The 141,379-nt window shown below is 40.6% G+C and overlaps 11 protein-coding genes across 18 annotated transcripts in view; 8 read left to right on the top strand and 3 right to left on the bottom strand.

Annotated features, from left to right (window-relative positions):
• mterf3 (mitochondrial transcription termination factor 3) overlaps positions 1-1,605 on the bottom strand; it is a 3,778-nt gene extending 2,173 nt beyond the window's left edge. Inside the window, exons 1-2 of one of the 2 annotated variants that reach the window (XM_083925096.1) lie at positions 1,532-1,605; positions 1-265 (exon numbers count right to left, since the gene is read on the bottom strand). The exon at positions 1-265 is cut by the window's left edge and continues 106 nt beyond it. In XM_083925096.1, the coding sequence (XP_083781222.1) occupies positions 1-258 (258 nt within the window). In that variant the 5' untranslated portion in view covers positions 259-265; positions 1,532-1,605. Of the gene's footprint in view, positions 266-983; positions 1,097-1,531 lie in introns of those variants that run through there. The other variant, XM_083925097.1, reaches the window with a different exon arrangement.
• Positions 1,606-1,943: 338 nt separating this feature from the next.
• Positions 1,944-9,840, top strand: ptdss1b (phosphatidylserine synthase 1b). The gene is made up of 13 exons (XM_083925067.1): positions 1,944-2,120; positions 2,664-2,755; positions 3,735-3,779; positions 3,902-4,026; positions 4,264-4,422; positions 4,882-5,033; positions 5,317-5,458; positions 5,603-5,715; positions 5,894-5,959; positions 7,277-7,376; positions 7,947-8,006; positions 8,372-8,450; positions 8,541-9,840. The coding sequence occupies exons 1-13, from the start codon at positions 2,008-2,010 to the stop codon at positions 8,636-8,638; spliced, it is 1,344 nt and encodes a 447-aa protein (XP_083781193.1). The 5' UTR covers positions 1,944-2,007; the 3' UTR covers positions 8,639-9,840.
• A 1,324-nt stretch (positions 9,841-11,164) lies between these two features.
• On the top strand, positions 11,165-27,135 carry nup153 (nucleoporin 153). 2 transcript variants are annotated; one of them, XM_083926192.1, is made up of 22 exons: positions 11,165-11,276; positions 15,105-15,321; positions 15,459-15,734; positions 16,625-16,764; positions 17,528-17,656; positions 17,894-18,010; positions 18,117-18,161; positions 18,372-18,425; positions 19,536-19,676; positions 19,795-19,847; positions 20,031-20,166; positions 20,251-20,418; positions 20,522-20,620; positions 20,712-20,796; positions 20,894-20,995; positions 21,083-21,733; positions 21,895-22,074; positions 22,420-23,352; positions 24,056-24,469; positions 24,629-24,847; positions 24,963-25,149; positions 25,495-27,135. In XM_083926192.1, the coding sequence occupies exons 1-22, from the start codon at positions 11,199-11,201 to the stop codon at positions 25,580-25,582; spliced, it is 4,512 nt and encodes a 1,503-aa protein (XP_083782318.1). In that variant the 5' UTR covers positions 11,165-11,198; the 3' UTR covers positions 25,583-27,135. The 2 variants fall into 2 exon arrangements, with proteins under 2 accessions (XP_083782318.1, XP_083782317.1); XM_083926191.1 differs by having other exon boundaries at positions 24,626-24,847.
• Positions 27,136-27,753: 618 nt separating this feature from the next.
• On the top strand, positions 27,754-30,097 carry LOC310955947 (tektin-2-like; the record flags this gene model as incomplete). The annotated part of the gene is made up of 9 exons (XM_083926026.1): positions 27,754-27,758; positions 27,886-28,054; positions 28,178-28,303; positions 28,452-28,657; positions 28,792-29,044; positions 29,161-29,268; positions 29,378-29,521; positions 29,673-29,752; positions 29,899-30,097. The coding sequence occupies 9 exons, from the start codon at positions 27,754-27,756 to the stop codon at positions 30,095-30,097; spliced, it is 1,290 nt and encodes a 429-aa protein (XP_083782152.1).
• Positions 30,098-39,165: 9,068 nt separating this feature from the next.
• Positions 39,166-50,069, top strand: rbm24a (RNA binding motif protein 24a). Its single transcript, XM_083926307.1, has 4 exons — positions 39,166-39,616; positions 40,818-40,941; positions 41,241-41,295; positions 47,443-50,069. The coding sequence occupies exons 1-4, from the start codon at positions 39,449-39,451 to the stop codon at positions 47,792-47,794; spliced, it is 699 nt and encodes a 232-aa protein (XP_083782433.1). The 5' UTR covers positions 39,166-39,448; the 3' UTR covers positions 47,795-50,069.
• Positions 50,070-54,961: 4,892 nt separating this feature from the next.
• cap2 (cyclase associated actin cytoskeleton regulatory protein 2) lies at positions 54,962-76,923 on the top strand. The gene is made up of 13 exons (XM_083926306.1): positions 54,962-55,173; positions 60,639-60,766; positions 60,874-60,974; positions 62,453-62,530; positions 69,246-69,389; positions 70,261-70,346; positions 70,708-70,813; positions 74,405-74,591; positions 75,004-75,167; positions 75,253-75,376; positions 75,465-75,547; positions 76,361-76,501; positions 76,651-76,923. Exons 2-13 carry the CDS (start codon positions 60,649-60,651, stop codon positions 76,732-76,734), a joined length of 1,416 nt encoding a protein of 471 aa, XP_083782432.1. The 5' UTR covers positions 54,962-55,173; positions 60,639-60,648; the 3' UTR covers positions 76,735-76,923.
• Positions 76,924-78,020: 1,097 nt separating this feature from the next.
• On the bottom strand, positions 78,021-79,989 carry aunip (aurora kinase A and ninein interacting protein; the record flags this gene model as incomplete). Its single annotated transcript, XM_083926025.1, has 3 exons — positions 78,021-79,021; positions 79,199-79,355; positions 79,897-79,989. The coding sequence occupies 3 exons, from the start codon at positions 79,987-79,989 to the stop codon at positions 78,021-78,023; spliced, it is 1,251 nt and encodes a 416-aa protein (XP_083782151.1).
• A 3,052-nt stretch (positions 79,990-83,041) lies between these two features.
• On the top strand, positions 83,042-88,967 carry vps28 (VPS28 subunit of ESCRT-I). 2 transcript variants are annotated; one of them, XM_083925952.1, is made up of 10 exons: positions 83,042-83,524; positions 85,108-85,162; positions 85,275-85,303; positions 85,672-85,709; positions 85,821-85,910; positions 86,315-86,420; positions 86,536-86,637; positions 86,887-86,940; positions 87,019-87,110; positions 87,825-88,967. In XM_083925952.1, exons 2-10 carry the CDS (start codon positions 85,123-85,125, stop codon positions 87,943-87,945), a joined length of 672 nt encoding a protein of 223 aa, XP_083782078.1. In that variant the 5' UTR covers positions 83,042-83,524; positions 85,108-85,122; the 3' UTR covers positions 87,946-88,967. The 2 variants fall into 2 exon arrangements, with proteins under 2 accessions (XP_083782078.1, XP_083782079.1); XM_083925953.1 differs by having other exon boundaries at positions 85,097-85,162.
• Positions 88,968-90,788: 1,821 nt separating this feature from the next.
• Positions 90,789-100,568, top strand: mapk15 (mitogen-activated protein kinase 15). Of its 2 annotated transcripts, none has more exons than XM_083925626.1 (15): positions 90,789-90,912; positions 91,119-91,273; positions 92,484-92,582; positions 93,089-93,118; positions 94,135-94,225; positions 94,978-95,108; positions 96,031-96,194; positions 96,725-96,864; positions 96,941-96,998; positions 97,530-97,667; positions 97,836-97,941; positions 98,030-98,339; positions 98,773-98,903; positions 99,071-99,223; positions 99,850-100,568. In XM_083925626.1, the coding sequence occupies exons 2-15, from the start codon at positions 91,184-91,186 to the stop codon at positions 100,042-100,044; spliced, it is 1,836 nt and encodes a 611-aa protein (XP_083781752.1). In that variant the 5' UTR covers positions 90,789-90,912; positions 91,119-91,183; the 3' UTR covers positions 100,045-100,568. The 2 variants fall into 2 exon arrangements, with proteins under 2 accessions (XP_083781752.1, XP_083781753.1); XM_083925627.1 differs by having other exon boundaries at positions 90,874-90,956.
• Positions 100,569-102,567: 1,999 nt separating this feature from the next.
• On the top strand, positions 102,568-116,138 carry grinaa (glutamate receptor, ionotropic, N-methyl D-aspartate-associated protein 1a (glutamate binding)). Its single transcript, XM_083925039.1, has 7 exons — positions 102,568-102,649; positions 110,685-111,024; positions 111,464-111,579; positions 111,708-111,908; positions 112,357-112,485; positions 113,121-113,264; positions 114,317-116,138. The coding sequence occupies exons 2-7, from the start codon at positions 110,721-110,723 to the stop codon at positions 114,464-114,466; spliced, it is 1,044 nt and encodes a 347-aa protein (XP_083781165.1). The 5' UTR covers positions 102,568-102,649; positions 110,685-110,720; the 3' UTR covers positions 114,467-116,138.
• Positions 116,139-122,273: 6,135 nt separating this feature from the next.
• Positions 122,274-135,840, bottom strand: fam83hb (family with sequence similarity 83 member Hb). 4 transcript variants are annotated; one of them, XM_083925807.1, is made up of 8 exons: positions 135,574-135,840; positions 129,934-130,126; positions 129,483-129,812; positions 127,906-128,070; positions 127,647-127,771; positions 126,969-127,523; positions 124,527-126,840; positions 122,274-123,864 (listed from the first exon to the last, which is right to left on the bottom strand). In XM_083925807.1, exons 2-8 carry the CDS (start codon positions 130,054-130,056, stop codon positions 123,844-123,846), a joined length of 3,633 nt encoding a protein of 1,210 aa, XP_083781933.1. In that variant the 5' UTR covers positions 130,057-130,126; positions 135,574-135,840; the 3' UTR covers positions 122,274-123,843. The 4 variants fall into 4 exon arrangements, with proteins under 4 accessions (XP_083781933.1, XP_083781930.1, XP_083781932.1 ...); XM_083925804.1 differs by lacking the exon at positions 122,274-123,864 and having other exon boundaries at positions 124,267-126,840; XM_083925806.1 differs by lacking the exon at positions 122,274-123,864 and having other exon boundaries at positions 124,267-126,840; positions 135,578-135,840.
• Positions 135,841-141,379: the final 5,539 nt, after the last annotated feature.

The raw sequence follows: 141,379 nt of genomic DNA, 5'->3' as shown, positions 1-141,379 counted from the left end.
TTCCTTAACATCGGCCGCTAGATGTTTAGCCGCTAAGTCACTGTAACAGAACATCTGTTGATTCCACCTCTGTCTCATCTGCGTCATCGTGTGATTCCCCTTGATAATTGAGGATCCATTATTTAGGATTTTGGTGGGTACCCTTGTGAGAGTAACGCAGTGGCGAACTTGAGTGTAATACTGACAGGTACTAGCCGCTGTCTTAGAGGAAAGAAGACTTCTGCATTGTAAACACAGCTGTGTGCAGGATGAAGCCATGGCAATTCTGCAAGAAGAAGAAGAAAAGTATCATCATTTGAAGTCATTCAATAAAGGAATTATTACTATTCTCTGGCTAAGGACAGTCCATTCTGTCTGATACCATCAACATAATCACAGAGCCGTGAAGGACTAAATACTCTGACACATGCACATATTTTGCACTTTGCCAATGTGCTGCCCAACAAAATCAAAGAGCTTCACAGATATTACCCAGTAAACTCTCTTATTTGCAAATATACTCCTGATGCACCACAGGAAATCTTTCCTGCCTGTGGTCATTAAACTATACAACGCATCCTAGGAGTCTGTCACCCCCTCTCTGTAATACGGACTCAATCATAAACAATATGTTCTGTGCGCATTTGTACAGTACTTTGCAAATTATTCAGTGCTTTTCATCTGTATATACATTACCATTGTACCATTGATATTTTTACATTTTATACACCTGTATATATATATATATATATATATATATATATATATATATATATATATATATATATATGCGTGTGTGTGTGTGTGTGTGTGTGTGTGTGTATATATATATATATATACACTTCTTTATATTTGTGTTGTTTGATTAGCTGGAGTTTGAAACAATTTCCCCCTGGAATTATTAAAGTATTTCTGATTTCGATGTTAATGGCAAATGTAGCCTCTGTAAAAACACTGTAGAAACATTAAAACATTTATATTTCCAATGTGTACGTGTCACTAACCTCTGGACTGATTTTCAGTTGGATCTCTAAAAGCATTTGGAGAGACTGACCTGTTATTAACATTCAAACATCCAAATGTATCAAGGAACGAACAGCATTTTATCGATCTGATCATTATCTTTGCTAAATTATATATTCATATGACATTACTAAAGAAATTGCCCTCTTATAACTCTTTAAAAAAAACAACTAAAAACTACTTAATAAAAACTAAACAAAACGATTAATGTATGCAGTAATGTATGCCAGCTCTAGTGTTTGTTTTTAACTCCATGTGTATGATTTTATAGCGGCTGCTTTTAGTGTGATGGCGTGTAGTAAGAAACAAAGTGTCATTCAAGTTTACAGACAGCCAATAATAATGATATACATGTGTTATTTAATAATTTAGGTGAGATATAAAACACAAGTTTAAAGAATGAATCGGTGTCCTCCAGGAGGCCAGCTTAAACCAGATGAGTTAAATGCTAGCTTTCAGAACAATAAGCATATTTAAGCAAAAGCGAACATATTAATCCAGATTTTTAGGTTGTTAACTTTGTACTTACAATGTTTTTGACCTCAAACCAGCTCTATCATCCGCCAAAGTGCAGCCCCCATGTGCAGCACAATGTCAACCGTCTTCACGGAAGTGTTGCATGTGGGATGTACCACAACGACATGTTTGTGGGTACCACTAAATTTATTTAATACACATATGAGATAAAAAAAAAATATTTAAAAGATGAGTTCATTGAATTCAAATGAAAACACCATGGTTATAAAACATGATAGTTTATAATATGTATTTCAGTGGATACTAGACCGTGTATTTTGACGTATGAACACCCCCGTGAGCTCAGTGGTTCAGTCCGTGTTCAGGGTGTCTTCAGAAGGGGCTCTGTTTCCACACCTCTCTGCTTCTTCAACTCCTAGTTTTAGCCCTCAAGTTTGCCTTAAAGTAGCCCACAGCAGCAACATGGACGCGCCCGAGGCTCCCCGAAGACCTCGAAAGGATGAATTCAACTATAAGTTACATTTCCGAATGATAAACGATCAACAAGTGGACGATATCTGCCTCGATTTCTTCTATAAGCCACACACCATCACACTCCTGACTGTCACTGTGCTCAGCCTCATGTACTTTGCGTTTACAAGGTAAACTACAGTGTGAAAACTGAACTTTTTCCTGTTTCATTGAAGTTTTAAGAGTGCAAAAAGACCCCCATACGGTAACTGGATGTCATACCCACAGTTGTGAAGAATATAGTTTCCCTTCTGTTAACATGTTTTTATTGAAAAGATTCAAGATAAACATAACTCTTCTCACATGTTCCAGAGTTATACACAATACCAAAAATGTATTTCTAAATGTAGACATAGTAATAACATAAATTAAAATATACAGAGACAGTAAAACAGGGGGAAAGGAATGAAGAAAAACCACAACAACAGTATGGATCTGCTGCTAAACTAAGGGAGTGTATTTGAAATGCCTAAATAATAGTAAGAGTTTTTGTATTATTTTGAGTTTTAAGTTTTCCATAGTGGTCAGATATGATATTAATCTTTAAAAGGAGGGTTTTAAGCCAAATACGTTTATTGATATAGTATTTTGCAAAGATAATGATCAAATTAATGATGTAAGTTTCATCTGCTGAATATTTGGGATTGTTAACATGTGACGCTGTGATGTTTCAGGGCTGATGAGCACTCTGACAACAACCTCCGAGTTGGTGTTTTGGTGGTCGTCTCCTTCCTCTTGGTCATCAGTGTCCTGGCCTTTCCTAATGGTGAGCTACGTCACTAAACCTACATTGGCTACGTGATTAAACCCAGCTCATGCTATTTTATTGTCTTGTTTACTGTAGTTTGGAAACAATTAGTCAACTAATGTAAATAAGCAACTATTTTGATAATTAGTTAATGGTTTAAATCCTTTTTTTCAATCTTCCAGCCTCTCAGATGTGTGGATTTGTTGCTTCTTTTTAATATTATGTGATCAGAAATGTGAAGAAAAGCCTGATCCAGTGTGAAAGTATATTGTTGAAAGATTTTATCTTAAAGGAGACACATCAAGCTCAATTTCAAGTTCATATTTATATTTTGGGTTTCTACTAGAACATGTTTACGTGCTTTCATGTTTTAAAAACAGATTATTTTTGTCCATCTGACTATATTCACCCTTTTTCTGAAACGTCTGTTTAGCACCTGTCTTTTGAAGCCCCCCTCCTGAAAAAGCCCAGACTGCTGCGACTGGCTTGTTAAAAAATATGACGGTGGTTCTCAAGCTGTGGGTGGAAATACTCAAATGAGGGCAGTTTATTCTTGTATGAGCCTGCATGTGACCCAAGAAGGGGAGCGAAATCTGATTGGCAGTGTTGAATCCTCAGTCTTCTGAGGCAGCCCACAAAAAACTGACTTTTTTAATTCAATTTACAGCTTGTGTCTTGATACCCACATGTTTATGTGTACAAGCACTGAAAAAAATAGTTTTTATGGAGCATCTTCCGGTCGTCTTCTGTTGAGAGAGCTTGCTGAGTTTATATGGAGATAGCACAGTCGTCAAATACAGAACTTGACGCGGCAGTCTTATAAAGCGAGTTACAAATCTCCATGGCAACTGAAAAAACTCCATCTGCTGAGGAAGACCATGAGATGATGTTGGTGTCTCTGGGGAAAAAATAAAACCTAAGCAGGTCTTGAGTTTTTTTGTAGAATTTGTCTGAACGCACCAAAAGTCACTCACCGGTATGATGCTTTCTTCATCAGGACCTTTCACCAGACCACACCCGGCAATTTGGCGAATGGTGTTTGGTGAGTGTTCTCCCACTTCTGACTCACTCCCATTGCATCATTCACATTGACCTCATCTTTCAGCTTGGATCCATTGTTTCATTTTTCCTTGGTCCTCGCTCACTTTCTCCTCTCCTCCGTAGGCCTCAGTGTTCTGTACTTCCTGTTTCTTGTCTTCCTCATCTTCCTCAACTGGGACCAAGTTAAGACACTGATGTACTGGCTGGACCCGAATCTGCGCTATGCCACACGGGAAGCCGATATCATGGTGAGGATGGTTTTGAAACTCTCTTTCTGTCACGCAAACTATAAAAGTAAGTTCACACCACATCTGCATCTAAATGTTAGAATAAGGAAGGATGGAGGCACAGAGAAGACTTTCCAGACACCTTTTCTTGCTTCCTTAAGAAAAATGTACTATATGTTTATAGATCAGCGTAAAGTAACATTAAAAACACTTCTTGCTGTTGTGTTTCTTATAACTCTGTCACCTTTCCTCTTGCAGGAATATGCTGTGAACTGTACAGTGATCACATGGGACAGAGTCCTGAGCCACTTTGACATCTTCGCGTTCGGCCACTTTGCAGGCTGGGCCATGAAGGCTCTGCTTATCCGCAGCTACGGCCTCTGTTGGACCATCAGCATCACCTGGGAGCTCACTGAGGTAACATACATGTGTTCCAGATTCACAGTCAGGCTTGGTTAGCCTGGTTAAAATCTGTTTTGTGAATCGCATCTATCTAAGGACCTAACCAGAAATTCAGTCTATAAGGTCGTGGGGCAAGAATTCATGTAGTGATCTGGCACCAAGAACCAAGGGTTGTTTGTTTGGGGAGAAACTCATCAAAACAAAGCAGTAGCATGAGCAGGAGGTTTTGCACATAACAGGTGCTGTTGCCTTGACTGCTGCCAGTTGTTGAGTAGAGGGATTAGATTACACGGTTTAGCCTAACACCAGATTTACTCATCACAGAGTCGACTGCGTCACAGGTCCTGAGCCCAACAAGGGGCTCAAACAACTAGACCAAAGAAAAGTAGTCCCTTGATTGAAGGAGCTCTTTGTTTCTTTCACCACATGAATAACTTTTTTAACTTTCACTCTGCTTCCTACTTTTTCTCACAGCTGTTTTTCATGCACCTGCTGCCAAACTTTGCAGAGTGCTGGTGGGATCAGGTGATACTGGACATACTGTTGTGTAATGGAGGAGGCATCTGGCTGGGTATGAACGCCTGCCGGTTTTTGGAAATGAGGACCTACCGCTGGGCCAGCATCAAGTTTGTGAAGCCTTTGTTCTTTCCTTTTGTGTTTTTTTCCCTCCGTCCTTAAAAAAGGCCCAAGCAATGTAAAAGTATGAGGAATACTTGGTAGTTACGCCTTTTTTATGTTGGTTTTTTGCTACATAATAAGATAGATCCTCATAATAATCATTTAGTTGATTGTTCCAACAGAAAGCAGATTTTAGTTTATGATCCTAGAATTCTGCATACTATGTTTGATGCAAGATTACATGTGTAAACACTCTCAGTATCCTCACAAGAGCACACGCTCTATGTTCAGGGAAATCCACACCACCACAGGGAAGATAAAGCGAGCCGTACTCCAGTTCACTCCGGCCAGCTGGACTTATGTGCGCTGGTTTGATCCAAAGTCCTCCTTCCAGAGGCTAGCAGGCATCTATCTCTTTATGATCCTATGGCAGGTACTGTTTTCTTTGATCTTGTAAGTTTGTCTTCATTATTAGAGTTTTTAAGAATGAATCAAATATTCTATAAAAGCCCCCCCATTCACTGTCAACCCAAATATATAAAATATCTTGTCTGTCCTACGTCTTTTATCTTCACAGCTGACAGAGTTGAACACATTCTTCCTCAAGCACATCTTCGTCTTCCAGGCGTCTCACCCTCTCAGCTGGTGTCGCATCCTCCTCATTGGAATCATCACTGCACCCACTGTACGGTATGTTCAACCTTCAACTCAACCTACGAACAACAATCAACGGGCATAGCAATGTTTTTGGGGGAGAATGTGATGGATGTTTGAAATGCTTTCTGACATCAAATCTATATAGAAACCTTAAAACCCTTACTTTGTTCTTTGAAAGTACAAACTTTCTATTTTCTTTAACCTCTTTCAGGCAATATTACGCATACCTGACGGACACTCGGTGTAAACGAGTTGGCACACAATGCTGGGTGTTTGGGTGAGTATCTGTTGTCCTGGCCAGTTGTTTTTCACTGGTCAAGAAACAAGCGGCATTAAAGCGATACTCTACCTATTTTAATAGAGCTCTGTGTGCCCTGGCAATGTGGGTATTGTGTTCAGATGAACAGTGTTTGGCCCGTCTCCAAACGGAGCATTGGAGATGCGCTGATATCTGAATGGCTTTTTCAGGAGGGGGGCTTAAAGACACAGGCGTTTAAACTGAGTTTTTCAGACAGAGGGTAAAAACAGGTATATTCAGACAGACACTGCATGAACATTAAAGCCTGTAAAAATGTTCTAGTGAAAACCCAAAATACAAATATGAACTTTAAAATTAGCATAATATGGGACCTTTAATTGTAGTTTTTGAAAACCGGGTGTGCCCCCAGTAGGATAACACAAGTCATTTATTGTATCATTAGCGTGCCATATCTTCAAATTCACTTGTATCTGTCTGTCAGTTAAGTCGCTACATAGTGGTTTTAGCGTTGATAGCAGTAGTCTGGTAAGCAAACTGACTCTGAGCTTTGTCAAGTGTCTTGTAGGTTATCCTGTCGAGATATCACAATGCAGGGGCTGCACCCAGGCTGGTTGGCCCTGTTTTTGTCACAACAATTTAAGGACACGTGAAACTGGTCTATTCCTGTTTCTGGTCTAAATGTACTGGCAGGCAAAGCGAGGGACATGTAGATTCTACTATCAATCAGTCAAAATGCTCACTTAGAACTTAACAGTGAATGGTTACTTCCCACGGTCAGCCAAAGTGATAAGAGTCCACACTGAAACCACTGCTGTGACGGCCACAAGCCCACTATCTTATTGTTAAGTAAGTTTCTCCAGGTCCTCTGAACTATTTTAGTGTAGTTAACAGTTGAATGTGCAAGGTTTTTAATTCAGATTTATCACAGTGTATTTTTGGAGTGAATTGATATTCATAACGTAACATGGTTATTGACCTCACCTCAGACACAAAGCTGGTAATGCCCTCAGTCTGCTCTAGTTTCCATAGCAACGAGACAGTCTCTCTGCGTCTGCATGAAATACGTAACACTGAGTATGCTTTCTTGTCTGAGGAGTAACCTTTACGATTGAATTGTTTCCCAAAGCAGTACGTGAGTGAATATTGGGTTTGAATGGCTGGGGAACAATAATACAGACCTCATTGCATTTGGACTCATTTTCCACAAGTGTTATGAATCAACAGAGATGTACCACTGCAATGAAACGGTGTTGCCAAGAGAGGGGGCCATTGTTAGGTACAAAAGCATCCAAAATAACCATACCATTTATCTAATACTCTTCTGTTTCCCTTTAGGGCCATCGCTTTCCTTGAGGCGCTTGTGTGTGTGAAATTCGGTCATGACTTGTTTTCCAAGACACAAATTCGCTCTGTACTCCTGTGGCTGCTGTGTCTGGTAAGAAAAATTAAGGATATGTTTCACTGCAGTCAGTCCAGAACAGATGCATCAGTATTACGCAATCTTACTTCCTGTGTAAATATGATAACACTACGTAACCCTTGTGTACCTCCGTAACATCACCCAGAGTTAACGCATACTCCAGGTCTTCATGGACAAGCATTTAAAAGGAGTGTGTAACATGCCTTACCTCTGCTACTATTTTCTGATAACGGTGCTCGTAACAGTCACAATGAAGAATGTCAGGGACCTGTACTGTGTTTTAAAGCTAACCATGAAGACAAGCGCGCTTTATACAGCTGCGTGTTTCTTTCTAAAGTTGCTAATGAGCTTATTCCAATGGTTTTTCGCTGTACACCAGTGAATTTGGCACCTTCAAACAGCCTGAAAACTCTACAGTCTTAGCTATGTTCATTCATGCTAACCTGTTCACATTCAATGCATGCGTGCACACATCTTTGCTATAGCATATAGCTGTTTTATGTTCAGAGTTTCTATTTTTCTGCTCAAAAAACAAAACAAATAGTGTTTAACCAAACGTTGTTTGCATCCTCTTGTACATTTTAGGCACTCATCACACTTCTGTGTTTATACGGGATGATGTGGTATGAGCAAAATAAAATGAAGGTGAGATGTTGCTTTGGTTCTTGATTGGATGCTTTCGTTACATTTAAGATTTAATTTACAAAATGTTTTAAGAACAACTTGAAACCAGCTGAAAATCTTGTTTTGTTGACTTATTGTTGTTAAAGTTAAAGCTGCAAAGTCAAGTGTTTCTGTGAGCTATGACACTGACAATGAGCTAGCATGCACGACACCATGACCCTGAAACTAAAGACACTCAATGAAAAAATCATTGATGTTGTTATTTACACTACTGCTGTTCCTTGTGTCAGTAAACCAGTCCATGGTTTCTAGCTTGATGTGTATTTTCTCTATAGATATTTTTTCATCATTGTATTGATTCACTCAGAGCTTCCTTCGATTTACAGAACATTTCTGTACAAAGTGAGGACTGTGATGATGGCAGTGTTGCCGAGTCGTGTGGTTTTGTCCCAGATGGCGTCGCAGGTCAGTCTCATAACGGGCGGATTGGTGACAACTCTTCCATAAACTCCATCTGAAATGTTTATCATAGTTATTTCTCTTTTTCCTCCGTAGCTCAGAGGGATTCATTAAGATGTTTACAACCTACAAAACGGAGGAAAGCTTCTGGGAGGAACAGATTTGCGAATGGTCATGGAGGAAAGAAACCATAAACACCAAGTATACACGTTATCCTCTCTGAAAGGGTGAAGGATACTCCCAACAGGGGGATTATAGTGTGCACGTATAATTTGTGTGAAAGTTGCATCAAGGGTTTAATAAATCCTAGAGGACAGAAAGCAGACTCCAAAACAGAGTCACATCAACAAGCCTTTATATACTATTTGTACTTGTCAAGTTCTCATGTTCTGTGGGAGACAGTGGCGCCACACCACTGAGGTAATGATTCTTTAGTACTCTGGCAGTACTAGCAGATTTTTAATAATGCGTGATAAGGAAAAAAGTGGTCTTGTATTTAATGCCAGATATTTTACACCGACCTAAATAACCAAGAAATATGCACTGAAAGACAAGATTGGTCTCATTTGGACCATAAACACTAGAACCCAACATTTTCTACCTTAAATTACTAAATATTGTTTGGACGCTTTGCACTGTGGGACACGTTAAGTATGTCCAGTCAGGGAGGTGCCAAACCAGTCCACACTGCATTAATTATGCTACACGTAGGCTTTTTTTTGCACGTAACCTCTTTAACTGTTATGTTTTTTAATATGACTGTGTGCTTAATGTGATACCTTTACTATAAAACTAAAGATCACTGTTATTGTTGTGTATGGAATTTTTAAAGTCATTTGAATTGGTGATGGTCATTTGTTAACTTTGATTTAATATATTAGTGACCACATTGAACTTAACTGGTATATACAGCATCGTATGTCTTTTTCTTAATCGATCTCATCCTGAAAGATGTTTTTGCCTTCTTCAAATGAGAGGGACAAGTGTTACTGGACCAACTGTAGCCTTTACATTACCTTTATTTTTACTTTAATCAGTTTGGTTGGTGTTAAAATTTTTGTTATTATATTCAGGAGTGTATGCGAGGTATACTGACAGAAATACTGTGACATTCAATGCAATAGCATCATTGAGACATTCAATAGCAGAGGATAATCACTAGTGTGGAATCATCCTTTTTAAAGGCAGCCTTTTTGAGTTTTTTTGTGTGAAGATTAATTAAATGTGATGTAAATATAACAGAAAGTGAGTAGTCCATATAAGCTGTTCTTAATATTGTTGCATTATGCATTATATTTCTTTATTTACAACTGTTTATTGAATCTGCATTGAACATTTTTTTTCCACTGGCCTTTGTTTTTTTTTTTGTGATTGTTTACAAAGCCTTAAGTGTCAGATTACACTGTATTTAATATAAAATGTTGTGAAATTTGTTCATTTTAACCTCCAATGCACTGCTTGTTAGTTTTATAATTTTATATGGGTGGGTTTGCTTGTTTTTGTACACATAAATAAATTATCTCATATTCATTGTGTCCACTCTTGAAGATATTTTATTGTTCTCCTTGTCCTTGGGAAGTTTTTGATTTCTGTTTCACACCTAAAAGATGACAGAAAGAACTGAAAGTACTTGTGAATGGATCAAAAGAAAGAAATCCCAAAGTTGATAGCTGGAAACTTTGCTGGGGCATGTATTTTTTGTTAATAGGGAAAGAGGTGTAAAGCAGATATTACAGTACTTAATAATAGCAATTTGATTTCCTCCTAATGTACACAACAGGCCTTAGAGCGGCATGTTGGCATACTTTAAAATACATACAAACCCCATTAGTGGGTTTAAAACGTGCCATAGGAATGCCAACGTCTTTGGTAGTGTACAGATGTAATGCACCGTGTAACGTTGTTCACCTGTGATAAACTATCATAATAACAATTTCTTTATTAGACCTACGGATGTTGTGATTCATGCAGTCAAATAAGACATGTGGTGCTGTAACTAATAATTAATTCCATATTGATTAATCTTGGGATTTCTATTAATTAAATGTTTGATCCATTAAAAAATTATCTCACAAATGTACAGACAACATGTAATACAGATAAATTGCACATGATTATGACCGTAATGTAGCCTATGGTATGGATATTAAAAAATATTGCACATGATGATGAAAGGTGCGGCAGTGGCTCCACAGGGACTTGGCTTGGGAACTGAGGTGTCGCTGTCCAAGTTCAAGTCCCCATACGACTAAGAGAGGAGGGTGGATTGGTGGCTGGAAAGGTGCTATTTCACCCCTCGGATACCGCCGAGATACCCTCGAGCAAGGCACCAAACCCCGAAAATTGCTCTGGGTGCTTCTAATGGGGCATCTCTCCATCTCTCCATTAATGTATGTGTATAGGACCTATGTGTGCATATTTGAGAAGCATTTGAGCATATTTGAGGCCTGTGTGTGTGTGTGTGTTTTAAAAAAAAACACCAAAAGAGTTAAAAGGCATGCTTTCTTTCTTTCTAAAACTGTTTGTTTTATTGTATCTTAACATGTTTAAAAAACATAGCTTTATAATAATTTCCCGACATGACATGACTTCAAATAACCCCATGTTGGAGCCATGTGGTAAAGTCCTGTCAAACCTTCCTCTTTGTTATGTTGAGCTACTACATTTCCCAGAGTTCCTTTCGAGAGTGGCCGCTGGTGGTGGATGACAGCTATCCGGCGCCGAAACACCGATAGACACTCAGACGAAAGAGCCATGGCGGCCACGGGTGGAGGGAAAATCAGAAGCAGGAGATATCACATCGCCTCTAAACCTTACGCCAAGAGTAAACAGGTAAACCGAGTGAAAGTGTTCGCGTTAAAAGCCAGTGTCGAGGACGTTGCGGTGACTACGGTGCCATTAATGTTTTAGCGCTTGTTATTGTTTTGTTGGGAGACATTTCATGGCCTGCATTTAGCGCTCGTGGCCTCCACGCGCTGATAGCATGAAGAGTAGTGAGCTGGCTTATAGGTTAGCGACATTAGACGGACTTGACAGGTCAAATCCGAGCACAATGAGTCGTTTAGACTGGTCATCCGGTGTTTGGTTGAGTACAAGTGCACACGACGCACTTAGATCTCCAACGGTCGCTCTGTTGCTAAGTGATAGCGGTTAAGTTAGCCCGTTAGCTCAGTTAGCATAAAGCTAGGAAGTAGCATTCTACGATTTAGCCGATGGGGCTAACGCTAACTAGCATTGGCGAGTAACGCATTGTTGTCTTTGGTTCATAAGTTTTGGAGTCATTCGTAAAGAGACATGGTCCCTTTGTAGTAGACTACACCTGTCCACAGCTGTCGGGAATAATTTTCGATTTTAAGGCTAGCTAACGTTAGCCAAATCTCAGCCAGTTGGATTGCGCAGGAAGCATTGGTTGATAGGGAACCCACATGGTTGCCCGAGTGGATTGACCTGCCGCCTGGACATGATTTAAAACCGCTAGTTAGTGTTAACAGGGAACAAGACATGTCAGATCCATTTGACCTGCAGCCGGGCTTTAGGTTTTCAGACACTATGCACGAATTCCAGGCAGGGAGCAGTTTTAAATTCACGTAATACGAGAAGATAATCCTTTATTAGTTCCGTAGTGGGGAAATCTAGTGTTTCAGCAGAAAAAGAGGATAGTGAAAATAACAAACGCATCAATAGCAGATACACAATATCACAATAGCCTATATTCACAGTAAAATACATATAGATTATAAGCCACAACATAGCAGTTAAAATGAGCTAGAACTGTTTTTATATATTTTATATGTACAATACATTGTACACATTTGCTCCTGGGGAACCTTTCAGGCTCATAAATCGTTTCATGTTTTAAACCCTGGAACAGTCCGAATATTTTAGTGACCTACAAATAAGAGGTTGTTTACATTAGTGTCAGTCTATTGGTGTATATTCTGACTGGAGAGGAAACTAAACTGAAAGCTTACTTTAAAAAGTTATGCCATGTAGTTTATTCAACAGCAGTCTGAATATTCATAATTGTACAACCGCTGATCATTTTGTCACAGGCTAAAGATTATCGCGTAAATAAACTAATTTGCCATTTTATTTGGATTACCAACACAATTTTGACTTTAGACTTTAAAATTTCTTAATGGCTGACATTAGTTATCCACATTTGTATTGACTTAAACCACTTTTATAACATACAAGATAGCCAAACATATAAAGTTGCGCAATGTCATCATAATGATTTATACAGTGATTTTATGACACGTTATTCAAAATAATATTACCAGGTCAAGGTTATCAGTAATTGCTTTTTTTGGGTATTGTTAGTTTTGGCATGTATGAAGAGATTTTGGTCAACCTTCATTGATACAAATGGGGTGTAAAGATGTTTTAGAAACATCTCTCACGATCACACAATACAGTTCAACAGCACAACAAACTACAGCTTCCTAAAAACCATAAAGTTAATGCGGTGTTGCTCTAAAACTGATGTTTTTACCCTTTGTGAACCCTGATTTAATATTGAGTTTAGAGTATTTTGTTGTAGTTTAGCATGTATACACAGCGCAGTCATGTTACTTCGCTAACAAATGCCGCTGACTCGGCATGTAGTGTCAAGTTTAAGTTCTTGGCACCATATCCCACTTCATCAACAACTAACAATTTGATTATTACATGTCAACTCTGTGACTACTTTAGTGCTTTGTTTATACAGTGTTGAAGTGAAGAGAGATTGACTGGAAAAAATTTTTCATGCCAACAACAAACACACAAACATGAACTTGTGATATCAAGTCTGAATGATTTCAAATATGAGTTGAATAGTGTCTCATTTATGCCATTATAGGAGTCATAATTACATATTTTAATGCTCTTATGTTTGAGCTAATGGCAAATAATAGACAAGTGTGTAAACTTCACACAAATGTCTCTTTACTAAATACAACAATTATCCAAATCTTTTGTACTGTTGTCCTTAAAATGTTGGTTGACTAGCTATACTCAAATATTTTGGTTTACACAACAGACTTACTTTTTAACTTCAAATGAAGACGCAGCGTGTTAAGACGTGATGTTTCCGCTATCACTGTCTGGATTCATCTCACAACGTGTGGGAATGCTACCTAAAAAAGAGAGTCTTACCCATTAATTCTTAACTCCTCACATACATGTAACAATACAGATAAACTTGTTTTTGGCATATGAGTTGGACGTGATAGATTTCAGATGGTCCGGTTGCAGTTGAACACAGATGATGTAGTCATATGACCCTGTCCGCAGCAGAAATGAGGCACCCTTAAATCCTCATAACAATAGTAGCTTATGTAGCATTGAGTGAAGTAGTAGTGTGATGGATATTGCACTTTCTCTTGTCTAGTTTAAGTTGTGTGTATTTGCACAAAGGTCAAAGTGCAGACTGGCGCACAGGTGTATTATGTAGATAAGCAAGAACATGAGGCACATAGGCGCTTATCAAAGTTGAAAGCTACTATGGATTAGACACACATGAAGCGATAGACCGGCTATTTGGCCCCTTCTCTCAACCTTTCCTATCCGTCTACTTTCTTGTCACAAGAACACAGGACAGCAGCGCCAAAATCTGAAGACATCCAAGTACAGTCACAATACAAATCTAAGAGCTAAAGCAGTAGTTTAATCATTTAAAACCGATGTTACATAGGGAATAGGCAGCAAATTCAGCTAGCGCAATAAACCGGTCAAGAGTTTTGCACAGTCTTGTTCAGTGCTCTCCAATACACCCTTCAGGTCAATGCATTCAAGGATTTTTGTTTTCTTTCACTGGCTTTGTCGTCCTCTCCAACTCCAAAAATGCAGTTGGAGACATTATTCAGGAAACAGACCTCGAGCCATTGGGCATTTAATGCTTGTATATTCAACTTCTGGAGCAAATTTTTCTGTAGTGCTACGGGATTTCCACAACTTTTGCGAACACCATAGAAATATGATTATACGGTGAACACAATATACTGCCAACCTTACTCCTAACTCCCCCGTTGGCAAACTCATTAAAAATGGTGAATATATTTGGCCCCTAAATGAAAAAATGGAGAAGACACTTTTAACTAAGTTGTTGCAGCTTATAAATTGAACAGAGTTAGTTTCTAGATGTTAAATTCCTGGAAATTGTGTTACTTCCTGAGACGAGACTCGTCATTATTGACTGGAATTCATCTAGGCTCGCTGCTTCACAGAAGCATACACAGTGCCTGACCCAGTTTCACACTGTCATACATACTTAGCTTGTGTTTTGCTGTGCACTGGGCAGGACTAATGGCTTCTCATGTTATGTTAGCCTGTGTAGCTGATTGAAATTGTATCCACTGAATCAATGCAGTGCTGATCGCTGTATTTTGTGCAACTGTTGTATATGATTTGTTCAGGGCTTACGAACAAAATATGTAGAATTACTTTGTCACAAATTCAAAATATCATTGAACTCAATAAGTATAGGCATCAGTATCTTATTTTTCTAATTTTCCTCAGTGTTAGTAGTAAAAACAAATCAGCAAGAAGCGCTGTTTTACATGCATTGACTTTTATTAAATGCTGATTATCAAGGGGATGGTTCTTTGTTTGGTATATGCATTTGCTTCTGCCTCTCACTCCTTTCACAACTTCCCCTCCTCATGTTTTTATCTGCAGCAGTCAGGCCTCATAAGTCGAGTGACAGACACGGTAAAGAGCATCGTTCCTTCCTGGCTTCAGAAATACTTCAAGAATGAAGATGCTCCTGAAGGAGGAGGGGTTGTACTAGGGACAGACCAGAACTGCCAGTCACCACCTCCTCCTAATGGCAGTGAAGAGGGACCGCCTCCTCTTGATGGACGTGACTCCCCAGAGCCAAGCACCAGTAACACAGGTGAGGGACTCAGTCGGTCAGGAATTTTAGATCCCATGTATGAGAATTTAGTCTTGACATATTTATGTAAGCCAATTCTTCTGTGTTGTCAACAGTACCACCATGCTCAGCTGTGATTTTGTGTCTCTCTCGCACAGAGCCCTCAACCAGCCGAGCATCGCTGAACTTTCAGGAGTATGTGCTTTCTCGACCTCCTCTGAGTCGTTCCCACCTCCACTTTCCTCCGCTGGATGCCTCCTCCCCGATCCTGGGGGCCTCCAGTGGCCTCTTCTCCCAACCCTCCACCTCCTCAGCCCCTGGACCTTTTTCCACAGGCTTCTCTTTGGTCAAAGAAATCAAGGACAACCTCTCGCAGCACGAAGATGATAACATCTCCACCACTAGCGGCTTCTCCTCCCGCGCTTCAGACAAAGGTAAAAGCGTAGTGTTGAATAAAAAGTGTTTTCTTTGCAAAGAGAGACGCATGTTTGGGTGTCTTTAAAGTGTGGGATGCCTGTGTAGATGTAGGCATAATTGCACATAGTTAGAATATTCAAAATCACAAAAAAGGGGGCCGTATTGAGCTGAAATCCTTTTACTGCAGGCAAGAGGTAATTGAACCAATGTTCAAACTACAGTGAGGTTGGGAAAAATAGATTTGTGTGGGACGTTCGCTCAACTTGTATGATGATGTAGATTTAGCATTTCAGAATTAAGTTCTTGGGATAAACTAATGGTTGTGACACAGACGAATTACGCTATGTACACATCAGGCTACTGAACTCATAGCTACTGCAACATATTTACCCCTTTGTACAGTTGGCATAGATGAGGCCAGGTGTGGGCCCTGACCTCAGCAACACCTTCATCGAAACACTATATTCACACACGTTTGGTAACAGAATGAAATCTGAACACAGATTTTATTATTACTTAGTACACGATCTGTCTTGAAAAAGCTTTGCAATCTCTCTCGTTTCCATATCCCATTATTTTTAGTCCTACGTGGAATCAGCAAATGCAAAAATTGAAATGTGACAGAAAATAAATTAAAATGCACTACAGCAATATATTGTGTGAAACCTAAATAAAATGGCAGAAAACACACAGATGATCTGGTTTCTTTGCGCTGCCTGAGGCGACTGAGTTTGGGAAACGTTGGTCAATCTTTTACTAAACTGTTAGTGTTGAAGTCAGTAGAGGTTGGTGTATGCGGCTATATTCCTCTTACGTATTGATTGGTTCAGGCCTGGAATGTAGAGACTGGGCCACGGAGTTAGGTTTTAAAAGTCTCTCTTTTCTTTTTTCCCCATGTTTTTAACAGATGTCCCCACTTCTAAAACGGCATCTCTTCCCCAACTTTGGTCCCCAGAGACAGACAGATCACACTCTGGGTCTCAGCATGTCCAGTCCAGTCTGAAGAGGCCTGCGTTCAACCTGTCTGTGTTTGGAACTTCCTCCAATGTGAGTACCTGTGTGTCTTATCATCAAGATACCGAGTAACGCTTGCTGAAAGAACAGAGCTTCGCCACAAAGGTCTGCATATTAGCGGGTTTGATTTCACCCATTATATATAAAGTGGCTGTCTGGAATCTGGTCTGTAGATCCATCTCTTCAAAGTCATGTTTACCACAGACCTCTACACATTTTGAATGACTAATACTTTTTAGGTGTAGATACATTTTGATACCTCAACTTTAATAATTATTAAGTGGTTTTTATTATTAGTTCATGTGCATTATCTGGAAGACCAATGTTACTGTCACTTCACTCACAGCCAGGCGTCACCTTTGTGTGCATTTCCTTCTTAAGTGCATGACATCATGCCAGACACCACAACTCAGTTTAGCCAACTCCATCAGTCTTACTTAGATTTCTGCCAAGTGTGTATATGTAGTAAGAAACTTCAGTTAACAAGCTTTTTGCATCAGATGTTCTTATACTTTTCTATATTAAGCTCCACTGAATGGTAATACATTTACATCTATAAAATACAAATATATGACATGAATTTATTAGCAGAAATTAGCAGCTGTTTTCTAAGGGTAAAGAATTTGAAACATCATTGAATATTAAAAATAACGCAGGATGTATTTGGCATTTTACTCAAGACACGGTTTTTGCAAAAATGAATGAGTGGATGTTTAAGAATGCCATTGATTGCCAATACAATGAAGTAATTTAATTTAGTTCTAATACAATTTAATTTAACCCTTTTTTCTTCCAGTCATCATTAAACAGCACAGTGCTGAACTCCAGCCAGCTCGGAGATTCCCCTTTCTACCCCGGGAAGACCATGTACGGTGGGGCAGCTGCAGTCAGGAGCGCTCGCACTCGCCCTGGAACACCATACCAGGTGAGCTACTGAGAACCACACGGTCTAGAAACTGAACAGTTAAACAGTGTTGACAACTAACTTGATATGGTGAGCTAGCACACTAAGTTTAACATATTTGTTATATTCAGTCTACATGTCCATTTAGTGTTGTGGCTGTTTAGCAATTCAGCAGAATTTCCTGGGTGATCACCAACTCACACGTCATAGGACAATGTGACTGAAGTGTGAATATTATTGATTTGATCTCATCTGTAGGCCCCCGTGAGGAGACAGATCAAGGCCAAGCCTGCTGGTGCTCAGCCGTGTGGGGTGACCAGCGCCACAGCCCGGCGCATCCTTCAGTCTTTGGAGCGCATGTCGAGTCCGCTCGCTGTGAGTATAAACACACCTCCTCTCTTCAAACTTAATTTTATCTGAAAGTGTGGCCGTGATCATGTTAATGTAAACTTTGTAACACATTTTTATTTTTCTTGTACAGGATGCCAGGAGAATCCCAGCAGCAGCCTCGTCCCCCCTGTCAGCAGTAAGAACTTTTAATGTATTTACGCCATGTAATTGTGTATTGTAAGCATTTGTTTGCAGTGACACATTACTGTATGTGATTATAAACGTCCCCAAAACATGAGAAAAGCAGTGAAATTTTAAGATTTCAAATCCTGACATCAACCTGAAATCGTCTTCCTGTTTTTTGTAACACTAAAATAGTTTTCTGACATGAGTTTTTTCTTTGCAGTCAATGGATGGCACAAATCTAGATGTTTCCCATTTCCAGTCGAAAAAGAAACGTGTAAGTACACATTTTGAGATTGTGCATTTATGCATAGCCATCCACCTTGTATTTTAAATGTTATTGGTATTTTATAACTGTGTCATATATGTCCCTGTATGACCTTAGGCCTCTATGCACACTAACTAAACTTCACATGTGTCGTCTGCCCAGTGTGTTTTGTGGTTGAGCACAAGGCTTAGTGATATGAACAGAGATGTCATTGTACAAACCCAGCAGCACTTGTTGTGGTTTGTCCTCCTGTCATTTCCTGTCCTGCTCTCTGTTGGTCTCCTTTACACCCTGTTAACAGGATTCTCCTCGGCTGGGCCACAGCTGTTCAGTATGTGTGTGTGTGTGCGTGTGTTTTCTTTATACATGCAAGTGTTTGTGAGCAAAAGTGGCTAGACTTTGTTGTTTTGTGCGTGCGTGTGTGTAACTGAGTGAGTTAAGCGTAGTCTTTTGTGAAGTCGTGCCAGCTCTGGACTGGCCTTGTCCTAAGTAATAACTGTCAGGCATTTCCAGCTGCAACAGCTGCTTTGTAAATCCTAACAATGGTGTATTGACCCTCACAGGTCCAAAACAAGAAGGCCCACTATGTAACTGGACCTTTCATGGCCGATTGCAGGGCTTAACAATGAGTGCCCTGGGCAAGTAAAATACCATGAAGGGCTAGTACATCTAGTAACACACTTGCCTAACCAAATGGTAAAAAATAATTAATTCTTAATAAACCTGCTTGACAACATAAACACGCACATCACATAGCTAGACCCGCAAAAGAGTGATTGTCACCAAACTGACTGAAATCCTGCAATCCAGCACTGTCTGTGTAGCCATCATGATAAGATATCAAACAAGCATGACCTGTATAGGTTGTTCTAATTTTTGCAAATATCTAAAGATAGTACTGTTCACGTTCTGGGACACAGATTCGTGTTTGAGTTGAGAGGAATAAACTACTCCGGCCACATTTGTTATATTAAAGCAGAATGCCGATGCATTGGTATGACTGGTTCTGTGCCCTAAAGACAAACTATATCAAACACATTTAGACCAAGAATGAAGCATTTCCTTCGCAGATTCAGATTTTTATCTTTTGTCTATTTTACCTCCCCTTTTTTAATTTAGATGGATTCCACCCTCCCACCGGTGCAGAAGCTGGTGGTTCCTGCCGCAGCGTCAGTGACAGGAAACCGCTCTGTGTCCTTCAGGCCTACTTTGACTCCTGGAGGTGTGAGCCGAACTCTCGACAGGACCTCAAGAGAGACGGTCAGAGTCACAGTGTTGCATTATAGTACACCATAACATTGTTCCTCTATATCAAATGCAGCCAAATAGAGTCTTAAACAACCTTGATGCTAAATGTGTTACCATTTTATTCCTTTAGCCCACAAGACAATCACTGCAACTACCTGAAGCAGCCCCAGGTCCTTCTCGAAGGTAAAACAAGGTCCATCTAATTGATCATTTAAGAAACTTTAACCTAACTCGGTAAAAAAGCAAGGCAATATAACCTCCCCACTTATGGTCAAACGTTTTTAGTGTTTGGATGCCTGACAGCTCTCTGTATCTTAAGTTAGTTTTGCTTACAATACCTACTTCTGTCTCCCCCTCTACTACTAGCACAAAGGGTTCCAGTGTTTCAGTCTATCCTCTGTCCAGCACGCCTGCAGCCAGCAGCGTGGGCTCTGGAGGGGGCAAGATGAAGAGAGAGAGGACCACTACACGACCTTCATCTAAACGCCCTGAAGACGACGAGGTAAGGGCTTTGCATCAACAAACCTCAAAGCTCTGGAGGATGTTTATCGAAGATAACATTATTATGCTTTGTTTCTGACTTAAGGTGGCTGAGGTACCGAACCTACCAACCATTTCACTTCCCATCAGCACCTCCGCCTTGCCCGCCTTCAGCTTCTCCTCCCTTCTTCCACCTCTCGCCACCTCCACCACCATCAGCGCAGCCCCGAGTCTCACAACTGTGACTCCCGCTAAGGAAACAGTCACAAACAAGGTCTGTCTTAAAATTGTCTAATTCCACTACAGTGCTTCTACAGGTCTAAGGGTAAAAACATTATTGATGTTTTTTTCAAATTGTCATGGTTTTTTTTTTTCAGGAGCCACCAACGACCTCGACACCTCCCTGTGTACCTTTTACATTTTCCTCGCCTATTGTCATAGCAACTGCTGCTAGTCCTCCTTCCTTTTCCCCCTCAGTAAGTAAACGGGTTGTCTCTTTTGATAATTGATAAGGTAGACAACTATTTACGACAGTTACATTGATAATAGTTATTTCATTGTTTGCAGGCTGGATTCACTTTTAGTGCACCTGTAGCAATGTTAGGTCCCTCCATGTTAAATGGGAAGCTGGCCTCTCCCATAGTTGCAGCAGGTAAGAGTTTTTTTCTTACCGTTGCATGATGCAGTCTTTTAACTTTCCTTAGAAAACTGCAACTCATGTTTGATCTTTTTTTTAATGTTTTCTACAGTGAAGTCAGCAACAAGCAAAAGCACAGAAGATTTTGATGGACCTTTCAAACCAGCCAAGACCCTGAAGCAGGGCAGTGTGCTGGATCTTCTCAAAGCACCTGGTTAGGATCAGTAATTCATTACATGTTTTTGCATGCTTTGGTTGACACAATCGTTCATCGTTTTAATCCCCTACTTGTTCTGTCTAGGCTTTGCCTCTCCTGTCGCTCGGACTTCCTCAGTTCCAGACATCGCTCCGCTGCAGACCTCTACACTATCCACAGCCCCCTCCTCCACCACCACAACCACCTCCTCCCTCTCTTCAACAGGTTTTGGCAATGCGTTTAAAGCCCCGCCAGGCTGGAGCTGTGAGGTCTGCTTGGTGCAGAACAAGTCATCAGACAGCAAGTGTGTTTGCTGTGCGGCAGCGCAGCCCAATTCCTCCTCATCCAAATCTATGGACAGTAAACCTTCATCAGCCACCTCAGTTGGGCTCGAGAGCAGCAGCACGAACACCACCTCCACCACTACTACCACTGCAGGGTTTACAACGATGTTTTCCAAACCTGCAGGAACTTGGGACTGTGACACGTGTCTTGTTCTAAACAAACCAGATGCAGTAAAGTGTGTGGCCTGCGAAACGGCCAAACCAGGGACAGGGCTTAAACCCTCACTGACACTTCCTTCTGCCTTCTCAGCTGTAAAGACTGTATCCGCACCCGCAGCCCCCGTTTCTACAGGGTTTATCAGCTTTGGAGACAAGTTCAAAAAACCTGAGGGTGCATGGGAATGTGATACGTGTATGGTAGAAAACAAGGCAGAGAACACAAAGTGTGTGGCCTGCACAAACGCTAAACCAGGTAAAGAGAGCCGGACCATGGTAACGTTGGTATATGATATTCTACAAAGTGCTGAATCTTTGGTTTTGTTTTTCATGAGAGCAGAATTCGTTTTAACTGTTAGTGATTTAAAGGCAATTATTAGTTTAATGATCCATCTTTCTTTCTCATCCTCACAACAGGAGCTTCAGCAGGAGCCTCTTCTTCAGCCAGCAGTGTTCCAGTATTTGGGTTGGGAGACGCGTTCAAGAAGCCAGAGGGAGCCTGGGAATGTGATGTCTGTCTTGTACAGAATAAGGCTGCTGCTGTGCAATGTGTTGCCTGTGAGACAGTCAAACCTGGTGCAAACATGGAGCCCAAAGGTGATGGAAGCGACAAACTTTTAAGTGTTTGCATGTTAAAAGTGGTGTCATCAAAAGCCAGATGTTACTCACATTTGTGCATGAATCAAAAGGGCCCTCTTAGCAATGATGAAACTGTGAGGGGATCGAAATGTGTTTTGATGCGTAGCCTTTATAGACATTCTGATTTCTGCATTAGGGCAATCTAAAAATGATGGTACCTAGATGATGTGTTGCTGAATCAGTTTGTGTGCATCATATTAAGCTGTCAAGATGTCCATACAAAGTCTTGTCAAATCATTAGGTTTAAAGAAACCAGAGACCTCTACGACGTAACCAATTTTGTTATCCTTTGTTTGTCTTCAGCTTTTAGTTCGTCTTTTGGTTCATTCGCTGGTGGAACTTCAGGCTCTAGTTCTGGAGGTTTTAAGTTTGGCACGTCAGACAGTACCTCAGGATCTGGATCTGGAGGTTTCAAGTTTGGAGGTTCTTTGACAGATTCCTCCTCTTCATCGTCAGGTGGATTCAAATTTGGAGTCCCATTTGGAAGCTCCTCATCAGACGCCACTTCTAAAGACACTACTGCCTCATCAGGGTTCAAATTGGGCAGCTCATCTGAGGGCTTTAAATGTGGGGCTACCTCTAGTGATGACAAAAAGTCAGACCAGCCCGCCGCAGGTTCTGGGTTTAAGTTCGGAGCCAGCGGCGGAATAGCGTTCGGAACTGGATCATCCAGCACAGAAAGTAACTCCTCTAAGGGCGGCTTCAGCTTTGGGCTGCCAAAACCCGAAGAGAAAACCTCAGACTCCACCACAGCTTCATCCTCTGTTAGTTTCACTCCTCCTGTCTCCTCTCAAGAAAAAAGTGACAGCGCATCATCTTCAAATGACACCAAAACCACAAACTCAGCCACCCCCACAACTACCACCACTGGGTCTGTATTTGGGAGATTGGGCAAGCGAAATTTGGCGACCACCACACCACAAGAGGGCTCTATGTTTGGATCCTTACAGGCAAACAAAGAGCCAGCTGCTCCCACATTTGCCTTTGGGAAGACAGAGGAAAAGAAGGAAACCACTGCCTCCTCGGCTCCGTCTGCCTTCCTCTTCGGTGCTGCCAGTAAAGATGCAGATGCTGCGCCAGCACCGGCCACCTCAGGAGGCTTTTCCTTCAGCAAGCCCGCTGCTCCAAAAGAACAACCTCCACCTGCGTATAATTTTGGCAAGCCAGCAGACAAGAGTGAAACATCTACTGGAGAGACCTCTAAGCCCTCTTTTTCCTTTGGACAAAGTGCTACAGGTGAGAGAAAGTTTGGACAGTGATGCTGTAATAATTATTTTGTGAATGCTATGATCTCTGTTGATATATAATGCCTTGATAATTTATTTATTTTGAGTTTTCTTTTGTTGATTTCTTTAAAGGAAAGTCCACGTTTGAAGTTTGAGTAGTTTGAAATGTTTCATTCACCAAATTAGTTGCTGAGATGTGTGTGACAGAACATCCTATACATTATCTATTGTCACATACTATCTATAGGTTGTAGTCAAATTTTCTATCAAAATATTTTAGCAAAACAATTATATTTCATAACTTGGACTAAGACTTGGGCGAGTGGTCAAAATAGAAGCAGCGGAGGTAGATATAAACATAAAATATACAAGAAATTGTTTTCCCCAAGCTTAAGCCAAGATGACCTTGGTGACATCCTCGGGTAGGGCTATGACGATCACCGCAATACCGCGGTCACATGCCGCTACCATGCCGCTACCATGCCGCTTTTTCACCACGGTAATAAAAAAAAAATCCATAGATCTATAGCCCTCCCCTCAGAGGAACTTCCTCAGGCTCTTGAAAGCTCCCCCTTAGCCAACGGAGAAGTTTTTTTAACCGTAAACAGACTTTCATGTGAAAAATTGTCAGATTGTCTCTTCACTGCACTATATTAATCGTAATCAACAATTTGTGTGTGTTCCCCCCCCCCCCCCCCCCCCCCCCCCAACAGATACCTCTGCTGCTCCAAAACCAGCATTTTCCTTTATGTCTGGTAATCCCACCAACACCGTCAACTCCACCGCTTCATCCACCACCCCGACGCCCAGTCTGTTCGGCGCCACTACCAGCAGCAGCAGCTCCTCTCAGGCTCCCGCTCCCTCTGCAGCTCCCGGCACTTTCATGTTTGGCCAGCCCGCTGCGACCTCCAGTGACGCTCCTCCTGCTAAAACGTTCGGTTTCAGCCAGAGTCAGGACAGCCAGCCGGCCGCTCCGTCGGCTGCTACTCTGAACTCTACTCCTGCCCCGGCTCAGCCCTTCATCTTTGGTGCTCCTGCCAGTGCTGCTGCTGCTGCCGCTCCGCCCGCTGCTGCTCCATCCTTTGGCTTCGGAGCCGCAGCGGCACCCTCTGCTGTCTCATCTTCAGGTCTGCATTTTGTGGTATTTCAGATATTAAGCACAATGTCTGTTTTGGACTTGAGTGACAACAATGAAACATTTACGCTCAATGTTGTGAAATATTTATAATCTGTATATAATATATATATACTATATATATATAATCTTCTTTCTTTTTCCCCAGCAGCTCCATCTGCAGCTCCCTCTCCATTTGCATTCAGCTCGGCCCCCTCTGGTGGATTCGGTGCCAACCAGACTCCATCATTCGGTTCATCCTTTGGGTCCCCGTTCACAGCCACACCTTCCCAGCCCCCAGCATTTGGAGCCAATGCCAACGCTGCCCCTGGCTTTGGACAGCAGACCAATTCCACACCTGTATTTGGGACAGCTGCTAATCCTGCACCAGGTGGGTGGCTGTAATGGGTTAATACTTTTTCCATGTTCGTGGCACTAAGCGTTCATACTTATGAAAGTATGTTTATCATTAGTTCAGACATGTAAATGTCCCATATTTTTATCAGGTGGAGGCTTTCAGTTTGGTGGAGCCAGTGCATTTGGATCCACAAACAGCAACTCAGGAGGAGTTTTTACTTTTGGAGCAGGATCAGCAGCTTCTCCTGTCCCCACTGCCAACCCCTCCATCGCACCCCAGTCAGGCCCACCCGGAGGTGGATTCAACTTTTCACAACCCCCCGCATTTAATATTGGGTATGTTGCGTTTCCTCAGTTGACAATTTTTTAACAAGTTTTCAGAGACTGAGTAAAACAAAAAGCACCAGTAATTCAGCACAGTAGATTTACAGTTGATATTTTGACGAGAGTTCATTGCCAAATAGCAGAGGTTTAGTTTTGCTATAACACTATAGATCAATGTTGTTGATGAGGTGTAACATTAACATCTCTCTTTTTTAGAAAATACCATTTGTTAAGCATTAATATTGCCTTACATTTATCAGTGAACCGATAATCAAGTCTTTGCATTTTTAAAGGCTGTTTCTGAGGCGGTGTTTGTTGTGATGCTTATTATAATGGGTATCTCATTTGCTCCTCCAGGTCAACAAACTCCTTCACCGCCTCTCCTGCTGGACAGCAACCGATTGCAGGGCGAAAGATCAAGACAGCAGTGCGGCGCAGAAAGTAGAGCCCTGTGGACTCACCCATAAAGTAGACTTTGACTCTTGACTTGACTCGTATCCCCACTGAAGTCTGAATAAAGCCCTGGAAGTTCTCAGCTAGACAAGCAATGAAATTTCTCGGCACATGAGAAAGGGCCGTGGCTGGGGGGGCCACGTTGCGCTCGGGCCAGATGGTCGGGCGTGTTTTAGCTGCAGGGCATGGCTCGTTATTCAGAGGTTTTCACTTGTAGACTGGAGCCGTTAAGGTGTGAGACGAATCCCACAGGACTTCAAATAAAAACAACTGTTGACTGAACAATGACGCTGACTTTAAACAACAACAACAATCAAGCAAAGGACCCTGCTCAACATGACAAAACAACAAGACAGTCATATCTATATTTTCGACACTGGCAAATGTCTGCTAGACTTTAGGCATGACTTTTTGTAATAAAATTACAAAGGCAAAAACTGCAAATCTTAAGAGTTCAGAGTGTACACAAAATCTTATTAATTTGTATGGGTGATCAGGTTATGAGCTGTGATATGCAGAGAGGTAGTAAGAGCTGTTCGGCACATCTCCAGTCGTTTTCCTAAAAACTATTTAGAATGCTCCTCTTACAGGAATCAGGGTGCCGCTGGAGATGTAGCCCCGGTGTCGTTGCAGTGTGCTGTATGTACAGGGATGTGCGTGTAATCTTTGTGGTGAATGCAGCGTGCCTGTGTTTTTGTTTTTTTTCCTCTCCCCTCTTATGTACAGACTTGAGGTGTGTTTGGTTTATTTGTACATGCTGAGGTTTGCGTGTCAGTGTGCGTATGAAAACGGAACGACAGTTATCGCCTGGGCCGCTAGCTAACGCCGCCACAGGTGAGCAAGCAAATGAATGTTGAAACAAAAGCGAGAGGAAGGAAGGAGGGCGGGGTGGGAGAGAGGGAAATGTATCCATGCACTGTGGAGGATGGACCTGGCCGGAGGCTTACGCCCTAGTTCAACTCCTTTTTAGGACTTTGTAAATGCATAGTTTCAAAACTCTGTTACATGTTGGATTCTTTGACCTCTCTCTGGTTCGCTCCACTACTCTGCTTTTTGTGCCGTCTTGTCTCTCTCTTTCTCTCTCTCTCTCTCTCTCTCTCTCTCTCTCTCTCTCTCTCTCTCTCTCTCTCTCTCTCTCTCTCTCCATCCTGAGTCCTTATTATACTCTCTCTGCCTCTCCCTCATTCTCTCTCTTAATTGGCCTTTGAATATTATAAACATGTAAATAGTGATGTTTTTTTTTTTATCTGTGAAGTTCAATTTTTTTTTTGTGTTACCAACTCTGCATTCAGCATTTTTGTCTTTAGAATTTATTATGTAAATTCCTATATTCAAAGTTGCCCGAATCCATTTAAAAGGAGCTTAAATGCGAATTGGAGAGCCTTTGATGACTAAAGGTATATTGGCTTTTCTGATCCACTTTTGTTTGGACCAAAACCAGTATTGTACAAAGTATTAAGTATATATTTTTCTATTGCGTGTTTAAATGGACGAGGGTGACTTTGGATGATAAGGAAGTCAGTTTAATTTTAAGCCATGATTATTACTGGATGAGTGATAAAATTAAAACCATGGGTAATTACCATCAATAAAACTATTAAAAAAATGAATGTTTTCTGTTGTTGATCTTTTCATTCAGGAGTTAAACAGTAGTTATAGATCTGTACTGGCACACATAGAACCTAATTGAATGGATCCATATGAAAATGGTAATAAAATGTTGATTTATTTTATTTATTAGGTACACCTAGATAAAAACTAAAACATGATCAAGAGGAGGGACACACCATAACTGCTCCCTGCTTGGTTGAGTTCTGATCGGGGGCATTTATCTATTTTAATTTTGTCCCTAAACATTTTGCAATTAAAACATTTATAATCTTTAATGGTGTGTTTTGTATATATGTGTATTTATATGTAAATATAAACAGTTGTGTATCCATAGAGAATGCATGACGTTCTAGGTTCTAATTTATGCAAATGAGCTGCTTCTGTTCAAATTCTAGGTGCTGATGTCACAGTGAACACATTCCACGGTTGGTTCCTCTGAGGCAGACTTCACATAAAAACTTCACTTTTTCTCCATAACTTGAACTGAGAGCAAGTGTTTCAGCATCTAACCAAGTTTTTACGTGTGACTCATAAAAAAAAAAAACAACAACAATGTGGTAAGTACATGTTCAGTTTTATAATTCTGTGGTGTTATCATGTAGTCCTGCCCAGGATTTAGTTCAACTGAATGACGAGGAAATCAAGATCCGTTTTGCTAATCCGTAACTTTTGTCACACTGTTAGGCGTCGTCTTGCACTGAAAGAGGACCAGTTGAAGTCGGAGGTCAGATTCAATCTGCCCGTCCTGTCCACCAACAAAAGCCTGACGTGCTGCAGGCCACAGCTTCCCAGCAACAATGTGCTGAAGCTTGGAGAGGAAGTCGTCTGCTCCCTGGGTGAAGACATTTCAAAGGTAATGAACATCCGCTGTAGCTAATAGTGTGATTTACGACCAGGAAAAGTTATTACATTTGCAGAGTGAGAAGTAGGTATGTGTATTCATTTATGTATTGTCTTTTTTTGTGTTTGTGTGTAGATCCCCTCTGCCACTCGTAGCACAATGAGGCATCTCGGCTTTCGTCATACGGAGGTCAGCCAGTGGCAGGCCCAGATATCTGAGAGCATCGGGCAAGTGGATCGGGAGATCACTGCTGTGGAGCAGGTATGCACACACATGCATTTAATTACTGATAATCCTTTTTCTGAATGCAAAAGAAGGGGGAAAAAAGCTGTAAGAGAGTTTGACACCCAGTTTCCGCTTTAATTCAAAATGCCGGCCTCATCTTGAACGTTGCTTTTCACGTGTTCAGGTGAAAGACGCTGCTGAGTGCTGTCTCCAGGAGAAGCAGCTGTACAGTCAGCTCATGAGCGACTGTGTGGCCATCGGAAACAGTTTGAGCTCAACGGTCCAGAGAAGGGACCGTGTCCTCATGGAGCTGAGGAAGGAAGAGCAGTTGACCAATGAGATCAGAGAACTGCTCCAGAAGCAGATCTGCACCCTGCTCGATAAACTAAGGTACGACAGAAGGGTTCAGAGTTAATTCACAATTGTTGGGTTGTATTTTTTTGTATCTCATTTTGAATCTTATGCCACTTAAAGGGATGCTTCTGTTATGCCTCACCTTATTTCCTAATCCTCTCCTCCCCCAGATCTCTGAATGCAATCCGCACTCAGCTGCTGGCAGATTTTCAGGACAAGAGTGAAGCCATCAAGCTCACCACCAAATGTATCACCTATGACCTCATCACCCCAAGCTCCCGGCTCCCCGCCGGTCAATTCAAGCCCAAATATGTGAGCTATGACAAGTGGCTGTCCCACTGCAGGGACCTGAGGCTGACGGCTGATAACCTGATGAAGGACTCCTCTTCCTTCAGAGGAAACCTGCGTCTGACTCTGGCCAATGTAAGTCAATATTGATTACAATAACCACACAAACACACAACTGGCTGTTGTCCATTCTTCATTATATACGATTGTCTCTCTCATAATAACCTTGATGATTTGTGTGACTTTTGTAGCTGAGGAACGGCCAGGAGCGCCAGCGCCGCAGCACGGACGATGCCCTGAGAAAGAAGATCAATGAGCTGAGCAGGTTCCAGGATACAATGATCTGGGAGAGGCAGCAGGTCCGTTCACTGTTTGAGTCACAGTTTTCTTCATTTACAATCCATACACCAATTTTACCTTTTTTTGTGATGTTCACTCATTCTTCTGTGGCTTTCTTTGTGTCTCCAGGTAAAGGATGCGATTTCTGATCTGACAAAAGACATCCAGAAAATAGTGGGTCAGATCACAAACTGTGATTCTAAGCTGCACCAGGCCACCCACCGCCTGGACATCCTCAACCAGAGGCCCAGACGTGAGCTCTGCCTGGACCAGGTAAGTGTCTCGCCAAGCAGTGACAGTAAAGATATGATGTGGTTGCAGTCAGAAGCACAGAAAGCCTTGCATGGCCTTTTTCATTTTTAGTTGTAACAGCTCAATGGAAAACAAAGGTTTTAATCCTCTTTTCCTGTTCCTCCTCCTCCAGCCCCACTTCAGCCTCACGCTGGAGAAACATGATCTGGCAAAGATGGCAGCCGGACTTCGCCCAATCCTGAAGCGCTCTCAGTAAGTCTGTCCATTCAATTTCACCCCTCTAATGAGACCAAACTGTCTCTGTAGCCTCTCACCTCACCTACTGCATTTAAATATTTTGACCACCTTCTTTTTTAATATTCTGAACGCACTCATTTTTCTGTTGACTTTATTTGTAGGCAGGACCTGGAGATCACAAACAGGCGCCTGATGATTCTGGAGGACAAACTGGCCAAAAATGCTCGTACCCTTGAGGTGGAACAGAAATGCCAGGACCTGCACCAGAGTTTCCTCCCCGCGCTCGACACCACTGTGGTCCTCGCCAACAAGCCCCGGCTCCACGCAGGCCACCCCAGCGCTCACTCCTACTTACAGTAGAGCCTGGTAGAGTGCATTAGCACTCCACTGCACACCTGCGGTCTTTTCCATGTGGTGTTGCACAATGTAAATAAATACCTCACGCAAAATGACATTGGCTGGTCTAGAATCCGTATGAGCCTCAACTACATCGAGGACACTTTGATTTCAGGTGTTATTGTGCTTTTGGTTCAACAAGAAGATAGTGGTGGATTTAAATGTTTATTTAGGAATTTTTAAATCATTTTCCACAAACCAGTTGACACCATGAACTGGTGCAGTTCCAGTAGTTTTAGACTCAGTATATTTAAATTTGAATAAATCAGTTATTCAGTGTCTCATCACCACCACTTCATTCCTGGGCTTGACAGTGTGAGATGCTTTGAATGCACATATGTTGGGAAATTAAAATCTACAGACAATAAATTTGACAAGTCAACTGAAATAACAAAAACTGTAAATGGTGTAGAATTATTGGTGGTGTTTGGCAATGGTGGAAGAAGTACTCAGATAAAAGTAGTAATACCAAAGTGTAGGAATACTCTGGTAAAATTACTAAAGTCCTGCATTATTTTCTAAACCAGTAAAAGTACAAAAATCAGCATCAAAATATACTTATTGACAAAAGTGGAAAAAAAATTCAATCATAAATATATTATTGGGTTATAATATATAATCTATATATGTCTATCATTTCAATGTTGCAGCTGGTAACGATTGGGGATACAGTTTCTTTTTACTACTTTATAACTAACCCTAACAATACATCATTATTAAATTCATTAGCTATATTTTGTATTATTAATCTGAATATGCAAAGAAGGCTAAAGTTGTCCAATAAATAAACAGTAGTAAAAAAGTTAAACATGACTGTATCGTATATATAATATGTACAGTACTGTATATTTTTTTTTAAATGGAAATATTCAATTAAAGTAGCCTTAAAGTACCTGAGTAAATGTGCTTAATCACTTCCACTGTGTTTGGGCATGGGGGGGCTGAGTGGTTTAGGGTCTTGGACTCAGTCTAGAGGGGAGCGTACCTATGTTCCCTGCTTTGTGTGTGACCGGGAAAACCGATTTTCACAGCAAGGGTCCTATGTTCCCCTGTCTGTTATTTCGTCCACAATCAGCGCAGAACTCAATCGTAAATAGGCCTGTGACCCCTAACCCCACAAAAATACTGAATCAAATCAGCAAAGGCATAGGCTTATCTGACCGGGGAACATAGGGATAACCCAGTCCAGGGCAGGGGTCTTCAACAAAGAGAGGGCCTGTAAAGGTTCTCAATTGTCCAGGTCATCGTTATCCCCAAAGCAGTTTCAGTCAAAAGCAACTGGACTTGGTTATTTGTCTAGGAACGTCTTAGACAAATAACCAAGTCCAGATGCTTTTGACTGAAATTGCTTTACTAATACTAAGATATGTCATTGATCATTATTAATACATTCATATTTATATATCATATGTTAATGTTAATGTCAAACATACATTATGAAGGCTCATTGAATCCTTCAGCTCACTTGTATATGTGTATCTACCTTAGTGGCTCCCTCACTTTTAAGCTGGTAAGCCATCATTAAGGTTGCGTAAATCACAAAATTATCTTTATGATAATAAAACGTTGCATTCATGTCAATGTTAATTTATATAGACATATTTTTGAAGAAATAAAAACATTGGAAAGTTTATTATACAATAGCAGCCCCCCTGCAGTAACTCCGAGGACCCCCTGGGGGCCCCGGACCCCCTGTTGAAGACCCTTGGTGTAGAGCAGGGGTGTCAAACTCAGGTCCGTGGGCCAAATCTGGCCCGCAGTGTAATTATATTTGGCCCGCAAGGTCATATCAAGGTTCTCTGAGAGCTGGCCCGTGAGTATAAAGCACATACACCTCTACTTTTCTGTTAACAAACATGAGCATCCATGCTACCAGTCTCTTCGGACAAACCTAATCCACCCCTCCCCAAAAATGTCCACAAGAAAGATGGAAAACAGGAGCTTTCAACACCGGTGGGAGGCAGATTATCTGTTTATGAATGTAAAGACCTGTTTGTCTCGTATGCAGAGCCACCATGACTGTAGAAAGAATAAAACATAAGAAACACCACGACAAGTAGCCTACAAGGACCTGCACTGAAAAGGTTCAACATTACACATCTGGAGAGAAGGGAAAACATGCACATTTGCAGTCTTTTTTTTTTTGTACATTTTGAGTTTGGTCCTCAACTTTGTCCCAGTGTTTAAATTTGGCCCACTGTGAATTGGAGTTTGACACCCCTGGTGTATGGGGCAGCCAGTGCCCACGGTGTTGAAGAGGATCCGCAGTAACAGAGGTGTGTGGACGGTGTTTGTAGTGTCCTGACTGACTCTCAGCTGGTTCCAGGGTGTCACCTCTTTAACCGGGTCACATTTATTGTAGCAACGGGCCCTTAGCAACGCCCCCGGGTCCATGGAGATGTAACTGTTAGTGAAGGAATGCAAAGCTACGAACACACGGGTCAATTACTAAACACCGAGGGTAAAACACACAGCGAGGTGTATATTAATCAAGCCTGACATTTATGATTTTATGGACTTCTTTCACATCGTTGTTTTGAGCTGAATATGGGATGCAACAACTCCACAACAGTCAGACCGTTGGGAGACGAGGTAGGCTCCGTCACGCACCAACGGTTACTAACGTTTACCGCCACTTTCACTTAACGGTAGTTAGATAACATTAGTGTGCCGCCTTCAGCTGTTTGAACTTTACGGCAGCTAATGTACAGCTAATGTTAACGTTTCCACTTTGGGGCACATGTTGAAGTGTACCCACAGACTGTATAAAAGAGTATACCCTACTGAAGAGCAGCAGAAATCTGTGTGCCATCCAATTTTGTCAATTCCGGCCATTTTTTTTCAACATTAACATTAGTGTATCTTATGTATCTCTGTTTAATAATAGGTCAGAGCAAAATAGGCCTGCAGACTGGGACAGTGTAAAAAAAAACAACTGCTTGTAATAAGGCCAATGGTGGAAGATGTATTCAGCAAAGTAAAAATATCAATATCATAACGTAAAAATACTTTATTACAGAGATTTTCAACAGGGGGTCCTCCAAAATGTTTGATTATCTTCTTTTTTTAAATGTCTGAAAATATACATTAACTTGGATGCAACATATTATTAACTAAGATAAATCACAACCTTGATGATAGGCGGCTTATGGGCAAAGTAGCCACTAAGGTAGATACACAGATACTGAGCTGAATGATTCAATGTGCCTTCTTAGTGTATGTTTAACATTAACATATGATGTTTAAGTATATACCATTAAAAGCTGTGTGTATAGGCTTTTACCCGCCCTAACTGTTAGGCCCAATTTAATATGCAACTCAATTTAATACCATATTTGTAGTAGGGGGTCCCTGCTTCATCTCTCTTTCAGCTAAGGGGTCCTTGGCCTAAACAATGTTGAAGACCCCTGTATTAAGGTACTGTTTTTGTAAAACATGTACAGTGTACGGTCTTTACACCTTAAAACCCCTTAAACCGTTCATGTAATGCATTAAAACACAGTACCTTGAGATGCTATTCATTAATCTATCTTTTAATTATCTATACATTTGGTTTATGTACATTCAAAATGCCACTTAAGTGTACAGAAATCATATTACAAGCAGAAGAAGTCATTCATCATGCAGCCAATTTCATAGTTTTATAATGTCATAAATATTGAATTGTTGGATTATTATTATTATTATTGATGCATTGACATGTAAGCAGCATTGTTAGGCTGTAGATGGTCCATTCTGAGCTATTTTTAATGGCTTTGTTGGGTTGTTAAATCAAATCAATCACATCATATTAGAAGATATTTAGGTGACAGAATAAACTTCTGCACTGTGCTCAATAGTTTGGTTTCAGACTCTGAGCTTATATCGTTTTCAGGTGTTACCTGCTGTGTATCTTTATTGTTACTGAGCTACAGTTAGTCAACACACCGATGTCACCATAACAACATCATGTGGAGGATACCACACTGCAATCAGGAGGTAAAATTTATTAAAGCATTCAAACTGTGTCTCTGTTGCTCTTAGGATGATACCGGAAGCAAGGCTGATGGCCGCGGGGACTCGGCCGTGTCAAAGGGCACCACAGACAGCGGGGTGGTGATGGAGAACACCCCTGTGTTACCGGTGCCCAGAAAACTCCCTCCTATAACATCTAAGTGTGTCAGAGAAAGCGACGCGGAAAGAATTAAACAAAACGGTGAGTGAGCTGAATAAAACGCACACCGCAGAGACAACCCCGTGCACACAACCTAAAGTGCTTTTATTTAGTCTCTCTCCCAGGCTCGCCGCAGAGGGGGAGCACATCACACGAGCGCCCAAAGTCCACTGACATCCTGGAGGAGCTGCAGAACCAAGGGATCATACTAGTGGGACAGTCCAGAGAGAGGGGCAGCGGGGCTGGAGAGGCCTACAGCATCATGGTGGGTACCTGGCACACTGGTCAAACAGGTGAAACATGCTAACACAACTTATCGGCCACCCCTCTACAGACTGAATAGGCGGAGGACACAATATTAATACTGTGATATAATACACAAAAAAATATATTGGTCTTAAAGACTACATTACATTTTTGCAGCAAATCTAACTGTTAAAGAGGTCGCCTTTGCTTTTATGTTAGGTAAGGTATTTTGTCAAGGTATTTTTTCACAAATATATTTATATTAGATTGTGTCGCCGTTGTCTTAGTCAATGTATAGTATAATGTGACCTTTCAAGTCGATAGTTGGAAAAACAGTTGCTTATAATATTATCACATTCAGCAGATCGGCAGCAACATTAGCATCTACTTGAAATGAGGAAATACCAGTATTAAAAGACTTGTTTATTCATTTTCTTTTAGCTCATGCGTAGACTACTGCTGAATGCTCCACCAAGTTCACCAGCTAGTCCCTAACTTTATTTGTATGCTGTTTGGTGGGGAAGTCTTTCTTTTTTTACTATACATTGAGGAATATAAATAAGCTGTCCATGGTTTGCTCAGATTTCAATATATTAAAGACAAATAGTAGGTGCACAAATAACAACAAAGATAATCAATGGTGGGTTCAAGGTGTGGCTAGCGGTGGCCCTGGTTAAAGCCTGGACACCCTATTGACCACCACACACAGGTAGTAAGACGTTTATCCATTGAGGGTTGTATAAAATAATACATGGTATCAAATGGCTCTTTTTCACAGCATGCATTTTGACTTATCATGGCAAAAAATGCTGGGTGTCACTTAAAACAGTATTCAGACCTGTTGATTTGTGTTGCCAAGCTGTCTTTCTCACCTAGAGGGGCGTGTGATATTGAGACTGTCTGTTCTCTGTCTCCCCCTGCTGTGTGTGTGTGTGTGTGTGTGTGTGTGTGTGTGTGTGTGTGTGTGTGTGTGTGTGTGTGTGTGTGTGTGTGTGTGTGTGTGTTTGTGTGTGTGTATGTGTGTGTGTGAATGCCTTCGTATATCAGCTGGATGACAAGGAGGGGGTCAGGCGAAGGCCTCCTGCCAGGCTGGAGTCTCTGAAGGAGAAGAAAGAGCAAAGTCTCCCCAGCAAAGAGGAGATTGAGGAGAAGATAAGACTTGCTGAAGAGAGACGCAAGGTACAGTGTGTGTGTGTGTGTGTGTGTGTGTGTGTACACCTGAACACCTCAGCTCATTCTCACACAGTTTATCTTATTATTTCGTCTCCAACACACTCTTCTGCTCCCTCCTCTCTCTTTCTCTCTCAGTTAAGGGAAGATGAACTCAAAACACGTTTGAGGACCAAGTCAGCCCGTGTTCGGGGCCTCGCTCCCACCTGCAGCCCAGAGGATGGGCGCGCTGCTCTCACCCCCGTGGATCCGCTTCAGTCACCTCTCGCCCTGGACCCCCTTGATCCATCGCCCCACAGCCAGTTCACGCGCGAGGCAGCCAAGGGAGGGGAGCGGGTGAGGGAGGCCGGAGGGGACGGCAGAGAAGAAATAGAAAGAGCAGAAAAGAGAGAAGGGAGGGGAGATAACAGAGATGAAAGTGCAAAGAAGGTAAATGAGGATGGTGACGGGGAAGAAGAGGAGGGGCTCAACAAGGATCAGCTCCTCACAGTTTTGGGGGGGACGGAGAGTGATTTAAGCTTTCAACATGCAGAGGACAGAGAGGAGATCTTTTAATTAAAAACAGAAATGAGCCATGAAGCACTTAGAGAGATAAAAGAGAGGAGAGGGAGCCAAAAAAAATGCACAGACGACAGGTGGAAACTTAACAGAAAGATGTATCCAGTATGCATTTTATTAGAAGAAACAGATGTAATTACACTCTGATGAAACTAATGCAGACATGAATTGTTTGTGCTTTCATGAAAAAGCACTACTTCCCCGACAGGGAGGTGCGTTGGCCTCTAAAGAGCTGTTTTAATATTGAAGCTCAGTAATAAGCACAAAGGAATATGAGGGTTTTCTTTGAGAAGCATTATAATTTACCTCAGTGAAGGCTTTCATAAATATTAGCACGACTTCTTGCCAACATACAAAATGAATTTAGATGAGATTTTACGGTTAGTTCTAAAATGGGCTATTTTTGAGCACCAAGGTTGCGCTTGGTCTGTCGGACATAAGATGGCGCTGTTTCAGTGGTTTAAAGTTGTATCACAGCTCCCTGAAGTCAGTGCACCTCATCTGTGTGATAAGTTCTCAGGAGGAGGTCTGGGCAACATGTGGAGTAAAGATGTAAAGTGAAGTTGTTTATTGATCAATAAAGTTTCCCTACGTGTTGTTTATGAATGTGTAAATCTAGAACTTCATCCAATTAGCTCATTTACCAGAGTACATTTTAACGTTTAGATTTTTATTTTGTTCTAATGGGGTTTAAGGGTGTTGAGTGTGACCATGTTGTGACTGAACTGGGGGTATTCAGCTGTTCCGGTGACCTTTGACCTTTAGCTTTTCTCTGCCTGACAGGTGTGCGCTGCAGCCAAATGGATAACAAGCGCAATATTATTATAAGAGTATCGATAGGGCATATTTTCGGCATGGGATGTGGAGTTGTGGAATATTTTTGAAGATTATTAGCAATGAGGAATGATTAAATCTTTCAGTGGGCCTCACAGACTGTTATTGTAAAGGTACAAGAGGATTCAGACTAGTCAGCATGCTGCACGTGAACAGAACACAACAAATGGACGCAACCTGACCCGATCCCCATTGTTGAGCCTGAGAAACTCGATACTGGTCCCCTTTTTTCCCGACTCCACTATGACTTTAAAGTGCGTGTGCCGGCATGAATAAAATAGTGAGTGAACAGACACCGCAGAGAGACGCTCTATCAGGTTGCATCTCTTTGTGATGTAGAGTTCTGCGGAGGGAATTCACATTCAATTGAATGGGACGGTCATACTTTCTTCTTTAAAAGTCCCATATTGTGCTAATTTCCAGGTTCATGCTTTTATTTGGGGTTTCTTCTAAAACATGTTTACATGCTTAAATGTTCAAAAAACACATTATTTGTCTCATACATTATACCTGATTTGATTATACCTGTATTTACCCACTGTATGAAATGCTCCAAGTTAACGCCTGTTTTTTAAGCCCACTTCCTGAAAAAAGCCCAGTCTGCTCGGATTGGTCAGCATTTCAGGGTCTCTGCACCGTCATTGCAGCCGGAGAATGACTAATGCTGTAGCGCCACTTTCTACCTATATATATAGTATATATCACAACGGTCGTTTAAAGACAGTTCATAGTATTTATATAGCACCTTGTACTGCTTTATAATAATAATAATAAAATAAATCTTGCTTTTGACTTTACAATATTTGACACTAAACTTTTTTGTCACATCGAATATGACGCAGTTAAGTTCCTGTAGGTAAATGTGTCAACTCACCCTGTTCCATGGGGAGACATGTGGAGGATGTGGGCCAGGAGCAGGCGCTCAGGGAAGCAGAGCCGCCATGAATGATTAACAAACAGCCGAGTTCCCTCTCACATTACTGGGGCTGAATGATCCAGTGATCCATCCAGCAGTCAGCACCAGTGCAGAGGAGGCCACGCTTCGCAGGTTATTTGAATCATTGATGTTCAGAGGCTCTTGATTGAGTTGATCTCTGGCTGATCCTTTCCCATTACAATAACTGTGCGTAATCTATGACGCGCGAGACAGTCAGCACTCACGTGTTTTGATTAATGGAAAGTGGTCGCCCTATTTTAAAGAAAACACCTGTTGATTCAGCAAAAGTTGTTGTTTTTTCATCTCAGTGACCCCAAAAGAGAAGGAGGGAACACTTGTTAGATATTTGTATTAAACTATCAGACGTGGGTTTTTTTTAGGTATTTTACCTTTTGACCTAATCGTGAAGGAACCAGTAAAAACAGGACCATTTTAAGGGAAATCTAGTTCAAACTTACTGCACAATCCGCACCTTTATGTCTGTCTTCATGCACAGAAACTTTTTCAAAACTCCCCCACGAGTGGACCTTGTTTTGGAGGCTTATTCTTCCAGCGGAGCCTCTGCACCTGTCTGTCTGTACTCACTGCTGCTGTGATGTGTCTGTCCACCAGCTGTGTCCAGTCTCTGTACCGGCTGTTTTTTGGGGTTTTTTTTTGCAGGAGGCCTAATCCATGCAAGCAAGAGAAAGAGACGGGACGAACACTTTCAAAGAGACACAGAAGTCCACGCCTGGTTTATTTCACAAGAGAGAAAAACAAACAAACAAAGTCCACAGATGTTTATTTATAAGGCTTTGACCACATATCATCAGTGGAATCAGGTTTTATTAGCCCCTGATGGCAAGGATATGTGTGTGTGTGTGTGTGTGTGTGTGTGTGTGTGTGTGTGTGTGTGTGTGTGTGTGTGTGTGTGTGTGTGTGTGTGTGTGTGTGTGTGTGAGAGAGAGAGAGAGAGAGAGAGAGAGAGAGAAAGAGAGAGAGGGAGGGAGAGGGAGCTCCAGTGTTTCACGCTGTGCAGGTTTCCCAGCTGTTTGCGCTGCTGCTGCTGCTGCTGCCGCTGGTGGGCGGGCAGACATGGCCTAAAAGCTGGGTGGAGTTAGGAGCAGCGCTTTTAGGAATGGGTCCCAAACCTATTTAGTTAGACAGCAGAATTACCAAGAAGAGCTGGAAACACCTGATGGTCTCTGTGGGACAATCCGCTCCATTTAACTCTCCTCCTCTTAACTGTCGGAAGATAAATCTACCTCCAGGCTTCATTTTTTGTCGAGTTTTTGTTGTGTTTTCTCTTCTGAACAAAAGTTACAGAGCCAGCTGATCTCTCTTTCCATCTCGTCATCCAAAGAATTACCGATAAGGAGACATTGCACTATACTTTTTTTTTTAATTGTTCATATTTATTGTATTTTTTGCACTAACGATGCACACCACGCAAAAGGACACGACCTATACGAAGATTTTTGTCGGGGGTCTTCCCTACCACACCACGGATTCAAGTCTCAGGAAATATTTCGAGGTGTTTGGTGAGATTGAAGAAGCGGTGGTCATTACCGACAGACAGACCGGCAAATCTAGGGGTTATGGATTCGTAAGTACCGCTCATTAATAGCGCGTATCAGTTTTGCACAGAATTGAACTTTTACGCATATTAGGGGGGTAATCCTGCCATGCCGCGCCTCTGTTTAAGTGCGCGCCTGTCGCTGTCCGTCACAACATCATGACTAACATTAACTTATCTGCAGTCACGGGGTGTTTATGTTTTGATAAGAAGGCCCTACTTTATTTCGTCATTGGCTTCTGTTGCAATCTTGCACCCACCGACTTGTAGCGCTTCGGTATGCGCCCGGACACGTCTAAAGCCTCACACTGACAGCTCTGGTGGGGCTGAGAAGAAAAAAACTCACAGTGATGTGTTGATATTACAGACACTGTTCGTTTCATTAACTCGGAGCTATTTCAAATATTACACCACTTGTCATAAAACATGACAGACAACATTTCAGATGCAGTTGTAGAGACGACGTGTTTCAAAATATCAAACATAAGATCTCTTTTTAGTTCATTTATGTATACATTCACATGTAACACATGCTTAAACACATGTAAAGAAGTATCTAGACGCCAAGCCTTATATGGTTTCAGAGGCTTTTAATGACATGTTGGAAGTAACTGTAGACTATGCACAAAGTAAGTCACCCATGATTTGCACAAATGTGTGCATTTGTATGTAGAAACTAACATTTCTCTGTATAACTGAGGTGTAAATACTTAATCTTTTACTCAGATCTTTATTGTTGTATATTCATGCTTTATTCATTCTCTTTTTTAAAAATGTTCTCCTGGAAAATACTTTCAGCCAGATATATCAGTGAGATAAACCTCAGGTGGTAAAAGAGTGTTAAAAAACAGAAAAAAGGAAGATATATGCTGACTATGAAGCTTAAGCGGTGCAGCAAAAGTCTGTCATGGGAGGGAAAAGGGAGCCATGTTCAGTCAGTCCACTCAGCCTGGCTCCCATTCACTGCTGATAGTTTCAACACATCCACATGAGGCTGATGGATGTGTGTGTGCTGCCAAATACTTGCAGCTGTTAATGATTGCCCCACGCACAGATATACACAGAAAAAGGACTTAAATGCACACACACCTGTATAGAAAATTATGTTTTTACAAACACACACATGCTCTCTCATCCATGTGTGATGCTGTAGTCTTTGTACGTAACGATCCGTGCTGTTAAGCTGTTAAGAAACGCACCTCTTTGAGTTATCCACTGACTCCTCCGTCAGGTGACGATGGCGGACCGCTCGGCTGCAGACCGGGCCTGTAAGGACCCCAACCCAATCATCGATGGCAGGAAGGCCAACGTCAACCTGGCATACCTGGGGGCCAAGCCTCGGGTGATGCAGCCAGGTAAAAGAATTCCCACAAACAAAGTTGGACGTGCAGATGTGGTTGTGAAGAAAGAGCAGCTTTTCAACGTTAATGAATCAAACAGCATGTTTAAGCAACATAGCAAGCGTCCTCGTGTCTCACAGAGTTTATCTGGGACCACTGAAAGCGCCGTTTTATTGGCAAACAAGCAAATCAAGTCAGTCCTTCTTGAGTCTCACCTTGTTTTTTCGGTAGCTGCCACCAGTGTAACAACATTTAGGAGGTTTTTATTGTATACGTATATGTTATTTATCATGCTTTTACATGATGTTTTACAGGTTTTACCTTTGGTGTTCCCCAAATTCACCCTGCGTTCATCCAAAGGCCTTATGGGTAAGTACTGACGAGTCTGTGTATCTCAGAGGAATGTGAATTATTCAAACATGTTTTACTTTGATGTATGATTATTGATCCTTTTATCTTTTTTTCTCCCCAAACATAATTGACGGCTGATGATTAGAGGGTGGACGATAAGTTGAATGTAGCTCTTTCTTGCCCTTCATGCCCGTCCACCAAACAGTCAAACTGCTTTTTCTAGGTTTGCCTGTTTGTAAAAATGTGTGTGTGTGTGTGTGTGTGTGTGTGTGTGTGTGTGTGTGTGTGTGTGTGTGTGTGTGTGTGTGTGTGTGTGTGTGTGTGTGTGTGTGTGTGTGTGTGTGTGTGTGTGTGTGTGTGTGTGTGTGTGTGTGTGTGTGTGTGTGTGTGTGTGTGTGTGTGTGTGTGCGTGCTGAGTGGACAATGATGGAAACTTCCAGCCTGACTCAATGTTATCTATCTTTCTCTGGTCCGACAGGCTCGCTTTCGGTTAAGCTAACTCTGCTGGTTTGTGGAATAGTTCTGCGAACATAATCACAGATCAGAGAAAAGGAATTACCTGTAGACTCAAACACACACAAACAAGCTCTCAAAATGGTGATTACAGATGCATGTACGTGGGTTTTGACCTGTTTTTTATTTTATTTGAATAGAACTTAGAGCTTTGTGTGCGGTTATGAAGTGGTGTTGTTAGCTAAACCGTGTGCTTTCTTACTTAAATGACAAAAAAAAAAAAAAAAAATGCTGATTTGATTGAATTTTTGGGGTGTTCTTTTTCCTTTTTTTGTGGAAGCGTGTTAACTTTGCCAAGGAAGAGCAAAGCTTTTGTTGTTTTTATTATTTTTATTATTGCTTTTAGCTTGTGGTTGACCTGTTTTGTTTAACAGGATGTGCTGTTCTATGTGTTTTCTGGCTGTCTTGTTGGAGTGAGTGGTGAGTTTTCTGTGTGATTTTCTCACCTCCTTACTCCCATCCCTCACGGTATTCCCTCAAAATAACAAAACCTACCACTGCTTGTGTGTGCTTATAGCATCTTTCTGGTTTTACTAGCAGTTTCTCACATTAACTCGACGTAGCGGCAACAAATTCCCCATGAAAGTGTCTCTCTGCCGTATTACTGCTGGTCCACTTCACTACAACTCCCTTTGTCTTCCTTCCTGTCTCTATATCTCTTGTCTTTGCTCCTCTCTACACCGCGTATGCGAGACTTGTGGTCATGTCGCACCATTCACCATCAGAAATATGGATGTCTTATGAATGAATGAAGGACAACAGTTATTATGTCTGGTGTCTGGTTACAGTGGTACACATGAGTGTGTGCTCTTATTGTGACTGTGTGACAGTGTGTGTCTTTGTCTGTTCACATAGACCCAAAGTCCCCAGTTGGACACAAACAAATGTCTGGATCTCTCTCTTTCTCTCTCTCTTTCTCTCTCTCACACTCTCTCTCTCTCTCTCTCTCTCTCTCTCTCTCTCTCTCTCTCTCTCTCTCTCTCTCTCTCTCTCTCATTCTCTCGAGCGAGCTTTCGTCACATGGGCTCGTGGTGTTAAGGAAAATAAGCGCGCCCATTGTGCCACACAAAGCCCCAAATGCTGACGCTGCAGTCGCATGAAGCTCTGTGGTGTGTGTGTGTGTGTGTGTGTGTGTGAGTATGTGTGTGTGTGTGTTGGGGGGCATCTCTGTCATGTAAGAGCAGAGCAGGGGCCATTTAAACAGGGCCACATGAACGTACAGCCTTTCCATGTGCACATACGTACATCTTAACCGTATGATTGACAGAATTTGTCTGTCACAAGTAGCATGTAGTGAAAACACTTACTATACTTACACTGTACAAATATATGGAAGCTAATTAGTGACAAAAGTTTTGACTGCGTACAAAACATGCATGCTTTGAATAATATCAGCCGATTGAATGGGCGTTCAGTTCAGTTCAGTTCAGTTCAGTTCAGTGGTTGTTCATCATCCTCATCTATTAGTACGATGGATCTGCGTCAAATATTATGATACTTGGAGGCGCTGTAAGATGACGCAGTGTGAGTGACAATGGTAGGGAGGAGTAAAGACAGCAAAACTGTGTGTAAGGAGGCAAACAAACACAGGACTTTCCCCTGGGACGCTGGCGTCTATGAATTTTTTTAAATAACGTAGGCTACCTGATTTTACATTCTTATGGAATGTTAAACAGTCTTTTCTTAAAGATTTGATGCTAACAGCTAATTGTTGCTATACGCCCCCTCACATCCTCAAACTGCTCAGGAACATAAACAACCAGAGAGCAGGCTAAGGCAAACGTAGCGTCTTCATGCCAGGATTTTACATTTGAAACTTTTTCTGCCCTCGCAAAGTCTGATCCACAAAGCTTTCTATGTGTGGATTATGACTCAAGTCTGGCTGTACTTTAAGTGAAACTAAACACCAGGTCCATCTGTGTCCCGCTCATAATTTCAAAAGACTAAAGAGCAACTCCGTCGAAGCAGGACAGGTGCGTACTGCCTCTCACACACCGCTCATGGTGCACAATACACACGCTTCACACACATAGAAACTCTCACCGTAGTGTACATTTGCACTTTCACCTTCTTGTGTGTATGTGTGTGTGTGTTTGTGTGTGTGTGTGTGTGTGTGTGACACCATCCCTTGTAGTCTTCAGCCCCAGCCAACGTTGAATTTCTCAGATTTCGCGTAGCTTTCTCTGGAGATACTCCCCAATACCTGTAAACATTTGATTTTGATGTGTAAAATCAATTGAGTTCCCCTTTTTAGTGATAGTTCACGGATTTAAATCCAACCCAAAATGGCCCTACCCGGTTCTACCCTGGTTAAGGGAATAATCGTATTATTGAAGTTCCCCTCGTATACATGAGCGGGGCAGAATGGAAAAATGACCGAGTAACTGGACCTCCGGTACAGTAAGTGGCGCTCCGCCAACATACAACTGGTCGGAATGCGACTTTTTCTTTCGGTTGACCTTTATCAAAACCCCAACTTGGAAAGGGGGCGAAAAACGGCCGACTTTTGGACAGAACGACAGAAACGGGTCTTTTTGGTAGTAATGTTACTTGCCGTGGCGAAGTCCTCCCTCGGTTTAAAGGTAAAGCTTGTGTTGTGTTGTTTTTTTCACGTTGTTTTGGCGCCTTTGCTTCCTGATGTATTCTATTTTTCGGTTCAGAAACCACTGCCGCGGAGTGGGGAGGGGGAACAATGTTTACAGGCACGAATAATCAGGGTACTGAAGGAGTTATCAAGGTCTGTTAACTGGGGTACGAGAACTCCGATTTTACCCGGGGTACAGTGTTTACACGGCGAGAAAACCGGAGTATTGCCTTAACCCAACCATGATCTGGTGTCCTCATGTGTGACCATGAGAGTTGCAGTGTGTAATGGCGTTTGACTGATCAGACTAATGTAAGCTTTTTTTGGATAATGAGCCTGTCAGTGTGTCATCCACCGCCAGTGTGAGGAGTTTTCTTTCACTTTTGACTTCAGATCATAGACAGGAAATGTCCCTCTCGCTCTCTCTGTGGAAGTCAAAATCATTCTGGAAACCTGCCTCACCCAGCTGAGTTTCATTAGTGCAGGTTTCAAAGGAGAGTTTCAGTGTCACATGATGATAATAGCCTGGGAACCAGACAAATCTGCAAGCTCATACTTTTCTTGCTCTGGCAGATGCATCTGGTCCCGTCCTGTTCAGATAGATTTCCAGCTGACCAGGCCAATCGCAGCCGTTCATCTCATATGGGGCTTCAGATGATGACCCAATGTGCTTGACACAAAATATGTGATGACATCGTTTTAGGCACGTCCAGCTGGGAGGAGGCCTCGGGGAAGACCCAGGACTAGGTGGAGAGATTATATCTCCACACTGGCCTGGGAACGCCTCAGGATCCCCAAGTTAGAGGTGGTTAATGTGGCCTGGGAAAGGGAAGTTTGGGGTCCCCTGCTAAAGCTGCTGCCCCCGTGACCCGACCCCGGATAAGCGGTTGAAGATGAGATGAGATGAGCATCCCTTGTGGTGGGAACACTACGGCAAGCATAAACCGAGCTTAGTAAACAACGGAACGAAGATGGATGCAGCTGCTGTGGAACTTTCTGTTAAAATATTATTTTCAAACACTCGTTTACAGACATATTGACACTAGACCATCACAGCTCATCTCTGCACGCTGAGTCTGTTTGCATTTGTCTTTCACTCAGTGCTTCGTCACCTTTAGTTGGTTGTAGGTTCATCCAATCTTGCCCTGAGGCATTTTGCTCTACGGCTTTTGATATCGCCTCTTGGAAATAAAATAAAGTTCTGGCATTTTAAACTACAAGCACATGGAGTAACCACACAAAACAGTATGAGTACTCTTAAAAAAGACACTGGTTACATCACTTTTTCTCTACGCAGCCTCATACACTTTCTCCTCATTGGGAACAATAAAAAAAGACACGTCCACTCAGGGAAAAAACGTTATACTAGCATTTGCGATCTGGTCTGGCAATGTTAGGCTAGATAAAAATGCTATTTCTGTGATTTTTTCCAATATTAGCTCTGGAGAAAACACTTTTTCAACATTTTGTCACTGGCTTTCAAAAACCTGTTTATGTGTTTAACATTAACCTTTGGCCTGTCACAGAAAACCTCTACACACCCACTTATTCAGTTTAATTCCCTCCCTTTTCTTTTTTGTGTCTTTTCAGTTGAGTGATTGTGGTGTGCCCTTGTTGTTGTCGCTGTTTCTGTAATCGGTTTAGTCGAGGTAGACTATTTTTATATATTTCTTCCTCTCTGACGCCTTGCTGTTGTTTCGTTTTTCCTGTTTTTCTCCTGGCGCACTGTTTTCGGTTGAGATGTGGATTGGATTGGATAATGGAGTGCTCACAATAGGGTTGCCACGATAGATCCTGCCTTTCAACCTTTAACATCTCCTGCACCTCCTCTCTTTCTTTCCCAATCCAGACTCAAAAAAGTGACCACCTGATGTTCATTTTTGCAGACTCGACTGATTATATTTCCTTGATTTTCTCTCAACAGATTTTTTAACCACTGTCATTCAAACCCACCTACAGTCACATAGCTGTCGTTGGAGCTTTGTGCAACAAATATCAAATTGTTTCTGTCAAGCCTGATGCTTCTCATTCCATTTGAATTAAAGTGAGATTGAATTTGACTCAGGGCTGTTTTTCAGGACACCAAAGACTGAAATTCACATTCAGAACTTTTTTTTCCTTCTTGCTTCCACCTACAGTCAAAAGTTGACACTTCTCTGAACAATTAGTGTAAATTTCCAAAGCTCCCCTCACGCTTACCCTCTGACTTGAGTTTCCAGACCTTATAGAGTCTGGGGGTAGGGATAAGACTATGTCATGGAGGGCAGAATGTGCTCATTGTTCATAATTGTTTATTTAATCGAAACATCCCTCTGGGTGCGGAGCCTAGTCCCGGCTCCCCCTGCAGCCTCCCCGGCTCTTTGTCCCGACACAGAGGGGGAAATGGCCAGCAGCGTCCCTTTTTGAAAACTGTCCAGCTGTCAAAGTGGCAGTGACATTTTCACAATGCTTCCCCTGGGCTCATCTCCTCTGTCCGCTCCCCCGCCGCCCAGCACTGTAAGCTCTCCCACCCCCCACCCGCTCGCCCTCCATGAGGCAGGGCGACGGCACCAGAGCCAAATCCACATGTGACGGACAAACGAGCTGCAGGTTACAGATCCAGACTACTCTCTTTCTTTTTCTTTTCATCTCACTTCTCTCTGCCTCTCTGCAGTTCTGCCTCCACAACCACAAAACTGACCAAAACAGGAAATATGAAACCTGTTCACATGTTGCATCCCATAAAGACCACGACACCATCAGCTCCTCCAAATGTAATCATACAGATGTAATTTTTCAGTAGATTTGAGTGACCCAGAGGAGTTCAGTCTCTGGGTGTTAAAAGTTTTCCTCACCTTCCAGTCTTCTTTTCACAGAGAGATTTCTATTTTGGCAACCCTATATTGTTCTAATCCCTACTAGCAGGCATTTCCTTGGTGTTCTTGACTGGTGGATTGGACTGGGGCTGGGTTGTGGGGTGGGCGCTTGGCCGCAGTGTGATGGAGTTGGGTTTGGGTTTTAGGATGGGTGCTGTTACTATCAGATGGGTGAATTAAAACTAACCTGTCATATTTCTGTGTGTTTCACAGCATCCCGGCGCACTATGTGTACCCTCAGGCCTTCGTTCAGCCTAGTATGGTGATCCCTCATGTGCAACCTACAGCTGCTGCACCCGCCGCCGCTTCCTCCCCCTACATCGACTACACTGGAGCTGCCTACGCACAGTATTCTGCTGCTGCAGCCAGCGCTGCCGCCGCCGCTGCTTATGAGCAGTATCCCTATGCCGCATCCCCTGCCGCCGCAGGCTACATGGCTACTGCCGGCTACGGCTATGCAGTCCAGCAGCCCTTAGCCACAGCTGCCCCAGGCTCAGCCGCAGCTGCAGCTGCAGCCTTCGGTCAGTACCAGCCTCAGCAGCTGCAAGCTGACCGCATGCAATAGCAGCCACTGAAACCACTGGACATGCAGAGAAAGGAGGCCTGTCCCCGGCCACAGCTGGTTGGTCAGGAGAAGGAGCAGCAAAGGAAAAGGAAGAGGGAGTGTCCTTAAGGTTGGGCTTGTCGACGTCTCAGAGGCAGAGTAGATTTAAAAAGGTGATGATGGTGATGGTTATGATGGTGGTGGTAGTGATGATGATGGTGAGGTGGGAACTTTTTACAGTAACTTTCCAACTTGCTGTGCTTCAACCAAAAAAACAAGAAAATGAAAAAAAGTCGCAGAACAAATAATGGAAAGTGATTTACTATTATTGTTGTTGTTATTACTATAATTATTATTATCATTACTATTATCATTGTAGTAGAGTACTTACAGTATTTCTAGAGAAGAAAAGCAGGAACTAATCCCTGTGGTTGGTATAGGTGTTGAACTAAGCCTTTAAGTCCTATTGCTGTCTTTAACGTTAGTTTAGGAAACTTTTTTCCACTCGTGGTTTTCCACAAGCGTTTTTCGGTTATTTGATGCCCTCATAACATTTATATTTATTATTGTTATTATTACACATTGGGGGCTCTTCTTGTTCTTTTGTCTATTCAAGTACATTTTTTGGAGTTAATATTTTCTGATAATCAGGGAAATGGAACCGTTTCCAACGTGTTAGGTATTATTATGTGACCTCTGTCAGGAAGTCGAGGAGTTGTAACTCGTCGTGTCACACATATTTGAAGAACTACCTTTTTATCTTCCTGATGCTGAATGTCCCTTTTTTTTTACTCTGTGCCTCAACCTCTTGACCTATGCAAACAAATCACCAGGAGACAAAAGAAAACCAAAACAAAGAAAAGAAACAAAAAACTGAAAATGTCATCAACTCTGCCTTGATTCTTGGACTAAAGGGGGACTTGGCAAACAAAACAAACGCACTGACAAAAGGAGAGAGGTTGAACATGGCTTCAGACAATGAGAAACACTAAATCAGTTGCTTTTCCAACATGTTTCACCCGCACGTACACAGACACATGCATCCAGAGTTGCACACATAGCAGTCAAAGACAAAGGCAGCACAGTTGTGTTTCTCTCTGGCTCTGGGATGGAGAGAAAGAAAAAGAGAAAGAAAGAAAGAGAGAGAGAGCAGCTGCTGGTGGGGGTGGACAGAGCCGCTCCAGCGCCACACAGACGGATCACTCTGGAAAGAACGCATCACTTGTGCTCGTTTGTTGAGCTGTCACATTTTAATCCCCAACCAGGCCCGTTTGGGAACCAACTTCATACCCTTCCACCCAACACAGAGCCCCACAGCGGAGCCCCCACCCCCCGCAGTCATGCAGCCCTGCAGCTGTCAGCACTTCCACCTCTGTGCTGCTGTAGTCTGGTGTCAGGTACACACACACACGCGCACACACACGCGCACACACACACACACACACACACACACACACACACACTTTCACCAAAGCCACCCCAACAACTGGTCTGCCTCATGTCTGTCAAAATCACCAGGTGGGGTGGAGACGGTTTGACTCTTTGACGTTATGTTGGTCTGTGTGCCTTACATTTTTACTGCTATTTAAGAGAAGAAAAAAAACAGAAAAAAAGAGAGAAATCTACTATTTAAGATATTTATTTTTGAGGGTTGACTATGTTGACACTCTGAGACTAGAGACTTAGTGGCGGTACTGTATTAATAATATTATGTACTCATCTCAAGGCATATATAAGTTATTGATTAGTTTTAGTAATAATCTTACTATTATTATTATTATAATTATTCTTATTATTATTAACATACTCAAAAATGTCGACGTAGGAGTTATTTAAGATACTGTTATGTGCACTGTACTTTTATTTTTATTTTTTATCTTTTTGATTCTGTAGAACATGACATTAAATATTAGCTTAATGCCTTTTGTAGGGAAGAAACTTTATTTAAATGCAGGCCTGTTTGCATGCAGATTGTACTCTGCCTCTTCTGTGTTTAGACAAGAGGAATAAATAATAATAACTTCACAAAAAACAAGCGAAGATGCTGCTTTCTCCACTAGAATGTAAAATCGTTGTCAAGGTTTCAGTAGCTGTGCTTCTTTTGCTTAATATTCATCAGATGGGCTATTTTACACTGTTGGGAATTTTTATACTTGAACTATTTCTTACAAGGGAAATATGAAAAATAAATGACATAAAAAAACTTTTTAAGGAAGCTTTTCATTGTCACTGGACGAAGGCATGTAAAGTGTTTCTATTTAAATGCAAAGGTTTGTTGATATTAAAACCTTTACTTCAGAATTTCAACACCATTTACTTAAAATTGGAATAAAATGTTCTATATTTAAAAGCTTGTTTTTTTTCTTTCCATTAAGCCTGCAAGTGTCATGCCAAGTTATTTCAGTGTGACTCATATGATGTTACTTTTTCACACATTCAAGAGGGTTTCATCTTTTCCAACACAGTTTTGGGTTCTTCCTCCGTGTGTAGCCCTCCATTTTTCTATACATTCACTCATGAATACAATATATTTATATGTAGTGTTCAATAATATTTAATAAACACAAAATACATTGTTAAATTAATAACTGGTGTAAAATGTAAAAAATACAACAACAATTTCAAAGTTATTCTGAATAAACCAACTGACAAAATTTAACACAGACCCTTTGTTTAGCTTAACAAGGCTGCTTATGCTACTTAGCCGGCTAAATAGCTAGGTGGGTTGGGAGCTTGGATTAGCCTATCACTTAGCGTCAAAGTTAAGAGTGAGTGTTGTTTTTATTGTTAGCGAGCTGTTGAGTAGGGTGACCACAGAGAAAGACGCCCCGTCTTTATGTTCTGCACAGAGTTGTGTCTTTCTCTGAGGAAAACCTTTAAAATCAAAACTTGGCAGAGTTACCTTTGAGTTAACCAACTAACGCTAGCTGCTGCCGCTAACACTGTCTCTTCCCTGTAATAATCCAAGTTCACAACCTAGTCCAGCTAGTTAGCCAGCAAGGTGGGTAGCATGTGAAGCCTTGTTGAGCTAAATAATGTAGAGGCTAGTTACTGTGTGCATGTGTATTTATAGCAGGAGCTAGATGACTTAATCACTTTGTCATTGCTGTTGTTGTTCTAGCTAACAGGAGCTAACTGGCTAAATCTGGTAGCATTTGTTGAGCTTGCTAGCTTAAGAGGAAGGTACAACCAGACTCGCAGGAAGTGTTGACTTAGTCTATATGGCAAAAGAGCATATAGCATTACAACCCCTCCGAAATGACGTAGATATCAGAATTAGATTCATTCTGTCCGATCATTTTGAAAATCTAGAAGAGCTGCATGCTTAAATAACTTAATCCCCGTTCAAATTATCGGCGCGCCAGCTCAGTCGGCTGAAGTCTCTGGTGCGCCTGCTCTATTGGCCCCACAAAGTCGAAGCAGAACCAATCATCCAGGTATTTTTAGACGCAGCAGTTTAACTTTTTGGCTTCATGCGCCACTGAGCAGCTTTCACAGGAATGACCGGGGCTCAGCCTCAATCGCTGTATCCAGTTCTCTTAATACACAACACCACTATGATGAAAAGCAGCATTACGAAATAAAAAAGTGACATTGAGACAAATTGCCATTATTTGTTATATTATTGTTTCATTTATATATTTTACACAATTTATTGGGTCTCCGTAGCCTGCAAGTATTTGTGAGTTTGAATATGTGTGCTTCATTATTTATTATTACCATTTGTCATGGGCAAACATTTTCAGCTTGGCTTACAGCTGAAACACCTGTTTTCCCTTCTCCACTACCATGCACCCGATACACGATTCAAGTTTTGGAGTGTGGGCTACTTTCCATTATGTCGTATTTCTCTGCCTGCAAGGTGACAAACACATCACACATGCCAGATGCTGCAGCTCGTCCTCAATGTGACAAGACGTTATTTGAAACCCTCTCATGTTACAGTCACACCCTCAGTTTACATGGATACATCTGACACATAATGAAGTCTCTCAGGACTCAGACTATCAATGATTCATCCACTCTCTAATCAATAAGTCATGTTAGAAAGAGTTTGCTGCCGTGTCTCTGTCTTCTTTCACTCGGCTACACAAAGTATTTTGGTCCCTGGTGAAACATGAAGCTGTAGGTGGGTGATCATGACACAGCAAGGCCTTATGGGTGAAATCAGCTGCTATCGCGGCATCTGACCTCATGCTATAATAACATTTAGGCTGTTACTTTATTCAACTGATGAAAATTAACTGTGATAGTCCTCAGGGTCAGTTTACTCGTCATGGGGCGTTCTTTGAAAACAGTTGTAGGCTACAATGTCTCCTGTGGCTCTGGAGTTTCTTTCTAAAGTCACTGCCACTTTCTAATAATGCACAGATTCTTAAAGTGTAATTCCAGCGCAAAATCATCCCTGGTCTTTCGGCAGCTATATACATCAAATAAGCCATCGAAACTGGTTTTTTTTTTTGTAACAACTATTGACAGAGAAATCCGGGAGAGTCGCTAACAGCCGGACATGGCTAACTCTGATTAGCTTACGGTGAAGGCATCAAAATGGCAGCTCCTCTCGCACTAAAGTTCATTCAAGTCGATTACCAAAGTCAATCCAAAAGGAAAGAGCCAATTGGTGCTTCGTTTTATACCTTGGGACTCTTATTATGCTACTGCAGAGGTTTAGTGTTATCATGAGCAGTATTAGTGGTTAAAAAAGACGTTTTAATGCCTTCACTGTACTGCCCCAAGCTAATCAGTGTTAGCCACGTCCAGCTGTTTGCGACTCTCCCGGATTTCTCTGTTAATAGTTGTTACATCAAAGAAACTGTCTTGATGGCTTATTTAATGTATGTAAGTGCAGAAAAAGAGCATGGGATGATTTTACGCTGGAATTACACTTCAAGGGTTTATAAACTGTAACTAGTTGATTTGTTAGGAAAAAATATAAACGATCTGCTTAAAGCTTTACAGATCAATTATAAATCTGTCATTGTCATCATCATCAACAGATTTATAACAGGAAGCCAAAGCATGGGTCCTGGTCCCTTGAGGCCCCTGGGAACAGGCCTTGTGAATCATGTGTTCACGCCATTTTTCCGTCAGTGACTATATTCTCGCATCTACCAGGGAAAATGGGCAGCTAGCTAACTGACGTGTTGGTTAATATCATGTCAGTAGAGGCTCTCGTTTTAAGCATGCATTGTATGTACCAAGGGGCTGTTACCAAGGTGTTTCGTTCGATGTATGCACTGAAGGGCCCTTTGAGTAGAAGCCTGTGTGAAAAAGTAATTCATGGCGCTGTCCTTTCTCGTATCCATCTCAGCGCGTCAAATACCGGCGCACTGGGAGACTTGCTCGATGCGCTCCCTGTACCCGCTACGTTCTTCTCTGTGGGTTTCTGAATCCTCTTGGCAGCAAATCGCCAAGCTCCGCTCTGTTGTTGTTCTTAATCATTTCTGTCTGATTAAATCACCACCGCAATGTGTCTTTCTACTCTGAAAAAAAAAGGTCAGTTCACCAGAGAAGTTTCTGTTTCTGTCACTGTGAAGCCTGAGTTTATTCTGCAGCCATATCGGTGTGTAAAGAGAATAAGTTAATAAGGCATTTTCAGAAAAATCATGCTACTCTGCATTTATGTTACGTTAATTTGTCAGTCCAGTTTTTGATGAATAAACTAATGTTTCATATGTGCTTGTCAGCCTGGTAGAGTAACTAGTAACTGAAGTAATCAGATAAATGTAGTGGAGTAAAAAGTAGAACATTTCCACTGATTTGTAGTGGAGTAGAAGTATAAAGTAGCATACCATAAAGGACAAGAGCCTCAAACTTGTGCTTTCATCCAATAACTGAGTGAAAACCTCTGGTTAACAGGTTTGTTCATTATTATATAAGTATTGTTTTGTTTGTTTTGTTGACAAGGTAGTTTCACTTTGAGGCCTATGACTACTATTTACATTGATAAAATAAAGACAATATACTGTTTGTACTCCTATGTCGCTGCATTGTTTTACAATATCCATTAATGAGATGCTCATATTTTTCCGGCCCCTCATTTTGGATCATTTTCGTCAACTGGCCCCAATTCCAAATTAATTGAATAGCCCTGGCCTAGGGGCTCTACTGGCCTCACATTGCACGCAATGCAGGGCCCTAGTGGTGCACTGAGGGCTACGGGGTTGAACTTCCTTCAGAAGTCACGTGTCATGTGCGGCCTAAGGCTTGGAGACCCCTGGCAGTCCAAGGCCCCAGGACATTGGCGACACTGACTCGGTCCATAATCCAGCCACGCATGCAGGTCATGTCACTCAGAGTGTAGCCTATCACTCGGTGGGGGGGGGGGGGGGGGGGGGGGTTTCTAGCATCAATGATATCGTTGATACTGCTGGCAACATGGCTGCCGGCCTTTGACATAAACAAATCCCTCAGCTAATTTAAAATAAGGTACTGTTAGTTTGTGTCTGGTTTTGAATTGCCTACATGACACAACAAAACTTGTGGGGCACTCTGGGGCCAAAGAGGTCAAGTTTCCATCTTCTCTCGTTTCCTGTTTTATCTCCAGTCAACTACTAAATAGATCGACATTCCCAAACATTGGCTACAAAGTGAGCAGTGGTATTAACTATCTTGAAAATAATGCACAAACACCAAATCAGATAAAAATAAAAGATGCAATCATGTTGCATTATGGGCAGGCTCCAGTGTTTGGCCCATAACAAAGACTCAAAGTCAAAATATCTGCACCAAATTTTCTCTAACTATATAATTCCCAGAACTTTAGGACAGTGCAACAGATTGGTGGAGTAGTGCCTTACACTTATTGAAGTGTGTATCCGGTCTACCTGTTGACTTATGAAAGACTCTCAGCATCCTGGGTGTTAAAGCTACTTTGGACCAATTACAGCAGCTGATATAATACTGCAGTCCTCATGTTTCAGAAGGGGGGTTTCCAAGTTCGGTGTCAAACCTTGGCCCGACTTCACTTGAGAATGATGAGGATGAGGATGATGATGATGATGATGATGACTCCCCTGTAAGTCCAGGTCCAGTCCCTCAGCACAGACCCGTGCAGACTTCGCCACAGCGTCAAAGTCTTGTCTATTTTTAGCAGGTCTGTCTGAGGCTGCTGCCATGTTGCCCGCGAGGTAAAAAAAAAAGCTCGTCCGCCCCAGAGGAGACACTACTGCGGCACTGAGTCACGGTCCTCGTCTCTTGCCCGCCGTGTGGCTCTCAGGTTCCCCGTGCGTTGCTTAATTAGGACATCCCGGAAGAGTCACGGCGCTGTGCGCAGCTGAGTGACGGGGCAGGAGGGGGGGACCGCACGGCCGCAGCACACAGCCACGAATCCGTCCCGGGATATTGACAGTCCCAACAAAAAACACCAGCAGAATTTTACTGCGGACCAGAGGAGGGAGGTAAGTTGTGTCTGTAGTGACGGGTTTGGTGTGAAGTTTGATTCATTTTCGGGGTGTGGCGGAGGGATAACGGGGCGTCCGACTGCGCAGAAATGTCCAAACAGAGTCATCTTCACCTGCTCCCTGCGCGCCATGCTTTCTTATATTTTTAGCACGCAGTGTAAGAGCACACTGTTAGATTTTGTACATCTTCTTTTTCCCTTCATGTCGTTTGTCTTTTGGAGTAACGGTGAAGCATCAGATTTGAGGGGCGGTGAAAGTGCTGTCAGCATGCCAGCAGCAGTGTCATGTTTGCCATGTCATGTTTTATTATGACGCGTCATCTTTGGTCTGAGTGCCAGCTGATGAGCACCTGTAATCAGCAAATATGAGATCAGACATTTCTTTACCATTATATGTCACCTCTGCGCCATGTTGGCTTTAAGGATGAGCTGGTTAACTTAAAATAAGAATAAAATAAAAATTAACCCATCTACTCATGAAGGCCATTTGAGTGTCTCATTAACTTTAGATTACATAGCTTTTCTATTGCCCACAGCTATATAGTTACTATAACTAACTTTCAGTTAAGATAAAAGGGATATTATGCTCACTTTAGGTTCATGCTTTTGGGTTTCTACTAGAACGTGTTTACGTGCTTTAATGTTCAAAAAACACATTGTTTTTCTCATACTGTCTGTCTGAATGTACCTGTATTCACCCTCTGTCTGAAACGCTCCGTTTAAGCGCCTGTCTCTTTAAAAAACCCCTCCTGAAAAAGCCCTTCTCTGATTGGTCCACATTTCTAGGTCTTCCACATCTGCACTCCCAGCGTCTCTGCATTGCATTGCAGCCGGAGAATGACTGTAACTGCACTTTCAACCCGTTTTTGTGACATCATAACTGTACAGAAGTCCTGACAGCTCATTTAAAGGCACAGTTTCTGTTGATTGAGAGTGTTCACAATATTTATGTAGCACTTCGATATAATCACCAAATACATGTTTTTACTGCACCTTTAAATCATTATGCCTATGTTCAGCTTTATTTAAATAAACAACAAAAAAGAAGAAGCCAGAGCATTTTTTTGTAAGTTTATACAAATACTATCACTTTCACTTAACAGCTTCCTGTTTTAGTGGCTGTATGAACAGCTGTAGCACCTCTAGTATAAACACTATCCGGCTGTTAAGTCGGGCGTAACACCCTTTCAAAATACGATTTCCGGGTCCAAACGCTCTGTTGAAACAAAACAGACACAACGGCAGAACATGTGAACAATTATCCATAAGAGAGCGGTAAAATGACAATTATATTGTTTCATAAAAACTCAGATCTGGGGAACACAAAACTGCAACGTTGTAGAAATACAATGCTTGGACAATTGTTTGGACCCAGAAATCCTATTTTGAAAGGGTATTACGTCACAACTTAACAGCTGGATACTGATAAAACTATTTTTTGTCTGAATTTACTAAAAAAAAAAGTACTTGTACAGTGGGGTGCAGAAGCTTCTAAGCAACATTAGAATATCTTACAGTCGGCCCATAGCAGCAGGCTGTGGCCCGATATAGCCCCAAAGATCAGATACCAGGCCAGAGGGTTCAGGAGACACACGCAGGTCAGGGGGAAGTCAGTAATGTCGTCCTCTCCACTCTCCATTCTCCACAGGAACATGTGTGCTTTCTCAGCTGTTGTTAGGGTCTTTATGTGGCAGACACTGTTGCCCACCTGTCTGCAGGGACATTTACTGGAGTGGACTAACGTCTACTTAATACGACAGCTGAAATACTGACAGATGAATTCCATCAACTGCAACATGTTGATGTTTGTCTGGTGTTGTACAGTCTTCATACCTCTAATGGTTTGAGCACAATGTTTCCCATTCAGTTTCTGTTATGGGCAGAACGTCGGCTGTTACGTGGATGAGCTGAAAGAGCGTTATTGGCCACGTCTTTGAATTTCCATGGAGAATTTGGCTGTTTGACAATGCAATCAGTGCAGACGCCGACTGTTTCTGTCTCATGGTTTTTAAACACATTATCATCGAGCAAGACAGTGATTAAGTGTTTTCAACTGGAGCAAATACTGTAGTTCTTTGTGCTTTATTTGATTTATAGAAGTTAAAGCCTCAACGAAGGATTTTTTTCATTATTTATTAGTTTAAAGAGTAACTTAACATCAAAATCACTTATGCTTTACTCATAACAAACTATTCATTAATTATTACAGATTACTTTTCTGATGATCAACTAATTGATTTATTTATTTTCAGCTCTAATGAAATTACAGTTTTAAAAATGTTCAATAAACAGATTCATAGTCAGATTTATGTTACCATGGAGCCCATCTTTCTTTGTAACTGGCCAACAGCAGAAGTTAGTAAGTCATCTGCTATAGTTTATATTTTTATGAGTTGCAAAGAAGGGGTTCTTATAGTAATCCGTCAAGTCGGAAGATGCCAATTTTACATTTTTTTTTTACATGTATTTTGGTTCAGATACTCCTGCAGCACTTTGCTTGGATGAAAGTGGTCAAACAGTCTGTCAAACAAGCAGAATAAACATCGACCAAAAGAGACTTTTCAGAATCTGGCAACTTTATTCATGCTTACAGTTCATCTATAACGCATTCATAAATATTTTCTTACCATGAATAAAGCATTTAGTCCCAATCCAGATGGGAGATGAAGTAAATCATAGGCTTGTAGCATTTATTTTCTTTCTTCTTCCATTCAATGCACAATTAACTTGAAATTTTACTACGTTATGAAGGTAAACAATGTTATGAAGACAGATGTTTTTCGTTTTTGTTACCAGATATTGTCTTGTTGACTTTAAGACTATAACTTTCTTATAGAGGGCTTAAAAGAAAGTAGAACCAAAAATGTCAATACGAATCAATTGATAGAAATAATATCCCGGCTCACACTCAAGCTATAAACCTGATCCCACTTGCTCCCTTAATGTCTTGGAGAAGATTTTCACATTGTTGCTTCATATCTGACTTGTTGCACATCGAGCTCTCCAGGTTTCTGAGCTGTTGTGACCCAGAGAGCAGAAATAGCAGCTGAGGCCTGCGACAGGAATCTGGCACCACAGAGAGGTTTCTCCAGAGAGATGACTCGATGACGCCCATCAGGACATGTTTGCTGCTCACAGCACATCATTACAACACATCATTTACAAAGATTACAGACAGGGAAAACAATGCAGTCTACTGAGCTGCCATATCAACTCAGCTCAAACTTTATTTATAGAGCACATTTTAAACAATCAACGGTCGACCGAAGCGCTGTACAGGTCAATAAACAATACAAAATGAAAAAATAAACATAAAATACAGTAGACGGGTGTCTTGCTCAGCCTGAATTGAAAGCCATGGAGAAAAGATTGATCTTCAATAGGGTGTGGGCTGATCTACCATGCAAGGGAAAGCTATTCCAGAGCCTCGGGGCAGCCACCGCAAAGGCTCTGTCACCTCTTTTAGTCTGGTCCTGGTTACTTCCAGCAGCAGTTGATTTGCGGACCTCAGTGCTCTGGCGGGAGTGTGACAGTGTAAAAGTTCAGATAAATACAGCGGTGCAAGTCCATTTAAAGCTTTAAAAACAAATAACCAAAGTTAAAAATCAATCCTGAAGCGGACAGGGAGACAGTGTATTGAGGCCTAAACTGGTGTAATGTGGTCGTGCTTTCTTTTACCAGTAAGAAGACGAGCAGCTGCGTTTTGCACGAGCTGCAGGCGTGAAAGCAAAGACTGAGTTACGGTAATCCAGCCACGTAGGAATAAAAGCATGGTTTATCTCTAAATTTTTTTGGAAGATAGGCCTTAATCTTGGGTGAGTCGAAGCTGGAAGAAACTAGTTTTGATGACAGAACTAACCTGCTTGTCAAATTTAAATGCACTAAACATCTAATGTTACTCCAGGGTTGCGGAGCCTCCCGGTGTTTTCTTTTTTAAACAGATCATTTGTTAATAAAAACAGGTTATAACTCACACCACTGGACTGTGTGTTGGACATGAATTTAGCAGGTGTCAGATTAGGAAGTGTGTGTTACCTGGCAGTAGTTTGCTTAAACAGGCAGTGGGTTGCTGGATTGAATTCCACTCTGTTGACTAATCGCCTGCATTGCCTCATGGCGGGTTAAAGAAAGAGGTACAATATGGCCTGTGCCGTGTTTCAGTGGCATTCGATTACAGCTGGAGATTTGTTTACCTGAGAGCAGAGAGCTTACAGAGTTTGGGTACGGTATATGTAATCATGTTGAATGTTCAATTTATGTCTCATCTCTAAATGACAGGAGTTATTTGTGCTATCACGGGTAAATGGCATCCGGGGAATATCCATATATCTGATACGGTCATGTGTGGATTGTAGTTTTAAAGATCCCCTCCACTCACAAATGTGTTTTTCTTATGTTCCCTTTATGTCTGACCTTGACAGTACTGACTTGTATCTGTGCAAAGTTTGTCACTAGAGAGGTTTTCATGTTCCTCACATGGTGTTAGGCGGGGCCAGATCAGCGTTTCTCAATGAGGGAGAAAGAGTAGATGTGCTTCCACTCATTTGTTTTTGCTTTCTTAGTGGGAACACTGTGTTAAACAAAATGTTAATCATAGCAGAGTGTTTACATTCTTTAAAACCTGCCTGGAGAGGGACTTTAAATGAATTTCAGACAATTGAGTAATGCAGGAAACTGTTTCTGTACAAAATACAAAAGTGTGAGTCCGGGACATTTATGGTGTTCAGTAGAATAGAAACGAATAGTATATATCTTTGTTGTCCACCACGATGGAAAAGAAACAACATAAAACATTGAAAAAAAATCAATGAATAAATAAGACTTTATCATTTCAATTGCTCCATCTAGATCACTGTTAGGGAATATTTATGCATCCTCCTTTTTTAACATCATTTACTGGAGTCATTTTTATTCATGTCTCATTCCATAACTTTCAACTTTCCATCAGAAAGTCTTTGCCTGTAAATCAAACATAGACAGTTATGGATTTAAATGAAAATCATTGGCAATAAACTCTGTTTTAAAAGTACATTTAATTATTATGTGATTATGTGGTTATATATTCTGTCTGTGTATATTTATTTGATTTGATTTTTTTCACTTTGACCAAACCAGAAAACACATTTTGGCTCCAGTCTCTGTTCCTCCTTAATCCAATAGTGTGATGCGTTCATGTGTTCAGGGCAGAGGTTGTGACTGTGTCCGGACAGAGACAGTGTTCATATAAACTGCATTTAGACACGTGGGCCAGCTTTTTGAAAACAGGGAGCAGTTGCGTGGAGAAGTTGAATAGCGATCCTGTCCTCAATAGTCTTCCCCATTACCCCCAGATCTGGTGTCGGGGGGAAGAAAACATTGTTCCTCTGGTATCAACAAAGTGAAACAGTGTACTGTATCACAAAACTAATACCTAAGATTAGAGATTTCACAGTACAGTTTGAGAAACCATTCTTTTGTTTATAGATTTGTCACCATGGAAGGTTTAATGGTGCGTCTGGAGCGAGCTGTGACCCGCCTGGAGAAGATGTCCATCACGACGCAGGCGTCCAGCGGCGTGGCAAACGGGGACTGTGTCAACGGCATCGACGGAGGCGAGTCTGCGCTTCAACAACACAATAGCAACAAGCCAAACATGCATTGGGTACACTGAAGTGAAAGCTCAACATGAGAGCAGTGATTTCTCTCCCCGTGTCTCCAGGTTCGTCTCAGTGTGTGGAAGCCTTCGACGTCCTCTTGAGAGGTCCACTGTCAGAGTACCTGAACTACAGCCGAGCCATAGGGAGCGAGGTGGAGAAACATGTAAGTTGTGTTTGATTGTGCGGTCGAAATCCAGATGAGAGACGAAGAAGAGAAAATCTAAATGTTGATTCTGAAACTCATGAGTGGCCTTCGATTACTATCGTATACCAGAGGAAGAATGGATATACAACATTAATAACTGAGCTTGAAGTTCATTATTTACCTCGGAAATTTAATGAAAGTAATTGAGTGTAAATGAATGGAGGAAACAGCATTTATACACTTTTAAGAGCCTCTGATTTCTCGATGTTGTTGAGTGACGATGATAGATCAGACACCTGCCCGTGCACACACTCATGCATGTTCTGCAGCAGCTGTGGTGGACAGGTGTTACCACAGCTGCAGTCCTAACAATCAGTACAGACTTGTCAGTTTACCGTCAACAAAAGCAACTTTGAATCCCTTTTTGAAAGTGGCACTCTTACATAAGTTCAGTTTCCTCTCCATAAGGAGTACTATTGTATCATTTTCTTTTTAAATCTCTCTGCTTAAAATCTTCCAATTTACTGGAAGAGCAAAACTAATTGCTAAACTAAAGTACTCATTTATCTCCAGCTGCAAGTCCAGATGTTGCCCCCAATTTTGAGATATTCTCAGTTTGAAATGTTTTGCTCATTAATCAACATGTTAAACTTTCAAACAAACATGGATTGTCCTGCTTTAGATCTCTCTTATTCTCTTACACGCAGTGCTGGAAAGCTTAAGGATAAGTGATGTTTGTGTGTGGGAGGTCCGTGGTCCAAGGTTTCCTGTCCTCTACAAAGCCAAGGATGGGAGACTGATTGAACTTTGGCCTTACTTTCATTTATCAAACCGCTAGTGGAGCACCTTTTCCTATTTGGTAATGACCCGTACTCCCACTGGGACTGTAAGTGTGTTTTATGGTAAACACGTAATGGCAATAATAGCTGTGTAATTATGTCCTACGAATTAATCCAGAACAACAGAGAGTGCTCGAAAACAGAAGAGTAGAGGCAGGCAGAGAGAATCCACAGCAAAAATGTTGTGTTTCGTCCTCTTTACCTTGAAATAAGATCTCTGTCTTCTGTGTCTCATCACTGAACGGGGTTAAAGAGAAGGGGGGAGTGTGTGAGCGAAGCCAGGGGTAGTTTCTTAAAGTGTGCAGAGCTCCTTTTATGGACAAAGCCTCCCTGGTGGTTCCCTTGGCCCGCGACTAGAAGTCTCAAACACACACAGGACACAGCTGGCTGAGACTGACTGTGTGTGTGTTTGTGTGTGTGTGTCTGTGTGTGTGTGTGTGTGTGACTATACTTTTTTTTTGTCTTAAGAGACAGATCCACTGCCTGGTTTCAATAAGCTTGAGAGGACAGAATCAAAGTGTAAACCAAAGACATTTCAATAATGTACCACTGTAACATCATCTTTATTCAGTATACACCATATAGTAACATGCTGCTGATTATATTCCATGTATTATAATCCTAACCTGTCTGATTTTGGTTCTCTGTGATCGACAGGCTGAAATGGTGAACAACGCCCTGCAGACTCAGAAAGCTTTTCTCAAGATGGCTGCCACACACCAGGAACCTGCAAAGGTACAACACGCTGATGGTGCGACAGCTGTGCGTGGACACTGCTGAACTAAAGGGAGCTGTGATTCCAGTGTGTCGTGTGTTGCAATTGTTTTGATTCTTTGGTATCCAGCACTAATCCCATAGAGGTGCACTGAACTTATTCTGCCAGGTTTATATCAAGAAGTTTGGCTAGATGTTGATTGAAACCATTACTCTAGAAAATGTGGCAATGTTCCAGTTATTTCTTTTTTAAAGATTATTTTTTTTGCAGCTTTTGAAGCCTATTATTTTATAGGACAGACAGGAAATGGGGTGAGAGAGAGAGAGAGAAGGGGAGACATGCAGCAAATGGCTGCAGGTCGGAGCGGCCTTCAGCCTCTTTACATGGAACGACTGCTCTAACCACTCTCTAACCAATTTTCCAGTTATTTCTGACACTTTCCCCTCCACTCTGAGGCCTATGCTAGACTGGAAAACTATAACGTTCAAGGTGCCCTGGTGGCTTTACTGTTAAAGTGTAACTGCGGCGAAAATCGAAGCCCACGGTCTTTTGACAGGCAGCCCAAGCAAGTCAATTACCGAGTTCAGTTCTATTAAACTTCCATATGTGAATATGAACAGAGCCAGAACGTTGTGAAACAGTCTTTTTTAATAAACTCAGGGTTCTCTAACTACATTGTTGGTGCTTCGTTTTATGTGTAGAGACTGTTTTCATGCTACTACAGAGGTTTGGTGCTATACTGAGCAATATGAGTGGTTAAAAAAGCCGTTTTGGATGTTTTAGCGCTCTGTCTGAAGCTACTAAGTGTTAGCCATGATAGCGACTGTCCGGGATTTCACTGTAAATAGGTGATCACCCAAAAAACTTGTCTCAATAGCTTATTTGATGTATATTCATGCTGAAAGACTGTGTGTTCGATTTTCGCCGTAGTTACACTTTAACTAATTCAAAACAACTTTTTTCAGTTGCATCCGTTATTTAATTGTTTATTATTGGCAGCAGAAATCCTGTTTGCCTAACACTTAAGGTATCCTCACATATTGTCCCACTGCCTTTTATTGCTATCTAAAGTAAGCTCTTTGTTGGTTTTATTGGAACTGAGAGTGGTGGAGATAATAGTTTCATCTGACTTGATAATACTATCACTGTGATTGGCTGCTGCTGTTTGTGTTTCTGCTCACGACAACAACACTTTACAGTTAACCGAGGCAGGTGATGCACAGTGCAACTATCCGGACATCTAGTTACAAATTGCATCAAATGTTTCAAATTTAACATGAACTGTATCTCAGTGTGGTGTGTCAGTCTGTGTCCCCCCCCTCCTGTGTTCCCCAGCGGGCTGGGCTGTTCACAGAGGGATTACGCTGCTCTTTGACTAAGAAAACGCTAATACAACACATTCCCGACATGTTCACGTATAGAGAGGGGGGGCTATGGGTGTGTATGTGTGTGTGCGTGTGAAAGAGAGAGAGAGCTGATATGATATCATCCCAATGGCCTTCTGTTTGTGTGTGTGTGTGCAGGGTTCGTAGAGCCCACCAGGAAGTGATTATTCCCTATCTGTCAGGCCATTGGTTGAGAGGCGGTGAAAAGAGCGTTCAGTGATTGTCAGAAATGCAAACAAGTGAGTGAGAAAGAGAGAGCGACAGAAGAGAGGGGAGGAGAGAGACACAAGGGAAGAGGAGATGAAATTCCGCATCAATGTTGGCCAAATAAACCCACAACATGACAACCTTTTCCAAGTATCTAATTGTTGTTGAGCGCTTCTTTCATCTCTTTTTGAATATTTCAAACACATACTTGGGTTTTTCTGTGCTTTTCTAAACTCAATTAGTATGGACTGTTATAGAGCTGTAGACTTGAGACTCAAGTCACAGAACTTGACTTAACTTGACTTCAAAACATGACGTAAAGACTTAAAAAGCAAAAACATTCAAGTCATTTTGAAGATGTAATCTTTTTGAATAAAATAAAATAAACACCGGCCCAGAAAGGCCTTTATTCATGAAAAGAACTGAAGAGGCCCTGTGAACTGCGGGGCTTCTCTCCTAGGTACCAACTGGTGCACGATAAACATCTAAACCATCCAGAAATGTAGCGCATACCAGGCTATAACGATATACGCCTCTGTTGGAGCCAATTGGGTGTTTTTTGGTGATGGGTCCCGTCACCAAATTAGGTGATAAATGACACAGGTGTGTAGTGTGAATGCACGTAACTCAAAGGCGGAGTATGAATGATTGACACAATGAATGAAAACAAAAGATAGTTTAAGTTATTTGCAAAATTACTGAAACCTCAACAAGAAGCAGAGAAAAACAAGGAAAAAACAGACAACACGAGGTATGCACGTCAAGGACACATTCTTACGGTTCAACCCAGCGCCGGACTATCAGCAGAGGGCCCATTAGTCTCTACTGACAAATAAACATTAAAAACTATACGGAGTGAAATATGCAAGTCCTGGTGTGCGTTGGATGTTTGATTTTTTTGGTTTACTAGGCCTATGTTTATATTTGATTAGTAGAGCTACATTTATATACTGTATATATAAAAAAAACTAAAATATTAAGTGATTATTTGTGATTTTAATTATCAATATTCTGGTTTTTCAGTGACACAAGCTGAAAAATGAGTAGCTTGACTCATAGTTTGCTTGAAAATTTGCCCCAAAAGACATAAAGCAGCTCTGTGGTCTGAAATACGACTGTGCTGTAGAGTCACATTTGAGAATCTCATCATTAAAGACAAAAATCTATGTGATAGCATTTTTAGCAGTCTTGTGCCGTGTGCATGTCATATGAGATGGACGTTGGTAAAGACTTCCATGCTTACGAAAAGTTCATACAATCTGACAACTCAAGGTGGATGTGTGAGTTGGTCATGTGAGGGTTGAAAATAATGTTAACACTATAGCACTTTATCTGTTAAATTAGGATTAATTAAGACAGACATTGGTTGACGTGATTAATTCCTGTTTAAGAATGCTGACAAAGTGTTTCATCTTTACCAGTTTCACTCACCGGTACAGTCATAGATACCAGTTCAGCTCAAAATTGTGTCATGTTTCATATTTATCAAAAGTCCAGATTAAAGACACTCTCTACGAGAAACCTTTTTGTCAAGCTGAGGCTGCTGTAACGCTTCAATACACAGTCACACACACACACACACACACACACACACACACACACACACACACACACACACACACACACACACACACACACACACAGATTACAAACTTCTGGCCTTTCTCTGCAGCACAGCCTCTGTTGTGCTCTGTGACTTTTTATGGGCATGTTCTATATTTGAGCCTGTTGTCAGTGTGTGTGTGTGTGTGTGTGTGTGTGTGTGTGTGTGTGTGTGTGTGTGTGTGTGTGTGTGAGAAAGAGAAAGAAAGTAAGCCACTCTGTCATGTGACCTAAAGCTGGCCTGTTAACTTCATGTGTGTGAGTCTGACGCGCCGTAGACTTTCACAGTTACAGTTTACATTGTCGCCCTCAACTCTCTACCTTTGATCCGCTGCTTGTATAGGAAGTCAAGGCTTGGACGCTGTGCTGTCGTAACACGCAGCCCATCAAATAATGCGAGCCGACATTTTTGATCCTTTTGTCTGCTCACTCTCTTTCTGTCTGTATCCCTTTTGTATCTCTGCCTCAGTCGACTTCTTACCCATGTAGTCACATTTTCATTCAGAAAAGATGGACTGAGATCTGTGAGGAGTCACTTTGATTGTTGATTGTTTAGTTCAATTGCACATCGGTGAGCAATCCCATTTCGTAATGCTATGACTTTCAGTTGTTGATTCAGCAGGCTATAAGCTGTGGGTGATTTTAACATATTTACATAGGAAACATACATTAAACATTTGACCTACAGGGGGGAAAAGCAATGCTGAGAACATAAAACCGTTTAAGTCCTTAATGTGTCATATTTAGAGGATGTTGAATGATCTGTGAACATAGGATCCTGGGAGCATACAGCAGATATGCTCCCACTGGCACTATAGAAGCTCATGAAGCTTTTTTGCTCCCACCAATAAAAAAAATGTTTGCTTTTGAATGGACTGAAATTAAATATATTGTTTTCATAAGTGAGCTTTAGAGGTGCTGGTGGGACAGAGCTAGGCTAGCTGTTACCCCCTGTTTCCAGTATTTATGCTAAGCTAAACTAGCTGCCACTTCATATTTACAATAAAAACATTGTATGGTAAATACATAGACTGTATAAAATATGGGACGTATATTATGGACGTAGTCTTAACGATCCAATCCAAAAATGGGTAAAGAGTGGAGCGTAGATGGTGGGTAGGCGGGCCGAATGAAGCCCACAGTCTGTGCAAGCCCCCTGTGACACCACCCACCTGTCACTCAAAGCGGCCATGCCCTTATTTATGCATAACTTTAAGCCTTAAAATAATTTAAACAGGTGAGTTATAAGAAAATCTTGGGAGGACTATCTTGTGTGTAGACTCTCTTTCTCTGTCCTTTACACGTTCTTCTGTCCTGCGCCTGTAGCAGTACTTATCATCTTGATGTGCGTGCTTTTGTGAACTTTCATGAACCATCACATGGACCTTCTGAGATAGATTTATCTGTGTAAGACCACAGTAGATTTATCTGTGTATAGGAATGTAGCAGTTTTTGATCCCACAAAAGCTGTGGTAGAAGATTAATAAAAAAAGAGTCAGAGCTTGTTCTGAGCTGGTAAATTGCGTAAGGGTCTTACATGGAAAATTGACTCCAGGTCTGACTTGATGCCAGCTTGTTCATTTGCCAGGTTACCGTGCACTTGGGAAAACAGCTAACACAGTGTTTCTCTTCTTACTGTGCAGCATTGAGGGGAACTCCACCACTGCATACTTTGTTCCTATGTCCCCAGGATATGTGTGTCTGTTGATATAAACTAATATTGTCAGTGATTGGTGGGGATTAAGGGAAATACATGTTTAAAATGCAGTTTGAATGGTAAAAATCAAGTTTGCCAATGTGGAGAAATGTCTAAAGTTAAGAAAAGACTTTAAGTCATTTCGACATATTGACCCAGGGAAACATTGAACATTTGTCGTGGTGAAAAACTGCTGAGAACATAAAACCATTTGAAACGTCTCCTTAATGCGTCATATTAAGAGGATATTGAGCTGGGGAAGATAGGATCATGGGAATATACACTCCCATAGTTTCATTGGGACCCAAGATGTTTGTGTTGCTGCTGTTTGATGTAGAAGGAGACAGACAGCTCTAATGGTAGAGAATGTGCGATTGCTCTTTATTATCTATTTATTGTCACATAAATAGTAGAGCTGAAACAATCAGTTGATTAACCTGTTAGTTAGTTGAATCTGCAGCTGTTTTGACCGTCGATCCCTTATTTTGGTAATTTCTTATTTTTACATGCTGATGCCAACATTTCACATGTGCAGACTGAATGTTTTTCTTTTATGTGTATGATAGTAAACTAAATATATATGGGTTTTGGGTTGTTGTCAGACATTTTAAAGAGCTTGGGAATCTATAAAGGGGGTTTAAAATTAACTGCCAGTCGCAGAACTAGTGTAGAGAGTAAATCATGAATATTTAAGCGCTGAAAACTGAAAGAATAAACTGATTAACAAGGGAGAAAGATGATGTTTTTTTGTAGTTCATGATTTTCACTAAAATAATAATCATAACATTCCTACTCAGCAAACCCAGTGCATCCCAGTATCTGCTTTGGACTTGTTTCAAAGCTGCTCTCACACAGATATTAGCTGGATTCAGTGAGAATAAAAGCAGCCCGAGGAGCAGAAAAAGAAGCGTCTATCTCCTTATTGAGATCATGTGCATCTGATTGGCAGAAGAATTTGGATGGGGATGGGGGAGGAGAACGTCTACTTCTGTTTTTATTGCTCCTTCGCACGCACACACACACAGGAGGTGTATTTTCATATTCAGCATAGCCTCACACACCTACTGTAAATCTACGTATATGAGAAATACACCAAAATAACAACAAATATGTTTATGTACACTCACGCACAAATTAACGGTGGAAGAAACCATACACTATACGGCAAGAGACACATACATCAGGTATACTTAACTTACATAATCGGGTACTATCAAAGCAAACACACTGGCTTATCTTAATGCATGTAATCAATCAGTTTATTCAATAACAGAGCTTCTCATCTGAACAAAGAAACACTTTCGTCACAGCTCATTAACAGTGAATATTTCACACAGCAGCCAGTTCACTGCAGATCGGTGCAAAGGAGCCGTAGCAGCAATTCCCCAAATGAAACATTGTGTTCCTGAATCTATGTGTGTGCGGGTGCATGTGTGATAGGTAAACTGTAAACAGTGGAGGAGCGGTATGCCTTACAAGGCCTGAGGGATCTCCCCATGAACCGAGGAATGTTTGTAGGAACGGAGCGATGGGGAGGGGAGCTAAAGGGCTGGGAGATGAACTATACTTTAACTGAGATCTGGAAGATTCAATGGAAAAAAGCTCCGGCTAACAAAATTAGTTACTGTCCTGTAGCCTAGTTTAGGAATGACTGACTGGCACCGAGAGCAGGCTGGGTATGGGTTGGTGGGGAAACCACACTGGGCTTTAAAAGTATTTGAAACATGTTAAAGACAAAAGAGGACGGCATGTTTTGAATTTAAATGTAATATCTCGACATTTCTTCCTTTTTCTCCTGCATCCTTCTGCCGTCCCGTCCTAATTCTTCTTCTTCTTCGTTTGCAGACGGAGTTGCACGACCTGCTGAAGCCAATTTCGGATCACATCCAGGAGATCCAGAGTTTCCGCGAACGAAACCGCGGCAGCAGCCTCTTCAACCACCTGTCAGCCGTCAGCGAGAGCATCCCCGCTCTAGGCTGGGTGGCTGTGGTAAGAGAGAGTACAAATACACGCTCTCAAGCACAAAAAACACAAATGTATGGAACAAAAAACACATAAGAAGATGTGTATTAGCCTATAAAAACATTTAAAAAATCAGACTAAAAAGTTAAACTTAAAGCGATTCTTACTTTTCTTGCATGTCTCACAGCGATTCCCTCCGAATTGCCACGCTCTTCCGCCCGCCTGACCTCTGACACTCCCCCGACACATACGCTGAGAGAAATGCTGCATTTGAGTGCCTTGGGAAGTCCGAAGTTTCGGATCTCCAACTAGGCAAAGTGCACTGAAAAGCGTGTGAAAGGGGAACAGAGCAAGGGATGACTATTGATTCCGACCGAATAAAATGGTTGTTCAGACTTTTATCAGAAATATATGAGGATTTCTTTTACATTTTAGTGTGCCATACGCCTATTAGGAGCACTTTAAGATCACAAAAGAAAAGTGCAAAAATGCAAGAAAGGTAAGAATAGCTTTAATCTAAGGTGGAATAAAAAGTCAAACAAACCTCCTGTGAAAAACATTGTTGCACACAGACAGATAAGTATAAATAAACACATATTTTGTCCGTCTGTCTTCTCATTAGTCTCTGTTTCCACTCAGAACATCTCTTCTTCTGAGTTAAGGAATGAATATCGTTTAGATAACGATCAAAGCTTTTCCACTTGAGTACTTAAAGAAAACCCTCTGGAGCTGGCTCTGGTCAGTGTTCGCTGCTGTCACTTTCCCGCACAGGTTTTATCAAACATCACTCTGTCAAACTGAGACAAATCTGCTGATAGTCTGATACTTTCTCAGGGTCTGTGTAGGACAGTTTGGACCTCACAGTGCTTTTTTGTGTATGAATGTTCCCGTCTTTCAGTGTCAGAAACCCGGTCCGTATGTGAAGGAGATGAATGATGCTGCCACCTTCTACACCAACAGAGTGCTGAAGAACTACAAGGAAACGTAAGCACTACACAGTATATTTCTTCTACTAATGCGTCACGACACAATAAGTGTGTGTGATTTTGCGGACAGGTAAAGAAGAGGCCTACATTCTGTCAAAATCACAACAGTCACTTTGCATATTTTAGCCCATTTACTACAGATTAGATGATAAATACATTACTGCTGAGGATATTTTCCAATGTTTCTGCATAATATAAAAGTAATGGATGTGTTAACAGAACTCTTCCATCCTCACATCCCTTTCTTTTGCATCTACTTCCCTTTTTTGCTCCTTTGTACCTTACTGCTTACCCCATCTGCCTCTCTGTTTTCATCTAACATCATGTCTTAATCTCATCAACTTCCCCTTTTCTCCCAGCGACAGACGTCATGTAGACTGGGTGCAATCCTACCTGTCAATCTGGACCGAGATGCAGTCCTTCATCAAACAGCACCACACTACTGGACTGGTTTGGAGCAAGAGTGTGAGTATGACATGCTTGTTAACGATGCGCTTGCCTTAAAAACAATAAATTATTCCTGTAGCAACATGTTTATTATCTTAGCTGTGTTTTGATTTGGTTTCCATTTGCAGGCCTTGATATTCTTATATGGGAGCTTAAATTAGCTTGTGCTTTTAGCGTACACTTCCATTTTTAGTTATGGAGCAGCCAGTTACATAAACCACTGGAGAGAGCATGAATGAATGAATGAGCTTCTCTTCGGTAGCTGCACTGCACGGTTCTCCATAGAGCTCCCAAAACCATTGTCACTCCCACTCTCACTTCTGTTTATGGATGTCTGCTCTGGGACTCCTCACTAGATCCCATAGATTATGATGGCCCAAGGCCAAATCCTTCCACACAAAATTGATCTTTTTTCTTGATAGCTAGAAGTGTTTCTCATCTTCATTCACTCAAGGAAAGTCATGGTGCAGTTTTCCCCTTAAAGGGATAGTTTAAGACTTTGGGAAATGCACTTATTCACTTTTATTTTATTTTTTTTATGCCTATGTCTAAAGATATGCTTTATAAATACCGTGAAAGTATCAAAACACTCAATCCTCAGAGAGATGCATACAGTCGTATTCAGAAACTGTGACTTTAAATCAGCTGTCAGGACTTCTGTACGATTGCGATGTCACAACTGCACTATATATTGGGAGAAGGTGGGACAGCTACAGTGCCGTTACAGTCATTTCACCGGCTGAAATTATGGTTCAGAGATCCCAAGAGAGCAGATGCACAAGACCCAGAAACGGTGACCAATCAGAGCAGACTGGGCTTTTTCAGGAGGGGGCCTTAAAGAGACAGGCGCTAAAAGGGAGCGTTTCAGACAGAAGGTGAATACAGGTATATTCAGACGGACAGTATGAGAAAAATAATGTGTGTGTGTGTGTGTGTGTGTGCATGCAAACTATGGAAATGGTGGAAATTAAATAATATGGGACCTTAAATTTGTGTAAAAACAGAAAGGGATTATGTGAGTACTATTTCTTGGCCTTGAAAAGTAACTTCCTGACATACTGGTGGACATATTTCAGCTGTTTCCCCCCCGTGTCCAATATTTATGCCTAGCTAGCTCACCTGTTAGTGTGTTTGCCCCATCTAAAGGCTGAGCCCTTAGCAGCAGTTTGAGATCGACCTGTAGCCTTTGCTGCATGTCGTCACCTCTCTCCCCCTTTCCTGTCTACCTGTACTATAGTGATATAATGATTATAAAGTAAAAAAATAATCTTTAAAACGCTAAATTAAGCTAATTACCTTGAGCTGTAGCTTCTTATTTACCATACCCACATGAGAGCGGTATAAATCTCTCAGCGAGAGTGAAATAAAGTAAAAGGGAATATGTTTATATATTTCCCAAAATGTTAAACTATTCCTTTACATCAAAAATCTTAGGTGAAGCTAATGCTCAACAGCTGTGCATGCATGTGTGTGTTTTCTACATGCAGAAACTTGAGAGCCAGCAGTGGCTGTATGTGTGTGTGTGTGTGTGTGTGTGTGTGTGTCAGCTGTTGTCCCTGCTGTAGCTACAAGGACGCGAGTGTGTGGTACTAACAGGTGGTCCTCAGGGTTTTCTTGAATGGAGGTTTTCTTCACAGAAGAACCCTGACAAAGACTCTGTGTACACATGCAGCCTGTGCCGTAACCTAAACTGCAGGGCTGGTCCCCCTTTAATGCAACCGTCATCTGCTGCTCAGATAGGGGTTTAGTGACACGCTTAAACTCTTGACATGCACAGGCTGACATATGGAGGTGACTTTACACACACACACACACACACACACACACACAGACACACACACACACACACACACAGACACACACACACACACACACACACACACACACACACACACACACACACACACACACACAATGTCATTAGTACCTATACTCATGGCAATAAGGAATTTAAGATTTCATAAAAACAACCATATAACCAACCAAATATGTGCTCAGACTGTTAGCTACATTCTGAATGAGAAAACTGGGGTTTGGACCAAAACGTAATGAACATGTTCCAACGCAAGGCTGCAAATGATTAATTCTCATTTCTGATTAATTATTTTGTCAGTTAATCGATTAATTTTTTGGTCCATAAAATGTCGGAAAACAGGGAAAATGACGATCACAATTTCACAAAGGTGACGTCGTCACATTGCTTGTTTTATTCAATGAACAGTCAAAATCCAAGAAAAGACGCAAATTCTCACATTTAAAAAGCTAGAACCAATGCATATTTGCATTTTCACTTGGAAAATGACTTAAATGATTAATCAATTATTAAAATAGTTCTAATTATAATATAATATAGACAAAACACTGCTCTGAGTCTGAAAAAAGGGAATGTTAAATTTGCTTCAGACAAACATGTTTGTGTACAGGCATGGACACAAAGAAGCAGTCAGACTGTTTTACAGCCATGCATGAACACACACACATGCACACACACACACACACACACACACACACACACACACACACACACACACACACACACACACACACTCACGCGGGTTCTAATCCAGTGGTATGCGCTGAGCTGTGTAAGTGTAACAGGTCAGCATTGTTCAACAACGATATTCCCGACACATGCGCCTCATGTCAAAGGTCAAGTAGTCTCAGCTGTACTCAGAAGCGCATAAAGTGACAGTTGAACTGCTGTGATAGGTGTGTGTGTGTGTGTCTGTGGCAGCTGTGCTAGGTCTTCAGCCCGTGTATGTGTGTGTTTTTGTATGTGTGTGCGTCTCCTCACTGTACCAGTTGATAGATGGCTGCACTGTTACTGTAAACCGCTCATTAGTTAAACCAGCGCTGCTCTTCATTGTGGACACATCAAAGTGGAGACCAGAGCACTGATTACAGGACCTGATTAGTCTAATTACAAATGTATACTGCTCAGCCAAACATTTTTCAAAGCCACAGAACTTTATTTAAAATTCTAGCGACGATGTCAGATTTTCCAAAGAGACTTCATGTACATGATATCTAGCGTATTTGTTTTATTGGTGCAGACATTCAGTCTTGGGTTGGAATATTTCAGCCAGTGCTAACATCATATAGCTTCAATAAAGAGCTGCAACATGCTGATGCAGAATATATATGTGGTACTAACAGAGACAGTGACAAACTTTAAGCTGCACAAAGGGAAATAAAAGTGCTTCCCCATTGTTAAACCATCTCTTGGCACTAAAGATGAAAAGTGCTTTTTTCTCATCCACATGCACAATCAAACAGTCTACTGTGTTCACTCTCTAAAAAGACTTTATGCAGTGGATGAAGGAAAACATTTGTACAAAGATTTGAAATATCAAGGTGGGCGCTCATACCAAGCTCTGAATGTGGTGAAACAGTGAACTGTGAGCCGCTGTGGCCTGTGACAAAGCAAAGTGAATTTGATCACGTAGAAAGACATGAATTCTTGCCACCAAGCTTTAGGATATTTCCTGTGCAATAGTCCCCCTGCTGGAGAGATGTAAGACTAAAGCACCTGGCACCGCTGAGGTTTCTCCCATTAAAAGCTCACAAATCCAAAAAATGCAACAACTTTTGTCTTTCTCCACCCTCCAGGGCCCCATCGCTCCTCCTTCTCTCTTTGACCTCCCCGCCGCTCCCTCCTGTCCTCCACCTCCACCTCCCCCTCCTGGTCCACCTCCGGTCTTCACCGATGATGACTCCCAGCCCCAGGCGGGCAGTGCGGCCGCCCCGCACTCAGCGCTGTTTGCCCAGCTCAACCAGGGCATGGACATCACTAAAGGTGGGTGGAAGAAAGGTTATACAAAATGCATGTGTGGGGCATACTGTAGCTAACACTGATCACACAGAGATCATATGCTGTTATATTTCTGTGGGTTTGGGGGTTTTAATCACACAGATATGGATTTAAATTGTACAATTCTTCCACAGTTCTACAATTGAACATGTTTTTAATCTCATTGAAACACTTCTTATGCTAAATGTCATAAAATCTGACTGTTTTAAGCAGACTAAAAAAAAAATTACAGCATAATGTCAGGATTTACAATTACAGGAAATGTCAATGTTTTCTTTTCAGTTTGGTTGGTAGTTTAAAATTTCTAGTGTGGCGGGAATTAAGACTCAATGTTTCAAATCATTGCTGCGTCCCTGCATATGCATAAGTATTTTCTCCTCATCTTTTCCATCTGTAGGTCTGAAGCACGTATCAGATGACAAGAAGTCCCATAAGAACCCCAGTCTGCGTTCACCTTCGACACCGACCAAAACAAAGTCCCCAGGGACTGTGAACTCGCCCAGGCCAGCGGTCCAGAAAAGGCCTCCTCTGCTGGAGCTCGAGGGGAAAAAATGGAGGGTGGTATGTGAAATATTTACTTTCTATAATTACTATATTTTTCATATGGTTTTAAGTCACGTGTGAATATGTTCTCTCGCGATTGCAGGAGAACTTTGAGCAGAAACACGACCTGATGATCGAGGAGACGGAGCTCAAACAAGTGGCCTACGTCTTCGGCTGTAACAACTCCACCCTGCAGATTAAAGGCAAAATTAACTCCATCATCATAGGTGAGCGGCCTGAAAACAGACTGAACACTTGTGATTAAATTCATCATTTCTGATCATGACTTCCTTTATGTGCGTTGACTCTTTCCAGACAACTGCAAGAAGCTGGGTTTGGTCTTTGAGAACGTAGTGGGGATTGTGGAAATCATCAACTCCAAGTCGATTCAGTTACAGGTGAGGCAAACGTTTACAGAAAGCACACGGGTCAGTTATCGATACAGAACAGTAAATCTGAAGGATTTTATGCTACAGGGTCTCTGCTTAGACACTTGAGAAGAACAACGATGCTAATTTGCTCTCATGGTGACCATTCTACATTTTAAAGTTACAATCTCAAAGATGTGTTTCATTCTCTTTGAGTGTAATTATCTGTATCTACCTTATCCGTACCGGAAACCCGATGTGTTCAGGTCCTATCCCCCTGACCGGTGGGCTATCCTGACCTATCCCTAACCATTCGAGGTCAATGCCTAACCTCAACCCCTTTTTCACATGCGTACAACAAATCGTTGGTACAGATCAGGCAGCCACGTTTGCTCTTTGTTCGTTAGTTCGGCTGTAGTAACCGTTTCCCTTCGCAATACTAGCAGGGACTGGAAAAACACAGTACGCTGCTTCACACACACAAGTGAGTAGAAGAGCGAGTCTGTTGCGTTAGCTCCGCCTACCCTCTGCGGCAGATCAACCACTGCTGGATAATGGAAAATGCGTCACTGACTGTGTGCTGCTTGTGATTTTTCTGGGCCTGTCAGACACCCAGGTCATAACACTGCAAACGTAAACGCTTTCATCAGTGGACCATGGACTCAATCACTGTTACCTCGTTCTGCAATAGATAGTAGTTTATTGAAATGAAAGTCTTTGATTATTCACCACTGGTATTGTTCACAATGTAGGATTTTTTTGGACTATATGACTTGTTACTGTGTATGCGTATATTCATGTATCCTAGCCACACATCAGTAATTACCAGATACCTTTCTACAGGTGTTGGGAACAGTTCCCACCATTTCCATCAACACGACAGAGGGCTGCCAGGTCTACCTGAGTAAGGACTCCCTCAACTGTGACATCGTCAGTGCCAAGAGCTCTGAGATGAACATCCTGATACCACAAGATGACGATTTTGTGAGTGTCCGTGATAAGGGACCAGCAGAGCGTTGGAGCCCTCTGTTGGTCTCTTAACGTGTGAATCCAGTGTTTTCCTGAACCTTTCACGTGTGCAGTTCTGGATTTGCAGCTACACTTTACAGTTTTCTCCTTGGTTGTTTCTTCAGAGGGAGTTTCCAGTACCGGAGCAGTTCAAGACTGTTTGGGACGGATCCAAACTGGTGACAGAGCCCACTGAGATCGCAGGCTGATCGGTGCTTCATCGTCCTCAACACCAGCACACAAATCAGCATCATTGATTTTTTTTAACTAATCTTTCTGTCTGAGATATAAAAGGGATTACTGCAACAGAATACATTTTGGTCTGCTTGTTGTTCCTGTACTGATGATTTCATGCCTCTCGAGCACTTTGAACCTGTTGATTAAAGTGAACCAGTGAGTATGTTTTACCTTTCTACAGAACACATCCCCACAGAATACATGTTTGTTTCAGATTTCTACTGTATTCACCATTTCTTACACTTCTGTGCCATAGCAATAAAGGCATTCATGTAAGAATGTGTAACTGTTGAAATATGAGCAATTATATTTCAACATCACTGACTGTACTAGTATCTACATTCACTGACAGAATAAGAGGTGAAGCACAATTTAGACCACAGCAGTTACACAGTATTTACAGAAAAAGACTAAAGAAAACATAACATGCACATACGACATTCAGTGGCCTAGCAGAAAAAAATATCTTGGAATAAAGTGTTGTGACTATTTGGTATATTTTCCATCTAATTAAGTGCATCTTAGTTATCTATTGAATAGTGTATAGTGCGTGGTAGTCATTTAGTGCTGTTGCACTTAGTGAGTGAAGTTTATGCAACACTGATTTCTATATTTTACGTTAGCGGCAGATGTCAGTTTGCTACTGTATGTACAGTATAATCAATGAGCTTTGGTGTTTTGCAGGAGGCATTAAATCAGCTTAAAATAATTAACTAAATACTTATATTTAGAAATTAAAGTACATCTGCATTTGATAACTGATAGTACCTGCCACATTTTGTCGTTTCTATATTACTTTGTACCAAGACGCACGTGGCATCAGCATAAGATAGAAGATAGCGTACACCACTAATGCTTTAAACCTTTTAATTTACATGAAAACTAATTCATGTAATTGTGTATCGTTTTTCAAATAAAATGAAAACCATCAGTTCTTGCTTTTCGTGTTATTGCATAAGAGAGCTGCACCATTTGACATTTCAGCATCCTAAAGACCAACGCAAGAAAATAATATACGGAGTCAAAAACACGAGCGAACTCCGGTATTTGAAAACAGGGAAAGACTAAAAACATCCAGGAAAATACAAAAGATTTACAGATGAAGACGGGCAGAAAATTATTGTTATGTTTAGTTTTAAAGAAGCTAAACGTTAAAGTCCGGTCATTATGGCAACAAGATATTTCAGTTTACAACTGATAACAAACGCTAATGATCAAGTATCCATATCCAAGCTATAATAACATTTCAAAGGCTTTTTCAGTGTCTGATCACCGTATTTCCCTGAGAGTCTTGAGTGAAAAGCATCTCGTCTTCCTCATCCTCCTCCACAAGAGATTTGTAATTGCCTGTTCTCACCAGCCCAGAGCCGATGTTACTCTGGTCTTTGAGTGGACTCCTGGCCTGCAGACCTCTGTGTGCTATCACCCTGAAGCCTTCAGAGTCCTGCGTAAACAACATGGCCAGACTGTCCTCATCAAACTCTCTGCAGGAAAGCTTTCGTGCTGCTTTTTTTGGAGGAGAGCTGCTCGGTTTTGCCCACTTGAACTGTGACTCGAGGCCCTCCTCTTTATCATTTTTTCTCCAAAGCTGCACTGAAGGATGTTTCTGAGGTGATGCACATTTCGGCTCTGTCCACTTATGAGTTGAAAGAGGCTGAATCTGAGAAAGAGTTGCGTGCTTTCTTGGGGACTTAGAAGATAAAAACCTGCTGTTTTCTTTCTCATCATCCATTTGAGAAGAATGAAAGCGTTCAAAGGGTTTCTGAGTCGAGGTTCTTTCTTCCACATCAATCTTTATAGCAAAGGCGTTTTCACTTTGTAGACTGTAAAGGAAACTTGGTTCAGAGTCACAGTATTGGCTATGAGTGAGCAGTGGGTCCTGACTCCACGCCTGTGGAAGAAGTTCACTGTCACTTGGCAAAAAGGAGGCTGCAGTGAGCCGCCTCTTACTCTGTGGTGGATTTATCTCCTCAAACTCCTCTTCTTCTAATTCACAATTCATGTCTTGAGAAGGTGTATGGCTGGCTGCCTGCTCCTGCCACAGTGCTGCTTCAGACTCGGTCACAGTTTCACTTTTCCACTCAGGATCCACACCAGGCTCAGAGTTATACGAGTCAGACATTTCAAGATCCATTTCACGTCTTCGTTTTATCCCAGATACTACATGTGTGGCCACAGTTAAGGCATGGGTGGAGGAGGTAGATGATGGCTGCACTGGATCCATGTTCAGTACTTCAGAAGTAGACCTCTTATTGAGAACTTTAGATAGAGGGTATAAAAAAAGCATTATGTTAACACAAAATAAACGGCTGTTAAATGCATACATTCACCAGTCTACTGCAGCTTGATTAGCTTCTTACTTATTTGGCAAAAGATGATAATAACCCTAAGAAAATGTCTTGACAACCTGAAGACTGCAGCATTTTTGCAACCTACCTCTGCGCTGAGGTGAGAAGAAGGTTGATATGGAGCTCTGTTTGGTCTTTGGCATCTCCATTTTGGTTTGAGTAAAGTTGAGCGCCACAGCTAAACTGTATCCTCCGCCTTCAGCGAAGGGATTCAGCAGTTTAGAAATAGGACGGGCGAGTCGTTTCTGAAATAAAAGACGTGCAGATTAAAACGTGGCCCCACTCAAGTGCAATAACTGAGTAATAATACTACTTCATAAAAGTGGTTATGTGCATTATACATATTACAGTATACTGTCAACATGTTGTTAAGTAACTCACTGCTTTTTGATTGTTGTTATTTATTTAATTAATTTATATTTTGATAACTTAAATACATATATTATATATATTTTTTGATTAAAGAAATATGCAAGAAATATCATATATTTGATAGGAATATGTGAGAAATAAATTATATTTTATAGATATTTTTTAAGTGAAGTTTAAAAACTAAAGTTAAGGTTTAGTTTGAAAAATAAATAAATACTTATAATAATAAATGTATGACAGAGGAAGTATTTGTTATTCATGCATCTCTATGCTTTCTAGTTTTAATATTATTATGTTCTGTAGGACCTTGTCTGTTTTCTTTTTTACAGGTTTGAAATAAATTTAAATCAAATCAAATTAAGAGGTAACAAAACAACAATTCAGTAAGAATGTAAAGCTGGTTTCCACAATTACCTGTTTAGCTTTTCCTTTCAGTTGCACAGTGTCCAGCCAAACACCACACTCCTCCTGAGCCGAGGTCTGCACGGCTGTTTTTGACGTCTTCATGGTGCAGAGATTAAAGATCTGCAATACAGCAATAAAAACATTATTTGTGAGTCAGAAATAATATTAACAATATGATGACTTTATTTCTTTAGCACCTTTAAAACAAATGTTTACAAAGTGCTTTGACAGCAAGAGCAAAAGCACATGGAAACACACACACACACACACACACACACACACACACACACACACACACACACACACACACACACACACACACACACACACACACACACACACACACACACACACACACACACACACACACACACACACACACACACACACACACACACACACACACACACACACACACACACACACACACACACACACACACACACCAGAAAAGCAGGGTAAAAGATAGGGCCCTTTAAAAAACAGTAAAGACAACAAAAAAGTAATATTATGAATGAAATTAACAGATACGTTAAAAAAGAAAGTAAAGAGACAATAATAAATAAATAAAATATCTAAACATTCATTTGTCATTTATCAGGAACAATATTATATTCCTGTAATGATTGTTTAAACACTTGAATAACGTTAACGGTTCCAACGGTTGTTGAATTATAACCGTCCTACATCAACGTTTACTGTTTTAAGTAGTGATGTGCAGCTTGTAGGCGCCATTTCCCGTTGACTGCCCTCATTTTTAGCTCATTCACAGCATATTTTTCCGTATTATATCTGAACTGACCTCATAAAATTGCCCAGGGATGTGTTCTGCTCTCCTCTTCGCTTCTTTAAACCCACTTTAATGGTGTTTCTGTTCAGATCCTCATCCGTTTGTTCAAGTCTGGCGCCTCGACGATGAGCTGCCTCTAAAGTTTGCCTGAATGAAACAATTTGTCGAGTCTTAAAATGCATTATTTTAGGCAACAGTTCATTTAAAATGTGAGATTTATAAACAGTCCAGAGATAAATCTACATTGTGTTTGACATGCAAGTATTATTTTAAAATAATATATTTATTTTCTAGCTAGGCGCAAAGGACAGCTATAGGGAATGAGTCACCAGACGGACGCCGCTCGCTGGTATTATCCCCATAGACATATAAAGAGTAGATGCCGCATCGAACGTTGGGCCGCGAGAAATGCGGCCGCCATCTTGGATCGGTCCTTCTCCCAGATAAGTTCTATGAGTGACTCGTTGAGCCTATGAGTTGAGCAGCAGAAGGAACAAGATGCCAGAGCACTGTGCAGCGTATTCCTGCTCTAATCTAATATTACAATATTACAATTCATAATCAGTACAATTTTAAACAATTATACATAAATCCATGCATTTTTGAATGTTATAGTGAGTCCCTCAGGCTGTGGCAGGTAGATAAATATTTAGCTGCCAGAGGAGCTGCTGTCCCTTATTTTATTATTATTATTATCTTGTCACAGTAGAGGCGTGGAGATTAGCCTCTGTGGGAATGTTAGTTAATTTACCCCCCGGCCAGATGTGTGTGTGCAAGCCTGTGTAGATATTAAAGGAGAAGCAGGGAGGAGAGGGGTTGTCGTACATGTGGTCCAGTGTAAATGGATTGCACATTTCCAGCAGTAGGTCAGCGGAGGATGTGCTGTGGTTTCATGAGAGGAAGACACTTCAGAGACAGTTCATCTCAGGTCACCTCAGATATTCTCAGTTTTGTTTTTTTAAATATTGAACATGACATTGACATGAATTATGAGATCATTTTTCATGTCATGTCACTTTTTTTTTAAAGTTTAGACTATCAAAGGAGAAGTGACAGAATCTGATCAATATCCTTTGCTGTTAAACTGTTTCATCAAACAGGAGCAACATGATGTGGGGTTTATTATAAAGAATGAATCAGAGATTTAACATGTATTTCCACTCTGTGCCCGATATTCTCACAGCTGAACAAAATGTCCCATACATTTTTACTTGGTTCTCCACATCTCCACTTAAAGCAGGACGAACGTCACATGTTTGTAAAGCAGAACTGATGAGTCCAGGCTTTTTTAGTTCAGTTGTACCACAGAAGTTGAAACAGTCTGAAAAGAAAAAATCATAAATTTATTTAACTAAGGAAAAATCTTAAATGGTTTGTATAATTTAAAATGGATATTACTGAACTATGCCCCGTGTTTTTGTTTGCACATTAAATACAATTACTGCATAATTAAAATATGTAATAAAGAAGACATTCACATAATTAGACCTTGCCTAAAAACAAGGACACAGTCATTTTAGATACTATACAAAGTACTCCTACAACATCACCGTCTTTACCAATTAGAGCTACACTCAAATTGGTAACTGTGCAAGAACAAAACAGTGTGAAAATGATCGATTTAACAAAATGTTATATATATTTTTATACCACACACACTCGCTCCCTCTCCTCTCCACTACCACGACTATGCGACTGGCAGAGCATGGATCATTTCTGAATATTTATAAACATATAGGGTTCGGCTCTTGTTTTTTTTAGTGCTTTAAATGAAAGTGTGTCTGTTTGACTTGTATTTAGATGTGTCCAAAATGTCATCTCTCTCTCTGACCTAATTGTATTGATACTCTTGATTTATATGTATTTTAATTTTCTCTGAGTGTGTGTGTGTGTGTGTGTGTGCGTGCGCGTGCGTGTGTTTGTGTGTGTGTGTGTGTGTGAGAGAGAGAGAGAAAGAGAGAGAGTGAGTGAGAGAGAGATTTATGTATTCATGTATGAAATACAGCCTATTAATACTCTATAAATGATTTCTCTTGTTGTGTTTATATTTATAGTGTTTGTAAAACACCTATCATACATCACATATATCATATATCAGAATATTCTATTACTGTTAATCCCACTGTGAATATTAAAATACGCTGAACCGTGTCCTGTCCTTACACTGAGTGGAGCGGGCGACCGGGCCAAGATGGCGGCTCCACCGCTCGTCAGCGCCAATAGGCCCAACGTTCGATGAGGCGTCTACTCTTTATGTCTATGATTATCCCTATCCGGACGGATCTGGTCTGCCGCAGTTTCCGGTCTTTTCGTGGTGCTTTTACTGGGTGATCGCCACCGAAGTGGAAGTAGAATTAATTTACACACTTCTAAGAATCTACAAGTGAAGTTTCATATTTGTACTTGGACATTTACATGTCAAATTAGTAAACTAAAGTAAGAACGAAATGGGCGACGCTCAGCCTAAGTGGTTTATATGAAAAAATGTAAATTAAGAAGACTTAAAGGTATATTTTGGAGCTTTTAAAGAACGTCATTTTATTGTGAAGGTCCCGGATGTTTTGACAGCATTGATGTTAATGTGGTCGACCAGCAGCTGCCAGTGTTTACAGCGAGGAGATAATTCACTGGTGTTAGAGTCCTTTTGACCACTCTTGTTAACATAAAGATAAATTAGGTCCTTTAAACGATATATGGTTACAAAGATAAGAAGTTATACTTTAGTTTAAGACCACTGAATTGAGACAAAAACTGTCCGACTGGTGACACATCCTCTAATAGTTTGACGTCTCCGGGTCCTCGCAGAAGGGTGTGTTTACGTTGACGTCACAGCAGTTTGCCGACAGGGTAAGTGAAGTGTCCTTTAATTTCGTTGATTAAACACTGATATTGAACACTGCTGCTGGCCTCCTACTGCTGCGACACTAATAATGTTCACTAATACAAACTGTGTTCACAAACATCCGCCTGGATGCTCCAGTTATCATAATAAATCACAAAGGAAGTGCTAACGAGCTAGCCTCCACAGCTAACTGCGCGCTAGCCTGTTCAGCAAAACAAGGCACTGAAGGCTGTTGATCGGCTCTCCTCAGCTCAAAGGTTTCCTTCTGTTCGCCAGTAAATCAGAAACACAAACAACGTTTTAAGTTACACATTTAATTAATGCGGCAGCACCTGTATTGTTTATTTACTATAGTCAGCCTGTACCTGTACTGAGACTCAACAGAGAGCAAAGTCTCAACAATATTGTAATCAGTTCAGCTGAGAGTAACGAACATCAATACATACAGTTGGACTTGTGTATTTAGTTTGATTGACACGCATATAATCAGTAATACTATTGGAGAGACAACTATTTAAAATATAATTTGGACATAATATTCTTACACACTTAGACTTAGACTTCTTTTTATTGATCTTTTGGGATGAACTCCAGCAAGGAAATTGAGTTTCCAGCAGCAAAAACACAAGGGAGGTATAAAAAAATACAATATAGGATAACCAATAAACTCTTAGCTAAATAAATACAGAAAGTATACAAAAACAATAAACAGTAAACAATAAACTCTTAGTCAAATATATGAGGTATATGTAAGAATACAGGTCAAATAAAATTCACTGAATTTTAAATCAGATAAGTTAAATGCAGAGGAAATGTATAATATAAAATATGTAAGACTGTATATGACAGAAACAAGCAGTAAGATTAAATCGTTGCACTTAAGTGGTGGATAAAGTTATTGCACAAAAAAGAAGAAGATAAGTGTCCAGGTATGTAAGACATTACATGGACTTAAATATAGTAAAGCAAATGAAAGCAATTGGAATGTAATAATAATAATGCTAGATTTTATTTGTATAGCGCTCAAAGGTACTCAAAGACACAAATCAATACATTAAAACTAGTGCAAATAACAACAAGTAGGCTACAAGTGACTGCATTCTAAACAAGCAGGCTATATTTAAGTAGTAGATTACGGTAAAGGGATGCAGAATGAAAAAACTGCTAAATCACATTTAAAAACAAGAAGTGATGCAATAGAAATTAAATGAAATAGTGGGATTATTGGGGGTTGAAGGCAGTTCTGAAGACATGGGTTGTGATGCGTGATTTGAAGGTGTGCTGGTCGGTGCAGTCACGGATATGTGTAGGAAATGAGCTCCAGAGGGAGGGGGCAGCAATTTGTAAAGCCCTACATATTATTCTTTCATGTTGTTGCTTTTTATTGTGTGAAATTAATGGTATGATTAAAGCATAATGAATTATTAGAGAGACTCGCCCATAAGTCAGGACAGTGCCTGCTACATATTACAGCATTTAAATATGACTTGACTAGATCAAAATGTGACAACAAAATAAAAATCATAAATTGTTGTTGGTTACAATTAGCAGTTAGTTATTGGACACATGTAACGTAGATCTTTTTCAGATCAAGTTCAGCATCATGTTCCATGGGATACCAGTGACGGGAGGTGTGGGAGGAGGTAAGACTTTCAAAGTATCTAATGTCTACAATTTAGGTATTCAGATTTTCCAATCATACTCATCGTTAATTATGGTTAATGTCACTCAAAGCATGTAACTTTTTCCCCACAGCTCCGGCCAATAAGCCTGAGTTATATGAGGTAAATATAACTTTTTAATCTTTAATTACGGCATAGAAAACTGGATTTTTTAAAGATACTTTTCTGGCAGTTTTCAAGCCTTTTATTAAATAGGACAATGGGGTGAGAGAGAGAGGGAGACATGCAGCAAAGGGCCGCAGGTCGGAGTCAAACCCGCGGCCACTGCTTCGAGGACCTTCAGCCTCTTTACATGGGCGACTGCTCTAACCACTGTTCCACTGGCCGCCCCAGCAGAAAAAAAACAAACTTACCATTTTTATGGATGTTAATTCTACAAGAACATGTTTAAATTAAAACTGAATTAAACATATGTGATATTTAACATGTTAACCATAGTAAAGGCCTCACTACAAATCATGTCTTTTCAGGAGGTGAAATTATACAAGAATGCAAGAGAACGAGAGAAGTAAGTGTCATACATATGACCAGATTAATATGAACAATATAATCACAGCCTACCCAGGGATTCATATCAGGCTGGGGTTATGACACGTCATTACTATCCCTGTTTCTAAAGGTATGATAACATGGCAGAGTTGTTTGCTGTCGTCAAGACCCTTCAGGCCCTGGAGAAGGCTTACATCAAAGACTGCGTCACACCTAATGAGTGAGTTTTAATTGAATTTATATATTTGGGAATTAAAAAGACTGAAAATTACACCTGTGTCTTTAATTGTACGTTTTTATTAAAATGCACAAAACTTCTCTACTGAAACTTACTTAAGCACCTAAAACTTACCACACTCTTACCACTAGAACAATTTAAATCCATAACTGCTTCTTATTTTACTACCAACTGCTCCTGTTTTTAACTCATTGTTCTGCTTCATTATTCTGTGTCACTTTACTTTTCTGATATTTCAGATTTCAGATTTGCTTTTGTATTTTTTCAAATGTTTTGTGTTTTGTTCACAAATGTTTTGTGTTTTTATTTCGGCTATATTGCAAATGAGGTTGCTCCTCAACATATTCCCAAGTTTAAATAAAGGTTATAAATAAATTCTGTTTCAGGTACACGGCTTCCTGTTCCAGGCTGTTGGTTCAGTATAAGGCTGCATTCAAACAGGTGCAGGGCTCTGATGTGGGCTCCATCGATGATTTCTGCAGGAAGTACAGAGTGAGTTATCTATCAGAGCGCAGATCTTTTTATGACCCACTTCACTTTGTAAACTTTTTCACAAGTGGGCTGTTTTTCTTAGTTAGGAAGTTACTAATGTATTTTTTTTTTCTAGCTCGACTGCCCACTGGCCATGGAAAGGATTAAGGAGGATCGACCAATCACCATCAAAGATGACAAGGGCAACCTGAACCGCTGCATTGCAGATATAGTTTCTGTACGTCCCAGCTGTGCCAGAATAAAAATGACTGCAGTCGTATTTTTTTACAAATGATTTAGTGTGTTCAGCTCAAGCACTAAGTAATTGAAGTGGTTTTCCTTAATTTGGCTCATCCTGCGGCCAGCCATATCCACTGCCAACATCTATTTCAACAAGTTAATAAAATCCGTGGACAGACAGTGTGATCCTGGCGAGTACTGTGTGCCCTGTTTATGTTGCTGACAGTATAGTCTATTTCTTTTTCAGCTCTTTATCACTGTGATGGACAAGCTGAGACTGGAGATCAGGGCCATGGATGAGGTAAATAAAAGTGTAACATATAAATAATTAGACAGATTTAAAACACACTGCTTAACTGATTCTTTCCTTCTCGTCCAGATCCAGCCGGACCTGAGGGAACTGATGGAAACCATGAACAGAATGAGCAACATGCCCCCAGACTCAGAGGCTAAGGACAAAGTCAGCCTCTGGTTAGCTACACCCAGTTCTTACAGTTTATAGATGCAGATATGTTTATATTGTTCAGCTCAGAGGGCTGCAAGTTTACACAAATAATTATAATAGGAGGGCTGTAAACAATATAGGTTAATTTGCACCTAATTAATAACAAAAGTAACTATATATTTACTACGGTAATCTTTGTTTTTGTTTTTTTTTTGCTCCATAGTGTTACTAGGGGTCAAAACCTGCACCAGATACCTCTTTAAAATGAGCTGTACTTGAAAATACTGAACTGAAATACTTAATACTTAATACTTAATACTAAATACTGGACAAAAAGTGGACTGGGATTACCTCCTCACCTTTCTCACAGACCATTCCCCAATATGTGAAATAATGACGTCCTTTTCACAGCTACAAACACTAAAATGCGCATGTGGCCGGACCGGCTATAACAAACAAAGAACAGAGAAGCTTGGATTACAACACACAGAGATATCTGTGTATGTTTACATGGCTAATATGTGTTTGCGGCTATATCAATGCTCTCAATGTTCAGTACAGCTCCTTTTAAGTATATTTTGTATTGTGAGAATCAAGAAGTGGAACTTGACACGTCCTTGACTGCATGTATGAGTTAAAGTACTTTAAAACAGATCTCCAGTAGTGCTAAACATAAGCCAGTCTGTGATCAGTCTTAACAGTTTTTTTTCATCTACCTTGATTCATATTTTTCTCTTCAGGTTGACCACCCTCAGCAGCATGTCAGCCTCGGACGAGCTGGATGATAATCAGGTGCGCCAGATGCTGTTTGATCTGGAGTCAGCCTACAATGCCTTCAACCGCTTCCTCCACTCCTCCTAAAGCCACTGTCTAGCATTGATCCATCTGTCTGAAATTCTTACTCTAATATCTATTAAGTTAAAAAAAACAAAGACACACTCTACTTTTTCCTCCTTGGTATTGATAGGGAGTGGATTTATATCTGGACAGGTTTTAAGTCTCATATCCTCCCAATTCTCATGTCATTTGTTTCCTATGTCCTTTATTCATGTTGTGTACTATTCAGATTTCACTGCTTTGTATAGTCCACTGTGTCTGGTACTTCATGCTGTCTGCAGCCTTGCCCACCAGGCTCGCCCTGTTCTATAAGACTCTTTTCTAGCCAAACTTGTGTGATAAATCCTTTAAAATTGTCGGTTGACGGTTCTAACTTTGTACTGTAATATCAAAAAGGTCTAATTTTATACTTAAGTTTTGCAGGGCACTACAAAAAAAAGCCTGATACAATTATATTTGGCAAAGTAGACAAGGCTGCACCAGCCAAAGCCTTTGTATTATTGGGAAGATAAGTATATATATTTTTCTGTTTGGTACCTTAATTCTATCCACTATCTGCCACTTGGGGCCAGACTAGCATTTTCTGTTCTGTAAACCATTTTTGTTTTTCTATCGCACTGTTTTTACTGCAGAATCCTGCAAGAGCTTTTGACGATAAGAGTAAAAGAAGCTAACACGGGCTGTCAGTTAATGAAAAATAGATGCAGCTGAAATAATAGTTTGGACTTTAACATTAAACTGCACTTATTTAATGATTATATAGGAACTATCGTGGAAGGAATTATTTGTGTACATTTTCCAGCCCTGTTTTCTGTTAACATACCAAATCCATATTTTCTTTAGAAGTGATGGTTTGGCCACATGAAGTGGGTGAGAATAAGGTGAACACACTCCTTCTTTTTGTGGTTGCTAAATATGTTTCACCCCTCCAACACCATTAGGGGGCACATATTTATTAAGATGTATCATTGTAAATAATAGTTTTGATTTTTAAATAAGAGCATGTAACACCTTTTTAGAAATAAAAATGAAAAATCTACCTCTGACTTACTTGTGTTGTGTGTGAATAAGATCAAATTTTTTCAAAGTTTTGTATTTGCATTGTCCAAAACTAACTACCAATGTACCGAATTTAGAAATATAATGAAGGGGGCAAGTGACAAGGTTTATTCTTTCAAATATGGTTGGTATTATAATTATTACTCTTTGGCCATAATCTCATTGTTTTGATTGCCTTTGTGTGCATTTGTGTTATATATTTATTTTTCCAGCTAAATTATTTACGCGATCCATGGCCACATTAATCTGTTTCGCCCTCACTTAAACATCAGCCAGATGGACGTATGTCCCTCCCCCCAACGTCACATACATGCCCTGTTTTGGTAAGAGGAAATTCAATTCAAATTAAATTCAATTCAATTTTATTTATAGTGCCAAATCATAAAAGTAATCTCAGGACACTTTACAGACTAGGTATAGACCACTCTATGACTTATTTATGATTTACATAAACCCAACAATTCTCCTGTAGAGTACGGTGGCAACGAAAACCTTCCCTATAACAGGCAGGAACATCAGACAGACCCAGCTCTGTGGAGGACGGACATCTGTCTGCACCGGTTGGGGAGGAAGAAAAGAAGAGAGAAAGAGAGAGAAGACAGACGGATAGAAACAAAGACAGACAGACAGACACACACACACACTTCCAGAGAATCAAGCAACCTCAAAGTAACAGTGACTATAGTGATAGCTAAAGCAATGTGAATATGACTTACAGGTTATGGCAGTTAATACAGCAGAACAGCAAGAAACAGGCTCAGCTAGAGTGACAGAACATGGCAATGATAATAATTATGGTGGCAAACATGGAGTTGAATTAGTAACGTGACGTGAATGATACAGACAGAGAGGATAAAAGCTCAGAGTATCAGCCACAGGATATCCCCCGGCAGACTAGGCCTATAGCAGCATCATTCAGCATGACAAAATCAGCTTAAAAATAACATTTATTCTACTTTTATTCATTGTCAGCCTAAAATATAACTGCACCCCTTTCATTCTCTCTGTCTTAGTGTTTGGCCTGATAAAAGTTTGCAGCCTGCGTCTCTGCAAGACGCAACATAAATACATTACTCAGTAATAAAAAGAAGTTTGGGTTCAGATTGTCAGCACTACAGGTAAAATACATACTCTCATTTATGGCGCTATTATGTTCAGAATCTGCAGTTTGTTTTCATTGTCATCCATCCTGAGTGGCCTGAGGCGAGGTGGCTGAGAGCCAGTGGAAGCATTGCGCAACTGCAAGCTCGGGAAGCAAAACAACACTCAGGCATGTCACTGTTACATGAGTTTGTTTGAGGGCATATGCAGGTCCATGTATCAGGTATGCAGACAGAGAGGATAGTCAAAGTCTGACAAGATGGGGAAGCTACGTCCATTTTTTGTAAAGTCTGTGGTTGAAGCACATCTTTTGCTTTTTACTTCATTGTGAGGACTGGACCCAGTTTTCTGCAGAACTAAAAACCAAATACACCAGCCATCAAACAGACTGCGATGAGCTTTTTAATGGAGGCCATGATGAAAATGAGTACAGTTATAAAGGAGATCTCCTTGTAATCCCAGCACCTCACCCACCCTGCAGCCTAATACAGCACTAAACAGCACTAATCTCCTTGACAACAGATGCCCACCATGGCTCCTTGTGTTGAGCGTTTGTGCTGCGGCTCCTTTAAGAGCCAGGCAGCAGCGGCGTTACCAGGGCGACAAGAAACGACAAAACTCTCCGTCCGTTTGCAGCCGCAGAGGAGTATCCACTCTTGACAGTCACCTTGACAAGTAACAAGTAACAGCAGCTTCTGCACAGTTAAACAGAGTGTATTTTCAGTCACCAAGTGGCATAAAAACAACAACAACAACAACAACAGCAGCAACAACAACAACAGCAGCAACATCAACAACAGCCTGCTGCTTCTGGACCGAACTGATTGAACAGTAAGCATCGCGCCGCCTGACTGCACTTAAGGAGAAGGTTGCATGTGGGTTTCCAGATACAAAACTAGAGAAATTGCCAACTCGGAATTGGTTTCTCTGTATTATTTTTTTTTACAGTGTGTTGTGAAAAATACCATTGTGCAGCTCTGACGGAACTGACCACACAATGCATTCATTTCTACCGGTTTTCCACTCATCTCTTTCAGGAATCACCAGCACTATGGTGGGGCTTTCTCCATGAGCAGAGGGGACGGACTGTTGTGGGGGGAAAATGAGCAAAACAAATGAATCAACAAACGTGTCTGAGGTGGAGGACCACATATCTCTGAAGTATGAAATCAAGAAGAGACTTGGGAAAGGGGTAAGTGACCTCTTTTGACTCTTGATTCACTTGATTTAATGGACATGGGAGTTATTTTACCTCAGGTTATACGATAATAATGAACGCAACTCCTCATTGCACCTTTTTCATGAATCCCTATTTGCATACTTTTTGTGAGTTGCCAAACATTTCACTGCTGTTTTGGCACACGTCCCTCTTCACATCAACCTCCTGCACCTGTACATTAATGTTTACCACTTTTATAAGCCCTCTGTGTACTTTAGCCTTAAGGAAATTCCTGACATGATCCAGACTTAAGGTCCTCTGTGAGCACCGGTGTTGTAAGCAGGTTTATTTACTTTGGCAGGACAAACTCTTTCTATGCAGATCAGCTGATGTGTGAGGACACTTTTCTTTCCGTCGGAGTCCAAACCCTTTTTGTTTTTCTCTCCACTGGTACGGTTGCCACAGGACCAAAAAAAACAGCCTGGTTTCCTTCCTTAAGGCTGTCCACAGAGACTCACAATTTGCAGCTCTGCTTGCCAATGCCAGGTGGTGACTGCCACGTAGACCTGTCGTATTGGCTAACTACGTACCTGAGGGTAGATGTGACTCATATTACATGACTGCTGAACCTGTTTACAGCTGACTGGCTGGATAGGATAATAATAGCAGCTGGTGTAGTGATGCTCCAGGGAGCCAAACAATAGTGAGCAGCCCTGTGCTTATTGGCTTTAAAAGGTCATAAAAGTGTTTTAACATCAGCACAAAATGCTCCAAATTATTGAGCGACGTTGCTGCTCAGTGTGTCTCTACATTAACCGTGTGCTGTGATGCCCTGCCTCACTGCTGCCTCTGTTATGCCTGACCTGAAGTTACACATGGTGCGTTTTTTAAAGGCACATAAAGATGTTAAGAACTTGGTTTCTTTAGAAAGAAAGAGAACCATGTAGACAAGCTCCTGGACATATGGTGATTTCAATGGATCAGAAAAATATTTAATATAACAGCTGAATGAATTAAACACTGAAAATAAAATAATTAACAATCAGATCTCTATTATCAGGGGATGGAGTTGCTTGGACTGTCGATCTCAGTATTTCTAAGACTCCTGCTACGGTCCTGGCGACAGTGTGTCCCCAGTTTAGTTTTCTATGTGTTTATTTACCTGGTCGACATCCTGAAGTTTTATTACTCCTGCATGGAGGCGACCTGAAGTTGTGTTACCAGTGTGCTGTATCTCTCTCAGGCTTACGGCATTGTGTGGAAAGCTGTTGACAGACAAACAGGCGAGATCGTGGCTGTGAAGAAGATCTTTGATGCCTTCAGGAACAGAACAGATGCCCAGGTGTGTGCTTGATGTGTCCGATCTAAACAACAATGCAGTAAAGTCATTAATGTAACCTGTTAACTTTATTCACATCCTCAGATCCTGTTTGGTCCAATGGTTCCCAACCTTTTTGTCATGTGACCCCTTAAGCAGTGATAACTTGTGACCCCCTGTCAGCGGTTGCATACATTATGATTACCAGTTATGAGCAATTCAACAATTTTTATTTTAATACATTTTAGCGGCCTTAACTATCCAGCCATTCACAAGACAAAAAGCTAAATTTTTTTAGGAAGGTCTGAAAAAGATAAATATAATTTTGTGTGGCACATTTGTTTTTCTTCTTTCCTGTTCTGATAATTGCCCTGCAGTGGTTCCCAAATTGGCTCCCTCGCCTGTTTCAATAGAAAGACATGTTTGACTAATGATTAAACAGAACAGGAGGCTTGTGTGTGCCTAGTTCGTGGCCTTGCATGTCGCTTGTCGAGTTCATATTCTAATGGTAATTTTCTCTCTTTTTGCAGCGGACGTTCAGAGAAATCATGTTCCTCCAGGTAACAATAATAAATTAGTTTGAGTGAAATTAACTGACTGCCATACTGTAATTCTCTTAAATGTAAGGACAAGATTAATAATCTCGTCCCCACTCTACATTTCTCTCTTTGTCCACTGTGTCTCTGAATGTATAAAATGTACAAAACATCAGACACATCATGATATACAGTGATTATTGTATGTGAGGATACCGCTCAATACTCTTTAGTTAGTGAATGAGCTCCATCGCCAATTCTACAAAAACATGCCCACACAACAAAAGGACATTTACCTTTATACTTTTGTAAATGCTCTAACAGATACATTTCTGTTTTTATTCAAAGTCTGCTCCACTGATACTTCATGCCCTTCCTACTCTGGCACAGCACTGTTATTTCTCCATGACTCTTTCGTCCAAGCTTTATTGGCAAAAGCAAACATGCTGGAAAGGTTGTTTTTTTTTTTTTTTTTTACTGATTTTGCAGTTTACCGTGTGAAAACCATTTAGCATTAACAGTGCATGGTACAGTATGGTAAGAAGTCCATACAAATTTGTGAAATCACTATAAATAATGTTTAATATGGCAAAACCTGCTTTTGTTAAAGATTCAAAAGACATGAAATTGGCTTAAAACAGTGGTTTTGTTTTCAAAATGGTGTTTTTTATGTAACTGTATCATTGTCCTGAAGGATATGAACAGTGAACAGCAACATTACCTGCTGTCTCACTGTGCTTTATATCCCTGTACAAAACATTCCTGTCTGACTCTTTATCTGCTGACCTACATTCATATGGCCTCAGCCGTGCCTCTGACCCCGAATCAGCCGTTGTCATCTTCCAGTGAAATTCCAGTGTTGTGAAAATGGGGTTTATAGTGACCGTTATGTAACCTCTGTTGAAACTTTCCCTGTTGTGTACACGTCCTTTACACAATACCTGCCAGTTATTATGGGTCAAACAGCAGCCAGGGATTGTTTCTTTTGTGTTTGTGTGGGTTCTTTTACTAAAAAAAAAATATCTCCTTTCTGTGTGCAGGAGTTTGGAGATCACCCCAACATCGTGAAACTCCTAAATGTCATCAGAGCGCAAAATGATAAAGACATTTACCTTATCTTTGAATATATGGGTGAGTGTTTGGAAGTTTTTGTACAAAAACAGCTTCAAGAAGTAATCTTCAGTCAGTTATGACACGTCAGTGTGGGGGAAGAATAAAGACTCCAGCTTATCAGTTTAACTTGGCACTTAAAGGTGTGTGTGTGTGTGTGTGTGTGTGTGTGTGTGTGTGTGTGTGTGTGTGTGTGTGTGTGTGTGTGTGTGTGTGTGTGTGTGTGTGTGTGTGTGTGTGTGTGTGTGTGTGTGTGTGTGTGTGTGTGTGTTTGTGTGTGTGTGTTTGTGTGTGTGTGTGTGTGTGTGTGTGTGTGTGTGAGAGATATGAGTTTCTGTTTCCTTTGGCCGGCTGCACCGCCTTACTGCTGAGTCCGCAGATCGGCCTCCCCCTCTCTGCAGTCTAATCCATGACTGTACACCAGCCTCCGGCACAGACCTCCACTGTTTCTCTCTGGCTTTTCATTTTAGGGAAATGAAACCAAAACATTACTGTCTATTTATTAATTATTTCTGCATGCAAGACAGTGTGCTGGAATTATTTTTTTAACTTACTCTTCCCTTTTCTACGCACCTGTCTTAAGTCACTGATGTGCTATGTATTCTTTTGTTAGGGAATTGGTTGAAATAATTGTGTGTGTGATTACGGAGGAGCATGTGTGTAGCACCTCTGTTCCAAAATCACAATTAACTAACAACGATTTACAATCCAGTCATCAATTGTTTCTGTTACAGTCGTATTATTGTTCCTTTTTGATTTCTGATTTGTACCAGATACGGACCTGCATGCAGTGATAAAGAAAGGAACCCTACTGAAGGACGTGCACAAACGCTATGTGATGTACCAGCTCTTCAAAGCCATCAAATACCTGCACTCAGGAAATGTTATCCATAGGGACAAAAAGGTACGCCAGGTGGAGAATGTTGAGCGTTGCCTTGAATCCATTTATGTTTGAAATGATAAAACATATCATTGTAACAAAATGTGCTCTTATTTTGCTAAGGTCCCACATTGTAAAAAGTAAAATTTCCATGTTTTTATTTATTATAATGCAGATCAAGGTGCTATTAAATATAGTGAGAGTATCAAAACGCTCCACAGAGAAATGAACACAGCCCCTTTTCAGAAACTGTGCCTTTAAATGAGCCGTCAGGACTTCTGTACGGCTGTGAGGTCACAATTTTACTATATGCAGCTAGAAAGTGCTACTTTAGTGTTGTTACAGTCATTCCCTTGCTGCAGAGTGCAGAGAACGAACAATCATAGCAGACTGGGCTTTTTCAGTGGGGGTGTTTAAAGAGACAGACTTGAAAACAGGTTTATTCAGGCAGACAGTCTAAGAAAAAAAAAATTAAAGCATGTAAACATGTTCTAGTAGTATGGACCTGGAAATGAGCATAAAGTGGGACCTAAAATAAATCCTACTTATATAATGACGTTCCGCCTCTGCTGATATAAGACAGAGAATCAGAAAGTCTTCACAATTAAGAAGCTGAAACAATTGAATGTTTGGCATTTGGGCTGAAAAAAAATGATGAATAGATATTAAAATAGTTGCAGATTATTTTTTATCATCAACTAATCCGTTGTTTCAGCTCTAATGTGAATCTAATCTTATCTGTGTTTATGTAATCACATTCAGTAACACAAGTCTGCAGGAAATCTGCTGACTAGGCTTCACAAAATGGCCTCTGGTCCGGAGACTAGAATTTCATCCTTCTCTCCTGTTTGTCTGTTAGTCCACCTCTTTTCACTCTGTTTTCATCAGTGAAAACCAAACTGTTATTGTCCCTGTGAAGAATGTTTCTCTTATCTGTTTCCCACAGCCATCCAACGTGCTGCTGGACACCGACTGTGTAGTCAAGCTGTGTGATTTCGGCTTGGCCAGATCACTCAATCAGATCCAGGAGGACAGTGGGAATCCAGCTCTGACGGAGTACGTGGCGACTCGGTGGTACCGAGCTCCTGAGATCCTGCTGGGATCCACGAGGTATCAGCTGTGATGATCATGTCAGCCACATTTACTGCTGTATATACTTCTTTGGAAAATGAGTGTACCAGACTGTAACTAGGCAATCACACCAAAAGCAACAGAGGCGATAAAAGCAACAAGCTTCCATTCAAAATAAATGTAAATGACACGCTGCCACGCGATGCAATTCCGGCGATGCGATGAAACGATAATCACGTCAAGCAACATTGCGTGACGCAACAGCCAATCGCGTTGAAATTGAGGTAAGTGGCATCAAAGTTCTCTTTGATATATCCAGTGGATCTCAATCTCAACGCTGATTGGCTGTTGCGTCACGTGATGTTGCTTGAAAAGTTAAAATTTCCAACTTCAAGCAACGGACTCGATCATCGCTTCATCGCATCGCTCTTAACGCGGAATCGCGTCGCCGGAAGCGACATCACGTGTCAGCGCGTCATTTACGTTGATTTTGTACGGACACTTGTCGCTTTTATCGCCTCCATCGCTTTTGGTGTGAATGCCGGGTAAGAGGAGTATCTCGTCCAAAGGTACACTAAAGGTGTGGACATGTGGAGCCTTGGCTGTATCCTGGGAGAGATGCTGCTGGGAAAAGCCCTGTTCCCTGGGACATCCACCATCAACCAAATAGAGAAGATCATGAGCGCCATACCACACCCCAGCCCAGAAGGTGATTAAAGAACAAACACTTTGGTAATGGACAGCATTCATCACTATGAATTTATGAAATGTAATTACATTTTCAGATGTTCTCGCAATCAAGTCTGAATATGGATCCTCCGTCATTCAGAGAATGTTGCTGAAGTAAGAAAACCTTTCGTATGATTCATGTTGTGAAAATCCTATCGTACACAGAACATGTCACTGAAGGAGAGGTTCTTTTTATACATGTACATGTAAATAACTAACAATGCATCTGTTGAATTTCACTCCGTCAGCTCACCACTTTGTTTATATGTGAACACAGGGTGTGTACTGTTGCTGCGGATGCTTGGCCTCTTTCTGACCTTGGCACTCCTTGGACAGAGCTAGTTTTGGGAGTGACGATAACAAATAAATGTCCTCTCAAGTAAATTTAACACATCAGAGTTTGTTTACAGTTTTTAGGGAGCATAGGTAGAAGAAATTCTCCATGCAATCTGTTGGTGGTTGGAGATTTAGTTGCATTGTGAGTGATCTAAGCACCAGGTTTTGACAAGGAGGACAAATGCATGGAATTAAAAAAAAATGATATCTCTCGTTCTGCTGTTTTAATTTTTATTTTTATCCAGCAGTGCAATTCTAAATCTCTGCAGCACCCTTTAAAATATCTACCTCTCTTGCTTCCTTCACCAGACCACAGGTGCCTTTGGAGGATCTTCTCCAGCCATCTGTCTCTCCCGATGCTCTGGACCTGTTGAGAGGTTTGCTAGTCTTCAACCCAGACAAGCGCCTGACTGCCGAGCAAGCTCTCCAACACCCATATGTAGCCAGGTATTAAGGATACAAAATTCAGATTTCCAAACTGTATTAACAGATTTATAGATGCAGTTTTTTCCCACGGCTGTCTTTTATTCTCTTTTGATTGCTAATATTTGTATCTTCACTTTATTACCATTGAGTGCTATCACTTATCCATAACTTTGCCTTCTGTCTCTGGAGGTTTCATAATCCAGCCAAGGAGACAGCTCTCAACTATGATGTAGTGCTGCCGGTGGATGATGATGTACAATTATCTGTGGTTCAGTACCGCAACAAACTTTATGAGGTACAAACTGACATAGACGTGTATTGCAAAAAATTAAATTATGTTTTGATCCGATGATTAGACCTTATGTCCTCCTCTTTACCTGCAGATGCTGCTGGAGAGGAGAACTAATCAGGGGATGCTGAGGCTGATCCAGCCGAAGGATGGAGGCCGCGTCAGCAACAGTGCTGAGAAACCCACTGTGAAGGATAAAGTAGAGAAGGGCCCAGAGGCAGCAAATTGGGATGGTGACCATGAGGGGAAGCCCCAACATGAAAAGACTGAAGAGACAAACCACGTGCCTTCACATGCAGGCGTCACTGAGCTTGTCAATGTATCAACCCTACCTGCTGTGGAGAGTCCACTATCTAGCCCTGGCTTTGGAAAACTCACATATAACCCCATCACACATGCCCCAAGTATGTCTGAATTTATGTTTCCACTCAGGGCTGGGTATTGAACCTCAGCCCTTTTTTGGTACTGAACAAAGAATGTTTGTAGCAAAGAGTATTACAAACTAATCTTTCATCTGTTTTTAGGTATTTTTAACTGTTAATTTGTTTTATACTTCTTACATAGTCTGTTATTGCAAAAAATGTTTTGCATCTGTTGTTGATGCTCTTGTTATTTGCACTAACAGCTGCTGTTACCCTGTAAATTTCCCCACTGTGGGACTAATAAAGGATTATCTTATCTTTTGGTAGGGAAAAATGATTGCCTGTGTTTAGATATTTAACACTTGTTTTGTAGTGTAAAAAAAAGTATTGTTAGCCACATAATATTTATTTCCCAAACGTGGTACATACACATTCCCTCAGGTAGAAAAGTCAAACTCGTCTTTTCTTCCTTCAGATGTTTTCGTTCAGAGTCCAGCTGGTCCTCCTCATTACTACTCCTCCACTGCAGCCAGCAGTAAACTCGTGGGACAGACCAGTAATGGAGGAGTAACAACATCACCAACAGAGGGCGCCAACACTAATGTAGTAAGCAACAGACCTCAGTTCACTTTCTGTTCAGGCTTCATTTCTCTTGCTGTGATGTAAAACCTGGTTTTTGTTTAAATCCTTTTTCATTTTTGGCCTCTTGCATTTTCTCTTACTCATGACCTTTCTGCGGCTGACTGTACGTTGCTCTTTCTCACCCTCACTAGTCCATGGACCAGATTCTCCAGCGTGGTCGCTCCGCCCCAGCGACCCATAACCGCTCCTTCTCCTTGACCCTAAACCAAACCAAGAACAACCCGTTGGTTCGCAGAGATGAGCCTCCTCTCTCCTCTGGGCTGCATGTCACATCTGCACGCCTGGTCAGTCCACCACGCCTCAGGACATATATATATGACTCAATTATGTATGCTTGATTAAATATCGATTTAAACGTAGAAAGCCTGGCAGTATATGGATATTTTAATGCCTGGTGGCTTTACTAAGATGTACAGGGTCCGTACGGGTGCTGGAAATCCTTGAAAAAACAGGTTTGAAAAGTGCTTGGATTGAATAAAGTGGTTGAAACTGCTCCATATTTTAAGAAACTGAAAACAGCATTTTCGGAAATTTTTGCATGAAAAATTACTTTGATGAGATGATCAAAATAATTGGTTATTATATTTCTGTCATATCTGTAAGTGGAGTTAGTTTTCCTTTCACGTCCTTCTGTAGAAAGCTGTCTCAAAACGTCATGTTGGTTGTTTAGGACAATAACATCTAATTTAATGTGATGAACAAATGCAATAATAAATGAACTGAATACGGAGTATTGTACTGCGTACAAATGTGTAGCTTACCACACCTGTAAGCTGCTAGAAAAGCATGATAAAGCATCTCTCCAAATGCTTAAAGAGTGCTTGAATTTGACTTTGGAAAAGGTGTAGAAACCCTGGGTAAAGATGGAACGGCTGTCATGGCACATCTAACTTCTTTCTCTTTCATGCAGAACCAGCGCTCCAACCCTCAGGTTCGTGAGGCTCGGCCACCGACACGGTTCAGCAAAAAAGTATTTCAGAGTAACTGTAATGTGGCAGCTGCAGGTGACCCTCGGGCCAAACTGGGCAGTTATTCTCAGGCCTATGGTACCATCAACAAGACTGAACTGGACAATCTACTTCGAAGACGCCCTTACAACCAGTAGCTGCTGAAATGTCAACGGTTACATACACGTAACCGCGTGTTTGAACACCCAACAAGATTTGCCTTTCACTAAGATGTGAGGCCAACTTAAAGAGAACTTGTAAAAAAGAAACTGTAAAGACTGTTACACCTTTTGTATACTATGCAGATTGTATCCATGGAAAAACATGTACGTTGCTGTCTGTGACGATGAATATATATTTGTAAAAATATAGTGCGACTTCATATTGCATTTATCAAATTGTAGCAGCAATTCATTAACATGTGTTTGTGTAGTTTTTAACAAGTTTAACTGAACTGCATTTCTGACTAGGAAAACCGCAGACCTGAAGGTCATTTTAAGTGTATCAGTAGACTTTATGGTAATTTACAAATGTCTTCTGGGATATACAACTTTCTAGCACATTAACAGCTGAAATGTCAACTATGACCCCCTGCTGAAAGGTGCCACTATGGAGTCAAACCAGCCATGGTTTTATATGTGGATCTATGTTGCTAATGACCTACAGGCTTAATGATTTATGTACATTGAGCCAGTTGGTTTCAGATGGACACAGAATAACTGTAAAATATGCAAATAGTTGTTTAAATTGATTATGCAACAAGGATTTTTTTTCATATGAATACAGCAGTGATAAGAATACGTGTTACGAGATTAGTTTTTCTTGAACCCAGTTTATGATGTTGGACATGGATGACTGGCAGCAGACCGCCATAAAGATCAATCATAAACAAGGGGTTTAAATCTGATATTTCTTTTTACCGGAAATATTGAAAACTCTTTGGGCCTTGAACAGTTATTTAAATGAAACAAGATTCAAAATAATTAGACATCTAGAGGGGAAACAATATTTTGCGGAACTGCTAACTTTTATATACATCTGAGACATGACAAGGGGCCACAAGTAGACACTAGAAGTCACAAAAGGCTGTTAACCAATGGTTAAGTCTTAAATAATGTATCTTATAACCCTGTCATTTGTTTTTTTTATATGTAAAATCTTAAATCTGAAAAGTGTCATAACTACAGGTGTCAGATAAATTAGTGGATTACAAAATACAATCTTTCCCTCTGAAATGCAGAAGAATTAGAAAGTAATAAGTGATTTAATGATACTCTTTTACCTACTCTTTTGGATTTTAGGCTATAGTTAAAGGAGAGATACAACAGTGTAGAAATATGCTCCTCTGTTAAAAAGAAAACTAAAATTCTGGCATACAAAAATGTGCTTACGTAAAAGTTCAGAATTAAAGCATTAATATTAGAAAGTATTCAAATCAAAATAAACTTAAAGTACCAAAATAAAGATAGGCTACTCATGCAGAATGGCCAATTTCAGAACATATTAAACAACTGAACTAGGCTATAATTATTGATGCATTCAGGTGCATTACTTGGGAATTGCGGTTGGTAAAGGCAGGGCTATTTTCATTGATACATTTACTGCCAGGCTGCTTAATCTACAATAATACATCATAATTAACTTGTGATTTATATTTGTGTATTATCTGAATCTGCACTTGGAGTCACTATATTAACCACAATTGACAGATACATTTGGTGGAGTAAAAAGTAGGCTACAATTATTCCCTGTGGAATTAAATGAGAATACTCTAGTAGAGTAGTTCAAAATTGTACTTAAGTACAGCGCTGTTGTCTAGATATTTTGATCACAGTATTGTGTTTATAAAGCCAGTACAAGCCTTTAACATTACACATGTTTCTCTCATATGACCCTTAATTCAAGTTAAAGGTTGAATATTTAGAATGAGAACACCGCCATCTAGTGTCTCAAGATCGCAGTCGCAACAACAAAAATAATTAAAAGCACTTGGGTTGGTCAGACCCAGTCCAGTAGCCTACAGGAGACCGGAGTCTGTGTGAGCCGGTTTGAACCCGTCCCCTCTGCAAATCGCTCCATAAAAACAAGTGTTGCAAAGGAGTTTGACTGACAGTTACCGTTAGCCGTTACAGCTAAGTAAACATGAAAGTTAGCTTACGATCATGGTCATGGAGAAACGTAGCTATATCAGCGTGTGTTTTAATGTTGTTGAACTCCTTTATCTCAGTCCATGGAGTGAATGCTCGGCCTTTGACATTTCACCCAGTGCCAGCCTACAGTAGCTGCACCCAACAACAGACAACCCTGGCAACCAGCAATGCCCAATGCTATTGGCTGGTACAATGTAAACAGAACGTGACAGAAGGTCATTGTCAAACCCGCATCGAGTGCAAACCCCTCAAAAAAAATTAAAATATTAATTCAGACTAAAACATTTTTTTTTCTGGAAAAGCAATACTTTCATTCTGTACTCCTCAAAACGCCCCGCGTGTGAATTATTATTATTTTTTAACATAGCTTTTAATGAAGAATCTACATATTCAACCTTTAACATTAATAATAAGGAGAAACACTGCGTCATCATGGCGGGAGCAGAGGCGTGTTGTCGTTTTGTGTTACGTGAAGAAATTCCCACACACATTACGTCATGACGTCGGGTGGTGTCGTAAGCTCTTCTCTCGAGTCAGTTGTTCAGTCCGAGTCAGAGGAGGAGGAGGAGGGAGATCTAATGTCGGCAGCCACTCTCAAATAAACACAGTAAAGGTACGTGTGTGAGGAATTTGGTGGGAGTTAGTTTACCCTCTGTGTGTGTTAAACTTGTAGAAACATGTTTTAATATAAATTTCTTAAATATATCGGTTGTGCGGCTAACCGTTAGCGAACACGGCTTTGCAACGGTCAGCCTCCTGCCTGTCGTCAACTGCCACAAGATATGACGCGGTGGATTAACAGAACATCATATGTGAAAATGGGTAAATGTAAATGAGCCGTGAGTCACAAATACATATATGTGGCTTTAAATGGAGCTGGCAGCTAAGTGTCGTAAACGTGGGGGCGCTGCGTCCCCCACGTATATAATGGATTCAACATGGGAAGCAGGGATACCAAATATCAATAATTCATTGTGTGTCTATCTATCTATATATATCTCTACATAGAGAGATATATATATATTTATTCATACAGTGGTGGTCTTGCCATGTTGGGGCTGATCGCTGTGAGTTTGATGTAGATGGTGTCGCAGTGTTTATCCGCGGTGCTGAGGCCTAGATGGAGGCGCGCCTGCTGCAGGTGCACCATGAAAGCCGTTATGAAAACCATGCAGGCTCACTTTCGCTTTTGGTTTCCAGTCTCTAAATAACATTTAATAATAATAAAAGGCAGAACCAGGCAAGTTTATTAGTATAGCACATTTCACCAACAAGGTAATTCAAAGTGCTTTACATAAAACATTAAAAGCATTGAAAAGATTAATTAACAAAAAAAAAACACATTTTGAATAAGAAGAATAAATTAAAAACAAGGAATTAATGCTGTGACACAACATAAAGCAATGGCTATAAAGGCGTTTGAGTTAAGACTTTAGTCAGTGAATCCAACTTTGTGGCAGGTGCCTAAACAACCTACAAAACAAAAATGAACAAATAATAATAATAATAACTTTATTTATATAGCACCTTTTAAAAACAAAAGTTTGCACAGTGCTTTGACAGCAAGAGCAAAAGGCTGTATTAGGGCTAAAATAATTATTCATAAGTTATAAGATATAGTTATTTTGGGGGCTATTTTTAAACAAACTGATTTTATTTTGGGGCTGCTGGTTGGAGCTACAAGACGTAAAGGCGTCACCTTGGGCTGTAATGGACAGCTCTTACAATTTTTGGACATTTTATAGACCAAACGATTAATTGATCAATCAAGAAAAGGCATGGGCTTATTAATCTGTAATGAATTTTACAGTATTAGTTTATTCTGTAGTGGTACATTTTGGTTAAAGTTAATTGAGAACCAGATAGGGCGACTTGTTGCTGCTCATGGGGGAATTAGTGGGTCTCTGTAAATCATAATTAAGTCATAGACTGTGGTCTTTACCTACTCTATATGTAAAGTGTCTTGAGATAACCTTTGTTATGATTTGACACTGTAAATAAAGTCAAATTGAATCTAACTAGATCTGTCTGTTTTTGACTAAACCCGTAATTAAATGCCTGACAAATCAAGATACCTAAACTTGTGATGGATGCATTATTTCAACAGTATTAACGCTGCTGTATAATCGATATCCTGATATGTTTGTGCTGTTGCTATCTCAGCATCAGGCCTTCTCCGTGAATAATCTGCACATCTCAGAATAAACGCCGGCTCCATTTGCCAAAAACTGTCCTTTGCTATTTACAGTCTAGACAGAACCAGTATTAAATGTATTTCTATTTTTTATCTTTTAGGTTGACACTAATTATTAATGTTCTATATTTACAGTCTGGCTGCCCTGTGTTGACCACAGCTGAAGGACTATAGTATACCTCAGCGAGATGTTTATCAGTTCAGTTTGCTCGCCTTACAGTAAGGCGAGCGAACTGACAGTAAAGTATTTTAAATGAGCATTTTTTGTCCAGGGTCATTTAAGGGAAGAACAAGGTGAGGAGGAAGAGTTCTAGTATGCAGGGTTAGTGGATGTTTCTGCTATTGTTTCACCATCCGACTGTGAAATAAACTTGGACTTAGTCCAGGATTATTTAGTTTATTTGCAGCCATGGAAATAACTGCCTTATCCCATAGAATGCATTTATGTGCTTTTTCTGTTCTGCTTTTGATGGAGTATTGGAGACTTGACTTGAGTTGTGTTTGATAGGATTTGTGTTTACAAGGATCAGTGGGTTTATTTTGGCAGGACAAGAGAAGTAAAGCTGTGCTATCTTGCTAACACTGCCTCCTGATATTGGCAACTGCTTACACATTGTACGGGGTGATCAGTTGATTTCAATTTTAAGCTAATGATAAATTAGCTGCGCTGTTAGAGCCATGGCTGTGCTGCTGCAGTGTTTTGTTGCTACCAGGGAAAACAACTATTTTCTTCTTACTAGATACTTTCAATTTGTAACATTTATTTCTTTAACCTTTTTATTAACCTTATTCGGATTCAATGAAAATAATGTTCCCCTTATGTATGAAATTGTGGTGTTGTAAGATATTTTGTTACCATAACAAGATAAGCTGGTATATATAATATTAATACAAATGTATGTTGTTATGAGGAGCACAAGAAATATATATATATATTTTTTTTTTAAATCCTGTTATTATAAATAATAATGGAGATGTCTTTCACAGTGGCAGCAGTATGGAGCCATGCTATGCTAACCTAAAGGGCAGCCATCTGTCACAGGGCGAAGTGTCTGCAGGTTAGACATAGCCAGAGCTGCTGCTGACATGGTGCGTCACAATGATAATATCTTGCCAGGCTGCTGCATCAGCTGGCAGATAAACTGACAATGACTCAATGAGGGATTTATCTCGGTGGTCCAAGTTGCATTTCATAACAAGACTCAAAATGTTATCTTTATGCTTTGAGGAGTTTTAAAAAATCAGCTGCTTTTGTGGTTGGTGTCGTGTGTGAAACAACTTCTTTTTCTCCCCACAAGTTGCAAAACTTATCATGTGACTGTGAAACAGCATTCTATTTATTTATTTATTGAAGTCCTACGTTGGTTTGTAGCTTTTAAAAAGTATTGAACGTTCGAAGGTTTGCTTTACTATTTTATTAAAGTCATCCACCATTAAAGATCACAACTTCCCGCTTTTAACTTGTTGTGTCGCCTCATTGACATGTCTCTGCCTCTGTGGCCCCTCAGCTTTGTGCCGCTGTTCCTGTTTTGTCACTGCGTTTCCTGGTGTTGCTCAGGCATCCACATAGCATGTTGTATGGGTTTGTGGAGGTATTGTGCTAGCCTAATTGTGTTAACGTGGCTCTCTGGCTAGCCCACTGAATCCCCCCTGACTTAATTCCCCTAGTGATAGCTATCAGCAGGAGCCAGGGATAGTGGCACTGTCCTTATTCATCTAGCGTTGTGGCGTCTCTCCTAAGAGGATTTGAAATATCCCACGTAATGCTTATAAAGCTGTAGAAACAGTGCCTCAAACTGACTCACCCCTCTTTAAAAAACTGTATTTAGTTTCACCACAGACATGGAAGTGAAACTATTGTGGTTGAATTGACGGCATCACTTGTGAGATGACAGAGAGGTCATGAACTTTTAATGTCTCTTTACCTTTAAGAGCCTTAACATTTTTTTCTTCTAAAACTGTTGGTTTTCTTTGTGTTCAGGGTTTTATTTATTTATCTTTACAGTTTTTGCCTTTATTAAATCAAGTACTTTCTAAGTGATTACAGCTACATGTACCAATGTCATACATCTGTTGTCAAAATATCAGAGAAGGACGCGTCTGCTGACCTTTTATAACTTCATGCACATTTTTGGCATTCTCTCGGCTGTGTGGTGTGTTGGTAATCCATCATACACAGATAAAAAGCTACAAACATGCCAGTGCGGACTAATTCAGTACAAAAACCACTTAAGTCACACCTGTTAAATATGACTAAGTTTTTCCCAAAGATGGTTTCTTTTGCTGTAGGTTTTATATATTTTATTTTATGTTAATTTTTCTGAAATGTTTGGTTTTAATTAGTTATTTGATGGTATAAAACTGTGGCTCAGAGATCGGCAGTTTGATCCCCATCTACCCAGATCCGCATGTCGAAGTGCCCTTGGTCAAGACATTGAACCCCAAATTGCTGGTGTGTGAATGTGGTGTGAATTAGATAAGTTGAGATGGCGGGTAGGCGTCCAGTGCCATCAGTATGAATGTCTGTGTAAATGAGTGAATGTGACAAATAGTGTAACGTGCCTTGAGTAGTCAGACGACTAGAAAAGGGCTATTTACGTCCAGGTCCAAGTCAACCCAGGTAATTTATTGTGATTTGTGATTATTTGTAGGTCACGTTTCATGGCTGTGATTGGTTGTCGGCCCATCCAATTGTGTCCAGAGGCATTTTGCGTTGTTGATTATGCCCCTTGGAAAATGAAGATAAACTGAGACTACACGTTTGCGATTAGTCTGGAGATGCCAGGCTAGAGAAATCATTCCACAAATGTATGCCCAAACTAAGGCTTCACAATAATCTGTAATTATAGATTAACAAAGACACAGCGTTTTTCTTCATGTATTACATAACAGGGCATCGCGTTGAAACAGTTGATTAGAAGGAATATCAATTATTTTGATAATATTGTTCAAGACATTTTGTTGAGAAAAATGCCCAATATTCCCTGATTTCACAACCTCTCAGTTGTGTGGTTATGCTATTTTTGTTTGTCTTTTGTGATTATTTACCGAATATCTATAAGATTTGGACATCACCGTTGCTTGAGGAAAATCTCGGTAGGCATTTTTTCACGATTAATCAATTAATGGCAAAAAGGCCTACAGCACTTTTGTTTCTTACATCAGTATGATTTATTTACATTTGATTTCAGCCTCATCGTCCTGCCCTAACATGGACTGCAACCCCCGTCAAGTCCTGATTGAAAAACTTAAATGCTTTATATGGACAATGAAAAGGGAGTGGATCACATGCTCTGACTGTGTGTCACATGATTAGTTAAGGACTCCTGAGATATTCAGTTACATCTCTGGGTTCTTTCAGTCAACAGATATCCAGTCATGTGTGATGAAATCAAACAAAACCTTAGTTGTGTTACAAAATTATTGAGAAGGGTGTTTGTGTTGCTTTATGTTAACAAATAATATTTGTAAAGTTAATATAATCATCATGGCTTAGCAGGTCTTGGTCCTTTCATTTACCCAGAGTTGGTATTAAGTAATTTTATGTCATGATATTGATTTGTATTGGGGCTAAAATAACCAATTAATTTGTTGACAACTATTTAGATAAGCAATTAATCATTTAAGTTATTTTATGAATAAGTAAAAGATCTATCTAGCTCCAGCTTCTCTAAGTATGTTTCTGCTTTTCTCTTGATTCATATTGTAACTGAAGATATTTTGTAGGTGTGTTGGGAAAAAAATAATTAATTTAGGAATTAAGATTCTGAATCCATTCACAACTTCCAACTTTCTTCTTCTACTAAATAACTTAGTTTTTGTCAACTTGTTCAACTCTGTTTACATCTTTATGAGACGGGAGAACGCAGTGTGAATGACGCTATCAGAAAGACAGCTGCGCTTATCATGTTTCTGTGAAAATCACTTTGTTGCAGTTCATAATCCATTTATGAATGGTGATCTGGTCCGTGTGGTTCACCAGAGACCGTACATTGGCGGGGAAAATTCTGCATAGTGATGGGACACTACAAGATATGCAAGGACGTCTCCTTGGGCTGTGATAAACTGTTCTTACAATTTGATTACAATGATTATTTTACACGTGATTTCAGACTTATTGCCCAGCCTTAACGTGGACGGCAAATTTCTTCAAGGCCTGAGATACAGACCTTAATGCTTTACATGGACATTGGACAGGGAGGGGGTCACATGCTCTGACTGTGTGTGTCGCATGATTAGGTGGACTCTCAGGTTATTCAGTTACATCTGAGGGTTGCTCAGACAACAGATGACCTGTCTTGTGTGATGCTATCAAACAAAACCTTACTTGTGTTACAGAATTATAGAGTTGGATGTGTCAATTCTGATCAAGAAAACCATCGTTTCAGATAAACCAATACTGACTTAAGTGCAAATATTTCACTGACAGACAGATTTTAAGTAATTCAGCAAAACTGCTTCACTCAGTGTACTACACCACCGCTTACACAACCTTTGTTGTCCGGAAAGCCGGGAGGGATTTGGCTCCTCAGATGATTGTAATCTGTCATGATCTTATTGGAGACTGTCAGTATGAAGCAGAGCCAGCAGTCGCCATGTTTGTCTGCAGTCTCGCACTGCACTGTCATAGTGATGGACAGACAGGGATCATGAGAACACACACTGGAGTCTGGATGCATTTGCCAGGGCGAAATAAAGCAGTGTTGCATAACGCTTACTGTGTGTCCTGGAAAGAGGGGAGGAGAAGGATGGGGAGTGTGAGAAGCAGTTTTTTAGCTTTCCAATCTGCCGCTGAATGGATATTTGTATGTATTTATTTTACTCTAGTTTGCATTATATATATAAACAGTTACATTGTCTACATACAGTAGCTACACTAAACAGCACAGGCCTATGTACCACTGAAAAGTCTGTCTGCTGCAGACTCAAGCTTTTCTTTTAAAGTCAGCAATTAGAGGGATGGCTTTTGGCTCCTATCCTGCTCAGCAGATGTTTCCCTGCAGGCCTAGGAAACCCTGCACAGCACATATGAAAGCACCTCTCACTCAGCCTTGTAAATCTGACCTCACCTTCAGAAAGATTTCTGTTTTCTAGTGTGCAGCTCTCTGTCATGCGTGTTGATGCATCATTAGCATTATAGATTGTGATGTAAATGGTGCAGGAACCTGTTGACCCAGGTTGTTTATGGCCCTGATGGGGGAGGAAGGGCACTGCAGTAACAGCCAATATGTCAGGTCTTTTCCTGGGGCAAAGCAGATTAATAATACATTTGGTTTCCAAGGCACCACCTGCGTCCATGGTAACGCTGTCCGCACTGGTGTGGACATCCGCTTTCAGTCTCCTCAATTTCTCTCGCACCATGCATCCCCACTTTGCCATTGTGAGGATTAACAGCTTTTCTTTGTTATGTGTTTAAGTCAATTAAATATATTTGGCTATATTTGACCAAAACTTGAACCATTCGATCTTTTTGTACTATTTCCCGACAGTGTGTGTGTGTGTGACATTAATTCAAGTCAATTTGGTAACACTAATTCTATACACCCAACATGAACCATTAAATAGTGGTGTCACCCAAATCATTTTGCCGTGGGTGCATTTTCTGTATAAATGCAAACATTAAATTCACACTGTCAATGCAAAGTATCAAATTATTATTGTTATTATTAATATTATATCTGTCTTCTGGAAACCTTTTTGTACAGTTAGCTCTTTCCAGGAACTGTGTTTCCTGCCAGACACCTGCATCAACAGGCTTTTACAGTAGACTTGACTTCCCTTACCAGCCACTGCTAGACGTGTGTTTTCAGATGTGCCTGGATAGTCAGCAATAATAGTAAAGTACCCCTCCCGCAAGTGTCTCATCTGGTCTCTCTGACATGTGGCCTATTTTATGACTCTGGATCACTTGCTGCTGCCCGCTGCTTTTCAATGAAATATTACAGGATCAGTCAGCATCAATGTCTGTTATTTGTTTAACTTACAATCAATCAGACAATCAGATTTGATTTGAGAGTGTATAAAACGGCATGGCTTAACAGAATCAAATCAGTCTAAACTAGCAAAGTAAAAGAGCATATGATTATGATATAGCTGGATTTAGTTACTGAAACAGAAATGCAGTGTGCTGCAGCTCTCCTCGGTGCCTTTGTCCTCTCTTCCTGCACCATCGCTTGATTGCCAGTCACCTTTTTAATCAGGCATATTGCAGTGCTTGTGCCTTTGCCAGTTTGGCCTAGATGGTGTACCATCATTATTTTTCTTTTCTGCTTACTTCTCTGACTTTTCAGATGTAATAAAGATGTTGAAATTGTATGAATATCCATACTGCAAACATAAGATTTAGATTTAAATCTTCCTGCCTGTTTAATGTGTATTTGTGCTGGCTCATAAACACATATTTTTCAAGCGAACTAATGCTAATTCTACTACTCTACTTCTCTTCGTCTCTTAGATTGTTATAGCAGCAGAGTGAGACTTCTTTCACACCATGTCCCAGGACAAGAGTGGATACCCTGTTATGGGTGAGAACAACCCACTTCACAACAGTGTTTATGGGCCCCCTCAGCAAGGTTTTGGCATGCCCCCTCCCAACTACAGCCAAGCCCCAGTGGGATCGTACCCACCAGCAGCCGACTACGGACAGCCGGGCTTTCCCCAGGCAGGCCCAGGTTTCGCCCCTGGTCCCTACCCTCAGATGCCTTACCCTCAGATGCCCTACCCACAGGGACCCTACCCTCAGGGGCCTTATCAACAAGGACCTGCACAACCGGGCTTTTCCGGTGACCCCATGGGTGAGTGTTATTAGATGTGTGTCAAAGAGGTGATAAACCATGCCCCAATTATGGGGCTCTACCTCCTGTGAAAGTGAGTCATGTCATTTGATTCTGCTTATGCTCCATCCACAAAAACCAATGTCTTAGTTCGGCTGAAGTCATGTTTATTTATTACTTTACCCAAACACAACAAAGATCTATAGATGCTATGAAGAAGTGTGTACACCATCTAGGTCAACAACACAAACCACAAACACATTGCTGTCTCCAGTTTAGATCGAACTCAACACAGATGACCGGGCAATCCATCAATGATAAGATCAATACTACAATCAGAGCGTGCTGAAAACACAACAGACCTGTTTCCGTTTGTTAAGCCTAGCTTTTTGCCAGTAGTTTAAAAAACAAAACAAAACCAAAAAAAATAAATAGTCATCTTGTTATTATTGTTCACCAGCACCTGCTGGCAGCCCTGGTTACCATGGTGATGTCCCTCCATCTTACTACGACAATGAGGAGTTCACCAACTCTGGCTTTGAGGATAAGACCATCCGGCAAGCCTTCATCAGAAAAGTAGGTCCTTCAGCTTGTCAGATAGATAAAATGGTCTAATGAAGAAGTAAACATTTAATACAGTTTATATGGATTACCACCGAAACATACATTTTTACCTAATCTCCTTCATTCCTCTTTCCCACCAGGTGTTCATGGTTCTCACAGTGCAGCTGCTGGTCACTTTCTCCTTTGTTGCTGTCTTCACCTTTGTGGATCAGGCCAAGTTCTTTGTGCAACGCAATCCGTGGACATACTATGTGTCCTATGCAATCTTCTTCGTGTCTCTGATTGTCCTCAGCTGTTGTGGAGATTTCCGCCGCAAGCACCCCTGGAACTTGGTTGCACTGGTAAGAGCCACCACATTAGGTTGTCAATCCACAACTGCTTTTATTAACATCAAACAAGTTTGAGAACTGTTTGATGGTCAGACATAACAGGTAGAAAAACTGTTAGTATCTGGTTGAAAATTATTGGCAGGTCTTTTAATGCAGGAATTAACACCAAAAACAACATCGGTAATGTTTGTAGACGCAGCAGTAATGTTTTCAGTTACAGTAATTTAACACAAAATACTTTTCATCTTTAAATCAAACTGTTCACATATGTGTGCGATGTGGCTTTCAGTCAAGTAAATGATTCTCTAAAGTCCACGCATCTATAATAAAGACCCTATAGATTGTTTTTCAGTGTTTTGAGACAGACCAATAGTCCGTCTTTACACCATATCACCTGAATCTCCAACATGTAAAGTGTGTCATGATGTTAATACTACCACGTGTTTTCTGTGTCTTGCAGTCCATCCTGACCCTGAGCCTCTCCTACATGGTGGGCATGATCGCCAGCTTCTATGACACAGAGACCGTCATCATGGCGGTGGGCATCACTGCAGTGGTCTGCTTCACTGTCGTGCTCTTCTCACTACAGGTCAGCAGCACACAGAAACAGCTGCTTGAATAAATGTATTTAAATATCTACAGACAAACATCTGGTGCAAAAGCAAAAGAATTTCTTCTGTTTAGTTTTCACAGTGAAGTGTGGAAGTCAAACTGTTACACAGAAATATCACAATCTATTTTTATAATAGAATTTAACTGTAAATATATATATATATATATATATATATATATATATATATATATATATATATATATATATATAGTCATTTAACATGACATATACTTAGTTACTGGAATACAATTACTTTATACTTTAATATATATATACTAAAGATTTGTTGTTTTATAGGTGCCTGTGTCATTTTTCATGTATTTTGGGTTTAAATAAGAAATCAGACTGATTGTCAGGTTGAGTTTGTTTTGAGTAAAAGGTGGATTCAGGTCATTTTAAAAGAAAAGCTAAAGAAAGACAGAAATTAATGCATAGAAAGTCGACAGAATTGAACCAAAATCATGTGCACTCCTGAGGTTTTAAACTAAATATTCCAACAACTAGCTTTGTGTGTCTCATGAATTATTATGACTGCATTTAAAGTGAATTTCCACAAGATTGTTGTGTCTTATCATAGCTCATATTTTTCTTTTTCTCTCTCTTCACCACAGAGCAAGTATGACTTCACTTCCTGTCGGGGCGTGCTGTTTGTGTGCCTGATCGTGCTGTTGCTCTTTTCCATCCTCTGCATCTTCATCCGCCACAGGATCCTTCACATCGTCTATGCCTCACTGGGCGCCCTGCTCTTCACCTGCGTAAGTTTCACAGTCATGACATCAATGGCTGTTGCTTGTTTTTGTTTTGTTATTTGCTGTTTTGTCCAAAACTATTGATTTAGTAAAACATTGACGATCACTGATCATTACTCAAAATAGGGCGGTTCATTTTATTAAGGTTAATTTGATATTTATTGGAGAATGGCATCTTGTGGTCTGAACACAGTTACAACACAGCCATCCCCATTGGCATACAGACTGTTTTCCACCCACCTGTGAACTTTAGTCTGCTCAATAAGGGATAATTACATCTGCAGAATGTTACAGAGAAAAGACAAATAGCAGGGAAAAGATTAATGCTTATCAAGAGGAAAGTGGGACGCTAACTTTATTAAAATCTGCATGTTTGACCAAAACTCAAACAAAACAGCTGTTAAAATGCTATGAACATTATTATTGTACAGTAGAGGGTAAAGTAATTGTCGCCAACAGAAGAGGTATAGACCTCTAGGAAGAGTAGAATTCAATCAGATGACCAAAGGAGAAAATGTGACAGGACGATTAATTGGCCTTGAATATACTAATGCTAAAAGGGCATGGATAATATTTAGAAGATAAAAGAAAACACAGCATTCAAGTTACGAAGTGATAAACCAGTGTACACATCTTTTATTGTACACTGCAGCAGTTTGACGTATGACTACCCTGCCTTTTTATGCCTGAGCCGTCTGCATTAGCACCCCCACTGCAGTGATCCCATTCAAATGAAAGAGAGCTTTTTTTTTCTTGCAGTACGGTTGTCTGAACACTGCCTAAGTGTCGTAGTACATGGTAAACTTTCAGACAGATTCAGTTATGTATGACAATATTATCTTAAATACAAATGGAAATGTATATCCTGTTTGCCATATATGAACATGTGCTTAAAGGTGTTTACAACAGTGTATCATGGCATTAGTTTGTGATACACGTACTTGATACATCTAAAATGACAGCTGATTTTTTTTTTTTTTTTATGTAATTCATCTTGGATCCTTAAAGTGTAGAAATCTTTTGACACGACTAATCCCATCCTTGTTCCTTCTCTGCAGTTTTTGGCTGTGGACACTCAGCTTCTCCTGGGGAACAAGAAGCTGTCTCTGAGTCCAGAGGAGTACATTTTTGCTGCCCTCAACCTCTACACTGACATCATCAACATTTTCCTCTACATCCTGGCTATTGTGGGACGCTCCCATGATTGAGGCTGCATCTTAAAGATAAACAGGAGGGAGCTAGAGAATGCCTCCCTTTTATTATGAAATCTTGCTAAAATACGTTCTAATTCCTTTAACTTTTTCTTCACTTTTTCCCCATGACACTCTGAATATCCTCTTCTGTCACACACGTGTTCTTTTAAACAGGCAGTTGCGCTGTGGAGCAGAGGCAGCATAACATAAAATCCAGCTGAGAGGCAGGGTCACTATTTATTTAATACAAATCTTGCCAGTAATGATACAATGATGTGTCTTTTCTTCAATTGTGTCCACCCTGCTTGCTGTAACTGTCCTCTGCCTCTATTAACAAAGATGGCTAAATTATGGCCACATTACCTGTCCCCCAACTTCCAGTTTGGCTCGGCTCAAACAGTGTAAAACAATGTGAAATGCCTGGTCTTGCTGCAGAGATTAAACAGAAAATGAACAGGGAAGGTATCCGTAGCGCCTAATATTAATGCATACCAGCCTTGCCTGAAGAGAAGAAGTTAGTGCTAGAAACACCCTCTTCCTTCAGTCTGTATGTTCTCCCAAATGTATCTCTCCCTTTGAGCCCGCTGGTGTAAAGTAACCCTGCATGGCAACATTGGAAACACAACTAAAGATGTGTTATGATTCTTTAAAGCTACCAGAGGAATACCTCTAGCTTGCTTGTCACAACTGTGAATAGTTTAGTGTATTACTGTTTGATGCCAGTGTCCCTGAAAGGCATGCTGGAGTGACTTATATGGATGTGTTGCTTTTTGGGAAAAAAATCCTCTGAAATCAGAACAGTACAGTAAATATCTAAATGGAAAAAGAATGAGGATCATTGTTGGATGTATATGACTAACATGAACATAAATTAGTATTTATAAACTATATTCTTACAGAATATCTTTTCAAAAGGAAGGAATTTTATGTTTTTCTATGATTGCAAAGCTGAGGTGTCCCTTTACCTTCTTCCTTTTTTATCTTTCCTCTCATTTGGTCATTAACATGAAGTGAAATTACAGTGCTGTATTTAAACTTTTCTCATACAAATGATGTGAGCTGAAGGTGACTTATTGGGGTATCTGACCACTTCTGTACCAAGCTAATCCAGGTTTAACAACTACTAAATACATAAACAAGATGGCCGACGGTCTTATAATTTATCTATTTATTGAGGTTGATGTACGTAACAAGGTTGCTTTGATGTTGCTGTAAGCTGGTGTCGAGGAAAACAGACATTTTGGTAATTTAAAACAACTTTATTGCTCAGTGTGATTGTGAAAGCATCACAGTGGTAACACTCACAAGCTAAGGAATGAACATGCACTGGAAGCCAAAATGCTCACTGCACATAAACACAACTTGAATGATAAATTTAACGTGAACATTTTTTTTTATTCTATAGCTTTTGTTTGGATTTTTCACCTCTTGCATGACCCTCTCCTCATTTGCATGTGCTGATAATGCACACTGTTCAGGTTTCCTGTTTTGGAGAGACACGGTTGTGTTTGGCAGCCCTGTTAGACTTTTTTTTTAACTCTTGTGTTCGTATCTAACTAACGTGTATGTGTACATAGAACTCCTTAGTGGTTTGATGTGTATAGATAAAGTAATTTTGGGGCTTTATAAGTCTGTTTGCATTGTATATTTGCATTAAATCAAAATGAGACTGCATTCCTCTACACTACTGTTCGCTTTTCATTAAAACTGATACAATGTAAACATGTCATCTTTGTTTGTTCATTTACCTAAGCCCCTCTGAACACCTTTCTGATAAAACTAAAACAGCTGTGTGCTTTATTATAATACTGTACTATTATAGATGATCACAGATATGATATCAGTGTATACAGTATGTTGGCTAGTAGATAAGCTGCAGCTCAAATGTTGAAGAACATTTTGGCATATGGGTTGTCAGTCAGAGCCGAGACTTTTTATACATTGTCAGATTCAGATCATATGTTTGCATTTCTTAACAACAGTTCAAGGAATCATTGTTTTTCAAAATTATTAGCCAATTCAGCATTGTTTTTTTACTATTAACTTTTATAATATTAACAACGGCCTCAAAAATCCAGTATCGGTCATGTTAAGGCTTATGAATAGTGGATTTATTGTTACATTAGGTGCAAATTTTGATCCTAAAGATATAATGAATGTGAACATTTTACCTGGATACTCCAAATGTGGACATTTAATATATAAATTACATATAAGCTTTATTCTTTGTTAGTCTGGTAGAGGTTATTGTTAATATGATAATTGTTTATGAAACATTGGTAGATGAGAAGTAACTATTTTCCCTCTATCCACCAGCACTATGACTTGTTTGTATATGTATCTATTCTGGTAGCCTATCATTTAAAAATAACTCATAGGAGGAACTCTGAAGTAAAATTGAGGGCCGGATTTCCATCCTATAAATATATATAACCTCAACTAAAACTTAGGCATCCATTCAATATAATTTAATGGAGTTAGTCAAATTAATTTGTATCAAATAAATAGAGCCATTTAATATAATTTAATTGAGTTAGTCTAACTAATTTGTATCAAATAAATAGAGCCATTTAATATAATTTAATTGAGTTAGTTTAATTAATTTGTATCAAATAATTAGAGCCATTAAATCTAATTTAATTGAGTTAGTCTAATTCATTTGTATCAAATAAATAGAGCCATTCAATATAATTTAATTGAGTTAGTTTAATTAATTTGTATCAAATAATTAGAGCCATTAAATCTAATTTAATTGAGTTAGTCTAATTAATTTGTATCACATAAATAGAGCCATTCAATATAATTTAGTTGAGTTAGTCTAATTAATTTGTATCACATAAATAGAGCCATTCAATCTAATTTAAGTGATATAGCCTTACTATTTTTACATTACATTAGTCTGCTGCACTTTGGCGCCAAACGTAACGTCACGTCCGTGTGCGCACGACCCTACAGTTTATTAAAAAGTGGATATACTTTTAACACCAGGACAGTTTAGGAAAAGACTCCGCTGACTGGATAAACATGAGCGAGTTTACAGGTAAATTTAATTAAACTATGAATAACTGTGGTGGGAAGAAATATTTTAACATTAACCGCTGTTGTTGTTCGCTCTGTAACTATGGCGACAAGGTGGTAGCAGCATCGTTGCTATGCATAATAGAAACGTTAGCTAACGTCAAACCTGAAAATACAGCTATTTTCAGGATTAGATTAAAAAATACAGCTATTTTCAGGTCTGTTTTTTTTTTATAAAGAAAGCTTGTAAAATTAACTTCAAACCACCTACATTTTAGCTGTAAAAGTGAGCTAATTGTAGCCAATTATCTGAAGATGAACGTTACCATTTACCATTACATGGAGCGACAGCTTTTAAAAACAAAAAAAACTTTATTTAGAACAATTCAGTACATTACAACTTATAAGGAATATTGAATTTGCATTTCTCAAAAACATTATAAAAATTCAAAACGGCATGGCTCTATTGACAATACATTAAGGTACATAAAATAAAATAAAGTACATAATAAAGTAAAGATAATTAAGTCAAGGCATTATCCCCGTCTATCAGTCAATAACAGACATTTTTATAACAGAAAAAAATGTCTTGTTCAAAATAGCAAAAACTGACAGAATGGAAATAAAAATGTGGAATCGCTGGTTTGTATCAGCTAATGTGGAGCGATGTACTTAAACTTGCTTTAGGCACAGTGAAGCATGATGGGAAGGTACCGTTATCTAGCTAACGTTTCTTCTTGTTCTGACAGGATTCAACATTGAGGATTTGATTAATGTTACACCATTGAATGGAGGTAAAGTTGGACAAAGTACATATGCAACTAATCTTGAACATCCCAAAACGAGGAGGCTGATAAACTGTATGCCCGTGCCCTTCTGTCAGGTGGAGGAGCACAGGAGCCCAAAGTTGAACAGTTGATGGGCAAATTAAGGCGGCTGCAACAAGGTGACGTATGTTTGCTTGACTTTGACGTATGAATTGCTAGTAAATCAGATATTTTGAATTAGTTCAAGATAGTTGACATAGAGCAGGGGTCTTTCACGTAGGCCAAGGACCCTTCAGCGGAAACAGAGAAGAAGCAGGGACCCCCTACAACAAATGTTATATTAAATTGAGTTGCATATTGATTTCGACGTAACAGTTAGGGTGGCCTAAAGCCTATACACACAGCTTTTTTTTTTACATTTTTTAAATTGATTTTTGCAGACCAGAACACAGAAACAAGTAAAACACATGTACAGTACATCTGCTTTAAGGTGAAAAAAAGAAAAACAGAAAAACCCCAACGTGAGTCCCGCTATCCCTCCCAACAACCCACGGTAACAATTAAAAAAAAACAAGTACCTGAATAACATGTAACATTAGTAGATAAAGTAAAAAAAATATATTTAAAAAAGGAAAAGAGACAGAAAAACACACTAAAACTAGTAACAAAAATAATTAACGTAATTCAAGAAATAGAAAGACAACAAAAAATAAATAAATAAGGGGGGGGGGGGTTCTCTCACAAGCAAAAGAGTACAAACCACAGACAGAAAAAGAATAAACTGCCACCTGAGAAGTCGCTGCCGCGTTCTTCCGGGTTCGTGTGTAATATTCTTGTGTCGCGCATGCGTGTTGCTGTTATCCTAAGATCGACGGTAAGCGCATGATTTAGGTGTCAAATTAAGGGCTTACACGTTTGATCAGTATAAGTCATGTAATTGTATTTACGTGTTCGCTGTTCAGTACAACCCAGCACGGGAACAGTCAAACTAGCGAAGCCAGGATGTGGTGTAATCATCTTGTCATTTTAGTTCGTCTTTGTAAGGCTACACTTCCGTTTCCGTGGTGATGCAGGTTCCGTGTTTTTTTTTAATGCAATTATATCAAAACCACTCAAAAATACGCACGTGAACAGCATGTAATGTGTCATATATAGGTAAAGAAAGCATAAAAGGGGTACACCTGTTCAACAGGGAGGCTCGAGGTTGCTAGAAAAGCTCTGTGAAAGTGCACCAATGAGATGGCTGGCTGCTGTCAATATGATAATGACCACGCGTTTCCTTTTAACTTTGACAGAAAGAATAGCATAACACAAACACTTTAATACATGAGTACAGTATGTGGTTGAGTTTAAATAAGAACACATTTAACTGCATGCAAGAAGTACAAGTAGAACACAACACAGGAATTTAAAACCATGAGTCAGACAGCTGTATGTACGGATCATAGCAGTTCCTCCAACATTATGAAGTATCTTCAGTGAGGTACATCCTTACCTGTTACTCCTTCAAGGAGTATCAGAACATGATGAATGGAGAATCATGAGATATGATTAATATCTCCATCTTGTTGGGAACAGCAACACCCTTCAAGACCCATTCTGATAATGTATGTCTAATATAAAACTTATAATCTATAAGGAGTTACTATACATAATTATATTACCCCTACATTGTATAATAATGTGACTTGAGAGCTCTGTGCAGCGTACCACAATCTTAACAATTGTAATGTTGCACTTGTTGCACAACTATGTTTTATTTAAGGTAAAAAAGTCCTGGAAGAAGAAATTAAGGAGAGCACATCCGTCAGTGAGACTTTGGAGAAAGAGGTGGCATCTTGTAAGACACAAAAGCATCACTAATAATTGTTAAATTATAATAATAATAGTTAGTTTGTTACCTGAATTGTACTTGCTGTATGTTGTTGAGATGAAGTCAAAGAATTAATAAAGGTAAATAGTAACTGTATTTGCTATTCTTTCACTTATGTCTCATTTTATTTACCATATGTTTATTTTATCTTTGCATATTATTTTTACAGTAAGAACTGAGGCATACAAACTGGAGGGAGTCCATAAAGAAAAAGAAGGTACACACAGAAACAAACAGTTGTAAATGTGTTTTTGATTATAGCTTAAGAAGTATGAAGATTTGAAACCATGCAGAGTTAAACGCTTGTAAACACACAGAAAAAAAACATGAATCAGACGATGAGCTTTTTTTCCAGAGTTGTGCAGAAAACTGCAGTTCCAGTGTCAGGAGTGTGAGCAAGATTCTTCCAGGTGAGCTCAGCAATAACCAGTGAAAGAATAGGATTTAATGTTTGTTTGGCTGAAGTCGGAGCATGAGCAATTAACATATTTCTTTCTACCTGATATCATTGGACCTCAGTTGTGTGTGCGTGTGTAATATGTAACACTAGATGGCAGCAACTTATCAGAATCCTGGATATTTCTTCCTTTGAGAAAATGTCTTGTGTCAAATCTTAACTGTATTTTTTGATTTACTATGACATTACTGGAGTGGTTTCATTCAGTCCTTCTATTTGTACTGTTTATTAAGACCCTTGCCTAGTTTCCTATTTATATATTGGTATACATATGAAACTCCTAAAATCATGTACTATTTTAATGATACGATTTTATTCATCGGTATATATCGACTAGAGTCACCTAAACCAAGATAGTTTAAGATAATTAATATTAAGATATGTACCTGTGTAATAACTGAACATGTCAAAGTTATGAAGTGATGATTTTCCAATTTTCAGGCCTTGTGTCAAGTCTACTCTGTGAGTCTAGATGAAATAATGGTACGTGTTTATATCTTGTACTGAGCGATGTGTTTTGCAGGCAGTTAAATCAGAACAAGAAAAGTGAGGAACTGCTGGAACAGTACAGATGTGGAATCCAGGAATTCAAGCTTAAACATAGAAAGCAGCGGTACCTATTTTAAGTGCTATGATATAATGATTTTTTTCAATCAAATGCCATTGTGAAAGTCATATGCACGTACTAAAGTCAGCTTTGTTTTTGCAGGATGAAGTTTGAAAACCAACTTCTTCAATTAATAGAGCAGCATAAGAATCTACACTCTGTCTTTGTCAGTTCAGCTATTATATATTCTGTATTTTTTCCCACATCTCTAACACAATGATGCAAATGTGACTCAATGTTGATATTGTTAATGACTGATGTCCTTGAAATTGTTACTTAGACTCCAGAAAGGCTCCCAGGTGAAATAGAGAGTGCTGAGAAGACAAAAAGTCAGCTGTTGTCCGCTGGTAAGTACCTCTCAAAATGTATGCACAATCCTCTGCAAGCAACCACATTTTTATTTATTCTTGTACATGTGTGAATACAGTGTTCCTTTTCCATTTCTAACCCCTTTGATCTGTTCTTGTTATATGATTTTAACAGAACAAATGAAGTTGTCTCAGCTGCATCGCCTCAATGAGGAGCTAGAAGGGATGATGAAACAGAAGCAGCCAGCGACAACAGCTGTAGAGACTCAGGAGGCGTAAATCTGCACATTTGTAGATCATTTTGAAGAATCGGAGGTAATAGTCCCTCGTTTTCTCCCAAGTTGGAGGAACTTTGAGCCTTCTTGTCAGGTAAAAAACCTGAATTTCACAGATGTCAGCTTCTGGGTTTCATCAGTCCAAGTGTTGCAGGATCCTGCCAAACTCGTAGGTTAACAAACTAAAACTTCATCTGACCTCAAAGTAAAAATAAAAATAAGCAGAATTTTAGTCACAGCTTTTCCATTTATACCAATGACATCAAAGCCAAACTCTGTATTAATGTGTCCTTGGCTGCTTTTCTCTGTGTTTTTTTATTAGTTGTTTTAAGGCTTGTTTGATGTATTCAGATGCCAGTAGTAGTATTTTACTTAAATATTGTGCATTTATATAATACAAAGTTGTTCATATATTTAAAAATATAAAGTTTTTAACATTGTTGTGACATTGTCGTCAAATGGGTTTATTTTATTAATCTTAAAAAAGCCTATAAGTGAAAACAGTACAACCAGTCACTACAATATACACAGCCACAGATTTAATTAAAGACTTTTCTGCAGTATTTCAAATACAATGTAATACTATCTGAGGTTTAAAACAGGAAAGCACACATTGACCCTTGAGTTTTTACAGTCAAGACCACATACTTGCATATTAATTACAAATTAACCAAAGGCACTTTGATAGTACTAAGGATGATCGTTTTCTCATTTGTTATTTAGATTATCAAACCCCTTTTTTAATACAAATATGTACATAAAATCCAATATAGAAAATAGTGTAACCCCTGAAGAGTACATATGGCCATCCCTTCTCTGATATTTTAATTTAAATGGTTTGATGCACAGTCGAGCTGCCTGGGAACTGTATCATATAACTAATCTTTGGTTTACCAGTGTTTACAGACCAACAAAGGAGATAGCAGTCCTGTGTAGGGCGTAGGTCTCAGAAGTTAAGTGACTTATATAAGGAGGCATGGCCCTGATCCAGTACTGCAAATTGTAGCTATCCTTATTCATTTTTCTTTAGTTGATGACTGAATTTGAAAGTCAAAAGACAGAGAAACCGGGGTACATTTCACACATCAAGTCTAATTGTTTTACAGTGATTTAGGGCAACTGTAAATGCTTTACATTTTTATTTACATTACATAAAACAAAGACTAGTACACTTACATTTTTTACTCCACTTTAACAATCAAAGCCTGTAGGCCCCTCTCTGAATTGTAATTTGACATCTTCAACCCTGAGAAGTGGGTCCACGCCTTAACAGAAAGGTACACAACGCTCTCTTGAGAGGGTAAAGTTCACTACAGGCTCCACTTTCTATCCAAACTCCACCTCAACATTATTACAACACATTTTCTTACTTTCTGGTTTAGATTTTCCCTCACTCTTTATTCTCTATAATCGCACAGATTTGCCCCTTACATGTTCACTCTTCATCAATTCTTCATCTCATTTTGCTCCTCTTCATTTTCTCATTTTTGCTTTTTGACGGGGTTAATAATAGTCCTTATAGCTTCGGTAATGCCCTTGGTGGGTCATTGGCACACAGTGAATCCACTTTCTCCCATTCAGCTTATATCTACACAAACTTGCAGGAACACACAACACTGGTATCTTACACATGCAGTAATATAACGCCATGTTGTTTAACTGGCATGGATACATTTTGTATCCCTCAGGTGCAATATGTACTGTCTTTTTCTTGTCCTCTCTAACTCCCTCAGTCTCGTTCTTACAAGTTCAGTTATATGCAAATTGCCCTACCTTTTTCTGTTGGGTGAAACTTTAGCCAATGCTGCCAGTTTGCAAGTAGAGTCACTCTTCTTTCTCTCAGTAACCATATACGGTCAAGGTAGTACCATGTCTTGGCACACAGGCACATTCCAAACCCAATGACTTTAGTTTATTTTCAGCATTTTAATAGATTGTCTTTTCAAGTTTTATTACTTTGTGTAAAAATCCAGGAAAGTCTGCTGTTGAGCCACAGAGGTACTTTGATAGTGTCATTGGCACATTGGGTCTTTTTGATCATCTTGCATAAATAGTTTCCATATAAAAGGTGGCTCCTCCATCTTTCCTTATCCCAGGTTATTCCCCATCTGTTAACAGAACAACAGGGATAACAGTGAATGCAACAGTGTATGAACTCCCATCCGTTTTCATCTGCCCTTTCCATGCTTCTCTACTTTCAATATCATGAGGGCTAGTCCTAAGTATGTTCGGCTTATCCAGTATACCAGTAAAGATAAAACCAAATTAAGTAGTATTTAATCGAAAAATAATAAAAAACTATTATAATTTTACTAGACTTCTAGTTTTTATATAAAGCAATGAACATGAACTTGTCCATCCACATTTTCAATTATGTAAAAAAACAACTATTTATGTAACTACGTAGTCAATGTATAAAAACACGTTAAAAACCCAAAGATACTGACTGAACAAACTCTTAATTTAGAATAAAAAAAATGTGAAACCTTAACATGGGTTTAAACATATGTAATCACTTTATGGCTCAAAAAGTTGCAGAGACCGTGTTATTTTGCATTTGTTACTCGTGTTATTCTCCTGTATACCACTCTCACAAGTGTACTATACTGCTGTATCTTATTAACTCAAGCAATACTGGATTTATATTTTAAACAGCTGGCTTTTTGTAATAAATCTAAACCCCTATATTCCCCTTATTAATGTCCTTTCTACAACTTCATATCTCTTTCTCATCCACGCTGCACACATCATCCTTGCAGTGATAAACTACCTCAAAGCGGCTGTAGACCTTCTTCTCCTTCCGCATACTCTCTATCCTCTTCAGTAATCCCTCCCGCTCCTGGACGTTGCCCGTCGGACGCAGCAATCGATTATTTTTTAAGGGGTTTTGTTTCTCCAGCCCCTTCTCCCCGCCATCCCTCTCTCCGTTCCCTCCTGTTCCTTCTCGCTCTAGTCGGTTCTTCTGGCTGTTGGCCGAGATCTGCTCTAGAATGACTTTGGTGTCATCTCGTAGGTTGCTACTGAACAGAACAGAGCTGCCCGGGGCCTGGTATCGAGACGGACCTGTTGTGCTGGTTGAGGCCTTGTGATTGGCTGTAGTTTGGTCGGTAGTGGTATATCCTTTATCATTAGCTGATGAACTCAGCTTTTTGCTTGAATCTTCAGTGATCTCTTTGACCGTGCTCATACCCCTATCATCTCCTGAAGATTTCTTTTCTTTATCCTTGGGCCCCAGGAATCCCTTTAGCCTCTGAGTCTGCTTCTTCAAGAAATCGAGTGTCTTCCCCTCACCCTTCCCCTCACCAAGTGTGTTGATGGATGTATTAGATCCCGTAACTTTTTGCAGTCCTTCCCTGGAGTCATCACGTGGCAGAGTTGAAGAACTTTGAGAGCGACTCTTTTTCATTTCACTCTTCTCTGCATCTGTAGCGTCTGTGGTCAGAATCTCGTCACCACAGGAGATGCGACGAGGATTCAGTCCTTTGAGCTTCAACGGATCCTTTCTGAAGAGCTTAGGTGAAGGAAGGGGTTTTAGAGACTTGAATAGATCTTTCTTGAGACCCTCGGACGCATTTTCATCTTTCTGAGGTTGAGTTGTCTCTGAAGGTCTCAGGTGACTCGTAGAAGGCTTGGCAGAGATTATCGGTGGTTTTGAGGAACTAAATGAAGCTTTGCGAGTGAACTCTGCCAGTTTTGCAGAAATGTCTGGCTTCTTTGGTTCAGGTTCTGCTGAACTAACAGAGACAGCTGGGATCGTTGGAGTCACTGTAGCTTTTAGGGGAGGTTTCTCAGAAAGGTCTGGCTTTTTTTCAGCAGGCTCTGGGGCTTTCAGCGATGACTCTGTCCCTATTTTTGAGGCTTTCCTCTTGGCAGCCAGGTCTTTGAAATACTGCAGTCTATTGGCTGGATCGTTCATGTTCATAGATACTGATGTTGTGACTTCAGATTTCACAACAGTTGGTGTCTCCTTTACCTCTTTGTCGGTTTTCTGAGGTTCCTCCTTTGCTTTAATCTCATCTTTCAATCGAATCTCTATTTCCTGTTGTTGTCGCTCTTTTTCCTTTTCTTTCTCTTTCTCCTTCTCCTGTTCTTTCTCTTTGTCTTTTTCCTCAGCTTTCTTTCTCCACTCATAAGGCTCACGAGACAATGATCTCCTCTTTTCTAGGATCTGGGCCACAATCGAGGAAGTGCGCACTGAGTCTAACTCCTCGTCATCCTCTGTGGCTGTTTTCAGGCCCAGGCTGCCACTGTGCATCTCTGCCTTGGAAGATGTGAATATAAGTGAGGAACGCAGACGAGAGCTACGTTGAAGGAGTGGGTTAATCCGTGTACGGAATGATTCATGTTTGGACAGGAAGAGATCTGGATTCTCTTTTACCTCCACATCCACACCCACCTCCCTTGTTACACCCCTCTCTGGTTCTTTCTCCCTTTCCCTCTCAGCCTCCCTCCCTGGGGCTGGGTCTCTACTGTTGCTCTCAGGTAAGATGGGCTTTCCAAACCGTGGTCTTGTTGTATCTGCTCTGGGTTTGGGAGGAGCATTCAGCGTCTCCTTTATTCCAAAGCGGGAAGCTGAATTTTCAGTGGTAGCTGGCTGCTGAGGTGGTGGAGGATCTTCAAATGCATCAGGCCCCAAAGGTTGAGTCAGACCTTCTTCTCCACCGTCCTCATAAGTGCTAAGATAGGAGTGGATTCTCCAACTCCTCATGCCTTGCTTAGCATTTGCATCTTCATCATTGTCAGATTGTTTGGCATACAGTTTCTTTTCTGGTGCATGGGGCTGTGTGGGTGAGCTCTGGCAGGCATACGCCTGACCTATGGTTGGCCTCTTATTGGTGGAATCTCCTCCGTACCTCCCAGCTAATGGAGGTGCCTGCCGCCCCTCAGGTCCTCTCAAGTCCTCAGATGAAAAGTAGTCTCGGCCATAGTTTCCAGGTGGAGGCTCCCGATCTGAGCGAAAGCTTGAATCTGAATACTGGTCAATGGAGAGTTGTGGAGAACGACCTCGAAGTCTGTCATAGTGTCCATGGCCAGAGCCTGGTCCAGGCCCTTCACTGTAGTAATGGCTACTTTGCATCTGCTCCCTGTAGAGAAAAACATGCAGATTCATTATATGATAATTGTAAAGACATGTTCTCACATAAGACCTGACACATGATGATTCAGAATAATTCAGATTCCAAACAGTTGTAGGTATTAAAGGGTTAACTACCTGTGGAAGTCTGTCTCATCCAGATTATTCATCACTCTGTGCTTCATGTACTGCCTCGAAGAGGAGTAGTTTTCCTGGGTTCCCTCTGCATAGCTGTGCCTCTTGAAACCACTGGCACTTATCTCCATCTGCCTGGAAACTATGGACCTCCCCTGCTCCAGGTACGACTGCTGCATACGAAACTGTTGCTGGGAATACTTTCCAATTGTAATTCCTGCCGTGGGTTCCATAGTGTGACGAAAAGCATCGTTCCTCCGGAAAGGAAGTGCAGGGTTACGATCTGCGTCATAGGGGAAGGTAGTAGGAATCTCAGGCTGCCTGCGGTAACCTATGGGATTACGCAAAGACTGGGTCCTCTTCAAACCGAACTGGCTGCCTAAGTAATTGCTGGTGCTGCTGGTGTCAGAGAGAGCAATCGCTCCATTGGATGGGTCAAAAACCAGAGGCTCTGACTGAGCAAAGAGAATGCGAAACTCTTCATCAAAGGTGGCAACCAGCTCCCCGAGGAAGAGGTGGGCGATGCAGCGGTGGATCTTCTCATAGGACCACATAAAACTGAAAGAAAGTAAGAAAGAAGCAAATAACAGAGGAGGCAATTAAAGTACTTGCATTTACAGAATAAATGGCAAGGGAGTCTTGTGAATAAATTGAAAACACAACCACAATTAAATGACTCACCTGTAGTTACCACTGAGTACAGCTCTGCAGTCAGCCAGTAGGAAACGATCTTTCACCTGCCCCTTAAATGATTTCCCTGTACGGGAATAATAGGTTATTCCTGCCACAGTCCTGACACGCACCATCTGTAAAACCAGATTTAAATCATGTTATGGACACAAGCAAGCCTTAGTGGTTTCATGTAATGCACAAGTAAAAACCAGTACATGCAGCAGTTGGCCCAGTCTTTTGATGAAATGTAATGAAAAGGCAAACTCACAGGATGGTGGTCCAAGTTGACTTTGCAGTTGCAGACCATAGAGATAAAATGGTGGGCTTCCTGCTCATCCAGTAGAATATAAACAGGAACGTGGCGTGTTGCTGCGTCCAAGAGGTCCGCAAAAATATCAACGTCTGTGAACTTGTCCATCACCACAGCAATAACCTGGAGCAAAAGAACAAACACAAGAAAACTAGTCAAGGTTTGGTTAGTGAAATGTGGTCTTTATTAGTCTAGTTTTATAATTATTTTAACTGAATCGTTGTTTTTTAATTGCAACACTTAAACATTTACATAATTAGAAGAAACTTTGGCAGTGTTGGCTGTTCATTGTGTTGATCAGTAATAGAAGATAAAGCATTTAACATTATTAACTTAAAAAATGACTGTAAATAATGTACATGTTTGTGGTACTTGACAGGATTGCCTAAGGGTGTCTCCTGCGTGATAGTTAAATAGGATGTTAAGACTAAATTATGTATCATATTATTTACACTGCTCCATAGATACTATCAAAAAGTTTAAATTGATTTCAAATATTGAAAATATTGTATATACATCAATGCAGTTTAAGTTAAGGTTTGAAAACTACCAAGCCTATATCATGTCTATATAAATACATGTACAGTAACACCTCTCAACCAAATAACAAAGGCAAAAATGGGTCAGTATCTACTAAACGTACAATTAGCAATAAAAAAACAAAAATAGCCTAGAAAGATGAATGACTCCCGTCCCAGAACCTGTCTGTCTTCTATGTGCATGTTGAAACACTCAAGTCAAACTCGTCACAGTAAAATGTTCAGAAATGTACTCTCTAAACAGAAAGACAGAAATGGTGGACAAACATGTCCATAAGACCAACAGGTTTGACTGCTTGTGACTTTTGTCATTAATTATATTTTGAAATTAGCCAAAGGCCAGCCAGTTAAAAATTCATCTGACAGGGAGTGGTAGCAAAGTTGGCAGTGGCAGATGAAAAGTTAAGAACTAACAATGAGATAGCATAACCCACACATACACTAGTCACTGGCACCCCTTTATCTCAACTTTTGTTTTGAAGAAGTACAGCTTGATTTGTACAATATATACTGATAAGACAGAGAAAGAGCATACACAGTCATAAGAAACAGTTTGTTCATTTAGTACATCACAGCCTCCCACTCGTCCGCTTTTAAATTAGTGAAAGAAGGGTATGTGCTAAGAAACAAAAGCATAAGTAGCATATGTGTTGTTGTACACATATCTGTTGTACGTCCTCCATATAGCTTGGTCTGTCCGACGTTCCTGCCTGTTATAGGGAAGGTTTTCGTTGCCTACGGGGGAATTGTTGGGTCCATGTTAATCCTAAATAAGTCATAGAGTGTGGTCTATACCTACTCTGTAAAGTGTCCTGAGATAACTTTTGTTATGATTTGGCACTATAAAGAAAATTGAATTGAACTGAATAAGTTGGAATTTATTAACGTGAATGCTTTGATCTTATCTTCAGAAATCATTTTCAGAAATACCTGCTGAAAGCAAACCGGATATGCAAGTTTAACTCTCTCTGTTTCCCATCCCTCCCTATTGCTTACTTGGCGCGCATTCTTGATGAGTCTCCTGGCCTGCTCCTTGATGCTTGGCATGTCTGGGTCGGAGGGGTTGACTAGAGTGGTGACCTCTGTCGGCCCCATGAAGCTTTGCTGTGGCATTGGCCAGCCCAGGTCCAGCCCCGGGGCAGCCAGGTCAGACTGCACGGGCCAGTAGGTGTCGGAGGAGCCATCTTCCTGATGTCCCTCATGGTAGGTCAGCTCTGGGACGTTAGAGGTCCAGTTGGGCGTCTGGATTTTGGACTTGATCAATTCAATTTCCGGCTGTGCCAGGAAACCGACCACATCCGAGGCCTGGAGGAACTCGTAGTAACCCTGGGGTGACGGGAGACACCCAAATTCATTACATCATAAAACCAATACGTCTTTTTTGGAGTATTTAAAGGAAATATACATTAGATACACAAAAACACATAAGTAGACAGGTCGGTGTTACCTGTATGTCATTTTCTATCAGAGCATCAATAGCTAGGCGATACTCCTCACGGTAATGTGGTGGCAGGTAGTTTGGGTCGAGGGGGTTATCCCCAATAGATGAACCCTGAGATCGGTGTGCCATGGTTGGAAAGAGAGGTGGTGTCAATGATCAGGGCTTGGGTGAGAAGAAGTAAGAGCGGAGGACTTTGAACCTGTGCAGAAAGAAAGAAAAGGTCAGTGAGGGAGAAATTATGTTGGTAAATCAAAAAATGTGATGCACAACGCTCCTATCAACACCTTATTGCTTTCATTTGTTCAGGTGGCGATACAGTTCAGTATTTTAGATAAATAAAAGTTTCTAAGAATCTACACAAAACAAATACTTTGTGTTCACTCACATTACTTTTGTAGTTGCAACTCAATAACACACCACTCCTTCATCAGTGATATACAAAACTCATAATTCAGCTACATACACCTCAGGGTGGTGAGAGGAAGACGGCTTAGTGTCAGGATACACAGGCAGAACAGAACATAAAGACTGTTTTGTTGGTGAGTCCAAAGCCTGTGCCGTAAGTTTAATTTTTAAAGCTTTCATATTAACACACAATACCACACGCTCACATCTTTGTCAGTCGTTAACAGTTGTGACAGATTTCCCTAGTCGTGGGCCATGTTTCTCAGTTTACAAGACAAATGAAGAACGATTCAAAGAGATATTTTGCAACTTCCTAGAACAAAGTATGTAACTTGATTACCGAATACCATGAAAAGGGAGAGGAAGGGAGGTGTAAAGGAGAGGTGGGAAAGGCATTTAAAAGGTGTATAGACAGGTTCTCATATCTTTATAATCTTCATGCTGGTGCATCATGATTCAAGTTGCTACTCAGACCTCATCCTGAAAAATCTGTGTCAGCCATCGCACACAGATTGATTTTAGGAGAGCATGACTAAGCTATTAGCTGTGCCATGACTTGAAGTAACTTAATTTGAGGTAGTGAAAGGAACATTGTTACACACCAGTTTGGGAATGTGTGAAAGTTTGAATGAGAAAGAGGGTGGAGGACTTCAGGATTCACAGGCCAAGTTCATCATTAATCATATTATTTCATAAGTGGATTAATTGGTTTATTACATAGTTAACAAGTTTTCTCATTACAAGCATAAAAGAGACAATACGCCACCATCGAAAAACAGAAACGTTACTACAAGGACACAATATTTAGAGCTACAGGTCAAATTGTTTTCAACATCAATTCATCTGTGGATTTTTTTTTTTTTTACCATTAATTAAACACGATAAAACCTGAAGATGAGTGTACTAAAGCATATGTAAAAGAAAAGCAGAAAATCCGCACAACTGAGAGGCAGGAACTAGGTAATGCGTTTTCACTTGAAAAAAATGACTATCAAACAAGTCGCTGATTAAGTTTCAGTTATTTAACTTTTAGTTTCATCTCTAATAACAATAGCTGGTTCGATCCACTTTGTTTAGTCTATGTTTGGCGACAAAGGTCCCAGGCTTGATTTCAACCCATACACAGTCATGTTATGCACCATCAGCTGAGCCACCCAGGACGCCCCTCATTGACATCCATTGTAGTCCTGACAGCTGCTGTTGGAGATCTGGCTGAACAACCACTAAACTGTTCCAGCATCTAAAGTAGGCTGGTTAAACATATCAATCTCAAGAATATACAAGTGTTCCTTCTGCACATTGTGGCATGTCGTCAAAACAGGAAGTGTTTTTGACTGTGTGGATAAATCTCCACGGAGACGTACAGTCGTGGAACTATGGTTAATTGACAGCTTGGGTACATGATCAGGGTGTGTGAGTGTGTGTGTAATCTGGGGTCTGAGTGGGAGGGTGTGTAGATGTTTGGCAAGGTTGTACCTGCTTTAGAAGTTTGCGTGACGTGTTTTCTGTAAACTTCCATGCACACTAAAGAAGTGGTGATAGCAAAGGGCCCCAGGTCCTAACCTCTAATTACTAGGAGAAGCCGGTTTACTCGGAGGCCTGGTGAGTCACCGGGTAGCCCGGCTTGGCCTAGCCTGGGGATAACTTGCAACATGCTGCTCCTTGGTGATTCATCCACTGGCAAAATGGCTGACATCCTGTTTCCTTACTCAGTTCGAGCCGCAGAAATTGTGCGTTTGTGGTGTGCTGCATTTAAAAGTTCCATAGTGGGCAGGGAGACATGTTAGACGCACACACTGCTGGCGTGGAATTACTCCTGCCAAGTTTCTGCAATGGAAGAGTCACAACTACTTTTATGTGTTTCATTTTATTCTTTATTCTAAAAGAATCTAGCAGCCTGGGGCTTAATTTGTATACACGTGAAGTTTGCTGAGGCAGCAGTAAGGTGCATACCAGAAGACTTGTGGCAACAGCTATAAACACTGTGTGCACTGCCTGTGCTTGTCATGATGTTTAATCCTTAAAAAAGACATCTACCATGTGTGGAAACAAAGAAAGCTTTTCAAATTATGAGATAGTTAGTAATGCTGTTATTGCCTTTCAGTTACAAAAACTATAGACGGCAACTATCGATATTTTAATTATTGCTCAATTCTTTAACCATTTACTCCAAAAAACTGGTACTGTATAATAATGCCGATATAATGTTGTTTTGCATCAAATAAAATGAAATGTTTTAATAATAATAATAATAAAAACAACAACAACAAAGGAGACATACAATTGCTGACCTTGCATATTTCCTTTTTAGTTCAGTAGGATATAAATTGCAACATAGTTTTAAAAAAAGGCAAAGTAAAAAATATAATTTTCAAAACATTTTGTAAAAGGCTTTACAGTTACACTTGCTTACCACAACCACATATGACAAATATGATGAATGTTTTACTCCAGAGTAGGACTGGTGGGCTGGGGACAGCCATACAATAGCTTTTTGTGCCTTGTAAGCCAGTTTAGCTGGTTGAAGGTTTGCTATATGACGCTGATGTCTGCCTGTAAAACGGGGATCATTAACCTCGTTCTACAGCAGCCACACTGAAAAGGCTGCCGGCAGAAGCTTCTGCAGCTTTTTTGTTAATCAGCCATGTGAGTGCAGGCATTGGCGGATGCTTATTATCTGAAAATGGCATTAATAGGCTAAAATGCTTTCACATTATCATTACATAAGACAAAAAAGCAAACTGTCACAAATGGGGAGCTTACAGAAGGTAATGTCAAGCATTTTTACTTGAAAAACTGATTATCAAAATTGTTGATGATTAAGCCTCTCCATCATAGAGCTGCAAATCAACCAGGAGGTGGATATAAGTAAAGTGGGTGACTCAAAAGCACAGTCGCACTAAACAGAGCCCAGGGGCTACTCGTTCACCCTCGTGACCTCTGGGTCCCTTCAGAATGAAGCAACAAAGCAATAACACAATGTAAGAAGCATGTCATCTCACCTGGCTGACTGGTAGGATTTTCAAACAAATACTGCTGCTTTGTTTGTTGATATAGCAACTGCAGCCAGCATTAAACAGCAGATAGTGACATGATGATATAGGGATCTTTCTTTTCTCTCTCTCCGTTCCTCCCTTAGTTATAAAGCTTTCTGTTACCCACACAAGGACGAGCCTGCCCTAAATGCACCGCTTACAAAGCCAGCTAGAAACACTAAACCACCACAGGGTAGGCAGGCGGCAACCGACTGCAGCGCCTCAAGGCTGTTAAACCCAATGTTGAGATGCGCCCAATGTTTGCTCATTGAGCGTGTAAATGGCTCATTCTCAGCATTCCTGCCATGAGAAGAGGGGGCAAAACAATAAGTGAAGAGCTGAGAGAGGGAAAACATTTTTATCTGTCTGAACATGTGAGCCACAGAAACAAGCCTGAGGAAGCACAAACTCCATAAAATATGTTCTGTTTTCTCTCTTGTCTCTCACACACATGCAGCTGAACACTCCTCACTAAACAAACACTATATTGATCCGGCATACCTCTTCGGTCGATCCGTTTTGTGCGATAATTCCGTGTGAATGGAGTGAGAAAAGAATTCCTGAAAACAGGTTTGGAGGGATGAGCAACTGATGCTCCTGTCAGGACTTCTCAGTGCCACTTTCAGCAGACACACACACACACATAGATAAGAGAAAACACAGCACGACTTGTCTCTCTGTATATCATCACACCTCAGCGCGAACGTTGAATGCCACACACAAAAGACAGCTCAAGGTTAGGTGCATGTACACTGTTCTGTGAGGACAAATGGTGGCACCTATCCTCCTTTTTTCCAACCATGCTTTGCATAGCAGCACTGCTAGAAAAACAGGTCCACTGAGGTCCTCGTCATCTGTTCCAACTGCCTTAATGTCAGCGGTCATCTTGAGTGGAAAACCCGACAATAAAAGCATAAAAATGCTTCTACTTTGCTTCTCTCTCTCCCAGAAGCACAATATTGCTCATAGACGAGTTACGACCACATACAATGACCCCTTGTAATGCATACAATGAAAACAAAGCTATGAATGGGATGGCGCCCTGGACATATGGCTAGTGTGACAAGATGGAATCTATAATAAGAAGCACACATGCAGAGTTGTACCACACAAAAAGGAAGCTGGCGCTACAAACTTTTCCCTCTCAAATTATAAACACATGTTGGATTATTCCTATCCAGTGAGTCACTTTGAATGAATGGAGGAAAAGTCTGTAAAGGTGAAGTTTGAATCAAAACACCGCTTGTTTGTGTCAAAGCTACAAACAAAATTGATGTGTCTGTGCGATAAAGACACCATGAGAGCCTACAGATCAAAGTCTGTAGACGACATGTGGGGGGCGTCTTCTTCGCTCAACATACAAGGCTGTGTGATTAGAAGAAAAGGACCTTGTATTATTATCTCACCAATTATCTTTAAATTGGAGGAATGTGACGTTAACCTAATGACAAGAGCTGCAATCCATACATAGCATTGTGCAACTGAGGCAGAAGACGTGCTTGTAAAAGTGTCTCTGCCTTTTCAAGCATTATTTATTACTTCTAGTTCCCTACAATACAGTGCAGACGATTAGTCTAACAAAAAGTAGCAGTTTTTCTTGAATGTCTTCAAAGGGCGAGCAGCGGAAAGAGCAACGTGGTTTGTCAGTGCCAGCCAACATGGAGCCTTCTATGTGCTTAGACTATAATAACAATACTGTTCAGGTTTTGCAAGGCACAGCAGCAGCTACCTGGATGACTTAATCCTCTATAAACTTCAGGCTGCTGGTGAGGAAAGTCACCAGCATTTCACTTTTTTTTTATCCCACCCACATCCATGCATTAATGAACAGGACATAATTTACATAAGTAGGATGCAGTTAGGAGACATTAAACCAGGACACATTAGAATATGATTGAAATATGGGACTTAATTAAGACAATTTAAGGATAATAAAACAGGACAGACTGCAATAGAATAGATACAATCAGCATAGAAAAACAATACAGTAGGATTCAACAGTGCAGAACAGAAAGAATAGATCCGAGCAAGATACAAGAATAGTACAAAGGAGTATAGAGGAGAATAGGAGTCTAGCCTACATAATAGGATACATTTATAATAATGTTATGAAACAGGACACAACACAAAAGAATAGATTAGATCCTCTGTACAAACTGTTCTTTTGTCCCATTTTGCACTTAAAGATTCGACTTCCACCTCCTACCTACTAACTTTGCTGCAGGACTTGTCTCCTGTCTTTGTACCGACGGGGATCGCTCTCTCCAGTCAAACCGCCGACGTGCGTCTCCTTCCCGTCGGTGCGTCACATTCCTCCGATCGGGGCTACAAACTCCACCCAAAACCCCCGCTGTGTACCATCCACTGCCGACCAGCGAAGACAGGCGACGCGAGGCCACACGGACTCCAAGCCCGGGCTGAGTGCTTCACTCGGCGGGGTGTGAACCTCCAGAGCCGCCGCCACTACACGGAACAGAGGAGCGGGCGGTGAATGAGGAAGGAGCGGGGCAACTCCTGCTAGGCAGGGCTTTCCCACCGGTGTGACTCCTCCCAAACCCGTTGATCACTGGGAACTGAAGACCATTGGAAGTTCACTCCCAGTGGCGTATTTCAAAAGTGTTGGCCTTCATGACATGACTTTTAATCGGAGTTTAATCTAGCCTTCATGGACTGAAGTTTCTCCAAACCTTTACCCAAAACTCTCAAACTTTGTGTGTATTCTTTTGTGCGGGTTTGTGCCAACAGCTGGACTTTTTGCACTTAAATACTAGAAATTCAATGAAGCACCATTGGTCCTAGAGAAACGAGATGTCATCCCTATGTACTCGTATATAGATGAACAGTAAGGTTCTCTTGAGACCCTGGAAGATCAGAAGTGTGTTGTAACAGCCTCTTTACATGGGGTGACTACTATAACCACTGTGCCACTGGTCGCCCTGCAGATAGCTTTTTTTTAGAGATTTCGTCTTACAAGACCAACTCCATTTTTGCATCTAATTGCATAGTTTTTGCTAACCAGACCATAAATAAGGAGCACCACTCAGAGCATGAACCCAGCACTGTTGATCTAGGGCAGGCAGTGACAATTGTATGATACAAAGAACTAACCTGACTCATTGGAAACTGATTGGGAAAGGGCAGGCGCTGTCAAAACATGGCAGGTGATTGGATGAAGCACCTGTCTATCAAACTCTCGCCAAAGTAAATCAGGAGAATGGTGAAAACATCTTTTCCATGGAGATGGGCCTTCAGTGCCGTTCTCTTCTTGCAATGAAGAAAAACTCTCCAGTTCTGATAAAACTGAGTCTGATGATGATGAAAACTGATGATGATCTGTACAAGCGGTCGCCTCTTGTGTCGTCATCACCCCCTGCTCCCCCCAAGCCCCTTAACTGCCAATAGCTCCTCACAGGACGCTGATTGGTCAGCTTTCTTCTGGCTAAAGCACAAAGGCATTACTTAGAGCCTGACAAGGCATACCTAAGAGCGGTTCAGAAGAACCGTTGTGTCCGTGAATATAACATCACTACTGGCTACACTGAGAAGCCTGAAATATAGGCTGCTCCCCCGAGAGACTAAATTTTGAATATGGTATAATGTAGAGCGAGAGGGTCATTATTGCAGATTGAACCCAGACAGAGTGATGCAGGCCTGCAGGTTGAATCAACCTGTATGCTGCTTTGTATCTCATATAACTGTTTCAGTTTATTGACTTTATAACTCCTAATTTTTGTGCTACTGCATTCATCATTATCCCTTAATAAATGGTCCCTGTTTTAGCAAAAGCCACATGGCAGACGGGTTCATTTAGTTAAGAATTGATCTCCCCAGAACACATAAATTATGAAATTTGGGGGGGGGGGGGGGGGGGGGTCTCTAAAATATTGACAATATGGTATTTTTGTAATGCATTTATATTGTTCTATATCTTCATCGTCATGGATCGTGCACACAATTAGACTATTATTAATGTATGATTCATGTATAAGGGTGATACATCACTAATGAACTTTAATAGAGACACTGGTGTGCATAATATTCTTACAATTGAAGCACAATATCAAAAACTTTGCTCACTTTGACTCAAATATCAGATAAAACTAACTTTCTTGGTCCAACTGAGTCTGCATGCCAAATCACCATTATCCATTTCTCTGTTTGTTTGTTGTCAGCGTACAGATATTTTGGATTAAGCCAACTGAGCAACCAGAGCAAAGCCGTTGTATAGTTTGCACACTTTAGGCTCATTTTGGTTTTGGACACCATGTTCCCCACTGAAACTTTATGTAAATGAGTCACCTGCTGTTTTTCTTCATGGTAAACCACTGAATCAGCAGTTTCACAGTTCCCGTTTCTATATGAATCCTCTGCTTCAGGCTACACCGCTCAGACTCTCCTTCTTTCATATGGGCTGGATTTGGAAAGCTTGTCTTTCTAAAAACCACAAAGACACAGTGCAGGTAATCCTCAGATTATTTAATTTCACTACTTCGCTTTTAGATTCTCAATGCGTCTCGCTGTTTGTCACTCACTTGCACACAAATACAACAGCAACCAAGACATTAAAACAAGGCATAATACAGGTAAAAATGTACACCTGTGTGTGTGTGTGCACTTTAAGTGGGCCGTCCTTTGTCCTGAAACATGTCTATCAGACAGAACACACCTTGTTTTATGGCCCTCTGATAGCAACACACACTTATGAATATGACTGTGTTCAGTCCTGCTCCTAAGGGTGTGCCTCCTGTCTGAAAACACCTATGTCTTAGTTAGCTGTTACACTCTCACTGCAGGAGCTTCTTTTTCAATTCAATTCAAGAAACTTTCTGAGCACTAACATGACCTGTTCACCATTTTCCAGATGATGCAAATGTGCAACTCTCAGCTTGGCAGCGATATGACATGAGGGTTGAGTGTTTGCATATAGCTGTATGGGTATTACAAGCAGACTATGACTGTGCAATAATAAAAAATACTCTGCGTGTGTGAAATGATATCCGATGAAATAAGTGTGAGTGCCAATAGAGAGAAAGTGTGTACGGGCTTTTATAACAAACACTAGGTATACAGACGCTGAGACGCAGGGTGCGGCTGTTCCAAGGAATGTGCTCAAGGCATCTTACCACACCCAATGTCTTTCTCCCTCTCTCCCTCCCCCCTTTCTCTATCTGTCCTCCTCCCTCTCTGAGTCACCTGGCAGCCATCGAGCAGGTGTACAGGTCCAGGCAGAGTCCAGGTAGCAGCTAAATCCTGGCCTGCATCTCAACACGCCTGGCTGAGGAGTCTGCATTTTCTTCTGCAGTTCTAATTCAAACAAGCTTTATTGACACGTCTGTAAGAGTTCAATGTTGACAATGCAGTCACATGTGTGTAGAGCACAAACACACAAAGTGCATTACTAAGCATTGGGGCACCACACACCAACAAAACGGCTTCAGTGTGTCCTCATGAAAAGATTGGGAACTTAGTATCTTATAACAGAAGTTAAATGTGGTTTCATCTTCTTTTTTCAGACAATAACTTTGTCGTCAAAGTGAGATGGGAGTCAGTAGAAAGCGGAGTAGCTCAGGATCAGGAGTCACTAACAAACAAGAGTTTGCAAGTTTTCTCTTGCTATTATCTCAGTGTGCCAGATTCCTATTTTAAAGCTATTTGTAGACATATTTTCCTCAACATGAATTTGTTTTCCACATGTTGACAGCGAATGTAGCTGCAGTCCCAGAGCCGACCTATGTAATCTCCATTTATCTGGATCAACAGGAAAATACTTCAGCGGTGTAGAAAGGTATTACAAACAGGTTACTCTCTGAGTCCGCTCTTGTCTTGTCTCTCTTTTCTGTCTCTGTCTGAAGCCTGCATCTCTGTGGCCCTGTGAGCTTTCCCAGCATGCTTTTCTCACGCTGTAATGTCACACCTGAGTATAAGGTGACTCTCTGGAGCCTCAAGCTCTGAGGTCATCTTTACACCACTGTGCCGAGAGGAAAGGTGCATACATGTCCACTTCAACACCATACAGTATATGGGTTGCTATGTACTGTATGAGTGTGTTTGTGAGAGGGGTGGTAGTGTTGTGTGTAGGACTTTCATGCCAATGAAAGAACAACTAATACTACAATACCACCCACTATATAATGATATTTCAACTTCTAGTTTTCTCAGTCTACATCATTTGCATTTGTTTCTCCCCACAGAATGAGATCCTGCAAATTAATTAGTCTCAAGAGAGTAAAACAGGATCCTCAAAATGTAAAACAATACTGTCTGCGTGTGTGTAAGAGACCTGATTATATAATGTAGTTATGAGACATAACACTCAAATAATCACTGACAAGTTCTAAATGAGATTTTTCTGTGTGTGTTATGAAATGTGTGTGTGTTTGTGTGTGTGTGTGTTGCTGCTTTGATCAGAGCTCAAGATCTTGTCAGGAGACTGACAAGTTTGAAGTAGCTACTGGGTGCGCCATCATCATGAACCATAAACGAAGGAAAGTCCCTACAGTGTGTGTGCAAGGTTTTTTTTCATTTATAGTAAGTGTGTGTGTGTGTGTGTGTGTGTGTGTACTGACACCGTCATTACATACCTGCGACAGGTGTTGTCATCCTGATGCTATTATTACTACTGTCTGAACTGATGATAATGATTATTCAGGAAACAACATGCATCGTTTTACAGACAGAACACAAAAGTGAGCAAACAAGGCTCCACATCATCATCCTGTCACTACAATGCCCGCAGTCCGGCATGGGTCATTCTTACCACCTTTACTATTATTGCACTCTTACTTAATCGCCTAATAAAAAAAAACAACAGCAACTAATATTTCGCGAGGACAAGAACAAACACAACAAAGCCATTCAATAAAAGCTGCTGAATCTTAGTAAGATAGTTGAATAAGAAATCTGAACAATTTTAGCCCCAACACAACTTTAGGTAATTAGGCCTAGTGACGCCCTAAACGAGCTTTAGGTGTGAAAGTGCTTGGGGAACAGCAAGAGATCAAAACCAGTTTTTCCGTCAAAGTCTTTTCAAAGGAGACAGGTGACACAGACGAGTGTTTGCACCAATAACTTGGCCTTTAAATTGCCAGGAATGTCATAATGCGGGCCGAAAGAAGGCGGACAGAACTGTGGAGGCGTAAACATGAACCAGCGATGACATCAGTCACCAAACACAACTGACTGATGCAAGTTTACCAAAAAACAACAAAGAACACAGCCTATTTTGGTTAATCTGACTCATTTTCATTTGATTCAGTTGCATAAAGCAAATTCAGCTAATTTCCCAGCATACGTTGCTATGGTAACTGATCTTGAACTATGTTGAATTTGTTTTACGGAGTCTAATTTTAAGAAAATGAGTCAGACTAAACAAAAGAAACCCGGTATATCTGATGAACTTGTTTTATTGAACAGCCACAGGAAGCAGAATATTAGTTTCACTCTGCTCTTCGTGATGACCAGGAACATTATATATAATGTGTAGGCATACATTGTGTTTCTGACTTGGGAAACATTAGTCTTCCGGACTAATGGGATAAATCACACATTTGATCAGGACTTCAGGGTGACTTTAATGGTTGGCAGCGACTCTACAGTTACCATTTACATATTGTAATACCAATGGAAAACGGATCCAGTTCGCCTGCTTCTGAGAAATAGGCTGTGGCTTGTAGGAAATGACAAGACTGATTTAAATACTTCCAACGTGGATCAAAAGACGCCACCCTTGGGTTTAAATGCACTGGTCCACCTCAGCATGTGGCCTGTGTGGAAACAACCTGCTGTCCTCCACTGCCCCCTACTGACCCGACCTGGACTGAACCTGAGTGTGCATTTTCTTTGATCACTTGCATCAGACTCGCAATGACGTTAGGCTGCTGTAAATGAAACAGAAACAGCAGTTAATACAATACACAGACGGAAACGCCGATCTCATTATCATAGAAATGAAGAGCATTGGAAATGTGACCTGGAGAAATTGTGAAATAGATAAATACATGTGTGGTAAGACC

This window comes from Echiichthys vipera (assembly GCF_963691815.1).
Source record: "Echiichthys vipera genome assembly, chromosome: 13".
Taxonomy (NCBI): Eukaryota; Metazoa; Chordata; class Actinopteri; order Perciformes; family Trachinidae; genus Echiichthys; species Echiichthys vipera.
The sequence above is the reverse complement of the archived record's forward strand: the minus strand, read 5'-3'. Positions and strand labels throughout refer to the sequence as shown.

What these genes read in the sequence shown, in the direction of transcription:
- ptdss1b (XM_083925067.1), top strand. Translation starts at nt 2,008, where the DNA reads ATGATAAACGATCAACAAGTGGACGATATCTGCCTCGATTTCTTCTAT. An exon ending in CACGGGAAGCCGATATCATG is followed by an intron (nt 4,027 to 4,263) that starts GTGAGGATGGTT and finishes TTCCTCTTGCAG; the next exon opens with GAATATGCTGTGAACTGTAC. An exon ending in TACCGCTGGGCCAGCATCAA is followed by an intron (nt 5,034 to 5,316) that starts GTTTGTGAAGCC and finishes CTCTATGTTCAG; the next exon opens with GGAAATCCACACCACCACAG.
- nup153 (XM_083926191.1), top strand. Translation starts at nt 11,199, where the DNA reads ATGGCGGCCACGGGTGGAGGGAAAATCAGAAGCAGGAGATATCACATC. An exon ending in AACGCCCTGAAGACGACGAG is followed by an intron (nt 20,167 to 20,250) that starts GTAAGGGCTTTG and finishes TTCTGACTTAAG; the next exon opens with GTGGCTGAGGTACCGAACCT. An exon ending in CTCTCCCATAGTTGCAGCAG is followed by an intron (nt 20,797 to 20,893) that starts GTAAGAGTTTTT and finishes TGTTTTCTACAG; the next exon opens with TGAAGTCAGCAACAAGCAAA.
- rbm24a (XM_083926307.1), top strand. Translation starts at nt 39,449, where the DNA reads ATGCACACCACGCAAAAGGACACGACCTATACGAAGATTTTTGTCGGG. An exon ending in GCCTCGGGTGATGCAGCCAG is followed by an intron (nt 40,942 to 41,240) that starts GTAAAAGAATTC and finishes GATGTTTTACAG; the next exon opens with GTTTTACCTTTGGTGTTCCC. An exon ending in TTCATCCAAAGGCCTTATGG is followed by an intron (nt 41,296 to 47,442) that starts GTAAGTACTGAC and finishes TGTGTTTCACAG; the next exon opens with CATCCCGGCGCACTATGTGT.
- cap2 (XM_083926306.1), top strand. Translation starts at nt 60,649, where the DNA reads ATGGAAGGTTTAATGGTGCGTCTGGAGCGAGCTGTGACCCGCCTGGAG. An exon ending in GACTGGTTTGGAGCAAGAGT is followed by an intron (nt 70,814 to 74,404) that starts GTGAGTATGACA and finishes TCCACCCTCCAG; the next exon opens with GGCCCCATCGCTCCTCCTTC. An exon ending in TACCACAAGATGACGATTTT is followed by an intron (nt 76,502 to 76,650) that starts GTGAGTGTCCGT and finishes TTGTTTCTTCAG; the next exon opens with AGGGAGTTTCCAGTACCGGA.
- vps28 (XM_083925952.1), top strand. Translation starts at nt 85,123, where the DNA reads ATGTTCCATGGGATACCAGTGACGGGAGGTGTGGGAGGAG. An exon ending in ATAAGCCTGAGTTATATGAG is followed by an intron (nt 85,304 to 85,671) that starts GTAAATATAACT and finishes ATGTCTTTTCAG; the next exon opens with GAGGTGAAATTATACAAGAA. An exon ending in AATGCAAGAGAACGAGAGAA is followed by an intron (nt 85,710 to 85,820) that starts GTAAGTGTCATA and finishes CTGTTTCTAAAG; the next exon opens with GTATGATAACATGGCAGAGT.
- mapk15 (XM_083925626.1), top strand. Translation starts at nt 91,184, where the DNA reads ATGAGCAAAACAAATGAATCAACAAACGTGTCTGAGGTGGAGGACCAC. An exon ending in GAGAAATCATGTTCCTCCAG is followed by an intron (nt 93,119 to 94,134) that starts GTAACAATAATA and finishes TTCTGTGTGCAG; the next exon opens with GAGTTTGGAGATCACCCCAA. An exon ending in ATCCTGCTGGGATCCACGAG is followed by an intron (nt 96,195 to 96,724) that starts GTATCAGCTGTG and finishes TCTCGTCCAAAG; the next exon opens with GTACACTAAAGGTGTGGACA.
- grinaa (XM_083925039.1), top strand. Translation starts at nt 110,721, where the DNA reads ATGTCCCAGGACAAGAGTGGATACCCTGTTATGGGTGAGAACAACCCA. An exon ending in GGCAAGCCTTCATCAGAAAA is followed by an intron (nt 111,580 to 111,707) that starts GTAGGTCCTTCA and finishes CTTTCCCACCAG; the next exon opens with GTGTTCATGGTTCTCACAGT. An exon ending in GCGCCCTGCTCTTCACCTGC is followed by an intron (nt 113,265 to 114,316) that starts GTAAGTTTCACA and finishes CCTTCTCTGCAG; the next exon opens with TTTTTGGCTGTGGACACTCA.
- fam83hb (XM_083925804.1), bottom strand. Translation starts at nt 130,056, where the DNA reads ATGGCACACCGATCTCAGGGTTCATCTATTGGGGATAACCCCCTCGAC. An exon ending in TCATCAAGAATGCGCGCCAA is followed by an intron (nt 128,071 to 129,482) that starts GTAAGCAATAGG and finishes CTTTTGCTCCAG; the next exon opens with GTTATTGCTGTGGTGATGGA. An exon ending in GTACTCAGTGGTAACTACAG is followed by an intron (nt 127,524 to 127,646) that starts GTGAGTCATTTA and finishes ACTTTCTTTCAG; the next exon opens with TTTTATGTGGTCCTATGAGA.